Raw genomic sequence first — 144,179 nt, forward strand, 5'->3', positions numbered from 1 at the left:
GTAGAGATAAAAGTTTAAGTGTTAAGACTGAATTCACCTAAGATGAAATAAACCAGGAATCTGTAAGAAAATGAGTAGGGCCCAGCAACCCACTCCAGTGTTGCCTGGAGAATCCCACAGACAGAAGATCCTGGTGAGTTACAGTCCAGGTGTTACAAAGAGGCAGATACAACTAAAGTGACTTAGCACACACGCAGAATTATAAGAAATATAAGAAAACATATCTGTGACAATTAGACCTTGTAGCAAGTAACAGAAACCCAAAATAATAATGGCTTTACCATCGTGGAAGTTTATTTCTCTTCATGTAGAAATATTTCTAGATTTCTACTTCTGTAGGCAGTCCTTGAAATCATCAGGGATTAAGGCTCCCCCTGTATTTTGGCTTTACTGTCTTTAGTACTCTACTTTCGGCCCAAAGTGGCTGCTAAAGTTCCAGCTGTCACATTTCAGCCAACAGGAAATAAAGCTATTACATACATATATCTTATTTCTGTCACATTAGTTATAACTTAGTCATATGGCCATACGTAGTTGCTAGGGAAGCTGGGAAATGATTTTTACCAGGTGGCCACATGCTCAGCTAAAAATCAGTACTATTGCAAGGAAGAAGGAAAGATGTTGGGGAATAGATAAAAACAATGTACTTGGGGACTGTTTGGGGTAAAAGGATCCATGAACATTTTATGAAAAATCTCCCAAAGAATATTTGCCTTCCAACATTGTCATTCAGTCAGTAGGTTGTGTCCAACTCTGTGACCCCATGTAATGCAGAACATCAGGTTTCCCTGTCCTTCTCTATCTCCCAGAGATTGCTCAAACTCATGTCCATTGAGTCAGTGATGCTGTCAACATTAAGCAAATAATTTAGACGTTAAATCATTTTCAGGAACACTTTGATATGGAACTACAGTACAACTCTCAAGAGCGTTTGTAGAAGCACATCACAAGTTATAGCTCTTAATGTAGGTGTGGAGAGTGAAGAAGAGTGAGTGAGTGTTGAAAACAAAGACCTCAGAGACCGTTGGATGAAGAGACTCCCGCCGTTTAACAGCAGCCTGTGACAATGTAAGAATGATTTTGATCATTGTCATAGGAGGACCTCTAAGTCACAGATTTGGGACTTGGAGAGTTTTACTTGGGTCAGATTTTCCCAAGCAGCAATTTAGTACTTAGATTTTCAAATCAGAGAAACTAAAATCTCAACTCCAAAGGATACCAGTTTTCTTTTATTTTTTTCCAAAGGAGCATTTTTCCTCTCAAATGAGTCAATTTCAGTCCTTTCTTGTTATTTCCCTAAGCAATAATATATTTATCCAGGGTTCGGGTGTGCTAAGTTGCTTTAGTCATGTCTGTCTCTTTGAGACCTTATGGAATTGAGACTCTATGGACTGTAGCCCACCAGGCTCCTCTGTCCGTGGGGGTTCTCCAGGCAAGAATACTAGAGCAGGTGGCCATGCCCTCCTCCAGGGGATCTTCCTGACCCAGGGATTGAACCCGCATCTCTTATGTCTCATGCATTGTCAGGTGGGTTCTTTACCACTAGCACAACCTGGGAAGCCCTTTATCCCAGGTACTTCAAATTAACTTCAGGTACTTAATCTGTTATGAGGGAATGATTTATGTACCCCCCAAAATTGAGTTCACTAGTTTGTGTGTGTGTGTAGGAAACCCAAAAGAATGTTCCCTGTGAATCAACAGATCACTCACCATTACCTCTGGCCTCACATGTTACCTCTGCAGAACTTTTAGATCAAACTCTCTTGGGGCTGGGGAATCTTTCACTTGCTATATACCAAGTGCCTAGCACAGTGGCTCTCACAAACCTAGCTCTCTGTAAACATTTGTTGAAATAGTCTGAAGATGGTTCATCAGAGATACTGACAGAAAAGCACACAATAAAATTTAACAACACAACTCTTGATTAGTCTTCGGTCATTTTTAGTACTTCCAAGATAAAAGAAAATTCATGGCAAGTCAGCCCTGGGAAGTCTTGAGCTTTTGTAAAGAAGTGATGAAGGAAAAATATTTGTTTGACAACTGCTCTTCAGTGTGAAAAATCCACAGCTGTAAACTACAATGAAGCAAAGAAAACCTAATCTATAAGAGCTTAAGCATTTTACCATATTAGATTTCAGGACACATGATTATTCCTTTTGCTACTTCTGTTTGCCAGTTCTGCCCATTTGCCAAAATAAAGATGTCCTTTTTCCAGCCAAACCTCAGCTGTGAGAGTGAATTAATGACTTCAGAATGGAAGACAGATGCTTCCTACAGAAGGATTCCTGGGGTAGACAAAGAACATGTAATCAGAACTGGCCGCAGAGTTTGTGAGGCTGGGTGCAGAAGGAAAATGTGGGGGCGACTTTGTCCAAAAGTCAGGAAAAAAGTGGCATTAAAGGTACTAAAATATAAAACCTTTCTTTCTTCTGCCACCTCTTTTGACTTGTTATATTGCTTTTTACTGTCACTTAATTTTATTCTAAGTAAAGAAGAATTAGACATTGTAAATTACTGGCATGATTTTGCTCATTCATCTTTTTATTTTAGAACTCCAGTTTTAAATGTAATTATGAGAACATTTAACTTGCATGTGGAATCACTGAAATTACACAATTTGTATTTTGTAGCTATTACATGTATATGCATTTTGTTCTTACTAGAACACTGGAAACGCTGGAAAAAACAACTTGTATGTGTTTTATTTCACTTCTCGATAGACGCACATTCTACCAACATTCCACAGAAGCCAATGGCTTCTGTAAAATGCTTACCTTGTATTTGCTGAGTCCTGCTCAACTTGCACCCTTAGTTCACGGGAATTCTGTCTCTGCAGCACCAGGAATACTATATGCAAACAGGCTGGCCAGGAACTATGGATGTACACACATTGTGCATATCTACTCATGTGGTGCTAAGATGTGCCTTTGGACTTGATTTACAAAACACAAGTTCAAAGATAAAATTAATATGAATTCAACATAATGACAGTAGAACATTAAACTAAGGGTGGGGCCCTTCTGAATGTGGGGCCTTGTGTGACTGCCCAGGTACACAGCCATGAAGCCAGCCCCCCGTGTAGCCAAAGTAAAAGTTACTCTCCCTTTTTCAATAATTTGAAAAATGAGTAATCATAAATGTTAGTCACTCAGTTGTGTCTGACTTTTTGAGGCTCCCTGGACTGTAGCTTGCCGGGTGAGCCATTCTCTTCTCCAGAGGATCTTCCTGACCCAGGGGTCGAACCCGGGTCTCCTGTATTGCAGGCAAATTCTTTACCATCTGATCCACTAGGACACAGAACAAAATGAGCACATGAAAGTAAAGTTCAATCGAGAGTCTGAAGTGCAATAGTTACATAGTTATGTGGAAAATTAGTGGATTAAAAATTTTTAAAGTCTGAAACAATTTGGTTTATTACTGCAAATCTTACAACTTTTAGGAACTAATGTTTTAAATTATAAAGTGGTAGTATTAACAAGATACTCTCACAGTTTTAATATATTTTGAAAAGTTCATTGCATATCTCTATAATAACCATTTTTACTTCTAATTCAGCAAGGTGATTTAAGAATAAGCAATCTTGTTCTTTTCATGCACTAAAATTTTGTGTAACTTTATTGATGAGAGTCAGCACCATAATAGCCGCAAAGGAAAATCCATCTAACATTTTCAATTTGAAGGGTTTAAAAAAACAATGATAAATAAGCCATTAATTTGTTTTCATTTTAATGTATCTTGTTTTATATTAGGGTGAAGAATTCAGCTTTATTTTCAAATGATCTATAAAATATAAATAGCTATATTAGAATGATATGGGAAATCATTTGTGACAAGAGGGCAATGATTAAGTTGTATGATATATAGCTTTATGAATATTAAAGTGTTGCTGCAAAATAAAGATGTATTATATACTCACTAATAATTTTTATAATAAAATTAACCAAAAGTCAGATTATTCTTTTGCTTCATCAAATATCCCTTAAAAATAACTTTTCTAATGTATATTATCTAGGGTGAAACAGATCACCAGCCAAGGTTGGATGCATGAGACAAGTGATCGGGGCTGGTGCACTGGGAAGACCTAGAGGGATTGGGTGGAGAGGGAGTTGGGAGGGGGGATCGGGATGGGGAATACATGTAAATCCATGGCTGATTCATGTCATTGTATGGCAAAAACCACTACAATATTGTAAAGTAATTAGCCTCCAACTAATAAAAATAAATGGAAAAAAAAACTTTTCTAAACACACACACACACACACACACACTTGACTATGGATTGACTATTTCAGAAAGGACATTCAAGAATATGTAATTATGTGGTTCCACACCTCTGGGAGTGAGAGGATGTTGAGAGAAAGAATTTTACTTTTTACCTTTACCCCATCTTCTATGCTATTTGAGTTTTTGTCACAAACTTGATTTTATTTTAATAATTTAAAACCTGGTTAATTAGCAAAAGTAGCCCTTCAGTGTGTATACACTAAAATACAGTCGACAGGCACACAAGGAGTGTACAAGTTTCTACATGTATGCCTGCATGCCTTTAGGTTGGCTCCAGTCAGTCTCTAGCTTGGGGGGAATCTTTGTATTAATAATGTCATTGGGGTCCCCAGAAGAACAAGCATCTGCAAATGAGAGGAACTTTTTACAATAGAAAGGCTTCTTTTAAGGAAGGGCAGTACCCATAAACTTTTTCTTGTCATATGTTGTATGTAAATGACATGCCCTTATACTATTAAAACATTTTTTTAAAAAGAAAAATTCAGATATATATACAAAGGTAGAGAGAAATGAGGCCCCACGTATCCATCACCCAACTTCAACAATGGTCGACTTATGTAGAATCTTGTTTTGTTTATAACCCTCTCTCCCAGCTGAATTATTTTGGAGCAAAGCCAAATATACTATCTTTTCATCCATCAATATTTCAGTATGTAGTCCGACAAGGACTTTTTAAAAAAAGTAACCATAGTGTATTATCACACCTAAAAAATTCTCAGGAATTCCTTATTATTGTTAAATATCCAGTTATTCTTAAATTTTCCCTGTTTGTCTCATAAATGTATCTTTTTTCCAGTTGACTTGTATCTCTAATTTTTTCTCACCCTTTGTTTGTGGAAGAAACCAGGTACTTTGTCCCATAGAGTTTCTCAAAATCTGAATGTTGCTGATTGCATGCCCCTGTTATTGTTTAACACGTTTTCTGTCCCGTGCATGTCTTATAAATTGGGAGTTAGCTCTGGGCGCTTGGTCAGAGCAGCCCCCACTGTTGGGGAAGGCTGCTTCATAAGTAGTGCTGTGTGCTCACTCCTGCTTCGCCTCAGAAGGGGTACAATGCCTGGTCGTCTCTGTGTGAGGTTAGCCTTGGCTGGCAGCTGAGGGCTGTCAGCAAAGTGCCCTGCAGTAGGTCTCCCCACTCTGCCCTTGCTCCCACCCCACAAAGGGTATTTTCCAGGGGGAATGAGTCAGGGGTTGGCTGGGCGATTCTACTGATCTCAGCTGGGCTTTGGCTGGCTGGTTTTTCTGGGCTCATCTAGGGCTCTCACACCAGTTGGTCAACCAGCTGTCTGACGGGATGGCCTCCAGTGGGATGGTATAAGCCCAGTGGGATGATCCAAGAGCTTCCTGTGTTTGATACAATCTGACTCACTAAAAAGATCAGTCTTAGCAAATTCTTCATCAGGCTTCCAATTAGTTTTCAATATGAGCATTTAATACAGATATACTATCTGATAGAGTTGACCTTTCTGAAGTTTTGGCAGTTTCGTTTTGTCTCTTATGTAACAGGATAAGGTTTATTATTAATGCTTTCTAGTTCTTGTACTTACATAGTCTTATAGACTTTCCAACATGATTAAAGGCCTTTATCATTTTATTCTTGAGCTTGTCAGTTCATGCCACACTAGAATTCTTTATTTCCTTTAATTTGTCTCATTGACTCTTTTACTTCCTGCACAATTCTTCTCTTTCTTTTGACAGCCCAAGCCGATTTACAGTTTTAGCTATGCTGGCCTATCTATTCAGTTTATCCTTGGGAGACTCAGGAGAAATCTGTTGTAGTTAGCATTTATAAGCTTTTGTAATATTTACTTAACAAGTGTGGCCTTTAGGAGATCAAGATAGGCATAGACTGAGTTGACAAATAAGAAAAATAGTGGAATGGCAAACAGGCACAGGTAGACAAGAGTCACTTACATGAGATGAGGAATATTTCCCCCCATCCACCCCCCACAAAATAGAAGCAGCTCTGTCAAATCATTCATTTCTTCAATAATTTACAATTTCTTGGGTCTTTTAAAGTATACAAACTATAAATCTCTATATTTATATCTTTTCCTCCAGTGGTTTGACCAAATGTAATATCTTATTTGTTGTTTCATGTTCTTCAAACTATTTTAAAAGTAATAATTCACTTAATAGTGACAAGACATTGTATCCTACTTCAGGAAGTATTAATTCATAGGGAAAAAAAAAAAAATCCTAAAGCTCAGGAAGATGGCTTTCCTCTAATTCATGGCAGAGATGAGAGCACAGAAATCCAATTGTATGTTGAGTTGCAATCCCATACTCACCCCATGTACGGAGACAAGATAACTGACAGCCAGAACTTGAAGGATGTTACATAATCAAGTATTTTGCTGGAAATTAAGAATTGAAATCTTTGGATGGATTTTGCGAAACAACACAGTGATCTGTGAATGCCAGATAAGTAGAAAAGAAAAAGAAAAGCAATTCTTTTTTCAGAGCTTAGCCAGCCTCATGTGGGTCTCTAAGGGACAAGCTCAACACTAATTTAGAACAATAAAAAGCTTGAGTGTCTTACATTATAAGCATACTTGCAATCTGGGAACTACAAAAGGCGTTCTTGAATATCATTATCACCAATCAGTTTAAAATATTATCAGTTTAACATTGATCATCAATAAAACACTATCGGTTTAAAAATATTTCTTGAATGACTTAACACCGTGTTCAGTATTTCTGAAGAAGGCAGATGAAATTTGCCCTTGTAACTTTTTAAAGAGACAGTAACTTCTTTTGGTTACTCTCTTAAGGATCATATGAAAGCTATGAATTTTCTCCTCAGGAAATTACACATCTGAATATACACTTCAAATTTTACATTGTTTTGGGGGGCTGTATGGGCTTTCCAGAAAGTGAAGAGGAACTAAGGAGTCTCTTGATGAAGATGAAAGAGAAGAGTGAAAAAGCTGGCTTAAAACTCAATATTCAAAAAGCGAAGGTCATGGCACCCAGTCCTGTCACTTCATGGCAAATAGATGGGGAAAATGTGGAAACAGTGTCAGATTTCATTTTCTTGGGCTCCAAAATCAATGCAGACCTTTGGCTGCAGCCTCGAAATTAAAAGACGCTTGCCCCTTGGAAGAATAGCGTCTATAGGTTTGTCTATAATAAACCTGGACAGTGTATTAAAAAGCAGAGACATCACTTTGCCAACAAAGGTCTGTCAGCTATGGTTTTTCCAGTAGTTATGTACAGATGTGCAAGTTAGACCGTAAAGAAAGCTGAGTGCTGAAGAATTGACTCTTGCAAGCTGTGGTGCTGGAGAAGACTCTGGAGAGACCCTTGGATAGCAAGGAGATCAAACCAGTCAATCCTAAAGGAAATCAACCTTGAATATTCATTGGAAGGACTGATGCTGAAGCTGAAGCTCCAGTACTTTGGCCACCTGATGTGAAGAGCTGACTCATTGGAAGAGACCCTGATGCTGGAAAAATTGAGGGCAAGAGGAGAAGGGGGTGACAGAAGATGAGATGGTTGGATAGCATCACTGACTCAATGGACACGAGTTTGAACAAACTCAGGGAGATAGTGATGGACAGAGAAGCCTGGCATTCTGCAGTTCACAAAGAGTTGGACACAACTCAGTGACTGAACAACAACAACGTGGGCTTTCCAGAAGCCCTTTCATGGGTCCTCTTGGGATGAGTTATGGATTTCAGTTGCCTCTGGTGTACTGGAAAGAAACCAAGTAGAAGTCAGATATACTTCTAACTTGCCATCTGATTTTGATGAAGTCATTCAGCATCTTTAGGACTCAGTTTCTCCATCTGTGAAAAAAAAACAATGGCCCACTAAACTTTACATAACTTCCTCTCTCCTTTGGGAACCAATAATCTGGTTAGAAAGAGAAAATGATCACGAAAAATTCAAGGCATATTTTCCCAACATTTATAGTGAAAAGTGTAAAACAAATAGTGAAAACAGGAGAATTTTACAGTGACCAGCCATATCTCCTTCACTTGAATTCTACCATTAAGTTTTATCCATATTTATCCACTTAGTCATTCCTCTAGTCATCTCTCAATTTATCCCTTTAAACGTGCATTTCAAAGTAAATTAGACATCCCTACTTTCTAAGTTCTTCTGCTTGCATATCATTAAGCTGAGTTCAACATTTGTTTGCAGTTTTCTTCTTTTGATGTGAAATCTACATATAAGAGAATGCCCAAATCTCAAGCTTACATTTGTTGAGTTTTGACAGACTAAATAGTCACTCTATAATTGATCCCTTGCTATGCCCCAATTCTCTTTTCCCTTCTCTCTTTATTGTACTCAGCTGGAGAAAACAAAACTCTGCTTAAATCCAACTCTCCAGCCAATAAAAGCTTATCTCTACTGTTGAATGAGATGGGATAGAAGAAACTGTTTTGACTGTGTGTATTTTAAATTCATGATTACTAACATCAAGTGGATGCTTCATGCTTCCTAGTAGTTATACTGTTTACTTAGTCTCTCCCATATTTTAAATGAGGGTTTTTCAAGCTGTGGTGAAGGGCCAGTTTCTTATAATTTAAAATTTATCTTAGAATGTTACTTTTATAAAATACAGGCTTCCCTGGTGGCTTAGATGGTAAAGAACCCACCTGCGATGTGGGAGACCTGGGTTGGGATGATCCCCTGGAGAAGGGAATGGCTACCTATTCCAGTATTCTGGCCTGGAGAATTTCATGGACAGAAGAGCCTGGCAGGCTACAGTCCATGGGGTCACAAAGAGTTGGACATGACTTTATAAAGTATAACTAAAATGAGTTGCAAGAAAAATTAAAGAAAACAAAAACATGCAAAATGCAAGTCCCAAATTTTTATTATTAAATTTAAATCTAAAAATTACTCTGTCAAATTGCTAGAAAAGATTCTAAATGCTCACTATTAATTTCTGTATCTATCCTTTCATGGGCAGGTAACAAAGAATTTGCAAGAAAGCACTGGTCTCTTACTATACTTTGAGTAACGCTACTATGGCAACCCGCTCCAGTACTCTTGCCTGGAAAATCCCATGGAAGGAGGAGTCTGATAGGCTACAGTCCATGGGGTCGCAAAGAGTCAGACACGACTGAGTGACTTCACTTTCACTTTCACTATAAATGTCTAGATTATTTTGTACCTTCCCTCCTCAAACTGCCTGCACCTCCTTGCCTTTCTAAACTCTCAACTGATGACTTTTATTCACCAGTACACTTGAAGGAATCAGGAGGGAATTTCCAAACTCTCACCATCACATCTGGTTACCTACCTACTGTATCTGTGTCCATATGCACTGTTGCTTTCTGATGTTACTGAGGATGAACGGCCATGTTCCTAGGAAAGGCCAATCTTTTCACTCATACCTGAAGTCATGCTTTCTCAACTCAAGGATATTGCTCTGGCAACTCTCTCCCTCTCTTCTGCATCATGGTTGTGCCTCCGCCTCTCTATACATCATTCCCTTCAGCATACAATCACACTATTATTGCTGCCATTTAGAAAACTTCCCTTGGCTGTCCCTTCTTGTCCAGCTACACACTTACCTCTCTGTCCCTTTCTTGCAAAACTCCTTGAATTAGATGTTTATATCAACCCTCTCCAATTTTTTTCCCTAATTCCCTCTTGGACCCACTTTAGGCAGATTTTCACCCCAACACTGTGTGGAAACTGCTGCTTTTTTAGCATCACTAATGACATTCACATTTCCAAACCAGTAGTCATTTCTCAGTCCTCACCTTCCTTGACCAATTAGCATCATTTGACAGCTGATGATTCTGTTCCTTGGAACATTTTCTACAGTCTTTCAGGAAACCATTCTAGTTTGTTTTTCCTCTGACTTTTCTGGCCTTTCCATTTCAGTTTCCTTTAGTAGTGTTTGAATACCCAATCCTTGGACTTCTCCTTTTTCCTGTCTCTACTTATTCTTTACATGATTTTATTCAACTTCATGATTTTAAATACCATCTATAGGCTGACGAATCTTAGGTTCCAGGAACCTCTCCCCTGAACTCCAGATCACCTATTTATCATCTCTCATTGGTTGTCTAGTGAGCATCCGAGCATCCCAAACTTTAAATGTCCAAACATGGCTGATATTTCCTTCTGCCCCCCACATGATTTTTAGTCCTCTCTATTTTACTTAACAGCAGCTCCATTTGTCCAAAGCTAAAACTTTGGCATCACCACTGGCATTTCTCTTTTTCTCACACATCATATCTAATACCTCAGTGAGTCTTGTTAATTATCTCAGTTTATCCAAATGTGAAGAGTTTTTGCATAAAGATTGAAAAGTAATACTTTCTTTTTTGATAAAAACCAAATTTATTTTCCAAAGTCAATTCTAACATTTGAGCTTCATGTAATTTTCCCAAAGCCACCTATAATTTGATCATTACTGTCTGATATATAATTATTTGGAAATTTTAAAAATGCTCCTACTTATATGTTTTGAGCTTACTATGATTTCCTGGAACATTTTTAGCCAGCAAATCAATAGTTACAAACACTCTTGTTAGCAGTCTGATCTTGCTACAACTATTCTTATGGATTACTTTTTAATAGAGTGATTTGTTCTGGTTCACTTAAAAAAAAAACAATTTTCCTTAGGTTTTCTTTATAGTAAAACATCTACAACTATTTATGAGTATCATATCAAAAGGCAACTTAACCTCATAGATCAGTGTGACTACTTTGAGTTAGGTAAGCAATGCAAATACAGTGAATGTAAGATAGAACATTTTGGGCATTAAAGCCAGTCACAGACATAATCCTGAAGGAGTATTACTTTTCAAAACAGAAATACTGTGAGAATGCAAAGCCTCTGTGCCCACTGACTATGGGGATGGAAAATGAGCAGCCCCCACTCCAGAGGCTGCAGATGGTTGCTGGGGCACAGCAAGTTGTGAGATTCTCCCCAGGCAAGAGATGAGTCAGGTTTTGTGAGGAGACTGAGGATGAGAGGAATTTGCTAATGGCAGAATTACTGTTCCAGAAGGCACAAAAGAGAAGATATGGGAGACACCTGGGAGATTATGTCATCATCCATTACCATCATCATTGAGTTAGTCGCTCAGTCGTGTCCGACTCTGCGACCCAGGAGGAGCCCGCCAGGATCCTCTGTCCATGGGATTCTCTAGGCAAGAAACTGGACTGGGTTGCCATTTGCTACTCCAACCATCATCATTAAGTACTCTAATACCATATCAGAAGAATAGTAGGGATACATATACATATAGGTACATTGGATTGGATCCTAACATCTTAAATATAATATACATGTGGCCATGGTAACTTAATAATTTAATGCCAAGACCAATAAATCAATAAAGAAGTTCTAAATTGTAGCTAAACTATAAGAATTGAAGAAAAATGACAAATGCTGTATGATTCCACTTATATGAGATACCTGTTGCTGCTGCTGCTAAGTCGCTTCAGTCGTGTCTGACTCTGTGCAACCCCATAGATGGCAGCCCACCAGGCTCGTCCGTCCCTGGAATTCTCCAGGCAAGAACACTGGAATGGGCTGCCATTTCCTTCTCCAAGGCATGCATGCATGCTAAGTCGCTTCAGTCATGTCCGACTCTGTGCGACCCTATGGGCAGCAGTCCACCAGGCTCCTCTGTCCACAGGATTCTCTAGGCAAGAGTACTGGAGTGGGTTGCCATTTCCTTCTCCAATATGAGATACCTAGGGTAGCCAAATTTACACAGATGGAAAGAATGGTGATTGCCAAGGGCTGAAGGAAGCGATGAGGGAGGGGAGTTAGAGTTTCCTGGGTAGAGAGTTTTGTTTGGGGAAGATGAAAAAATTCTGGAGATTGATGGTGGTGATGGTGGTTGAACAACAATGTAAATGTACTTCACGCTGCTGAACTGAACACTAAAAAACGGTTAAAATGGTACATTTTATGTTTTTTATTTTTTACCACAATACAAAATTGGAGCCGTATGCATTTTAACACTTGCTATTTCAAGTGAGTTCACAATGTCAATGGCACAGCCTAATAGGGATCTGATGCTGTGGAAAGGGTTCCATTCAGTTTTTCTTATTTAATCCTCACTCAACCTCATCAGGGAAGAATAGCTATCTCCATCATCAAAGAAGGAAAACTGAAAGAGAGTGTTTCTTTAGCTCTTTTTTTTTTTTTCTTTTCGGTTGGTTTATAATGTTGTGTTAGTTTCAGGTGTAGAGCAAAGTGATTCGGTTATATATGTGTGCTTAGTCACTCAGTCATGTCCGACTCTTTGCGACCCCCAGGACTATAGCCCTCCAGGCTTCTCTTTCCATGGAATTATGCTAGGAAGAACACTGGAGTAGGTAGCCATTCCCTTCTCCAGGGGATCTTGTGACCTAGGGATTGAACCCAAATCTCCTGCATTGGAAGCGGATTCTTTATCATCTGAGCCATCAGGGAAGCCTTTGGTTTTATTTATATTTATATATCCTTTTTCAGAAGAATATGTATTCTTTTTCAGATTCTTTCCCATTATAGGTTATTACAAGATATCGAATATAGTTCTTCCCTATGCTATGTTGTAGGTCCTTGTCGCTAGCCAGAGTAGTATTCTCATCCAGTCATGTAGCCAGTAAACAATGGAGCTGGGGATTATATCTAAGCAAATGTGTCTCCAGAGCACTATGTGTGTTCTGCCTGTTAGCCCCATCACACTGCAACAGGGGAGATGTCAATTCCGCTTTTAAAATGCTCTGAAGTCCATATTTTAAGCACATGACACAATAGTGGACCCCTGGGAGGGGTCCTTAACTGTCTAGCAATAGACAGTTAAGGCAACTTCTTTTAGACAGAAGCCAGACTGTGCTTAAGTTGAGAAAGTTGAGAAGCCAGTTCTCTGAACCAGAGCGAGTTCCAGAAGTGGCCGAGCCCTTGAATGAAAGAGCACTGCTCAGTGGGAATGCTATGGACAGACTCACACTCATGCATCCGATTTCTCAGCTCTCTCTGCACACAGAGGCAGTAATTGCTCTCACTGGGCACCCCCCCCTGGATAATGCACAGCCAAAACATGATGTGCTCAGAGGTAAAATTAAAATTTTATATCAGTACTTTAGAAATATAAGTGTTTCATAAATACAAGGCATTAAAATGATTTGGATTCCACAAAGCAGTCTGGGAACAGGAACAGTTTTATCAGATGAGTGTCATAAAGCTCATGAACTGCCAAAACAACAGTGCCCGAAAGGAATTAGGTACAGACCACTCAGGGAAGCCTTTTATAATGCAAACTTGAACATTTTTTTTTTTCTTTTCCCCACCAAAGCATGTTTTGGAAAAGCTATGTATGTATCCTATTGTATAGAGAACTTCAAAAGACTAAAGTGGACCACTGCAGAAACCTCAGAATACTGTCTTGAGAATACTTCAAATATTTCCAAAACACATCAGTATAAAACATCTGCATTGTAAATTAAAGATGCCAATTGGGTTGCCAGTAAAGGCAAAGTTTAATATTCCCAGATGGTACTATACAGTATCTATGATATGTTGGCTGAGTAGGGTATGCACATTTGCGCATTGTGGTGTTTTTTCAAAATGTAAATCTAGTCCCCAGAGATATAACAAAAGCAAGACTGAATAAATTGTCTGAAAAGTAAAATTCGTATTTCTTTTTTTATTGGTAGTTTAAAAGGTGGGGGAAGGGAAAAGTAAGAAAACTAATTTCTCTATTAAATGATATTTTTTCTTATCAAAGTTATAAGCAAATTCTTAATATTATTGATATGAAAAGAATAGTTTTTTATTTTGGCATTAATTATTCCTATTACACTGCTTTGAAAGGAAGCAGTGGAAACCAAGTATGTTCATTTGCTTAATAAGTTCTCTTGCTGAGGTACTGACCATATTATAGTATACTCTATTTTTAAAGCTTCCTGTATTTTAAGACAAATTTTATCTAAGATGTTCAAAAAAATGAAGCAAGGTGATTTTACAACATCAAAAAGTCATACCTATATTATAGAAGTGTTTTGGAGGGTTTAGTAATTTGTAAGTTCCCTTGTCCTTGTTGGAGTTGGTAGCAAGGATAAAATAGTAGCAGCAGTTTCATTCTGGAAGCTTTCTCCTACTTAACTCCATTTGGAGTTGAAACTCAGTGATAATAACCGTAAAGAACATTTTTTTAAGTGCAAAATTATTTTGGTTAACCCAAAGGACAATTTTTACCCAGTCACTGTCTCATTCAATTATTCAATAGATTTTGAACTCAAAATATCATTATAGAAAGCAGAAGAGGAACATTTTCAAGTATGTATATTCTTTCTAAAAACAACACAGCTAACGTACCATTCTCTAAGTACTTTGACATTATGCAAAAACTTTCAAGGTACAGATCAGGAAATGAGGTTTCTAAATTCTAACACTAGCTAGTTGTGCGACCTCGGAAAAATAATGTCAGCTCTTTGGAACTATGTTTCTCTATTTTAAAAATAAGAAAGTTAAGTTAGACTAGTTTTTCTGCCCCACCTCATCATCAGAGTATCTCATTTCAGCAGTTGTCAGAGGAGTCCTAGTTGGGAACCTCTAATTCACTTATGTAGTCAATCTGAGGACTAAGGCACAATATCTGTTAGATGTTAGGCTAGGATCAGGGAGTTTTCAGTTTCCTTCCAACTCCAGCAGCCCATGGGCCTATGACTTATTTGGTGCCTATCCTTCAATCATCTTCAACAACAACGTGTTATGGGGTGCTTATTTTACCATACTGGGCAAGGCAAGGAGGATACTAAAAGTTTTAAAAGATTCCTCTTCAGTCTGGTTGGGAAGAGAAGTTACATGGATAGAATTAGGGTAATAGAATAATGCGTACTGGTTGGGAATGATGCTCTAGGGCCAGAGTGTTGAGGAAGGCCTTCACAGATGGCACTGGAGAGAGCTTAACAAGGTAGAAGAGGATGGACCTGTAGAAAGGAGTGATAAGGTCTTTCTAGGTGGGATAAACAGAGTAATTGGGAATATGGGAGCAGGGATATTTAATGCCTGTCTTGGAATAATGTGTAGGCCAGTTTGACTGGAAAGAATTGTGTTACTATTTAATGAGTCTTTAATCCCAAATTGTGTATAGCAGCTTAGCTGTTATTTTAGCAAACGTGGTAGCTATTATTGCTATATTTAGCCAGTCTGTGGTACATCAGACTATCCAACTGTTCACAATTACTTTTATTAACCCTAGGGAAATTATTGATGTGTCTCAGAATCTAACATGGACACAGTGGAACAACTGACAAATATTTATTGAATCCATATAGTGTGCAAGTCTTTATGGGGTGTAAAGCTGGATTGGACAGTTTCTGGCCCTAATGGAGAAGACTAGTTGCTGTTATAAAATGCCGTCAAGGAAGAAGCAAAATAAAATCCAAGACTATACAGCCCGTTTACCACTTTAAAAAAATAAACCTTCAAGCCAACTGTACTTAGAAAAATGATCTTATTCATGCCCATGTTGAGAATGATTATCTTCATACACTGATCAGACTAAACCTCTAGCTCTGGCCCAAGTCACTGGATTTTTTGGCCTCATTTTGTGCCTTGTCTTAGTTCCATGACCAGGGATTGAACCCTGGGCCATTAGCAGTGAAAGTGCAAGAGCAGAGTCCTAACCACTGACTGCCAGGAAATTCCAAGTCACTTCTTATCCTCATAAGCTCTGAAACAGCATTTCCTCTATTTTTTTTCACTTTGCATGTCTTTACGTGATATCTTGCAAGCATGCCAAATTTTAAGCTCCTATGGAATACATAGTCCTCTTTCCCCAGCGTATCATCTCTCTCCCAAACAATATATAACAAAAACAGAAACCACTTCCATGGCCCCTGCTATCATAAGAAGTTCAGTTCAGTTCAGTCGCTCAGTCATGTCTGACTCTTTGAGACCCCATGAACCACAGCATGCCAGGCCTCCCTGTCCATCACCAACTCCTGGAGTCCACCCAAACCCATGTCTATTGCGTTGGTGAGGCCATCCAACCATCTCATCCTCTGTCGTCCTCTTCTCCTCCTGCCCTCAATCTTTCCCAGCATCAGGGTCTTTTCAAATGAGTCAGCTCTTCGCATCAGGTAGCCAAAGTATTGGAGTTTCAGCTTCAACATCTGTCCTTCCAATGAACACCCAGGACTGATCTCCTTTAGGATGGACTGGTTGGATCTCCTTGCAGTCCAAGGAACTCTCAAGAGTCTTCTCCAACACCACAGTTCAAAAGCATCAATTCTTCGGCACTCAGCTTTTTTTATAATCCAACTCTCACATCCATACGTGACCCCAGGAAAAACTATAGCCTTGACTAGACGGACCTTTGTTGACAAAAATAATATCTCTGCTTTTTAATATGCTGTCTATGTTGGTCATAACTTTCCTTCCAAAGAGCAAGCATCTTTTAATTTCATGGCTGCAATCACCATCTGCAGTGATTTTGGGGCTCCCAAAAATAAAGTCAGCCACTGTTTCCACTGTTTCCCCATCCATCTGCCATGAAGTGATGGGACCGGATGCCATGATCTTAGTTTTCTGAATGTTGAGCTTTAAGCCAACTTTTTCACTCTCCTCTTTCACTTTCATCAAGAGGTTCTTTAGTTCTTCTTCACTGTCTGCCATAAGGGTGGTGTTATCTGCATATCTGAGGTTATTGATATTTCTCCCAGCGATCTTGATTCCAGCTGTGCTTCCTCCAGCTCAGCGTTTCTCACGATGTACTCTGCATATAAGTTAAATAAGCAGGGTGACAATATACAGCCTCGAAGTACTCCTTTTCCTATTTGGAACCAGTACCATGTCCAGTTCTAACTGTTGCTTCCTGACCTGCATACGGGTTTCTCAAGAGGCAGGTCAGGTGGTCTGGTATTCCCATCTCCTCCAGAATTTTCCACAGTTTATTGTGATCCACACAGTCGAAGGCTTTGGCATAGTCAATAAAACAGAAATAGATGTTTCTCTGGAACTCTCTTGCTTTTTCAATGATCTAGCGGATGTTGGCAATTTGATCTCTGGTTCCTCTGCCTTTTCTAAAACCAGCTTGAACATCTGGAAGTTCATGGTTCACATATTGCTGAAGCCTGGCTTGGAGAATTTCGAGCATTACTTTACCAGTATGTGAGATGAGTGCAATTGTGCGGTAGTTTGAGCATTCTTTGGCATTGCCTTTCTTAGGGACTGGAATGAAAACTGACCTTTTCCAGTCCTGTGGCCACTGCTGAGTTTTCTAAATTTGCTGATATATTGAGTGCAGCACTTTCACAGAATCATCTTTTAGGATTTGAAATAGCTCAACTGGAATTCCATCACCTCCACTAGCTTTGTTTGTAGTGATGCTTCCTAAGGCCCACTTGACTTCGCATTCCAGGATGTCTGGCTCTAGGTGAGTGATCACACCATCATGATTATCTTGGTGATGAAGATCTTTTTCTGTACAGTTCTGTGTATTCTTGCCACCTCTTCTTAATATCTTCTGCTTCGGTTAGGTCCATACCATTTCTGTCCTTTATTGAGCCCATTTTTGCATGAAATGTTCCCTTGGTATCTCTAATTTTCTTGAAGAGATCTCTAGTCTTTCCCATCCTGTTGTTTTCCTCTATTTATTTGCATTGATCGCTGAGGAAGGCTTTCTTATCTCTCCTTGCTATTCTTTGGAACTCTGCATTCAAATGGGAATATCTTTCCTTTCCTCCTTTGCTTTTTATGTCTCTTCCTTTCACAGCTGTTTGTAAGGTCTCCTCAGACAGCCATTTTGCTTTTTTGCATTTCTTTTTCCCGGGGATGGTACAATGTCTCCTGTACAATGTCACAAACCTCTGTCCATAGTTCTTCAGGCACTCTATTTATCAGATCTACTCCCTTAAATCTATTTCTCACTTCTACTGTATAGTCATAAGGGATTTGATTCAGGTCATACCTGAATGATCTAGTGGTTTTCCCCACTTTCTTCAATTTCAATTTGAATTTGGGAATAAGGAGTTGATGATCTGAGCCACAGTCAGCTCCCAGTCTTGTTTTTGCTGACTGTATAGAGCTTCTCCATCTTTGGCTGCAAAGAATATAATCAATCTGATTTGAGTGTTGGCCATCTGGTGATGTCCATGTGTAGAGTGTTCTCTGGTGTTGTTGGAAGAGGGTGTTTGCTATGACCAGTATGTTCTCTTGGCAGAACTCTATTAGCCTTTGCCCTGCTTCATTCTGTACTCCAAGGCCAAATTTGCCTGTTCCTCCAGGTGTTTCTTGACTTCCTACTTTTGCATTCTGGTGCCCTATAATGAAAAGGACATCTTTTTTGGGTGTTAATTCTAGAAGGTCTTGTAGGTCTTCATAGAACTGATCAACTTCAGCTTCTTCAGCGTTACTGGTTGGGGCAGAGACTTGGATTACCGTAATATTGAATGGTTTGCCTTGGAAACGAACAGAGATCATTCTGTTGTTTTTGAGATTGCATCCAAGTACTGCATTTCGGACTCTTTTGTTGACTATAATGGCTACTCCATTTCTTCTAAGCAAAATACAAAAGCAAAAACAATACCCAGTTGTGGATGGGACTGGTGATAGAAGCAAGGTTAGATGCTATCATAAAAAAACAACCACCAAAAAACTCCAAACCAAATATATCCAAACTCATCTTTTCTCTGGCAAGGCCCCCCTTGATGAATGGCACTGCTTCCAATAACCTAGTCACTAGTTCTGAAATTTTGGCCTGTGGAAGAGTGGTTGATGAGATGAGGGAGCATGGCATACAGGAAGAGGGTAGGGAAAGTAACCATTATGAGGCCGAAGGATATGTTTGTCTTAATCACTGTGTTTCTACAGTACTTGTCACTTAGTAATTGTCTAATAAATGTTTGTTAAATTAAGTAGAAAGTTGCCCAAGAGCAGAAATTATTGCTTTGTCAAAGGGGAGGAGTTTTTAATATTTATATTTTTGCTTTTTCTGGACAGCATAACATTTTGACCCACAGATTCTTGAACTGGTACTGAGCACTTGAGTACAGTTTCCTTAAAGGCCTTAGATTTCTGTGAACTAGCTTCAAAATCTAACCAGATACAAATGAACTTATTTACAAAACAGAAACAGATTCACAGACTTAGTGAACAAACTTATGGTTACTGGGGGAGGTGGGAGACAGGTTGGGATAGGGAGTTTGGGATGGATATGTATACACTGCTATATCTAAACTGCATAACCAACAAGGTCCTTTGTAAAGCACAGGGAACTCTGCTCAATATTATGTAACAACCTAAATGGGAATAGAATTTGAAAAACAATAGATACATATATATGTATAACTGAATCACTTTGCTATACACCTGAAACTAACAGAACACTGTTCATCAACTATACTCCACTATAAAATAGAATGTAAAAAGCAATCTAACTATCATTTATAATCTGACTTCTGAGGGAGATTGTATTCAGAGCCACTTCATTATTTTTTAGTATTTAATTAAATCACAATAATGCAAAAATCAACTAAATATTACTGAGCACTTTTTGAACTGCATAGTAACATGCAGTAATAGAGTATCTAATTTTTGCCTTCCCATTACCAAAAGTTACCTAAATGTTCAATTTTATTCAACAATGACCAACAAAGTAGACCCCCTCAAAAAATACTGTTAAGCAAACACTTTATAAAGATACCTTTTCCAAACTTTTTTGTAAATTAGGGATTCTCTGTATTATATGTGACAAATGATGAGTAAGTATTCCAGCTGCTAAACACTAATGGAATGCTCAAAAGGGTAAGCTTATTTCCAGGGGATAGATGAGAGAAGTTTTCAAGATGAAAGATTTAAACAGAAACTTTAAAAATGGGCAGCGGTTGAAAAGGAATAGAGAAGGAAGAAGAACATTCTAGATGACAATAAAATTATGAACAAAAGCAAGGATTAACAAGGAGTACAGGGTGGTTAGTGAGTAAATGTCTAAGTTGTGTAAGGAAGTATGAGAGATAAGCAAGAAGCATGTCACTACAAGAGCAGCTTTTTAGGAGGATTATCTGGTGATTATCTGTGGCATGATTTGTAATTGAGGGAGACTGGAAATGGTAAAATCAGTTAAGAGTCTATTTCATAAGTCCTGGTATGAGGTTTCATCCTATTTATTTAATGTTGATATTTAAAATGTGAGACAGTTTGGCTGAGGCTTAGTGGTAGGGATCTCCGTGAAGTAGTGCTAGTTTTAGTCGGATGATGAATAGTGGTTGTGGGATTTCTATCCAGCTGGGAGCCAGACCCCAGCCATCAGGTACAGCACAGGAGTAGTGGTGATGATCGTGGTGGTTAAGGGGTCAGCGTGAGCGGTGGAGGATTGAGCGTGTCAACCTGCTGACACGAGGGTGATTGGCAAGACTCTAGTCAAGAGGGCTTGAGTTTAGGGTAGATGTATATCCTAGGAGAGGAATGAGTTACAAAACAAATTGGAAAAGAAGTCCTGTAATGCAGGTTAGATGTGCACAAACAAGGGGTAGGGAAGACACGACACATTCAGGATTTGGACTACTGGTGCCCAGGCTACCAGACTTCGATCAACAAGACTAATTCCAGACCTCACATACTGATGGGAATGAGGTTTCCAATATGCTGCCAGGCTGGGTTAAGACTTGATGAGAACTTAAGCAAATTTAAGACCTAAAACTGAATGAAATTCCATGAGACAAGCACGAATACATTTGATTGTATTTATATACCCACTTATTTCTTGCCCTTATCCAATACCCACTTACCCAATGTCCTTAGGACTTAAATGAAGACTCTTACATTAACATTGGGTAATAAAGCAATTGTCTTCCTCTTTAATTTACTAAAAAATATACAAATATTCCTTTTGCACACAATATAGTCTCTATTTAAGTGAATTCTAGTATTCTTGCCTGGGAAAGCCCATGGGCAGAGCCTGGCTACAGGCTACAGGACATCCCGTGGTTAGAGGGCTACAGTCCATGGAGTCGCAAAGGAGTTGGACACGGCTTAGTGACTAAGCAACAAGGAACATCTTGATGAGCAGATTTATCATAAATTCATCCAACTCTTTGTTATCTGGCTTCCACTGTCACTAGAACTTCTTTTTTGGTGTTTACTAGAGAAATGTTTTTTCCTTTGATGATAAAGTATCTTTTGAGGAGTGATTTTTTGTCTTAGAAAATTTAAAATAACATTTTAAATGAGTGAGTTTAGAATATTTTGTTTGCAAGGGGAAATTCCAGTCAGCCCTGTCCCCACCCTAACTGCCCACCATGTTGGTGCCCGTCTACAGGCTCCATCTGGACAGGCTGTGTCAGGAGCTGCTCCCTTCTGGGAAAAGCCTGGAGCTGCCAGACTCCCAGCATTGAGGATCTGCTTCTGAGAACCAAAGTGTTTTTGGCTCTCGGGCATCAAACCTCTTGGGAACTGTGCTACCAGATTGCGTGTGAGTTTCCAAATATTCCTGGGCCTTTTGATTCCACTGGTTTCGTGTTCTCTCTGCCCTCACAGAGCCCCTCTCTTCCTCAAAGCACCCTCCCCTTCCTTTTAGCTCTCAGGTGCCTGCTTCAGGGTGATTCTCAGCACGCTGTTCAGCTGGGGCAGTGGGGTGTCAACACTGGGAGTACTCTGTGGCAATCTACCAGGGTAGGAAAGTTCTGTTTCCTGTAAAATAAAAATAAAATTCCTAGATTCTGTTTTTGACTTTGAAGGCAGAGAGGAGGCTGAAGAAAACTGATTTGTGGCATGGTCTAAATTTCCGAAGTGTATTCTAAGATCCATCTTATCCTGAGAATCTTCTTTGGAAAAAAAAGATGTGTAAAGGCATGATTAGGTTAATTTGCTACAAAACATTATGCAAAATATTTCTTTTTGCACATAGTATAAGTTCTGTTGAAATGAATGCTACTTCTCAATGAATAGATTTGTGGTAACCCCCATCCAGCTCTTTATCTGGCTTCCACTGTTGCTATAGCCTCATTAACTGTTAGTTGGTTAGAAAAAAAAGTGTAGAAATCTGCATACTGCTGTCTCTTATGGGAATTCATAATCCGTGGCAGCATGCTAACCGTTCTGAGAAGTCCTATTTGATTTTGATTAATCCAATGTTTTTCAAAACTTTTTGATCTCCATAACGTTTTTTTAATAATACCTATCCTGAAGGAACTAGAATGCTGGGGACCCAGCTTTGGAAAACATGAGAATTACCTGCATCTAATGGCATTTGCTTAGGTTTCATTGACTTTACAGCTTTTGCGGAGAGGCCCACTTTTACTCTGGACGGTTCTTTCTTGGCCTCCGTGACTTCCCTTAATCTGATGTTCCTCCTACCTCCACTCTGCATCCTAAACCTGGATATTCCTCACAGTTCAGGCTTCAGCTCTCAGTTCTTTTTCTTCTTCTTCTCCCCCACCCTTTCCTTTTAAATAACCCTCTTTCTCTTATATTACATTTCCTCTGTAATTTCCTTATATTACATTTATATTACATTATAAACATTACATATTACATTTTATATTTATATTTATTATATTTATATTTACACTTTATATTTATTATGTAATTATTTTATATTTGTTTTGTAATTATTATTATATTATATATTTATATTTACATTTTATATTTATATATAAATATATTACATTTATATTACATTATAAACATTTCCTTATATTATTATCATCACCCATATATAGATAAAAAATTCAGTCCCTAATTGTTTCTCTTAGCCTGAGTCCTGCACCTCAAATGTTTCCAGAATATTCCCCTTGAATATTGTTCTGCCACCTAAAATTCAACATGTTTCCCCACTTCTCTTCCTATAATATATGTCCCTTTCTGTGTATATATACAAATAATAACCAGTTACAGACTATGAATTTAGAGAAAACCCCATTTTTAATAGCAATAAAAAAGATTAAATACTCAGGAATAAACATAATAAGAAATGTGCAAAACCTAGATGTGAAAATTTTAAAACACACCTGAAAGCCAAAAATGTAGACTTGAACAAATGGAAAGACATTCTCTCTTCCTGGATAGGATGACTCAACATTATAAAGATGTCAGCTCTCCTTAAATCAATTTATAGATTTAATGCAATTCCAATAAAAATACCAACAAGCTTTTATGAAGCAATATAAATTGATACTAAAGTTCATGTGGAAAAATAAACATGAAAGAATGTACAGGGTAACATTCCAAATTTATGAGAAAAGAAAGACATTGATGATGATGATGAACTACTTCATGTAAAAAGGAAGGGGATTTTAAGAAAATAAACATTTATCTGCTAACTTGTACAAAAGAAACATAGGAAGGATAAACCAGAAGTAATGAGATACAAGGAGTGGATGAAAGTGAGTGGAGACAATGTGCACTATGAATGAGAGGAACTGACATTTCTCTGTGACTTCTTTTTATATTTCTTTGACTCTTATAACCATGGTAATGTTTCACAAACTCATCCCTTCCCAAAAGAAATAACTGAAATAAGCCAAGACTTGGGGATAACCTCAAATAGAATATGAAGAGCAATAAATGAAACCAAGTGTATTAAACGAATAACACAGTCACACTGAAATGTGTGGTGAAAAAAAGAACTAACCTAACTAACCTTGGAAAAATAGTTTTTTGGCTATAAACTATAATGCTTAAGCCAAAAGTCCTGCACAGAAATGCTGTACTCAACTTAGTAAATTTATTTCCCTGGGGATATGGGTTTGCAATTCTGAAAGTACTTTATATGTACACTGTGTATGTGTGTATGTTAGTTGCTAGTTGTGTCCGACTGTTTGAGACCCCATGGACTGTAGCCAGCCAGGCTCCTCTGTCCATGGAATTCTCCAGGCAAGAATACTGGAGTGGGTTGCCATTCTCTTCTCCAGGGATATGTACACTATGATTGAACAAATAAGAAAATATATTGTAGATAATGAGAGCCAGACTTCTCAATGTCAGATAAGGATATTACAAATAAGGAAAGCGGGGAATGGGGTGGGGGTTGGGGGAAACTTCTTGGTGGTCCGGTGGTTAAGACTCTGCACTTCCAGTGCAGGGAGTGTGGATTTGATCCCTGGTTGGAGAACTAAGAGCCCACATGCTGTGGGGCTTGGCCAAAAAAACAAATAAATAAATAAGGAAAGGGTGACAGGCTAAAATGAAATTTGGATAAACTTCAGGGTATCAGTATGAACTCATGGTTTTATATATATACATATGCATTGTGAAAATAAAGGAAATCTTATTTTAAATGGTGTGAGGGAGCTCTCATACACTACCATTTGCCACTGCTTTCAAGATGCCAGCAGGAAGCAGCTTGCTTTACACCTCAGCAGAAGGTGGAAAGATTTTTCCTCTTCCCCTAGCAACAGGCTAGCCAATGAGAAACCACCACTCCCAGCCAAGAAGAAGCGACCACCACCTCCTAACTTCCTCCTTTTCACTGTAAAAGAAGATGGCCTCTATTGTGTTCTCTAGACTTGCCTATGGTTCTCCGTGGTTTGCATGTCCTGAATGCAATTCCTCTGCTATTCCTTAATAAACTTGATTTTGCTGGCTAAATCACTAACCCTTTTGTTTTAAGGGTAGAATGTATATATTTGCTGTTTGTTATTCTGTGGCTCAGTCATGTCCTACTCTTTGCGACCCTGTGGACTGTAGCATGCTGGGCTTCCCTGTCCTTTACCATCTCCCTGCTCAAACTCATGTCCATTGAGTTGGTGATGCCATCCAACCGTCTCATCCTTTGTCATCCCCTTCTCTTCTTGCCTTCAATCTTTCTTAGAATCAGAGTGTTTTCTAATGAGTCAGTTCTTCGCATCAGGTGGCCAAAGTATTGGAGCTTCAGCTTCAGCATCAGTCCTTCCAATGTATATTCAGGACTGATTTCCTTTAGGATTGACTGGTTTGATCTCCTTGCAGTCCAAAGGACTCTCAAGAGTCTTCTCCAACACCACAATTCAAAAGCATCAATTCTTTCTCACTCAGCCTTCTTTATGGTCCAACTCTCACATCCATACATGACCACTGGAAAAACCATAGCTTTGACTATATACATAGACTAATATGGGCTTCCCTGGTGGCTCAGGCAGCAGAGTCTGTCTGCAATGCAGGAGACCTGGGTTCTACCCCTGGGTTGGGAAGATCCCCTGGAGGAGGGCATGGCAACCACTCCAGTATTCTTGCCTGGAGAATCCCATGGACAGAGGAGCCTGGCGGGCTACAGTAAAGAGTCAGACACGACTGAGCAACTAATTACCACTCCACTAAAAGGAATCAGGGTTCCTTGGGAAATTATTGATTCTATGACTAGAGCTGGAAAAATGCAAAATGAGCCTGGAACATCTTCTAGCTCTTGAAAATATGGAAATGTTCAAAAATTGACAGTAAGTGAAAGTGAAAGTCACTCAGTTTTGTCCGACTCTATGTGACCCCATGGACTATATAGTCCAGGGAATTCTCCAGGCCGGAAGACTGGAGTGGGTAGCCTTTCCCTTCTCCAGGGGATTTTCCCAACCCAGGGATAGAACCTAAATCTCCCACATTGTGGATTCTTTACCAGCTAAGTCACAAGGGAAAATATTGATACAGGAATTTTGAAAAAAGACACAGGAATCAACTTGAAAGATCTACCAATAGCCAAATCTGGGGAAATTTGAGTAAGAAAATAAACAATGATAACTTTAATTTTAGAATAAAATTAATATTCACAAATCTATACTGATATAGATGAAAAATTGAATAAGTAAAAGGAGAGAAAGCACAGCTTTCTTTTTTTTCAGAAAACGAAAATGTTTACTCCTTACTTTCTTTAAAAATTTTTTTTTTAATTAAAGGATAACTGCTTTACAGAATTATGTTGTTTTCTGTAAAACCTCAACCTGAATCAGTCATAGGTATACATGTATTCTGTTCCTTTTGAACCTCCCTCCCATTTCCCTCCCCATCCCACCCCTTTAGATTGATACAGAGCCCCTGTTTGAGTTTCTTAACCATACAGCAAGTTCCCGTTGGCTATCTATTTTACATGTGGTAATGTGAGTTTCCATGTTCCTCTTTTCATACATCTCACCCTCTCCTCCCCTCTCCTCAGGTCCACAAGTCTATTCTCTATGTCTGCTTCTCCATGCTGGCCTGTAAGTAAATTCTTCAGTACCATTTTTCTAGATCCTGTATATATGCGTTAGAATACAATATTTATCTTTCTCTTTCTGACTCACCACAGCTCTTTCTTGAAGTAGGATTCTATTTATAAATGTGGGAGGAAAAATAAAAGTAGAAAATCATTACTAGGCAAAGATCAAAGTAATAATTGTTGCAGGTAAGAACAATCAACAGATATCAAAATTAGAGACAGAATTTTGTATAGTCTCAAAGTATCTTCCAGAATGTACTTATTAATTACAAAAAGTGTAGCTGTATAGTGGAGAAAACTCACGGATAGTATCTTAACCAACTGATCAAACTGAACATGACCAGTAATAAGATGTATTGATGTGTGCCCCTGATACGATGTACTGAAAAAGACACAGCATCAGTTATGGGCAAACTCTTGCCAAAAACACATAACCTCAGTTTATCATGGAAATATCAGAGAAACTCAAATTGAGAAACATTCTACAAGATAACTGATGAGTATTTTTCAAAAGTGTCAATGTCATGGAAGACAAAGAAACTAGAGAAGCTGTCACACACTGGACGAGACTAGAGATATGACAACTAAATGTGTGTGAGATCCTGGACCAGAAAAAGAAGGTTAGTAGGAAAACTGGAGAAATTAGTATAAGATCTGTAGATTAGCTAATGGTAGTACATCACTGTGTTAATTTCCTGGTTTCAGTAATTTTATGATATTTTATTTTACATTTACAACTGCACATACATTTTGCAAATATATTACATTTGCAAATATAATTTTGCATGTACATAAAATACAAAATTATCATTTACCATAAGATATTAACATTAGAACTAAATTAACAATAGAAATGAATAAAGTCCCAGATGGTGCTAGTGGTAACAAACCCACCTGAACCCGCCTGCGAATGCAGGAGACATAAGAGATGCAGGTTCAGTCCCTGGGTCAAGAAGATCCCCTGGAGGAAGGCATGGCAAGCCACTCCAATATTCTTGCCACTCCAGTCTTCTCTGGAGAATCCCATTGTCGGAGGAGCCTGGTGCAGCTACAGTCCATGAGGTCTCAAAGAGCTGGACACGACTGAAATGACTTAGCACAGCATATCACACCATCAAGCGTATACGGGAACTCTGTACAATTTTTATCACTTTTCTATAAGTCTAAAATTATTCAAAACAGATAAAAGGACTTCGGCTACTAGCAGGATATACTTCAATACTCAAGAACCGAAATTAAAAAAAATTACTGAGAAGGTTATGTTTTAATCCAACTTACACTTTCCTTTATGTGCTTTCTAACCACAAAATGATTAAGCAGTGCTGGTAAGCTCCAAGTGTTTTCCAGTATGCCATTCTTTTCCTAAGAGCCTTATGTGCTGAATCAGTCGTATCCAATTCTTTGTGACCCTATAGACTGTAGCCCGCCAGGCTCCTCTGTCCTTGGGGATTCTCCAGGCAAGAATACTGGAGTGGATTGCCAGGCTCTCCTCAAGGGGAATCTTCCTCACCCAAAAATCGAACCCAGGTTTCCTGCAATGCAGGTGGATTCTTTACCAGCTAAGCTATCCGGGTAGCCAAAAACGTTATATCTTGCTGTTAACATATATTTAAACATTATGGGCATTAAAGAAAAGTTGAAAGATATATTTTTAGTTTATCATAAGAAAAATATATTGATTATTATATGACTTTTAAGTTAAATACCAAAGTAAATTTATTATTATTAAAAATATTCCCTTAGATATAATTTTTTCACTGTTACATCTCATTTTAAGATACTGAGATTTTTTAAAGATACTGAGATTGTTTTTCATGCTTGAGTTTATGTTTGTGTGAAAATGTGTGTGTTAGTTGCTCAGTCTACTCCGAGTCTTTGCACCCCATGAACTGTAGCCCACCAGGCTCCTGTGTCCGTGGGATTCTCCAGGCAAGAATACTGGAGTGGAAAACCATTCTCTGCTCCAGGGGATCTTCCTGATCTAGAGATTGAACCCAGGTCTCCTGCACTGCAGGCAGATTCTTTACCATCTGAACCATCAGAGGACACTACTTACAGAGATACCTTATGTATGCAAGTTCTCTTTTCTCAGATATGGGGGGGTTTAGTTATAAATCCTCTGGAGAAAACTGAATGAAGGAACCCTGTGTGAAGAACAGAATTCTCTTATCCCTCCATAGCTGGTGAAAGGCCTTCTTATTTGATTTTTCTAATATTTCAGTCTTAGATTGCAATTTATTGTTCAGTTGCTCAGTTGTGTCCTACTGTTTGTGATCCCATGGACTGCAGCATGCCAGGCTTCCCTACCCTTCACCATCTCCCAGAGCCAGCTCAAACTCATGTTCTTTGAGCTGGTGATGCCATCCAACCATCTCACCCTCTGTTGTCCCCCTTTCCTCCTGCCTTCTATCTTTCTCAGCATCAGGGTCTTTTCCAATGAGTCAGTTCTTCGCATCAGGTGGCCAAAGTATTGGAACTTCAGCTTCAGCGTTTAGATGCGACTAATGTACTTTGAATGCTCCTCATTCAGTATCTTTTCCCTCCTGATTTTGGAGTAGTAGCCTGACAACAGTACTAGTGTTATAAATATGACTTTAAAGAAAGCAAAGGCAGATGTTCTTTGTGACTTTTACATTTGAAATTAAGTTCTTTACTGATAGTTAAGTACAGACAAAACTAAAGAGAAGATCTCAGCAAAGTTCGTGTGGGTTCATGTGACCGACTGGGCTCAGTAGCAAAGAGAGGAATATTCAAAAAAACTTTGCAGAGAGAAAAGGGGAAACACTGCCATGATTGGTGAGAAGTGCTGCTTTCCAATATCAGTTGCTTTTATTCCTTTTGAGTTCCTGTGTTTTATTTCTGGAATACTGTTTTTAAAAAGGGGAAGCTGGTAAGATACCAAATGTTTTGTGCTGAAATTTGAACTAACCAACAGCTTAACATGGTTGCTTTTAATTTTGAAATGTTTTCACTTTATCTAGAAAGGAAAAATATAATGAATCCCCATGAAGAGAAGCATGTTGTGCCCCTAAGACTGTGAAGTTCAAGCATATGCCAAAATAAAGATTGCTCATTACCCCTGCAAAAGCTATTCGATAACCTTTAAGATTACTGAAGGTGCACTTTATACCACTCCGAGCGGTTATTTTTTTTTTCAGACATCTAATTTCAGAAGACATTCGGTATCCTGGTAAGGGCATCATTTCACTTACCCTGAAGAGTTGTGGTAGCTATGGCAACACAGTGACTTAAAACATTTCTTAGGTAACATTTCTTGCCTATGACTTTGGTTTGGACACTCATAATACTTATTACATTGTGTTGACATGGCTTGTTTGTTTGTCCATTGTCTCAGCTGGGTCCATCTCAATTAGGCTGTAATTCAGAGCAGACTCTGAATCTTGTTCACCATGGTATCTCCATGATCTTGTTTAGGGCCCAACATTACAAAATAAGGTCCAATAATTACCTGATGAGTGACTAAATCTCATGAATGAGTGACTAAACGTCATGAATGAGTGACCAAATCTCACTCTGTCACAGAGATTCTGATTTGAAAGGCAAAGGAAAATAGTGGTGGCCGTGTTGAATGACATAATCTTATAAATGCCAAATATGTATCAGAGGTGACCTATTTTTCCACCTTGAGAACCTTTTTTCCAAAGTGTCTCCAACTGTTCAGGGGTCCTTTTAAACGTCTGCTGTCTTAGGCCCATCTCTTTACCAGTTGTTGGTGGCACACGTGTTGCAGACACACTTGCTTCAGTCTCCTTAATCACCATCCTCAACTCTTCAGCTTTGTTTAAGGATTATAAAGTGAAATATGACAACTCAGATAGAGTTTAAAATCAATGCCAAACCATCATCAAAAGCAAGAGTGTCTGTAATTGGTCTGCAAAGTTTGCCAGTTTTTCTCTGTTCAACAGGAAGTCACAGGAGTGACTTCACAACAGGAGTCACACATTGAGATATGTCTTGCCCAGGTGTATACAGCATTGACTGAGGACATACAATCAAACGATAATGTATCTTGGACATTATTCTGTCTGCATGTGTTCTCTACATTACCATAGGAGTGAATCTCTGCTATGGAATAGGGAGGTGGTTCAAGACAGGTTCTCAACAGTATAATTAAGGCTGTGGAGACCTATGCCATGCGAGGCCTGGATATAGACAGGTCAGAGGGCTTGCCATATTAGCCACCTTTAAAAAAGTTCTACTCAGTGTGATAAAAGTACTTATTTTTCTAAGTGGTAAAAGTGGCATAAAAGCATAGAAAAAAAAATCAAAATCCCATCCCTTTGTTATGACAGCTTTATTACATTTAAGAAATCCCAGCCAGGTTTTTTTTTTTTTTGTACATAATTTTACATAGTGGCATTCACAATAAGGGGCTTCCCTGGTGGCTCGGAGTGTAAATCTGCCTGCAATGTGGGAGAACTGAGTTCAATCCCTGGGTGGGGAAGATCCCCTAGAGAAGGAAATGGCAACCCACTCGAGTATTCTTGCCTGGAGAATCCCATGGAAAGAGGAGCCTGGCCGGCTACATTCCACAGAAGCACACAGGGTTGGACAGGACTGAAGCGACTTAGCGAGCAAACGAGTGAAGTTTACGGCTACAGTGATTTAGGACTGAGTTAGCTTATTACATTTACGTGAAAGTAATTACTACTTTCACGTAAATATAATAATGTCATGATAAATTATATACAATAAATATAAATTGTTGAAAGTTCCTCAGCTCTTCCTTTTAGTTAACACAATCATCTGAATTTCTCTCCCCTTCCCTCACCTCAGAGGCTGTAGTTAAGGCATCATTACATTTTATTATCCCTTTTGTGGAAATAAAAATTACCAAAGAGTTTAAATGACTTCTCTAGCTTTAAAACTAGAAGTGGCAGCCACAGCATAGGACTCTTGAGTCTTACTGTAGACTGCGGTACTATGATTTTTGACTCCTGGCATCTTTTCTTTCATTTATCCTTCTTGTAACAGGTCCCATTTCTCCCTGGCCTGGTTGATCATTGAACCCATTCACCCGGACAAAACATTTAATCCAGAGATGAGAAAGAAAGTGCAAGTGAAAGTTGCTCAGTCGTGTCTGACTCTTTGTGACCCCATGGACTATACAGTCCATGGAATTCTCCAGGCCAGAGTACTGGAGTGGGCAGCCTTTCCCTTTTTCAGGGGATCTTCTCAACTCAGGGGTCAAACCCAGGTCTCCCGCATTGCAGGCGAATTCTTTACCAGCTGAGCCACCAGGGAAGCCCAAGAATACTGCAGTGGGTAGCCTATCCCTTCTGCAGTGGATCTTCCCAACCTAGGATTCGAACCGGGGTCTCCTGCATTCCAGGCAGATTCTTTACCAACTGATCTATCAGAAAATATACAAACAATTATCATTCTTTCCTGGGATTAACATATGGAAGTTTGAGCTGCCAAACCAGGAAGATGTCACGTTAGTGCTGCTGGCAGCAATTTTTCCTGCCATCTGTGAGGTGTGTCTTCAATTAAAAAAATTAAGCTGAACATAGATGAGAGGTGGTGAGACAGAAAGTTGAAACACTAAGGTCCTGGCTCCGAGAGCTCTTCATTCAGTTGTGGGAATCACCTTGTGTCTTTTTTGCCACTATGAAGGAAAATATTTTATCTTTCTTATGTTAGGTTTAATTGTGTTTATATAACTCACAACCAGAAAAGTCCTAACTCAGTTTCTGTAACCATAGGTAAGACATTTATCCACCATAAGAGTACCTTTAGTAGATAGGATTAAAATACTCAGCTCCTAATAATAATAAAAAGCTATGAAAGTGAGGTAGGGGCTTCCCAGGTGGCTCAGTGGTAAAGAATCTGCCTGCTAATGCAAACGAGACAAGAGTTCGATTCCTGGGTTGGGAAGATCCCGCGGAAGAGGAAATGGCAACCCACTCCAGTATTCTTGACTGTGAAGTCCCATGCGCAGAGGAGCCTGGCAGGTTACAGTGTGGTGGGTCCAAAAGAGTCATGAGACTGAGCACATGAAAGTGAGGAAATGTACATATTCTGCAGAATATTTTGGAAATTAAACATTTTAATTTCTTTTGATAATCAGTTAATGTTTGTAGAATCCAGGCCCATTAGAGTTAATAATGTAGTTATTTCCTGAAGTGTAGTTTGATAGACTTGCAGCTCATGTGAGGGTGTGCTAACTTAAAATGTAAAAGGGTGGGATCAGAAAGTGAGGAAAAGTTAAGAATTTAACAGTACTGGATTGATCATGATTTCTTAGGAATTAAATAAAGTGGGGGAAAGAGGGGTTGAGAATGATAAGAACCAATGGCTGTCACATTTTTGTACCCTTTAAAAGATGTCTTTGAAAATATATTTCAAAATATATTAGATTGCTTATAGTGGTCCTCAGTTCCATTGTTTTTAAGGAATGAATTTGTTAACAGATGAATAGAAAAGCTCTGGGGCATAACATGGTTACCTTAGTGTTTTTTTTTTTTTTAAACTGTATTAAAGTTAGTTGATTGATTAATCATAGTTAATTCAGTTGATGGGATTGGGGGGAACTAACTTGATAAAAAAGGCCTGAATTTATGAAATCATTGTAAATAGTGTAATTTTGAAGAAATCTCAGCCCCAAATTTTATCTTGCAGGCATTTTTGATAAAAGAAAATGTTTACATTTAAAATATTAACATTCCATTACATAAAAATGAGAATAAAATGCTTTAGTACCTTAATCTTAATAAAGCATATATTCACTATGATTACCGTTATTTTTTATTTAACATGGTAATATAAAATTCAGATTAGAGACATGAAAATGACATGACAGAACAGTTTTGCAAGAAAAGTGATTTTATTAGAGCTAACAATAAGGCTGTTAGTGTCATGCATTAATATTTTATTTTAAATAATTATGTGATTAAGCTTTTAGTAACATATGAATTCCTTAGCACTATTTTTTAACCTCATTCTTAAAAATTCCAGTGGCTTGTTTTCTTGTATTTTTCTTAATCATGGTGATCTTAAACAGACCTTCAGTTTTAAATCTGCCAGTTGTTCTAATACAATGCATAAATATATTTTATCCAGTTGACTATTACAAAGACAACTAACTTGTTTGTGGGCACCGTCAGGACATCTGCATTTTATTGGATTTAATTTTCAGTAATAAAGACCTCCCACATTATAGATTATTTCCAGCCCAAATTAGCCTGTGTGGGAAGCAAAGAACGGTCAGTCAGGGAGAAAAAGTGAACCCATATGGCACCAATGATTCAGTTTCTCTGGCTACAGTGAAGAAAGAGTTGAGTATAGACAGTTTCCCCCAGCAGATCTTTTTTTTTTTTTCCTCAAAAGCTTGCTACAACAAAATTGGTGTCAGTCCCAACCCAATGCCTTTTAGCTAGCCCAGCTCATCCGCGTACCATGCATCTAGTCATAGATACCTAACTGAAATTTCAAGGGCGAATTCTCCTTCCTCTAACGTTTCTGTTTCCCTTATATGTATGCCCAGTCCCTGCTCTGACCATTCTCTTTCATTCTGGGGCTCACTTCTGCCTTGTGGACTCATTTTATTTTGTTTTTGCCCATCCAAATTCTTAGCGCTTTCTCAGGGCTTTGGTTCAGGCTCCTAAACAAAGGTCTATAATATGGAGAAATCTTTTAAAAAAAATCATTGTGTCAAAAAGCAGTCAAAACATTCTATCTTCAGCTTTAAAGGTGACAAACTAAACCTGGTAATAGAACTTGAATAGATGATGGATATTCTTCACTTTTAAAAGTTATATATAATTCTCTGCTATATAGAGAACAGACAGGAACCGAAAGATTTTCTTTCAATTGACACTTAAGTACCTGGAACAGTTCATTTCTCTTGGTCAGTGTCACTCATGGGATGAGGAGGAGGAAACTGGGCATAGCATACACTTTATTATCAGTGTTAACTCCTTCAGCACAAGAGGAAGGGAGGGAGGGAGGGAGGGAGAAAGGAAGGAAGAAAGAAAAAGAAAGAAAGAAAGAAAAATATAGCACCAAGTTGTGTCTGACTCTTACGATCCCACAAACTGTAGCCCGCCAGGCTCCTCTGTCCATGGGATCCTCCAGGCAAGAATACTGGAGTGGGTTGCCATTTTCTTTTCCAAAGGATCTTCCCAACCCAGGAATTGAAGCCAGGTCTCCCGCATTGCAGGCAGATGCTTTAGCGGCTGAGCTATGCAGGAAGCCCAAGAGATAAACCTATTATCTCTACTTCTTGGCAACTCTGAATCTCAGCCAGCAAGATGCTGATGTTTCTTAAACACTGCTATCTTTATGTCCACGTGAGTTTTTGGTTAAGTTGAAATTTAGTTTAGCAAGTTTCCTGGTTGCAGAGGGTGATACTGATGTGCTTGCTCAGTCGCTTCAGTCATGTCCAATTCTTTGTGACGCTATGGACTGTGAGCCGCCAGGCTCCTCTGTCCATGGGATTCTTCAGGCAAGGATACTAGAGTGGTTTCTCATGCCCTCCTCCAGGGGATCTTCCTGACCCAGGGATTGAACCCACATCTCCTAAGTCTCCTACATTGCAGGCGGATTCTTTACCACTGAGCCATGGGGAAAGCCCACAAATGTTGCTTTATCCTTAAAAGAAATTATCTACTGAAGTGGGTAGAATTGTGTCCCTTCTCTCCCACAATAGAAAGGTACAAATTTCTAATCCCTGGTACCTGTGATCTTATTCGGAAATATAGTCTTTGCAGATGAAATCAACTTAAGATAAGGTCATCTTAAATGAGGTGGGCCCTAATCCAATGACTGGTGCCCTTATACGAAGAGGGAAATATGCCCACATAGACAAACAGCCTCTTGCCTATTGATGAAAGAGAAAGAGGAGAGTGAAAAAGTTGGCTTAAAACTCAACATTCAAAAAACTAAGATCATGGCATCCCGTCCCATCACTTTATGGCAAATAGATGGGAAACAATGGAAACAGTGACAGACTATTTTCTTGGGCTCCAAAATCACTGCAGATGGTGACTGCAGCCATGAAATTAAAAGACGCCTTCTCCTTGGAAGAAAAGCTATGACAAACCTAGACAGCATATTAAAAAGTAGAGATATTCCTTTGCCAATAAATTCCATCTAGTCAAAGCTATGGTTTTCCCAGTAGTCATGTATGGATGTGAGAGTTGGACTATAAAGAAAGCTGAGTGCAGAAAAATTGATGCTTTTGAACTGTGGTGTTGGAAAAGACTCTTGAGAGTCCCAGTAAGGAGATCCAACCAGTCCATCTTAAAGGAAATCAGTCCTAAATATTCACTGGAAGGACTGATGTTGAAGCTGAAACTCCAATACTTTGGCCACCTGATGCGAAGAACTGACTCATTTGAAAAGACCCTGATGCTGGGAAAGATTGAAGGCAGAAGGAGAAGGGGACGACAGAGGATGAGATGGTTGCACGGCATCACTGAATCGTTGGACATGAGTTTGAGCAAGCTTCGGGAGTTGGTGATGGATGGGGAAGTCTGGTGTGCTGCAGTCCATAGTGTCACAGAGTCGGACACGACTGTGTTACTGAACTGAGACACACAGCAAAAATGCATATTACGATGGGGGGCAAAGATTGAGTGATGTGTCTACAAGCCAGAGAAGGCCAAGGATAGCTGACAACCCCCCAAAGCTACAAAGAAGCAGGGAAGAATTCTTCCCAGCAGCTTGGAGAGAAAGCATGGTTCTGATGACACCCTGATTTTAGACTTCTGGCCTCCACATTTTTGAGAGAATACATTCCTATTGTTTTTAGCCACCCAATTTATGGTTATATGTTATGAAACTAATATATTAGTTAAAGAAGCAGAACTATGAACCAGAAACTGTAATAGAGCTATGGAAGCATAAATATATTGCTTTCTAAATGTCATGAACGGTAATTCTCAGAACATCATGTTTCTTTGCAGAAACTTAGTAAGCTATCTGACTTTTAAATTTATTGTTTTTTTTTTAAATTGAGGTATGATTGACATAGTAGTAGTAGTAGTGTTAGTTGATCAGTTGTGTCTGACTCTTTGCAACCCCATGGACTGTAGCCCACCAGGCTCCTCTGTCCATGGGATTCTCCAGGCAAGAATACTGGAGTGGGTTGCCATTCCTTTCTCCACAGGTTCTTCCCAACGCAAGGGGCAAACCCTGGTCTCCTGCATTGCAGGCAGATTCTTTACCATCCTAGCTAAGAGGGAAGCTCTATGATTGACATACATTATATTAGTTTCAGATGTACAGCATAAAGATTCAATATTTGTATGTATTGTGAAATGATCACCACAATACATCTAGTTAAAATTTGTCATTCTACATAGTTACAGAAGTGTTTCTTGTGATGTAAACTTGTAGGATTTATCCTCTTAGCAACTTTTAAATATGCAATACATTATTATCTATAGTTGCTGTGCTGTACATTATATACTCTTGACTTATTTCAAAACTAGAGAAGTTTGTACCTTTTGATTTCTTTCACACATTTCTTACACCCTGCCTCTGTCACCCACCAATCTGTTCTCTGTAACTGTAAGCTTTCATTTCTTCTTGTTTTTTTTTTTTTTTTTTTAGGTTTCATGTATAAGTGAGATCATATGGTGTTTTCTTTCTCTGACTATTTAGTTAGCATAATGCCCTCAAGGTCCATCTATGTTGTTGCAATGGCAGTATTTCATTATTTTCTATGGCTGAATAATATCCCTTTGTATGTATATACATACAGTGTACCTATATATTGTGACATTGGGCAAACTACTTACCTTTTTAAGCCTCAGGCTTCCCTGGTCGCTCAGCTGGTAAAGAATCCACCTGCGATGCTGGAGGCCAGGGTTTGATCCCTGGGTTGGAAAGATCCCTTGGCGAAGAGAATGGCTATCCACTCCTGCATTCTGGCCTGGAGAATTCCATGGACTGTATAGTCCACTGGGTCGCAAAGAGTCCAACAGGACTGAGTGACTTTCACTTTCTTATTTGCTCCAGCTACCTTCTTTCTGGCAAGCATGGTTGAGTAAATAATTAAACGTTAATGTCTGTCCAGGGACCAATCAACAGTAGCTGAATACAGGAAATTAATGTGGATTTGAAATCTGGGCTTGAGCGGACTCCCTGGGCAGGCAGTTTAAACTTCCTAAGCCTGTTTCTTTACCTGTAAAACGGCAATAAGATCTCACCGGCTTGTTTAGAGGATGAAATGAAATAGAATACTGTATATATATTTTAAGTCTGGTATTCAGTGGACGCTTAGAAATGCTACTTGTCTTTATCATATCACTAATATGTGGAATCTAAAAAATACAACAAAGTAGTGAATGTAACAAAAAAAAAGATACAGAGAACAAATTAATGGTTACAAGTGAGGAGGAGGAAGGGGCAATACAGGAGTGGGAGTGTGGGAGACACAAACTACGGGATGTAAGATAAGCTATAGGGATGTATTTATTGTACGACACAGGGGATATAGCCAATATTTTGTAATGTAAATGGAGTTTAACCTTTAAAAATTGTATAAACATAAAACTTAAAGGAAACGGCAACCCACTCCAGTATTCTCGTCTGGAAAATCCCATGGACAAAGGAGCTTGGCGGGCTACAGCTCATGGGCTTGCAAAGTGTTGGTCACGACTAAGTTAGCACATAGAATCATGAGCAAACAACTGCCTCTTGTTTGAAATCACTTAAAAAAAAAACTTATTTGCTTACAAAAATATCGCTTGGAAAGGAAACTGAAAACTTCTGGGGTACACCCGCCCACCCTGTACGCCAGAGTCGGGAATCAAATACCCTTCCCTTCTCCCTCTCCCTAGCTGGGGTGGCCCCAGCGGCCGGGAGCTCGGGGACAGGAAATGCCAGAGAAGGCGGAGGCGGGGCCACCGGAAGCGCTCGCGCGCCGCTGTCAGCTGCGCCGGAAGTTCCTGGCCTGGCCTGGTGGTAACCTTGGGAGTCTAAGCCGGTGGTCTGCCGCCGCCGCTGGGTGGGCTGTGGGAGTCGGAGCTTCAGTCGGGGCCAGGCCTGTTAGGTGCCAGGAGCCGCCGGGGTTGCGCGGGAGTTCGCTGAGGATCGCGGGGAGCAGGAACTGCGGGCGCAGGGCCGCCCAGCCGACATGTCTCTAGTTGCGGAAGCCTTAGTCTCCCAGATCGCAGGTAGCGTGTGTGGCAGCGGACCCGGACGGAGGCGGGGGCCGGCGTGGGGTAGTCGTAGGGAGCAGTGCGGCTTTAAGCATTGCAGCTTTCCTCCAGCCTTGCAGCATTAGACGCTGAACCCAAGGTTCGGGATAGAGGCGGGCACTGACCGCCAACTCCTGGATGAGAAAACTGAGGGGGAGAAACTCGGTTACGGTCAGCTCGGAGGAGTGGGAATCCCATCCGTTTTTACTGGACAGTACTTTGTCCAGTTACCCATTTGGTCTGGAGGTGTTGGGATAAGTGGAGAACGCTGTGGCCTGGAATTAAGGTGGGGGGCGTGGCCATATCCGAGAGCTTCAGAGTTAAGTGTGGGGGCAGCCTCGGTGTGGGACCTGAGGTTTAAGGTGCTGTCACTAATGAGTCGCCATTGTCATTTGAGAGGCCAATGAAGTTTCCTCTCCGAGCAGCCCAATATTGCCATTTGCTGGGTCTCCAGCTTCACTGACACATTTTTAAGGCTGCATGAATTTTTTGAAACACCTTTGACTTGACGGACTGAACATGGCTGTTGTAAATAGATTTACAATATATTTTGAAAATTTCTGTTATTGAATATATTTCTGTTATCAAGATTCTTATTTACTGTAGTGAAAGATATTAAATATTGTTGAGAAAGTGAGACTATTGTAGGTATAGGTTGATGGGTTAATCTTTAAATGGAGTTAGTTTTAAACGTCCTAGAAGTATTTTCATTGTGAGTACGGTAAATATTCAGTTACCAGGATACTTAGATACCTTTGCAATAAGGTAGTATTTTTGAAATGAAAAGTATTGAATGTCATGGAATTTGCCAAAATATTTTTCATTACATTTGTGTTAACATTTAGTTCTTCTTTCTTTTTCTCACTCAAAGACATTGTCTTCTAAAAATTAGGGAAGCCCCCACTAGATTGCAAGCTTCTTGAAGGCAGGAATAATATTTACATTGTTTCTAGTATCTTGAGGACCTGTCAGTTGGTGCTCAATAAGTATTCGTGACCTGAATTAATGAATAATCTTGAGATTTCAAGCAATGATTATTTGCTTTTACTGTTCATGTTTTTTAAAATGTTAGATCATGAATGTAGATTGCTATATTAAAATATTTCACAGTTATATACTGATATTGGCATACAGTGTGCATGTTCCCCTAATGTGTGATTTCTTTTAAGGAAGAAATGAATATCTTGTAATCAGTTTGGAACTTTGCTTCAATTACTGAAATTTAGGAGTTTCTAAGAATTTTATCAATCTGCCATCTTAGCTATTTGGGGTGATCACTCTAGGAGGAGGCACTTATAAATGGATAATTCAATAAGTGGTGTTGGGACAACTCCTCAGTCATGACACTGCAAGAATAAATTCTAGATGAATTAAAAATTTAAGTGTAAAATAAGAACAAAAACCAAATTGTAATAAAATAATTAGGAGAAATATAGGTGATATAGTGTAGGATGCCTAAGCAAGATACAGAGTTCAGAGTGCATGGAAGAAAAAATTAACAGAATTTTTGCAGATACATTTTAAAAGCTTCGTATGATGAGACACATAAGTTTCTACAAATTAAGAAAAAGGCAGTCCAACAGAATCAAAGGTAAAGGATAAGAACAGGCAGTTTACTAAAGGGGAAATGCAAATCAGCAGTGAACATATGAAAAGATGCCCTCCATCACTAATTTCCACCCAGTCAAATGGGCAGAAATGAATATGATAATTTTTAGTACTGACACTGGCATGGGGAAAACAGTTGCCCTCGAAGTATTGGGGAGTCTGTAAGAAACAACTGCTTTTGGGGAACTTAACATAGCAATATTTATTTAAATGCTGTTAATTGAGTCAGGAATTCTTCATGGGATTTATCTGATAGAAATGTAAGGGCCAGTATTTAAAGAAATATACAACTGTAGTAATTGTAGTAGTATTTGTAATAGCAAAAACCCAGAAACATCCTAAACATATGTTAAATTACGGCATGCATGGTCAGTTGTGTCTGACTCTTCGTGACCCCATGGACTGTAGCCTGCCAGGCTCCTCTGTTCATGAGCTTTTCCAGGCAGGAAATCCTGGGGATCTTCCCCCATCCAGGGATCTAACCTGCATCTCTTGTGTCCCCTGAATTGGCAGGCAGAGTCTTTATCACTGCGCACCTGGGAGAGTAAAGTTATGGCATGCCCACATTATTGCAGAAAAATGATGAGGTATAGCTGTTAAGCTTTCCTGGTAGCTCATTGGTAAAGAATCCACCTACCAATGCTGGAGACATGGGTTCAGTCCCTGGGTTGGGAAAATCCCCTGGGGAAGGAAATGGCAGCCCACTCCAGTATTCTTGCCTGGGAAATCCCATGGACAGAGGAACCTGATGGGCTGCAGTCCGTGAGGTTGCAAGAGTCAGACATAGTGACTAAACAACAATAGCAACATAGCTGTTAAGCATATTGGCTTGAAGACTCTGATTATCTTAGATATTAATAAAAACAAGTTATAGAGTTATGTATATATATACTATGAACCATTTAAATGAATCCTGTGTAAACAGGTGAAGTGAAGTCGCTCAGTCATGTCCGACTCTTTGTGACCCCGTGAACTGTAGCCTACCAGGCTCCTCTGTCCATGGGAATCTCCAGGCAAGAATACTGGAGTGGGTTGTCATTTCCTTCTCCAGGGAATCTTCCCAACCCAGGGATAGAACACGGGTCTCCTGCCTTGCAGGCAGACGCCTTACCCTCTGAACCACCAGAGAAGCTGTGTAAACAGCTGTATACCTGTGTAAACAGGTATATGTAAGCAAAAAAAATGTAGGAGAATACTCAATTTTAACTAGTAATTTCAGAAGAATAAGGATAGTGTGTTGGAGTGAGAATTTTGAATTTAAATGGTTGTAATTATAAAAATTTGGAAGATTATATTTTGGCAACAGCAAAAAAAAAAAAATGATGGTTAACATGATTTATATGAAACCTTGTATTTGACTGGTAAGTGTGACTCAAATCCGGCAACTATTCACAGTATTCTGCTTCTTGTCACAGCTATTTGTAAGACCTCCTCAGCCAGCCATATTGCTTTTTGGCATTTTTTTTTTTCTTGGGAGTGATCTTGATCCCTGTCTCCTGTACAATGTCACAAACCTCTGTCCATAGTTCATCAGGCACTCTTGTCTATCAGATCTAGTCCCTTAAATCTATTTCTCACACTGTATAATCATAAGGGATTTGATTTAGGTCGTACCTGAATGGTCTAGTGGTTTTCCCTACTTTCTTCAATTTAAGTCTGAATTTGGCAATAAGGACTTCATGATCTGAGCCACAGTCAGCTCCCAGTCTTGTTTTTTCTGACTGTATAGAGCTTCTCCATCTTTGGCTGCAAAGAATATAATCAATCTGATTTCTATGTTGACCATCTGGTGATGTCCATGTATAGATTTTTCTCTTGTGTTGTTGAAAGAGGATGTTTGCTATGACCAGTATGTTCTCTTGGCAGAACTCTATTAGCCTTTGCCCTGCTTCATTCTGTACTCCAAGGCCAAATTTTCACAAATAGCAGTGAAAAGGGAAGCGAAAAGCAAAGGAGAAAAGGAAAGATACATGCATTTGAATGCAGAGTTCCAAAGAATAGCAAGGAGAGATAAGAAAGCCTTTCTCAGTGATCAGTGCAAAGAAATAGAGGAAGACAATAGAATGGGAAAGACTAGAAATCTCTTCAAGAAAATTAGAGATACCAAGGGAACATTTCATGCAAAAATGGGCTCAATAAAGGACAGAAATGGTATGGACCTAACAAGCAGAAGATATTAAGAAGAGGTGGCAAGAATACACAGAAGAACTGTACAAAAAAGATCTTCACAACCCAGATAATCATGATGGTTTGATCACTCACCTAAAGCCAGACATCCTGGAATGTGAAGTCAAGTGGACCTTAGGAAACATCACTACGAAAAAAGCTAGTGGAGGTGGTGGAATTCCAATTGAGCTATTTCAAATACTAAAAGATGATACTGTGAAAGTGCTACACTCAATATACCAGCAAATTTGGAAAACTCATCAGTGGCCACAGGACTGGAAAAGGTCAGTGTTCATTCCAGTCCCAAAGAAAGGCAATGCCAAAGAATGCTCAAACTACCGCACAATTGCACTCATCTCATATACTAGTAAAGTAATGCTTAAAATTCTCCAAGCCAGGCTTCAACAATATGTGAACCATGAACTTCCAGATGTTCAGGCTGGTTTTAGAAAAGGCAGAGGAACCAGAGATCAAATCGCCAACGTCCACTGGATCATCGAAAAAGCAAGAGTTCCAGAAAAACATCTATTTCTGCTTTATTGACTATACCAAAACCTTTGACTGTGTGGATCACAATAAACTGTGGAAAATTCTGAGAGAGATGGGAATACCAGACCACCTGACCTGTCTCTTGAGAAAACTGTATGCAGGTCAAGAAGCAACCGTTAGAACTGGACATGGAACAACAGGTTGGTTCCAAATAGGAAAAGGAGTATATCAAGGCTGTATATTGTCACCCTGCTTATTTAACTTCTGTGCAGAGTACATCATGAGAAATGCTGGGCTGGATGAAGCACAAGCTAAAATCGAGATTGCCAGGAGAAATATCAATAACCTCAGTAAGCAGATGACACCACCCTTATGGCAGAAAGCGAAGAAGAACTAAAGAGCCTCTTGATGAAAGTGAAAGAGGATAGTGAAAAAGTTGGCTTAAAGCTCACCATTCAGAAAACTTAAGATCATGGCATCCAATCCCATCACTCTATGGCAAGTAGATGGGGAAACAGTGGAAACAGTGACACTTTAGTTTTTTGGGCTCCAAAATCACTGCAGATGGTGATTGCAGCCATGAAATTAAAAGACGCTTACTCCTTGGAAGGAAAGTTATGACCAACGTAGACAGCATATTAAAAAATGGAGACATTTCTTTGCCAACAAAGGTCCGTCTAGTCAAGGCTATTGTTTTTCCAGTGGTCATGTATGGATGTGAGAGTTGGACTGTAAAGAAAGCTGAGAGCCAAAGAATTGATGCTTTGGAACTGTGGTGTTGGAGAAGACTCTTGACGGTCTCATGAACAGCAAGGAGATCCAGCCTGTCTGTCCTAAAGGAAATAAGTCCTGAATATTCATTGGAAGGACTGATGCTGAAGCTGAAACTTCAATCCTTTGGCCATCTGATATGAAGAGCTGACTCATTTGAAAAGGCCCTGAACTGGGAAAGATTGAAGGCGAGAGGAGAAGGGGATGACAGAGGATGAGATGGTTGGATGGCATCACTGACTCCATGGACATGAGTTTGAGTAAGCTCTGGGAGCTGGTGATGGACAGGGAGGCCTGGTGTGCTGCAGTGCGTGGGGTCACAAAGAGTCGGACACGACTGAGTGACTGAACTGAGTGAACTGATTCTGCTTCTGGCAGTAATATGGTTTTCTTGGAAGAGACGAACCTAGAGAGATTAGAGATATATATATATCTACACAGTTCTGTTATATTAATAACTTAAGTAAATGTGAATCTGTTTTTGTAGTTGAGAGCTCTGTTTTTAAATGTATTTAGCACTTTGCTTATTATTCTTTCCTTCAGTGGGCCAACAAACTGGTGTTTCTTTTGGAAACATATAAAGATGTCTTCCATCTATCTGTGATACTCATGAGGTACCCTCCTTGAGAGCCTCATTCATAAGGACATCTTTTAGAAGCCTTCTCTGAATTCCCCCATTTAAGTGAACCATTTGTGTCACTTTACTACTAATGTATTCCCCCTCCAAGTTCTCTCAGTTCTTACTCCTTATTATGACTCAGTGGCTATTCCTTCCATCTCTACCTTAGTTTAGGGTTTGTTATTTCTGGCTTGAATTACTGTAGTATTGTCTGAATAGGTTTCCCTGATTTCAGTCTTAGCTCTTTCTAGTACAGCCTGTATACTGGAAGCCTCAGTGGGCTTTTGTTTGTTTGTGTTGAATTATTTTTATTTTCCTAAAATGCAGAGGTAACTCCTCTTGTTTGAACACCATCATTTGTTCCCTGTTGTCAGTAGATGGAGTGAGGCATGTAAGACCCTCTGTAAGTTAGAGTCTGTCTCTCTAGCTTCATCTCTTGTCACCCCTTTCCTTGAACTCTTGCTGTTCTAAACTATTTGTAGTGTCCATCTTTGGCAAATGTTGACTTTTGCCTCAACTGTTCACTTTGCTTGGATAACTAAGCACATTTTAGTCTGTAAGTCTACCAGACATTATTTCTCTGTCAAATAAGAAAGGTTTATTTTTTTTTCTTTTTTCCCTCATAATAAAAATAACATTGTTATTGTAGAAAATGAAAAAAATCAAAAAGAATATAAAGTAAAAGTCACCTAAAATCATAAATTTGAAATCCCATCCTCCTCATTATAACTTTGGTGAACAAAGCTACCCCATTCACTCTCTCTAAAATAAAAAAAGAAACATAAATAATATATAATATGCATACTTTTTTGTAATCTGTTTGTCATGTAACATTGACATCTCTTTTCCATGTCTGTGAATGAAATGACATATTTATCATTGTTAAAGTTTGTATTGTATTTCATTGTAATGAAGAAATCATAATTAGCTTATCTAGTCTTTTTATGATGGGTGTTCATGTATTACATTAGTTCAGACTGAGAAGGAGAAATGGTAGGAGCTCTAGTTCTGTCTCTGTGTACACACACACTTGCACACACACACATACATGAATGGGCTTATGCTGTTGACACACACACACACGAACTGGCTTATGCTGCACACACATGCACATACACACACACTGGCTTATGTTCTTGTGGAGGTTGTACACACACAGACACACATACAGACACACACAGACACACACAGACACACACACAGACACACTCTCTCAGAGGCTTTTGTTCTTGTGGAGGTTGGCCAACCAGATGCTAAGGCCACAGGCAGATAGCCATGAAGGGGCTCCATGAGGAGAGCGCACGTGCAGCAGGTGCTGCTTGCAGAGGCTGAGCTTTGTTTGTTAGTAAGTTCAGCCCACCCAGGATAATCTCCCTTTTGATTAACATAAAGTTATTATCAGGGCTTGCTTTAGTTATGTCAACAAAATTCCTTCCCAGCTCGCCTAGAGTAGTAGTTGAATAACTGGGAGGTGCTTGCTACAAAATGGCTGTCTTCCCTCTGTGTTCCCACTACCTGCTGGAGGATGTCCCTTGTAGCTCACCCTAATAAGACAACAGTAGAAAGGGTATTCTGGCAAAGGTAGTTTAGTCTAACCAGTTTAATGGACTTCAGAGCCATCATAGGTATATATGAATTTGCTGATATAAATGGTACTTGCAAATACATATTTGTGTATCTAACTGAATAGTTCATTTGGATACATTTTTTAAGGAGAGAATTTTGAACTTTTCTTTTAACTTGGTGATGTGGAAAGGAATGGTAACTTATGATTTTTGAACTAAAGTTTGAATCTCTAGATAAGGACATGCTAGATTAAGAACTGTAAAAGGAGGATAAATAGTCTGGATATTGAATGGTTTTCAGAATCTTTTATAACAGCCTGTGTATTTTAAATTTTCACTTGCTTTTTGTTTTAAACTGGCAAGATTTTCAACACATTACTTGAGTTTCAGGTTAAAAATGTATTTTTTATAGATAGTTGGGTATGAACATATCCTGGGGAAGGATTCAGTATTCCCATTTGGGTTGTGTGACCAAATTTGGCGTGGTCACTGTAGTAGTCAAAGGCTGGGATACTGTGACAGGAAATGACTGACTCACTTGCCTGTCTCTGCACCAGGAGCGTCTCCAGCTTTTAGGGTTCCACACTGTCATCAGATACATGCAAAAAACTAGAGAGATACTGAATTTAAACTGCGGGAATCTTCTTCAGTGCTGATCACTCCCTTCGCCTTGCTTTCTTTTTGTGGACTTGGAAGTGAGAGTCAGATCTGGGTTCTTATTCAGCTGCTTGCTAAAGGTGTGACCTTAGGCAAGTCACTTGCCTTTTAAAGCTTCAGGTTTCTTATTTGCAAATCGGTAAAGATAATTGCTGATTATTTAAGGATTAGATAAGAAAAGATAGAAAATGTTTGGCATTGTGTCTGGCACATAATAAGTGCTCAATAAGTGTTCATTAATGTTATTTTTGACACATTTACCTATCAGTTTTTCTCTCTTGCTGGACTTTGCCTCTGTCCTCTTGTGTAAAAATACAAGTTTGGTAAAACTTTTAAAATTGCTTTTAGATAATTCATTTCAATAATATAAAACATCTGTAAACAGTTATTACATTAAAATTACCCCATAACAAATTATTCTAAGATATTTGTTTCAAGATTATACCTTTGATAAGTTTCAGCCATATTTATCTTCATTACATAATTGAATCTTCAGTATAGGTCATAGGTGTAAATACTCTGAAGCTTTTTCAGTGGTTTATCATGAGGTTTTGCTGAAAGCTTTTAGCCTTAAAAAATTAGTTGCTATGTATCTGGTTGATGATAAGAGTAAGTCTCCATTTTTGACCCACTGTGCTAGATAATACATAGCTGCTGATATTAACAATTTGATCCTTTTAGGTGTTGTTTTTGTTTTATGGATAAGGAAATTGAAACTTGTATGAAAATAAGGCTACTGGAGTGAGATAGAACTGAGTTCTAAGCTCAGTTTTGCCTTTTGTTTTATAATCTTGGACAGACCTTGATAGGCCAGTTTCCTTATTTGTGAAAGGACAGTATATTTTATAAAGTATGGTCGGCAGCTATTTTAGGGTGGTACATGGTAAATTTAGTACATGGTAGTTTCTGTTATTACTTTGTTTTCCTGGTGCCTTTGAGGATATTGCCATTGTAATATCGTGTTAATATTTTGGACACAAAAATATCCGAAGTGTCTTTATTTTTATTAACTATGCCATCTTTTCTGAATTAGTGAATATTACTTCACTAATGTGTTGATATATTTTAAGCATATTAGTCAATTTCATCATAGCACAGTTAAAATAATCTTTTGAAATCAGGGCGATGTCTGTTCTTTATTTAGAAGCTCTGTAAACTATGTAAAGTATGAAAAAGAAGACTTGGGATATTTCATTTATCTCATTGTGGGTATGCAGGTGCTTAATTATTTAAATTTATTAATAATTTCCTTCTGGCAGTAGCATTACTTTATGGTATCATCTCAGAAAGTAGTTTTACAGGGTTCCATGACATCCTTATGTAAACATGAAGTTAAGTGTAATAAGTACAGACATGTTTAAAAGTTTTGTTTTTTTTTATCAGTAATAAGCTTTTTTATTCCATCTTTCTTTCACATGAATACTGGGAAATCTGGACTTAGAACATTTCAGGAGGATTCTAGAGGCTCAATGAAGTGGAAACTATGGGTTAAAAGTCCTTTGTATAATAGAAGTGATGCTGTTGGTCACAAGGTATATTGAGAATAAAAAAGTGATAGTCAGGGCTCTTATATCTGCATATCAAATATCTAATAATCATTGCAACAGATATTTGAAAAAATATGTTACATTTCTTTGTTATTGAAAATAAAGATTTGTTAGTTATTTGTAATCTGCATTCTGAGGATTTTCCAGTATTGAGGAAGGCACTGAGGAATTAATAAGAAGTTACTGAATTGGCCATAACATTTCAGAGAGTCTTTTTTTCATTTGTGTTCATTGTAGGAATAGTCTCTACTGTAGTGCTTATCACCTTGGCACCTGTGAAGTAAATATTAAAGGGGCAGATGCAATAACAATGACAAAATAGCTTAAACTTCAGATTAGAGACAAAACACAATTTATTGACATCAGTGTGATCTATTTTCTTTTATCATATTTGTATTCATGAATAGGTTGGAAACCAAATTCTTAGAGCCAATAATTTGTTTCATTTTAGAAAACTTTGGTATGCTGTGAAGATCACGTGAGAGACTTGTTTTTGACCTTGTAATAGTCCACATTAAGCATAACATGAATTTTGCTTCTGTTGTATGCTTTATTAACAATCTATACCCTGAAATTACTTGACTTTTCATTTTTAGCTTAAAAGGTTTTGTTGATGTATGCCCCATAAAATTTGTCAGTCTCTCTTTTGTGAAGACTTCTGAGTTATTAATGTTAGCTCAAGTCTTTCATATTTGAGTGGAAATTGAAAGAAAACACCATCAAACTTCTTAACATTTTTCAAACGTTTTTGATATTTCTTGATAAGCAGTTATCAGATGGACTGAAGATGTCAACTGGAGATGAGATATTAAATTCAGGCTTCTCATTTTTTGTTCAAAGACAGACATTATATTCAGCAAATCCAGCTACAGACATTTATGTGTAGAAGTATCTGCCTTGGCAGTAAGAAAAATGCATGTTTAATTTTTTATTGCTTTGTAAATGATCCTGTACTCTGTTCTTGAACACTTTTCTTATTTTTGTACGCTTTATAAATGAATCATGGTTTTGAACTTTTCTACATCAGTAATAAAAATGAAATTTGATTGGTTAGTAATAAAGAAGGTTCTTTTCATAAAAACAATCATTTTGTCATGGCAATTCCCATTAACTGTAACTGCTTTAGCAAAATAGAAACCATAAAAAGCATTTCATTATGCATATACACTTAGCTCTGTTTTTGTGCTGATTATATATTTTTTATCTCTAAGAACTTCTATAAGCCAAAGAAGTTACTTCATGACTTAACCTGAGATGTTAGTTTGTTTAGATGGTTTTATTTCCAGACTTACAGCAATTTTTTGCTGTCAATTATCTTTTAGGCTTTAGATAGCAAAAGACCTGCTTGTATTTTCCATAGAATATATTTTTAGGCTGAGTATCTAATTTGTGCTGGGTGCTCTGCTAGGTGCTGGGGTAAAAAAATGGGTGACAATTGTTGCTTTTGATGAACTTAACATCCTTGTGTAGGACACATCCATCAAAACAGATAGTTTGGATACAAAGTGGTGTATCCTATAGTACAAATGCTAATTTAGGAAGTCTTTACTGAGTCTTTTACCTCTCTTCTCTCAAACAGAGTTTGGGTGTTAGATACTTAGTGACCATCTGAACTCCTCTCTCTGCACCCTCACCCGCTGTCTGGCGCCCTGGTGATTATTATTATTTGTGTTTTTACTCAGTTCAGATTTCATCTCCTCTTGTGAATTCTTTCCTGTCTTCCTCCAGCAGGTTGTTATTTCTTCAAGAAGATTCCTTTAGTGCTTTATACAAACCTCTGGTCTGATGCTTATATTAATGTTACTGAATACATTCTGTGAGCTTAGAGCTTGTATATGGTATTTACATAGTTTATCTAGTTTTATTCTTCAACAGCCTTACAAGGTGGGTCATTTTCCTCTTTTTACAGATGAGGTAAATGAGGCAAGAAAGATTACACAACTTGGCTAAGGTCACTTAGGCGATAAGTTGTAGAATTGGGAGGGGAACCCCGCCATGTCTCACTTTGAGACCTCTGTTTTCCCCAACCCACCTGTATGGGTTTATTGTATTGTGAATGGTGACGTGTATCTCAGTCACCTCTTCTCCCTCCCCCTGTTCTGCGCCCCCCACCTACTCAACAAAATTAGATCCTAGAGAGCAGTGGCAGTTTTATATTAATCGTTGTCTATTTATCATAGTCCTTGGTACATTTTGCAAGTTTAATAACCTATGGTAGTTCAGTTCAAGGCTTTAATATATTTTTTTCTGCCTCTCTGAGGATTTTCTTTCCCTGTGCTCCTGTTCATGAAGGGATTCTGTGATGGTTAGGCTGTATTATCTTATTTCCTGTTTATTTTGTCTTTTTGTTTTTGTTCTTGGGGAATCTTGCAATTCTGCCAAGATTTCTGGAGATATAACAACAGATCAGATCCTCTGTAGGGAATCATTTGTCTCATGGCTGCCAGAGAGGAGTGACGCAGGAGGAAAAGAGAGTTCTCTGGTTACCTAGCTTGACAGGAGAGAGTGAATCTATGTCCAGTATTAGAACATAGTAGATATTTAAAATAACAGATAGTATTATTACAATGATTGTAATGAGTTTAGAGTGGTGGGGAGGATTGCTTCTTAGTTGAAGGGACATTTATTTTACATTTACTAGGATTAGATTTAGAAAACCATTAAATCTTGAAGGTTAACATTGTTAGCAATGTTGAGTTCTGATATTTGTGTGGGACTGTTTGTCTTTTCTCAGTTTTCTGGCCAGAAATTGCGCTTTTAATCTAAACCAGCTGTTTTTGTATAGCTCTGCTATTGATCACATATTCATCTTTGTTTCTGAGAAAAGCTCAGACATGGTGTCAGTGTTTCCTCTTTTATGAATTCCAGATTACCATTTTTAAAAACAAAATTCGCATTTTGAGCCCTAGCTACAAGGTTCATATCTATTCATAGTCACTTGGAGTTGGCCAGCTTTTTATTGGAAATTAATGAAAAATGATGGATCATTTTTATAATGAGACAAAGTCTAAACATAGCCATTTGAGAGGATGCCGTATGAATCCTTACTGAATAAGAATGGAACGTTTTCAGTTTTAGCTTATATTCACTGTAGTCTGGGTTATTGGCTTGATGATGCTATGAATTTGTTTTTTTCACCCTTGTTAAGCTCCAGAAATTTGTCTGTTTTGTGAAATTGATCCTTGAGTAACTTTTTGAAATTGATCTCTAGTTTCAAATAGATAGGTTCAAATGGCTCACGTTCAAATCTCATAGCTACTAACTTAATTTTACTTTCCTTATTGATTACATCTAATGGAAAAACTATCATTTAACCACTTTCTGGTTCCAGAACAAGTGTGGCCTCAGTTCATTAATCTTAAAAGCTTATTCTGGAACACTGTAAAATTGCAACATATTAACTAAAGCCATGTTTTAAGACATGGCTTTAAGCCATATCCACAAATACTTACGTAGAATAAGATTGGCAAAAATCTTCTTGAATAAAATTAATCTACAGAGATCCTTACTGCCACATTCTTTAATGAGGCAAATGAATGAAAGGGGTGAAAAGAACTTACTCTTATTTCAGGTGTACTCCATGTCCTCAGGACAGTTTTTTTTTTTTTGTGGTCACAGACCATCTTCATCAGATTTACTGGACATGCCTGTGGCAAGTTTGGATTCTTGGCCTTCATTTCTACAGTATCAGAATCTCTGAGTTTAGAGTTTGATGGAAATACACAGTTTTATGAAGTTTTTTAGGGGATTCTTGTTTATTAAGGGTTGGGAACCATTGTTGTAGAATGATTATAATTGCTTTAATTATAATTAGTTATAGTAATTATTACCCGAGTGTGTTTGTCTGTGGGTTCTGTAAGAGGTTAGCTAGTACAGTTGTGTGTTCATTGACTCTGGAGCCGCTACCTGACAAACCCTAGCCCTTGTCATTGATTAGCACTATGACTTTGGCAAATTATTTATGGTTGTGCCTTAGTTTTCTTATTGTAAAATAGGGATAATAATAGTAGTGGCTACCTCATCATGGGCTTCCCAGGTGGCACCAGTGCTTAAGAACCTGCCTGCCAATGCAGGAAACACAAGAGACATGGGTTCAGTCCTTGGGTCAGGAAGATCCCCTGGAGGAGAGCACAGCAACCCACTCCAGTGTTCTTGCCTGGAGAACCCCATGGACAGAGGAGCCTGGTGGGCTACAGTCCATAGGGTTGCGAAGAGTCAGACACTACTGAAGCGACTTAGCACACATGCACCTCATAAAGTTGTTGTGAAACAGTTACTATGTCAAGCACTTAAGTGTGCACAATAAATGCTAGAAGTGTTTTAAGATCTATTTATGATCTATAACTTATATACCTTTTAAAGTATAAAATTAAAAAAATTTTTAGTGTATTTATAGAGATGTGATTATTACCATAATCCAGTTGTAGGACAAACATTTTCTTCACCCCCAAAAGAAATTTCTTGCCCATATACAATCATTTCTATTCCCAGCCCCGCCTGAGTCAACCACTAACCTACTTTCTGTCTGTAGATTTGCCTATTCTGAATATCTTGTATAAATGGAATCATACAGTGTGTATTCTTTAGTGATTGGCTTTTTTCACTGGGAATAATGCTTTTGAAATTCATCTGTCTTGTATCAGGTTTTCTACTCGATTCTTTTTTATTGCCAAATAGTGTTCTATGGTATGGATATACCACATTTTGTTAATCCACTCATCAGCTGATGGTCATTTAGGTTGTTTCCACCATTTGATTATTATGAATAATGCTGCTGTGAACTTTCTTGTACAAATCTCTGTGTGTATATGTTTTCCCATTTCACATGGGTGAAATCCTAGGAGTGGAATTGCTGAGTCGTAATGGTAATTTTGAGAAATCCCCACCAGCAATGTGTGAGAATTCGAAATGCTCCATATCCTTTAAATATTTGTTACTGTCTGTCTTGTTAATTATAGTCATTTTAGTGGCTCTGAAGTGGCACCTCCTTATGGTTTTGATGTGTGTCTCCCTAGTGACTCATGATATTGAGTATTTTTTCATGTGCTTGTTGGCCAGTCATGGAGAAATATCTATTCATATCCTAAGCTCACTGAAAAGACTGAGTTGTCATCTTTATTACTGAGTTGTCAGCATTTTAAAATACATGCTGTATATTAGCTGTAGAATTCTTGAGGAATCTTAACTGCTGTCACCATCACCACCACCACCACTACCATCATCATCTGTGAAAGTAGAAGTCTAATTTTTTTTTAATTTATTTTTTTATTGAAGGATAATTGTTTTACAGAATTTTGTTGTTTTCTGTCAAACCTCAACATGAATCAGCCATAGGTATACATATATCCCTTCCCTTTTGAACCTCCCTCCCATCTTCCTCCCATCCCACCCCTCTAGGTTGAAACAGAGGCCTTGTTTGAGTTTCCTGAGCCATAGAGTAAGTTCTTGTTGGCTATCTATTTTACATATGGTAATGTAAGTTTCCATGTTACTCTTTCCATATATCTCACCCTCTCCTCCCCTCTCCCCATGTTCGTAAGTCTATTCTCTGTGTCTGTTTCTCTATTGCTGCCCTGTAAATAAGTTCTTCAGTACCATTCTTCTAGATCACATATATGTATTAGAATACAATATTTATCTTTCTCTTTCTGACTCATTTCACTCTGTATATTAGGTTCTAGATTCATCCATGTCTTTAGAACTGACTCAAATGCATTCCTTTTTATGGCTGATTAATATTCCACTGTGTATATGTACCACAGCTTCTTTATCCATTCATCTGTTGATAGACATCTAGGTTTCTTCCATGTTCTAGCTATTGTAAATAGTGCTTCAGTGAACAATGGGATACATGTGTCTTTCAATTTTGGTTTCCTTAGGGTATTTGCCTAGGAGTGAGTTTGCTGGGTCATACGGTGATTTTATTCCTAGTTTTTTAAGGAATCTCCATACCATCTTCCATAGTAACTGTATCAATTTACATTCCCACCAACGGTGCAAGAGTGTTCCCTTTTCTCCCCACCCTCTCCAGCATTTATTGTTTGTAAGACTTTTTGATGATGGCCATTCTGACTGGTATGAGGTGATAAATCTCATTGTGGGTTTGATTTGTATTTCTCTAACAATGAGTGATGTTGAGTATCTTTTCATGTGTTTGTTAGCCATCTGTATGTCTTCTTTGGAGAAATGTCCGTTAGGTCTTTTCCCCACTTTTTGATTGGGTTGTTTGATTTTCTGGCATTGAGTTGTATGACTGCTTGTTTATTTTGGAAATAATCCTTTGTCAGTTGTTTCATTTGCTATTATTTTCTCCCATTCTGAGGGTTGTCTTTTCACCTTGCGTATAGTTTCCTTTGCTGTGCAAAAGCTCTTAAGTTTAATCAGGTCCCACTTGTTTACTCTTGTTTTTATTTCCATTACTCTGGGAGGTGGGTCATAGAGGGTCTTGCTTTAATTTATGTCGTCAAATGTTCTGCCTATGTTTTCCTCTGAGAGTTTTAAAGTTTCTGGTCTTACATTTAGGTCTTTAATCCATTTTGAGTTTATCTTTGTGTATGGTGTTAGGAAGTGTTCTAATTTCATTCTTTTACGTGTAGCTGTCCAGTTTTCCCAGCACCACTTGTTAAAGAGATTGTCTTTGCCCCATTGTATATTCTTGCCTCCTTTGTCAAAAATAAGGTACCCATAGGTGCATGGGTTTATTTCTGGGCTTTCTATCTTGTTCCATTGGTCTGTATTTCTGTTTCTGTGCTAGTACCGTACTGTCGTGATGACTGTAGCTTTGTAGTATAATCTGAAGTCAGGAAGGTTGATTCTTCCTTCTCCATTCTTCTTTCTCAAGACTTCTTTGGCTATTTGGGGTCTTTTGTGTTTCCGTATGAATTGTGAAATTTTTTGTTCTAGTTCTGTGAAAAATGCCATTGATAATTTCATAGGGATCACATTGAATCTGTTGATTGCATTTGGCAATATAGTCATTTTCACAGTATTGCTTCTTCCTACCCAGGAACATGGAATATCTCTCCATCTGTTTATGTTGTCTTTGATTTCTTTCATTAGTGTCATAATTTTCTGTGTACAGTTCTTTTGTCTCCTTACATAAGTTTATTCCTAGATATTTAATTCTTTTTGTTGCAATGGTGGATGGGATTGATTCCTTAATTTCTGTTTCTGATTTTTCATTGTTAGTGTATAGAAATGCAAGTGATTTCTGTGTGTTGATTTTGTATCCTGCAACCTTGCTAAATTCACTGATAAGCTCTAGTAATTTTCTGATACTTTCTTTAGGGTTTTCTATGTACAGTATCATGTCATCTGCAAATAGTGAGAGCTTCTTTTCTGATCTGGATTCCTTTTATTTCTTTTTCTTCTCTGATTGCTGTGACTAGGACTTCCAGAACTGTGTTGAATAATGGTGAAAGTGGACACCCTTGTCTTGTTCCTGATCTTGGGGGAGATGCTTTCAGTTTTTTTTACCATTGAGAATGTTTGCTGTAGACTTTTCATATATGGCCTTTACTATGTTGAGATAGGTTCCTTTTATGCCCATTTTTAAAAGAGTTTTAATCATAAATGGGTGCTGAATTTTGTCAAAGGCTTTTTCTGCATCTATTGAGATTATCATATGGTTTTTGTCTTTCAATTTGTTAATATGGTGTATCACATTGATTGATTTGTGTATATTGAAGAATCCTTGCATCCCTGGAATACACCCAACTTGATCATGGTGTATGAGCTTTTTGATGTGTTGCTGAATTCTGTTTGCTAAAATTTTGTTGAGGATTTTTGCATCTATGTTCATCAGTGATATTGGCCTGTAGTTTTTTTGTGTGTGTTGTCTTTGTCTGGTTTTGGTATCAGGGTGGCAGTGGCCTCGTAGAATGAATTTGAAAGTGTTCCTTCCTCTGTAATTTTTTGAGAGTTTTAGAAGGATAGGCATTAGCTCTTCTCTAAATGTTTGATAGAATTCTCCTGTGAAGCCATCTGGTCCTGGGATTTTGTTTTTTGGGAGATTTTTGATCACAGCTTCAATTTCAGTGCTTGTAATTGGGTTGTTCATAATTTCTATTTCTTCTTGGTTCAATCTTGGAAGATTGAACTTTTCTAAGAAAGAATAGATAGTTTTTCTTAGGAAGAATTAATAGTTAATTCTATTAATTAGAATTAAATAGTTAAATAAGTTAAATAGAGGTAGTTAATAGTTAAATAGAGGTAGATGAAGGTTTATATACATTAAAGATTAACTCCAAGGAGAAAAGAACAGTAGGAAAGGCAAAGAAGGGAATAAATGTAGAAAAAATATAATAGGTTTAAAAAATTAAAAATTAAAATTATAAAAAAGAAAAGAAGAAAGAAAAAAATGGAAGAAGAAAGAAAAAAGGAAAAGAAAAAAAAAGGAAAACTCCACAGAACTGTAAAAGCCCAACATAGAGGCAGAGTTTTATAACATCAGTAAAAATTGTGACTGAATATACACATATACATATACACCCATAAGCAAAATGAAAATAGTCCAAGAAAAATAAAGTACAATAGATTGACCCAGTGAACCAAGGAAACCAAAAATTATATCTACCAGACAAAACTAACTAAAGCAAAAACTGGAAAACAAAACTAAAACAAGGTGCCAATTGGGGAATAAAGCAATAAAAATAAAACTAACAAATATGTTGAGGAAAGAAAAGAAAGAATAGATATGCAAAGTTATATATAGATAGATAAAGAAGATTTATATACATTAAAGATTAACTGCAAGGGGAAAAGGACAGTAGGAAAAGCAAACAAAGGAATAAATGTAGAAAAAATAATAGGTTTAAAAAATTAAAAATTAAATTTAAGAAAAGAAAAAAAAAGGAAAACTGCAGAACTGCAAAAGCTCAACAGAGAGGCAAAGGTTTATAACTATTTAAAAAATGTGACAGAAAAAAAACAAAAAAGTGCAAAAGCTTAATTAGATTTCGTAATGCCAGTAAAATCGACAACTACAACAAAGCAGGGGAGAAAAGGAAAAAAATCCAAAAGAATCTAGAAAACAAATCAAAACATAAGAATAATAAATGTTTTTCTTGAGTCACTGCTGTCAGAGTCCTTTCCCTCGCTGGAAGTCACAGTCCACTCACTTCCCTAGGATGCTTCCAACACTGCTGATCTCTGGACCTGCTGTGGGGGCAGCTCAGGTTCTAATCTGGTCCTACTCCTGTGTGTTCTTGCCTTGAGTGTCCACAGCTATCAGAACTAGTGCGTTCTCTTTTGTGGGAGCTCTTGATGACCTTTTATATATTCCATAGACACAGAGTTGCCAGGTTGATTGTGTGGATTTAATCTGCAGCTTGTACAGCTGGTGGGAAGGTTTTGGGTCTTCTTCCTTAGCCACACTGCCCCTGGGTTTCAGTTGTGGTTTTATTTCCACCTCTGCATGTGGGTCATCCACTGGGGTTTGCTCCTGAGTCTGCCTGGAGGACTTGGGTTTGCCCCTAAGGCTGCCCTGGAGGACTTGGGTTTGCCCCTAAGGCTGCCCTGGAGGACTTGGGTTTGCCCCTGTGAGGGCCAGTTGAGGTGGTGCAGCTGCTTGGGTCACAGGGTTTCTGGCAGCACCAGGTACTCAGGGGGGTTGGTGGCTAGAGCAGCAGGAAATGTAGTGCTCTAGAAGGGTATGGCAACCAGTATTGGCCCATACGTTCCAGCATTCTTGCCTGGAGAACCCCGCTCCCTGACAGAGAAGCCTGGCAGGCCACAGTCTACAGGGTTGCAAAGAGTTGGACACTACTGAAGTGACCCTGTGCACATAGATGCAAGACTTTTTTTTGCTTGTGGCAGCTGTGCCCAGTGAGAGTTGAGTGTGAAGGTGGCGCAGCTGCTTGGCTTGCGGGGACCCTGGTGGTGCCAAGTGTGCAGGGACACAGACTGCCTTCGCTGCAGGAGTTATGGCCCTATGAGAGTCTTTTTTGAGCCTCTTGTAGCTGGCAATCAGAAGGCCCCTTTGGCCAGTCTTTGTCTGTAGCTCTGCCTGTTCAGGCACTTAGAGGGCTCCCTTGCCTGGGTTCCTTCTCTGTTGTTTGGTGGATCGGGCACATAGAAGGGCCCCCCTGGTTGGGGTCCTACTCTGTAGATCGGTGCGTCAGGCACTCAAAGGGGCACCCTGGGTGGGGTCCTACTCTGTAGTTCAGTGCTTCAGGCGTTTGATGGGAGGCTATGGTGATGGCTAACCCCTACTCGTGACTCAGCAGTATTGCCTTGCTTCCAAGGCTGCCTGGCTTTCCTCCACAGGCATTTCCCACCTCCTCCCTCATATCTCCTCGATACCGTCTCTTCGCAGCCAACAGCAGCCCTCGCCCTGGGATTGCTCCACAGTTCCTAAACTCCAGCTCCCAGCTGCTGCGCTTTCTAGGGGACTTGTGTTCCTGTCTGGGGTATGTATGGCTGCAGCAAGGACTGTCTGATTCTCATTCCATTTAGGCTGCCACAGATCAGCTGTTTCACTCTCAGCCTCAAATGTTTCTCCTCTGACTTAGACAGTTTCCCCAATGTGGGGATTGGACCCCTGCTTCAGTTCCCCCACTGGCTGAGGGCAGGTCCAGTCCTACTGACACTCCTGTTTTTCCTCCTAGTTCCTTTGTCCTACCGAGTTTTGGGTGGTTCTATATATTCTTTTCCACTGGTCAGGTACTCCTGTCCGCTCTCAGCTGGTGTTCTGCATGCACTTCTGTGTCTGAAGATGTATTCCTGATGTATCCGTGGAGAGAGATGTGCTCCACGTCCACCTACCCCTCTGCCATCTTGTTCTCTTTCTAGTTAGATTTTGACCAGAAGGAGATCTTCATTGTTCTCTAGTTTCATTTGGGCTCCCACTTTGGTTGTAAGGAGGAAGTTCTGCCCCTTACTAGTTTTCCTGAATTTTTAATCAGTTTTGCTTTTCTTCCTCTGCTTCCTGAATGGCAGGGTATTAGAACCCATTTATCTAATGTATCACTCAGTCATATATCCTCACTTTGAGTGTTTTTAGTCTTTTGTTTACCACTTTGTTACAAATGAGTGGGTGGTTGGAGATATTGATGATGGGTTGGTGAGACTGATGATTTATCTCCCGTGGGCTCAGTAGATTGGCATTCCTTTGGCATTCTGGAGATTGTGCACTGTTGTATGTAGTTCTTAGTTGTCTGTAACATGTTGATAGAATTAAGACTTGTTGCGAGTGTATCGTGTGTGTGAGCATGCATGCTCGTATGCTCAGTTGCTCAGTTGTGTTCGACTCTGTGACCCCATGGACTGTAGCCTGCCAGGCTCCTCTGTCCATGGAATTGTCCTGGCAAGAATACTGGAGTGGGTTGCCATTTCCTCCTTCAGGTTGGAATCTTTCCAACCCAGGGATTGAACCCACGTCTCCTCAACTCCTGCATTAGCAGGTGTACTCTTTACCACTGAGCCGTATCAGGTAATCCTTACTGTTATCTTCAGATGGGCTCTAGTATTATAAAGATAAAAAATATGGAGATGGGCCATATGGTACCACTAAAGTCTAAGTACCTTAAAGGCAGGTACTTGGTTTTCTTTGTAATTTTATCCTTAAGTGCTTAGACTGGTGCCTGGTACACTATATTTAAGGGGGGGGGGTATATTTTATATATATAAAATACGTGTGTGTGTGTTCTGTGACTATATGTTGAATGACTGATAAAGCAGATTTGTAGAATGTGACTAAATTTACTTTCTAAAATGAAAGCTATATACAGTTTACTACATATATACAACAAGCAATAAAGAATATTCAGTGAATTTTGATGTCAGTCAACAAGTTTTTTCTCCTTAAGGACTGATTGATCAAGCCAAGGAAATGGTTCTAGTGTGGATCTTCTTTTAGAGTTTGGCAGTCCCTTTGTATTTATCTTACACTTCTCCAGTCTGTCTTAGAATGTCTGCTTCTTGCTTCAGGGCCCTTATTTCAATCTAAGGTAGTCTTTAATCTTTTTATCTGCACTTCCTTGCAGTTTATTTTTTAAGTGGCTCCTATGAATGTATCCCCCTTCCCCCTACTCATGTGTTGAAATCCTAATCCCCAAAGTGATGTTATTAGAATATGGGGGCCATTGGGAGGTGATTAGGAATTAGTGCCATTATAAAAGAGATCCCAGAGAGCTCCCTAGCCCCTTCCACCATGTGAGGACCTGGCAGGAAGTCAGTAGTCAGTGACCTGGAAGACGTCTCTTACCTGAACCCAACCGTGCCAGCACTCTGATTTTGGACTTCGAGCTTCCAGAACTGTGAGAAATAAATTTCTGTTGTTTGTAAGCCACTCTCTCTGTGGTATTTTGTTATAGTAGCCCAAATGGACTAAGAGAGTAACCTTACTACTATGTTACAGAATACTACCTGTCAGTATTTTAGGTTTATGGAAATGACAACATGACACTGCATCTCTCCATTTGCTAACAGGAGCCACTTTCTTTTTTTAAATTTTCTTAAAAATTGAAGTATAGTTGATGTGCAATATTGTATAAATTACAGGTGTACAACATAGTGATTCACAATTTTTAAAGGTTGTACTTCACTAATAATAATTATAAAATATTGGCTCTATTCCCTGAGTTATAAAATACATGGACCACTTTCCCACATGTTGAACATTGATCTCCGACTGTTGAGGTGATTGGAGAATGGTTTTAAACTCCTGTTAGGTGAAGAGTCACTTCCTGCTTACACATCCTCTGTAGTATCATTGAACATCCCCTAAGAGACAGTGCCTCGGGGACATTGTCATTTAATCATTTCATCATCAGTATTACCTGGGATATAGTGTTATATTTAAATTGTACTGTAATTTGAAAATAGAATTACAGGTTTAATAGTTCTTAAAATTCTAGTTTTGATAAGGTTACATGTCATTATATTTTAAGTCTAAACGTCTTGAAAATCTGTTTTAAATGAAGGCTTCATATTATAACTTCCTAAAACTTAGCAGGTTTTGAACTTAGTGGCTATGTTGATATCACTGAGATCATCAATATAGTATTTATGACAAACTGGTAAATTTATTTCCTTTTCTCTGTGTGTCTTGCAGCAACTTGTCCATGTTTTAAGAGCTGCCAGATGTTCTTTGAGCATTTTGTTATATTAGTAGTATTTGCATTTACACCTTTGGCAGAAAGACATCCAAATTTGGAGATTGGTTACATATGTTTCTTACTCCTTTTGTATTACACTGTCTAAATAGTCTTTGGAAGCTGAAGAGATGACATCTATGAGCTTTTGGAGTGTAGTTGCCTAAGGATAAACTGGGTTTGACTTCATTAGTGTACAAATGATAGGTTTGTGTAGAGTTATTATAGCATTAATCAATTTGATGGATTGGAAATATGACAGTTCTAAAGCAGCATGTATTATTAGTGCCTTTTATTCTACAAATTATGTCTTCACCTGTGTTCATATGCCAGAGGAGTCATGTGGTACATTAAGAATGCAGAACTTAAAAAAAATCAACAAGAGAGGGCATCTCTTTTCACTGCCCTTCTCTTGTCCTTTTAGATTAGATCATCAAGAGGTGGACTTTGGAATTAGACTTGTTTATTAGGTCATAGCACTTTCATGCTGTGAAATGAGTGGAATGCCCTGAATTGAGTGGAATAGACAGATCATCTGGCACCAGAATGACTTATCACCCAACTTGATACTTGAGAGAATACTGCAGGTAAAATGGAGTATTTAAGAATCTTAGGTATATACATATGTTAATTTGTTGGCAGTAGTCATTTCTCTAAAAATTGTAATGGATTAATAGTAAAGAATGTTGGTGTTTTTGTTGTATTGGTTGATAAAACTTAAAAGTAGTAGGTACCTTAAAGAGAATTAAATGAGAATCAAATATGTATTTTGGGGGTCTATGAGAGTTATTTTACCATTTACGTATTTCTAGCATAAATTTATTTGTTTATTTATTTATTTTATGTTAGGGTTTTCACAAGTCCAAGAGTGTGTATTCCCTCTCTTTCTAAACTTTCTTCTCCTCCAACCTAAATACTTATAGGAGATAGAAATTATCTTTGAAAAGCTTTGAAATTCATTTGCATAAAAAAGCCCTCTATCTCACTAAAGGTTGCAACCTTTACTCCTAGTAAAAGAGACATTAGTGTAAAATTCTCAAGACAATTTTACCTAGACAAAATTGGAAAGACAGTAAAGGACAAAGGGGTTAAAAGACTTCTAACAGTGTTATTTGAATAGGAAGTGTTGAGGTGCTCCAATATTTATTTCTAGATGTTTTAAATTTATACCTATCAAATAGGAGTATATTTCTTCTTTATAAAAGTTATAAACATTTTCATGGATCTTTTGCTAGGGAATGGGAAGTCATTGTAATTTTTAAAAATGAATTAATATAGGTCACTAGGAATGTCTTAGTGTAAGTTATTTCTTTGGTATGAAAATGAGATAGTAGTTTCTGATTGTGAAAGAATTAATTTCTGAAAGGTGGGTAATTTTACCTTGGAACTCCTGTGATAAAGATTAGTTTTTAAATGATACTTAGACCAAAGTAATTTAAATATTGCTTAATTTGAATTTCATATCTTTCCATATAGTGTATACATTGTTATTAATATTGTATTCAGTTTGGGGCAGTTGAGAAGCTGAGTCTTTAATAAATACTCTCAGGATCATGGGAATTTTCACATTCTAGGAACTTACTGCCTAGAAAGGAAGATAAGATATTGATGTAATAATAGAGTAGAAAGCAATATATGATATAAGACAAGTGCAAACTGCTATGAGCAGTAGAGATAGAGGAGAAATTAGATTTGTTTAGTTACAGAAGCCTTCTTGATGGAGGCTTGGTCTTGAAAAAGGTGTAGGATTTGGTCATGCAGTGGGAAGAAGTATTCTGGGTAGAAGGTAACAGTCTGAGCAAAGTCACTAAGGTGAGAAAGTATAAAGTATACGGGGGAAATTTTAAATATTCTGGTAAGATGCAAGGGTCCTATTATTAGCTGGTTGGGTAGTCAGGTCTTCCCCCCACCCCACATTGATTTGTGTGTATTCTTTCCAAGCTCTTTTTGTGGTCAAAAAGATGACTTCCCTAGGATAGAGGAGGACTTGTCTTTGATCAAGGGCGTGTGAATGGCCGAGTTCCCTGATGAAACTGCAAATAAGGAGTTATTTATTTCGAACCGTGTTTTCTAAAGTGGGGTTAGGTGTACATATAGGGGTTTTCCTGGAGAAGGAAATGGCAACCCACTCCAGTACTCTTGCCTGGAAAATCCCCTGGACAGAGGAGCCTGGTAGGCTACAGTCCATGGGGTCGCAAAGAGTCGGACACGACTGAGCAACTTCACTTCACAGGGGTTTTAAGCTATATAATCCTTTCAAGTACAGAAAAGAAATATTGGAATTTAGGTTTCAACTTTTTAACTGTTTTTTTTTTTTAGTGTATTTTGTAATGTGCATGATTCACTAGATTAGGAATATTAGCCATATGATTTCCAAATCTATTTGGGTCTGCCTACTCAAATATTTTATTGATGGGGACAAGAGATTTTAGAAAGTGGTAATCCCTAGGTTAGAGTTAAAGAATATGGACAGGGGAATAGTGAGATGACTTGTCAGATGGTTGAGGGCATTGGTGATGGCCTTAGGAGTATTGCAACAGTATTATCTGATGGAAATTATGTATTTGATAGAAATCAGAAACATTTCCAGTTTCAGGGTAAGTTTACAGGATTAGATTCTGCCAGCTGTTTCAGGGAGCTGTTTAATATTTTTATAGTTGTGTTATTGGCTGTAGAGTTGGAGTTCTCTGGGGCTTCCTTGGGGGCTCAGTTGGTAAAGAATCTGCCTGCAATGCAGGAGACCCAGGTTAGGAAGATCTCCTAGAGAAGAAAATGGCAACTCATTCCAGTATTCTTGCTGAAGAATTCCATGGACAGAGAAGCCTGGTGAACTACCGTCCATGGGGGACTGTAGAACTGCAGTCTACAGTCGTAGAGTCAGACATGACTGAGCCAGTTTCACTTTCACTTTCACTTTATCCAGAGAACCCCAATGTGTGTGTTCGTCTCTCAGTCATATCTGACTCTGCGACCTCCTTCTCTAGAGGATCTTCCCGACCCAGGGATCAAACCTGGATCTCCTGCGTTGCAGGCAGATTCTTTACCATCTGAGCCACCAGGGATAAAAATTTACCTTTTTTGGCCATTTTGAGTAGTTTTCTTGTTCTTCTCTGCTGCATTTTTTTTTAGCCTTAACAGTACAGAATCATTAACAATAATGATAGTAATAGTAAAAACAAACATTTATTCAACCAACATTTACTGATTGCCTATTTGGTGCTGGATTCTAGGAATGAAGTGGTAAGTAAAAATCAGAACTGAACACTGAATTCATGGGGCTTACATTCTAGTGGGGGAGATAAATGAATAGTCCTCAAACCCCTGTGAAAATGTTGACTATGGTAAGTGGTACAAAGGAGTGTACATGCTATTTAAGCTTGGAGAAGAGAGGGTTTGAACTATTCTAGAGGTCCCTGAAGTTTCCCTGAGGACAGGACCAGCTACATAATTTGTAGGGCCCAGTGCAAGATGAAAATATGGAGGCCCTTTGTTTAAAAGAATTCTAGGACTGCCATAAGTAAGTAAGTAAATGTAGTCGCTCAGCCGTGTCCGACTCTTTGCGACCCTGTGGACTGTAGCCCACCAGGCTCCTCTATCCATGGGATTCTCCAGGCAAGAACATTGGAGTGGGTTGCCATTTCCTTCTCTATAGTAGACTGTTTAACTGAGAGTAGAACCCTTCAAGTACCAGCCCTGTGCAGCTGCTCAGCTTGTATGTCCATGAAGCTGGACCAACATAAGGAAGTGATGTTTTTGCTGAGATGTAAGGACATAGTGGGAGGGGAAGATTGCTCCAGGGTAAAGGAAACACTCTAATGGCAGAAAGCGAAGAGGAACTAGAGAGCCTCTTGATGAAGGTGAAGGAAGAGAGTGAAAGAGCCGGCTAAAGACTAAATATTAAAAAAAACTAAGATCATGGCACCTGGCCCCATTACTGCATGGCAAATAGAAAGGGAAAAGTTGGAAGTAGTGACAGATTTCCTCTTCTTGGGCTTCAAAATCACTGTGGATGGTGACTGCAACCATGAAATAAGATGATTGCTTCTTGGCAGGAAAGCCATTACAAACCTAGACAGTGTGTTGAAAAGCAGAGATATTACTCTGCTGACAAAGGTTCGCATAGTCGAGGCTACAGTCTTTCCAGTGGTCATGTTTGGTTGTGAGAGCTGGACCATAAAAAAAGCAGAAAGCCAAAGAATTGATGCTTTTGAACTGTGGTGCTGAAGAAGACTCCTGAAAGTCCTGTGGACAGCAAGGAGATCAAACCAGTCAATCTTAAGGGAGATCAACCTTGAATATTCACTGGAAGGACTGATGCTGAAGCTGAAGCTCCAGTATTTTGGTCATCTGATGTGAACAGATGACTCATTGGGCAAGTCCCTGATGCTGGGAAAGATTGAGGGCAGAAAGAGTAGAGGGCGTCAGAGGATGAGATGGCAGGACAACATCACTGATGCAGTGAACATGAACTTGGGCAAACTCCCGGAGATGGTGAGGGACAGGGAGGCCTGACTTGCTGCAGTCCATGGGGTCACAAGGAGTTGGACGCAACTGAACAACAACAGCAGCAGCAACAACAAAGGAAACAGCTTAGATGAGTTTCTGGTGCAGGAAGAAACATGATGCATTCAGAAACTGGGTGAAGGCCAGTGTGGCTGATGTACAGAGAGGTTGGAAAAGAATGATGAGGCCAGAGAGGTAGAGAGAGCGATGTGTAAGGTCAAGTTGATCTTTATTCCAAAAGCCACAGAACTATTAAGGTGTATTAAGCATAAAGTCTACTTTTGATATACTGATTATACCAGTATCTTGTATCTTGACAGCCTTGGACAGTGTTCTCTCTCAGTCCCCATTTTTTTTTATCAGTCTCCTTTCCAGAAACTTTTAGTCTAACCTTCTATATTTATCCTAAGACTGGTCCTTCCTTAAGGCAAGTCTAAAAAGGCTCTTCACATCAGGGAGAGATTTTGGTGGTAGAACTTGAAAGTAGGATGAGTCATGGAATTTTTATTCACTGTTGGATGGATTAGTGTGGTCTAAAACATTTTAGGTTGACTGAGGTAAAACTAGTAAGACATGAAAATGTTTTAATACTGTTTTAAAAAGATTTTTCTTTTTAAATGCTGAGATATTTAAGGCTTTTATCAGTACTATGGTTTTGAATTCTTCCTCTCCCTCTCTTTTATACATGATCAAGGGCAAGGGTGGGTATTGACTTGCTTGACCTTTGGAAAGAGGAGTGAGGAGTGGGGAATAATTGTACTTTTGGACTTTGTCTTTCACATAATAGGCATTCTCAGTGAAAAGGCTTTATATAATATTACCCAAACCAAGAAATAGGCTTTGTATTTGTTATGTGTGTATAATGTTTATGATTCCTAGACTTACTTATTATGAAGGCTTCTTTCCTAGACAGATAGCTACATGGTTGATTTGTAGATACAATGCTATGCCACACAATTTAGGACTTTTGCTGTTGTCTCTCTATTGAATAACACACCAGCTATTTCTTCTCCCATGTCATGCTTAAAATGTGAGCTGATTCACATAGGTGATGCACTTAAATCAATGATGTTTATATTTTCTGAACTGCTCATGGGTGAGATCATTCCTTGCATACTCTGCCATTTCTTGGCTTCTGCTCTGTGGATGTACTGGAATTTCAAGCTGTTGAAATAGCATGGTTATATAGGTTTATATCAGCTTGCCTTCCCTTTTTAAATGAAATGTTCTGTTTGTGACCCACTCCAGTATTCTTGCCCAGAGAATCCCATGGATGGAGGAGCCTGGTAGGCTACAGTCCATGGGGTCACAGTTGGACACGACTGAGCAACTTCACTTTCTTTTCTTTCTTTTTTCTGTTTGTGAAGACAACATCAAATGTTTTGGCAGAGTTACTTTCTGAGAATTTATTTTTAGTAATAGTTTCTGAGAGCAGAAATTGGATAAAGAAAAATATACTCTGCCAACCCCATTTTCAGCTGTAGGTTCTTAATAACAACTTTTAAAAAATAATTTTCTTTTCTTCCTTTCTTTCTTTATTTTCGGTTTTGCTAGGTCTTCGTTGCTACATGGGCTTTTCTCTACTTGTAGTGAGCCCGGCTACCCTTTGTTGTGGTGCACAGGTTTCTCATTGCGGCCGCTTCTCTTTTTGTGGCGCATGAACTCTATATCTCCAGCACAATGGCTTCAGTAGTTGTGGTGCATGGGCTTAGTAGTTCTGGTTTCTGGGCTGAGTAGTTGTGGCACATGAGCTTAGTTGCTCTGTGGCAAGTGGAATCTTCCCGAATCAGGGATCAAACCCATGTCTCCTGCATTGGCAGGCAGATTCTTTACCCCTGAGCTACCAGAGAAGCCCCAACTCCTTTATTCTTATTTGTGGTTGAGTAATATGTTACAAGATTTCTTTTAAATATGCCGGTTGTATTAGATCAGGAGAATAGGAGTGGGGCCGGTGATGATAAATGAATTTTTAACTGAAATTGTAAACATATAAGTTCCTGTTCTTATGAGACCTCTGATATTGCAGAGTAGTGACTTTAGCTTCTGATTTATTAAAGAACACTTCAATTATATTCAGCATATATTTAATGCTAAATGTATGTTACTCTTTTGAAAATTTGTAATTCATGGTCTCGTATGTACACAAATAGCTAATCAAAAATTAAAATTATCAGAATATTTAATTAGAGCACCCTAGTACTTTAATATATTGATTAGTAAAACTTTGATTAGCCAGAATGTTTAGGGAATTGAGTGATAAGCTTAATATCCCTTTTCTTTCCATGCATGATTAATGAACACCAACTGTGTGCAAAACTTGGCACAGCGTGGCATACACAATGCATGTGACACATTTTTGCCCTCAAGGAACTTAAATTCAGTGTCTTTGGAACTTTTGTAAATTTTATTCCCTTGCCTTATTGCTTTAATAAGATAATTGAATCTTTGATGATTCTTAAAACAAATGAACCTCACAGTATTGTTTTCATATGAATGTAAACGGTATAGGTGTGCTGACCATATAGTTTATCCTAAAAGGTTATTTTTGAGTAGTTTGCAGATGTCAGCTTATTTTTGTTTCCCTGTCTTTTATTTTTAAAACTGTTAACACTGGTTAATTGGATTCTTATTGAAATTTTACTTTGTTAAAAGTTTACAGAAAAAAAAAAAAAAAAGTTTACAGTAACGTAGTAAGTATTTAATTGCGCTGCCTTTTTGGTATGTGAGTTGAAGTTCGGTAGCTTTTATATATATGTATACAGACAGTCTCCAACTTAACAATGGTTTGACTTAGAATTTTCTGACTTTACAATAGTATAGACATGATATGCATTCAGTAGAAACTGTACTTCAAATTGTGAATTTTGATCTTTGCCTGGGCTAGTGATGTGTAGTGAGATACTCTATCCTGATGCTGGGCAGCTGCAGGGAGCCGGAGTTCCCAGTCAGCCAGAAATCGCAAGGGTGAACAACTGGTACAGTTAAAATCATTTTATACCCATAAAATCTTTCTGTTTTCACTTTCAGTACAGTATTCCATAAATGACATGAGATATTATCAACACTTTATTACAAAACAGGCTTTGTGTTAGGTGATTTTGCCCATCTGTAAGCTAATGTAAGTGTTCTGAGCACGTTTAAGGTAGGCTAGGTTAGGCTATCACGTTTGGTAGGTGAGGTATATTAAATGCATTTTCAAGTTACAGTGTGTTTATCAGGATGTAACTTCACTGTAAGTTGAGGAAGGTCTGTAATATTGTGGATAACTGTACAAAACTATGAATTATTTGCTTGGTGATTTCATGGTGTCCCTAAGTATAAGTTTAATTTTGTGTAGCCCAGACCAAACCAAATTTTACAGTTTATAATAATTACTACAACTTTTTCTTTTCATTCTAAAGTGGAAGTAAAAGCAAATTAAGGTGTCCACCTCCCACCCACTCCTAAGACTGTTTGAGTGAATACATCTTAAATGATCATTCTTAAAAGAAAAAATGCTTCATGTGTATAAATTTCTTTTTTAAAAAACCAACTAGAAGTATATATTAAAAAATAATTTGTTGCTATGTCACAGAGACTGCGTTAGTTTAAACACCATAAGAAAAGTTAATCAAATTTCATATATTTGACTGACTTTCTTGCTAACAGCAAATATAGTTAGTGTGTTAGAATTGGTGATTTTGATGTTTTATGGATTTTACAAAGAATTCAGCAAATAATATCCTGAATATTCTGTCTGTGGAGGCACTGCTTCTTATGTGCAGTTGATTAAACAAATTCAAATCTAGGGCTTTCTCCAAGCACTGGTAGGTTGCTAATACTCTTTGTAGCTGAAGTCTTCTCTAGATGGGAGGTTGAGAGTCAAGGTCAAGCCTGACTTTAGGCCTAAAATGAGCTTCACCAGCTTTATTTCACATTGTTTTGATAGGGACTTACTATTTCATTGTATTCTCTGTTTTTGTGAGATGATGTTGGTGGGCTCAAGGCAATTAAACGTAGACAACAGGATTCCACTGTTTAAATACTATCAGCTTATAAGGAAAGACGCACAGCCTGATATGCATAGATTTGATTCTTTCGTACAGTGTCTTCTGAAAATTTACTTTGTTAAAAGTTTACAATAAAATACAAATATTGTTTCACTATATTTCTTTTTGATAGTGAGCTGAAATTCAGTGTCTTTTTATGTGTATGAATATCATTTTGGATATGTCTGTGTTTGAAGGAGGGTAAAGGAATAGTAGCATATAGGCAGTTTTATTTTTTAAATTTTCACTTTTGATTGGGCAAAATGTCTTCCATTTCCTCCCCATAAAAAATTAAACTGCCACCAAACATTCATTTAAATGAAATTATCTAACCTGCTTATATAGGTTCTCATAGAATCTACAGTAATGTGATTAGTTGCCATATTTAAGGTATCCTTGGTAATTTAATCCTTGGCAATTTATGCTTGACATTAAATGCTCTAGGCAAATGTATGTGTTTATTAATTTTGTTGGTTATTGATATATTTTTGCCTTGTGTACCTGTTTCCACAGCTGCAGAACCTTGGCCTGAAAATGCTACATTGTATCAGCAACTGAAAGGTAGGTGCTTATTCTCCATTAAAAATGGCTTCATATCAAAATATGTGTGTTCAGTCATGTCTGACTCTTTGTGACCCCACGGACTGTAGCCCGAGGCTCCTCTGTCCATGAGATTCTCCAGGCAAGAATACTGGAGTGGGTTGCTATTTCCTCCTTCAGCGGATCTTCTAGACTCAGGATTCAAACCTGTGTCTCCTGTGACTTCTGCATTGACAGGTGGATTCTTTACCACTGAACCACCTGGGAATCCCAGATATATCAAATACATCAAAATATATTATTTATTATAAAAAACACCCATCGATAATGCAATTTAATGCAAAGAGAACATGAAACATAAAGAAGGAATTCCCTTGTATAATTTGTCTAGGAGATTTTACCTAAACTTGTATGTGCCAGTGTAAACCAACTATTCATGGCCTGTAAGGTGCTTAGTTTATTATTGACTCATTATATTGGCTGCTGTAGGCAGTGTAATATGATGTGGTTGCAGGAGCAGTTGGCAGATTTACTGCGCCAATAGCTGACACAGCAGATTTTTGAAGTCCTGTGGTAAAGTGGGCTCTCACTAAAAAGGAACTGTTAAAATGTATAGGCTAGGATGGTTCAGGCTCCCTTTAGCAGCTCTTCATATATCATCAGATCACATTATGGACCCCATTTGGGGCTCAGCAGCCTGCTCCAGTTGTCAGAAGACTGCAAAGTAATGAAGACTAATAGGCAGCAGCCCTAGTCTTCTAAGCATGGAATTTTTATTGCAGTGAACTTGTCATCTTTCTTTTGTGTGACAGATCTAGACACACTGTGCAATATTAACTGGAAGCTGGTTTTGTACGAGTTTGAATGCTTTTACTTTTAACTAGAGAGGTTTGAGCAGAGATACTATTTTACTTAATTTTAATGAAAGGGATTATTTCTTAAAAACTTGAGGAAAGCTTTCGTTTTTAAGTGAGCAGTTTTACTTACATATTGCTGATAAAATACAATAAGTGATCAAATAGATTTAGAGGAAATAGTCTTCATTGTTATTTACATAACATGATACTTTAATCCAAATTATAATCTTGTAACATTGATATAGAACTTCATGATTACGCTTTCTTTTTAGAAATAGGAATAGTTTTTTAAAATAAAAAAGCACTTGTTTAGTAGTTATGCTTTTGACTCAGACCTTTCATTGTATTTCTACAGGGGAGCAAATTTTGCTTTCTGACAATGCAGCTTCTCTTGCTGTGCAGGTAAATATGTAAAGAATGCAGTATTTTTTTCCTTTTTGCTTTTCGCTAAATATGCTAGTATGGATTATTTGGAATGATTTCTTCATGTATAGGCACAAACCTATTTTCTAACTTACTTGTAAAGATTTATTCACTACGCGTATTTAAGTGTCACTTTCTCATTGTACTCATTCTAGCCTTAATCCATTTGGTGGTTATGAAGCAGACCTATTTTTCTTTAGTGACGCCTTATATATTTATTGATTATATTAGTGCCTGTTATCCCCAGACCACTTATTGAATATAATAGCTCTTTGAGTTTTATATCACAGTTGTGTAATCCAAAAGATTTGTGGCCCTGTAAACTTTAAACTGCACTATAGGAAGAATAGGATACTTGGGGATTGTTTGCTTTTAAAGAAAACACAATGTTTATATAGATTATGGAATTATAAATATTGAAACATTTTACATATTTAGCTGCTCTTTGTTTGGTTAGCTTGCGTAGTTTGAATCACAAAGAGTATTTTAACGTGTAGCACCTAAAAGATAACTTAGAAATTTAAGACATGCCATTTGTTGGAAATGAGATTGTGAGCTTCTTGAGAACAGAAAGAAAAGAAAGAGGGACTGCTTTTGCCTCATTCTAGGCATGATGCTAGGCATTTGGTCATCTTGTGTTTTTTTTAAACATAACTTGGTACTTTCTGGACTTAATAACTATGACTATTACACATCCATAGTATGTCATTCAGTACATTTTACTTTTAAGTTGGATAAAGAAGGAAAAGATAGAAGGAAATGTGTTTGAACAATATTTGTATGAGTATTGTAAAGTTTCTTTCACGGATTTTTACTTCTTTTAGAAGATTTGTATATTTTTACCAAGAATATAAATTTTATTTACTTACATTTATTTTATCTTTAGGCACTAGTGCTATAACTAGTGTATTTTCTTTCTTATGTTAATCTTTGAGAAGCAGAAATTCTCGGTTGGTTTTATTTAATAAATAACTACTTTATACTGCCTTTTTGGCCGGGGCCATAAGGAAGTTGGAGTTGGTTTAGTTTTCGAATACTAATAATATAGTGCCTAGCATATAAAGTGTGCTCAGTAAATATTTGTTGAATGAAGGGTTTACAAGTGGGGTAGAAACAGTCTTGCTTGATAACTGATAACACAAGTAAATTATTTGTTATGTATGAAATAGTGTCTTCAGTCTTTATATTTTTGAAAAGATGGCTTCAGGGCACAGTAACTATTTTAGCTGAAGCACTAATTCTTAACCCTGTCTTAGTTGCCATTTTGGGGATAATTCTTTCAATCTTATGAAGCTATGGGATATTTTTCCAGAAAACATCTCAACATACACACAGGTATAGACATACCTAGGCAATTCTGCATATAGTATCAGGTTTATTGATCTCCCAGCTGAAGCTCTCTGGGTATCCTGTATGAAGAGCCTCTAAAACTAAAGAATATTAGTTTAGGAAGTACGGAAGTAATTTTCACCAGTAGGAATGTTATTTTGGGTAAGAATAGACCAGTGGTTCTTAGCTGAGGGAGGGTTTCAAACCCATAGAGAACATTTGACGGTGTTTAGACATTTTTGATGGTCACAGCTGTTGGGGAGGCTGTTTTTGGCATCTGTTGGGTAGATGCCAGGGATTCTGTGAAACAGTGCACGAGACAGTCCCGCCCCAGAAAGAGTTATCTCACCCTAAATGTAAATGGTGTCAGTGTTGAGAAACCCTAGAGTAGATGGCTTAACTAGTTTTTGGCATAAACCAAGATATCAGTATATTACCGTTAAAAGAAATTTAACATTTTAAATAATCTGGAGAAGGAAAGAAAAAAGAAATCTTAGTGTGTACCTTCTTTAGTAATTCTGTTTTTATGGTTCTTATTAATTGGTTTTCTCAACATTCATCTCAAATCATAGTTGCAATTAAAGCTAAGACCAGAAAATAAGACTCTTTTAAAATGCAGAATTTTGCATAACTGTTTTAATTTTTTGTTATCCTACACATGTCACTTAGATGATGAATTAACCAGCATATATTAAAAATTCTTGGTTTTCTTCAATATTCTTTGACTTGACAGCTGATAGTAGCCATGACTATAAATGTGACTTTTCTAGATATCTGATGTAAACTTTATGGAGTAATTTTCTTCTATATAGTGGATGAGTATCCATTTGGAAGAATCAGTTAAATGTATAAAATTGATCTAACAGTGTGACAGGTATCCATAAATTGGATATTTCCTAGAAAATACCAGATATTAAGCATTAGATCCTTTAGTAGTTAGCCACCTAAGCCATCAGGAAATTTAAATTTTACATACCACATAGGCTTTGCATTTATTATGTTCCTGGAACTAAATGGTTAGACTTTTTAAAAATTTAATTAAAGAAACCTCTTTATGATTTCAGTTTAAAAGAAAATAAAAAAATTTTTCTCCTATGGCTGTTATTTTTGTCTTAGATTTTGCTTTCCTTCTTTCATCCATGAAGTATTGTTATTACCTGAAGTGTTTGCCTAGTCATAAAATAATCTTGTATGTTGAATATTATGAAGTATTGGAGTAGTGTGTCCCTCTGGTTCTCACAAGCAGTAGTACTATGTGTGTGTGTGTATACATACATATATATGGCAGTGCGTACATACAGTGTTATACATACACAAACATTAGGGAGATAAATCTTCCATTTCATAGTATTACTTCCACTTTGAAGCTTGTATTGATTGGAAAAGAACTTTGATAACAATTCTCTGTTACTATCCTCTCATCCCCTAAACCAACTGCTTGATAGATACGTAATGTATATAATGTTGCCTACATATATGTAAGGTGGTGGGTGTTGTTTAGTCACTAAGTCGTGTCTGACTCTTGTGACCCCATGGACTGTAGCCTGCTAGGCTTCTCTGTCCATGCAAGAATGGACAGGCAAGAATATTGGAGTGGGTTGCTATTTCCTTCTCCAGGGGATCTTCCTGACCCAGGGATTGATCCAGCTTCTCCTGCATTGCAGGCGGTCTCTTGCATTATGAGTGGATTCTTTACCACTAAGCCACCAGGGAAGCCCAGTCACATATGTGTAATAGTTTAAAATTTTCTAGTAACCACACTAAACGAAGTAAAAAGAAATGTGAAATTAATTTTAATAAATATATTGTATTTAATATTGTCAAATATTATCATTTAATCAATACAAAATTTATTAATGGGATGTTTTTCCTTTTTTTTAATGTTAGGTTCAAAATCTGATGTGTATTTTATACATCTCAATTTGTGCCAGCCACATTTCAAGCACTCAATAGCTATATGTAGCTGGCAGCTCTTGTATTGGACAGCACATGTCTAGAAATACTATATAAGCAAATATATATGAACTTCAAAGTTTTCTGCAGAAAATACTTTATTTGATTTTTCTTCAAGAAATTTATGTCTTTACGAATTTAGTATCTCTTTTATAGTAGATTCCACAAGTGAAATGAGTGAATAATCTGTTCCAGATACCTCAAACATTACTGTTTGTCTTAAGTTTCCTCATCTTTAAAATGCAGATATAATAGAAGCTGTCCTACTGGATGTCATTAAGATTGAATGTGTTTAAAAAAATATATGAAATGTGTATAAACATTAAAGCACTTAGAAAAGCACCTGGCATATTGTAAACATGTGGTGAATATTGGTTATTTCCTTCTTTCCTGGTTCTTTGACAGAAGTACACATTATCAGTGGCAGCAGCAGGAATGGAAGCTTGTAGGCTTTGTAATACCTAAACTGATTAAAACAAATGTTAGGTGTAAGAATTATTTTTGGATGTATTTAAATCTATATGAACATTAATAATTTTTGTAATCATTCTTTCATTGTTTGCCTAAAAGTTGTTAGTGTAGATTGCTTTAATTCAAACAAAATATTATTTTAATAGTATTTACTAAATAAGGCTTGTTTCAGAATTAAGTATTGAATGCTTTTGTTGTTTAAGGCACTCTTTTTAAAGAGCTTTTCTGAGAGACATCTTATTCAATCATTACCATAACCCAAGTGTATGGTACTGTTATTAAGCTCATTTTTAAATATGTGGAAACTGAAGCTCAGGAAAACTCTGGCCAAGGTCATAAAGCCCATAAATTGTGGAGGTAAACAGACACCAGCAGCACTGGCTGAGTGCCTACTACATGCTAATCACTGTGCTGAGCATTTAATTCTTAGGAACTCACTTAGTCTTTATAATAACTGTATGAAGTCAGTGCTGCTCAAATCCCCTTCTGCAGATAATACTGATAGAACAACAATAATAACTAGCTAAAATCTATACCGTACTTACTCAATGTGCCAGGTCTTATTATATATACTTTAGATATCGTAGATAATCCTCACATGCAGCCACCATATGAGGTAAGTAGCACTATTATTATCATTTTACAGATTAGGAAGTTGAGGCAGAAAAGTTAAGCAGTTGGCCCAAACTTATATAATTAGTACTTGACAGAGCTGGAGTGCAAACTCAGGGAGTCTGGGTCAAGTCCATGCTTGTAACACTTTGCTGCATACCAGTTCAGTGTGTGATACAGACCTTTGGACTTTTCTCTGAAAATAAGTAGATAACTTAATTCAAAAATCATTTCTGACATTTCCTAGCAAATTATATATAACAATTTATGGATTACATTAAGACGTGAAAGCTATATTGCTGCTTTTGGATCTCTAAAATGTGATGAAGATAGTCTTACCTATATTATGGGTTGTTACGAAGTTCAAGTTAGGTAGTAAATGGGAAATTCTTTTGAAAGAGAAGAAAGCAGTATAACTACAAGATGATGCTGAATGCTGAATTAGTGCCTATTTTTCAAGGATTTGTGCATATTTTGTGAATGTCTATATAATAAAATGTTATTTCTAGTAAGTTTATTAGAAAGAATAGGATTACAGAATCCTATTCTAGAAAGGATTTTGTTTAGTATATATGAAGCCAATTTAAAAAGAAAACTGTTTCCCTTTTTTGTATGGCTTAATTTGAATACTGTAAAAGTTTAATTATTGAATTTATTTTTTAGACAGTGTCTCAAACTGATTATTAGAATGCCGCATGAAAAAGTAGCCTTACTTTTTACTTCTACAGTTTTTACTTACTTCCAGTAAGAATAACATTTAAGCTCAGGTTAAGGGAAATGTCCCTATTTTACTTAATATTCTTATTTTTTCCTATCCTTTGTGAATAAATACTTAATCTCTAAAAACGAAAGGGAACACAACAGAAATACACTGTATTCTTTCTGTTGAATGTGTTTTAATCATTTAAAAAGTCAACATTTTTATAGGCTGCATTAATACTGGGCCACAAATGTTAATATGTTAGATATGCTGATAAATAGCTGACACTTGCTTTTTCCTTTTTTGCAAATGATGCCTTTTAGGTGGACGTATTAATCTGAGGTTAAATGGTAATATCCTGATATAGTGGTTGGGGAAGAGCAGAAGAGAGGAGTATCTCTTTTCTTTGAGACTGCAGGTCAGTTGTGTGGGGAATCACCTGTGATTAAGAAATTACAGCAGCTGTAAACTTGTATCATTCAGAATGTCACAGTGGACAACTTACCTGCAGAATTTTAGAGGAAATGATTTTAAATTTTCAGTTTCGTTTAATGCATTTTTTGGTTTGCTGGTTCTATGCAGTTTCTAATGTCAGTTTAAACCTGATATAAATACAACAGGTAGGAATGCACCAGTGCATTGATTTTAATAGAGAAGTAACAGAATGCTATTTTATGTAAAACATTTTAAAATTGATATAACTTTCTTAAAATTTCATAAAAGATACAATATGTTTATCCTTTCCGCTTTGATCATTTTCTGCAAAATGAGGCTCCTGTGTTCCCTTTCAGGATGAGGAGAAGGAAAACTAAGGGGTGAAGAGAATTCAGTGAATCCTTTTCAGGATTCTAAAATGAGCAAAATGCAGGCTGCAGATGTTTCCTTGATTTAAATTCTTCAGGTTGAATGTTACATTAGGTTACCTTTTTTATCTCAGAAGTATTACAAAGTGTTTTGGTGATATATGCTTATAGCACCTGTAATGATTTAAATGTATAAAATGTGACCTTTAGAAAAGATAACTGTGAGCTTAAATTGCAAATAGAATTTAAAAAATTCTCAATATTAATCCCTCAACACATAAATGGTATGGTATATAGAAAACATTTAAATTAGTCTTACAAAATTTGTGAAAATGAAGTATATTCCAAACAGAATTAGATGGGTATTAGAGTTGTCATTATTAGTAATTAGTGAAATAATGTAAAATGGTTACACAGGGTAATAGTTTGCTAATATCAGTATCTACCTAACTTAGCAAAAAATTTACACTCCTGTAGTTCTGAGAGATTACAAATTAGAATATCAACCATAGGCTTTCTCTGTTTAAGAAGTAAACAGCAAGCAGAATTTTACAATTTGTTGCTGTTAAACAAAACAATAAAGACATAGCAGTAAGATGAAAAAAATGACAGTCTATTTTCTTAAACAGAAAAAGGATAGAATTCTTCATTATTAGATATACAGTATCAACATAATCAATCTAGCAGCATTATATTTGAGCTGAAAATACACTTAAATTTGAGGTCATACACTACCCCATGTGAGTGAAACATCTTTCATATAGTTCTAAGATGAAATTACCCTTGAATGAATAGCATCTTCATTTATCTTCAAACCTCTTCTGTGCTTTTAGTGAATCTACTCTTTCAACATTCTACAACAAGAATTACATTATACCATTATACCAGAGTATTTCTGCAGTGTGAAATAGATTGGTTTGGAAAATGAACCTGGCTTTGCTATAAATTACATTCCCAGGTACAAAGGAATTTGTTATTTTGTTTAAAATAGTCACAAATATAATTAAGGTCTTAATTTATGTTAAACTACAAATGCGGCTATTGCTTTAACTGGATTAGGAACTTAATCTGTCACTTTAAGAATGATACCTAACACTTTCCATTTGTAACCTTTAGATACATTATTTCAATTATAGGGTCTACAGCTGTTTGATATAAAAAATGAATTATTTTAAAATTTGTTCTTGGTTTTTAATTTTAAAACATGTCTCTTAGTAAGGTGGAAAATAATTCTTCAGTTGTTGTCACAGATTTTCCTTTGTGTCCTGACGAAACAAGATATGAATTAAAATTTGGAATCATTCTTATTTTGTGCCCTGAAAATGGCATTGCATGATTTAGAAGAGTCCTTAGTGAGTTCTTACCTAAAATATTTCAAATTTAATTATGAAATGAATAGAAGCTTTGTCCTAAAGAGGAAAACCTGAGGTCTGCTGTCTATGGATAACTGATAACAGCTGAACTGAAAATGGATTTTCTCTATTTAGAGTTTGGATAGTTTTGTTAATTTTAAATTTATGTACATTTAGAAACTATGTTTATAATCCCTTAAATTCCACAGTGTTAATCAGTGTAAAGTACCCAGTGTTTTAAAAACTTATTAAAGACAATTCTTTAAAATTTTGAGTTATTTTAATATTGGCAAGCAATGTTGATTTTTTTGTTTAAGTGCAATTAAAGAGTATTGTTTTGTATTTAATTTATAAGACAAATGTTTCTTCTGTTTTTGGGCTAAAGAAGAGGAAGGAAATGTGTTGTTCATTGGTAAATGGTTTAGTATTGAGTTTATCATTAGGTTAAAAAATGAAATGAATACATTTTATATTGCTGCCATCTACCACTTAGTTTGTCCTAAGAATTTTAAATTTAGTGGGTTTGTTGTTGTTGTTGTTATTGTTATTTTTCTCAGTTGGAATATTTATCTGTGAATCACGAAACTTCACAACATTCATAGGAACTTAGAAAAAAGCAGTTTCTTGTCATTAGACCCAGATTGTTCATTGAATGCCAGTTATGTGACTGGTATTGTATTAGGTTCTTGGGTTACAAGAGTTGCTTCTGGGTCTTTAACTACTTTTAACTCTTTTACTTAAATTTCGACTCTACAATTTACATTTATTTATATTTAATTCTAATGGGGAAAGTTTATACCTTTTCCTGTTATGGTCATCTTTTTTTGTTGCTTTCTTTCTGAACTTGATTTTTTTCTACAGCTATCAGATATTGATATATCTAAACTTGAGTCATATATTCCAAGAGTGGTATTCAGGTGAAAGTTGTGTTAATTAGGAAGGTCCTCTTTTATGGGATCTGTTTCATTTGTGCTCCCAGTAGCATTTCATGTTTTTGGTAACAAAGTTTCTCTATTTCATATAAAACTTTTTGTGCTTATTGAATTGTAGTTTCTGATGATTTCTGCATAGCTAATTTTTTAAAAAGTTGAATTCCTGTTACTGTTTTCCTAAAACATTACTTGTTTAAATACCTCTGAGTTTAATAGGAATCATATTGATCTTTTTAATGCAGTGAGCTTTGGTACCATAAAATCATGAAATGCTAATCTGTGTTGTAGCTTACTAGTTTTCTGTGAACTTGGGTATGTTTTTATTTTTATGGATATCTGTGTCTTATTCATTAAGAAATGTTTATTGAGAGTCTGTGGTGTGCCAAGGATAAAGTAGTGAACAGGATAGGCATGGTCATTCTGAACTAATGGAGCTGATGTTCTGGAGGGGGAGGCCTTTTATCAGTTTCATCAATGTGTGTGACTTTGAAAAGTTATTTGTAAAGTAAAAGTTTATGTCAGTATTAAAATATCTTCATTCATATTTTTGCTTTGTTGAATCGAGTGTGTATTATATAGGCTTTTGGTTATATTCTATTTATTCTTTTGATATCTACTTAGAGGTTTTTATCTTAGTATATAATTTTTCTATTTTGATTATAAATAGTTACAGTATATAATTATTATTTATTTACCCTTTTCTCTTAAGGAGATGTTAATAGGTAAAGTTTTCTTTTGAAATCACCAATGTTGAAAAGTCTTTTTTTTCCACAGATAGATCTATCAGTTCAGTTCAGTCGCTCAGTCGTGTTCGACTCTTTGTGACCCCATGAACCGCAGCACACCAGGCCTCCCTGTCCATCACCAACTCCCAGAGTTTACTCAAACTCATGTCCATCAAGTCGGTGATGCCATCCAACCATCTCATCCTCTGTCATCCCCTTCTCCTCCTGCCCCCAGTCCCTCCCAGCATCAGGGTCTTTTCCAGTGAGTCAACTCTTCTCATGAGGTGGCCAAAGTATTGGAGCTTCAGCTTCACCATCAGTCCTTCCAATGAACACCCAGGACTGATCTCCTTTAGGATGGACTGGTTGGATCTCCTTGCAGTCCAAGGGACTCTCAAGATTCTTCTCCAACACCACAGTTCAAAAGCATCAATTCTTCAGTGCTCAGCTTTCTTTACCGTTCAACTCTCACATGCATACATGACCACTGGAAAAACCATAGATAGATCTATAAGTATTTATTATTACTAATATTATTACTACTAATTTTAATAGTAATATATTTATTAAAATACTGTGTGCCAGCTGGTGTGTAAAGTGTTTCACATACAACACCTCAGTTAATCTGCCTAATAAATTGTCTTCCTTTTAGAAATGGGGAAGCTTATGAGGTAAAGAAACTTTCTCAGACTAACACAGGCATCAAGATTCTACTCTTGAGATGGCTCACTGGGAGACTTCTGCTCTGTTAAATCTTACTGTTCTGTGAGTGAAGTTGCTCAGTCGTGTCCAACTCTTTGCAATCCCATGGACTGTAGCCTACCAGGATCCTCAGTCCATGGGATTATCCAGGCAAGAATACTGGAGTGGGTTGCCATTTGTTCTGTATTGACTCTTAAAAGACTGATGCAGAGGTTTCCATTTTTTTAAGATACTCTAGTCTTCCACTCAAACAGCGTGCTTCTTAAATCTCTACTCTGTTAGGATCCACTAGGTTCTGCTGGGGCACTAAACCAGTGACAAAGGAGTGGGAGTGTGCTAATAGTAGCCCCGTTATAAGAGTGGTAGGGCTTCCCGGTGGCTCAGATGGTAAAGTGTCTGCCTGCAATGTAGGAGACCTGGGTTCAATCCTTGGGTCGGGAAGATCCCCTGGAGAAGGAAACGGCAACCCACTCTAGTACTCTTGCCTGGAAAATTCTGTGGACAGAGGAGCCTTGTACGCTATAGTCCATGGGGTCTCAAAGAGTCAGACATGACTGAGCGACTTCACTTCACTTGTAAGAGTGGTATGGCTTATGAGTCAGCAACAGCAAGTCATATTACTTTAAATGATGATAAGGACAGCATCTCAACGAGGGAGCATCTTCCCTGTGCAGATGCAGCAACAAGGGTGGGCTTGTTGTTGGCTGGCTGTGTTTCCATTCAACCAGGATTGAGCCGTTTTCACCATTTCATAAACTGAGTATTTTTAATTATCTTACCAGAAGCCTTGCCACCATGTTACTGAAGGATTGCTGTTATAGAATCTGTCTATAATTCCTGGTGCTATTTTTTAAAAAAATTTATTTTATTGAAGTGTAGTTGATTTATGGGCTTCCCCAGTGGCTCAGTGGGTAAAGAATCTTCCTGCAGTACAGGAGACACAGGTTCGATCCCTGGGTCGGGAAGACCCCCTGGAGAAGGGAGTGGCAACCTGTTCCAGTATTCTTGCCTGGAAAACCCTTTGGACAGAGGAGCCTGGCGGGCCACAGTCCGAAGGGTTGCAAAGAATCAGACACAACTAAGCACGGAGGCATGGCATAGTTGATTTACAATGTGTTCATTTCTGTTGTACAGCAGAGTGATTCAGTTATGTGTATATTATATATTCTTTTTCCTTTATGGTTTATCACAGGATATTGAATATAGTTCCCTATGCTATATAGTAGGACCTTATTGTTTATCCATTCCATATATAATAGTTTACATCTGTTAATCCCAAACTCCTAATCAATACCCCTCTCCTTGCCCCCAGCCCGTTGTCAACTGCAAATCTGTCCCCTGCTGCTGCTGCTAAGTCACTTCAGTCGTGTCCGACTCTGTGCGACCCCATAAATGGCAGCTTCTCCATCCCTGGGATTCTCCAGGCAAGAACACTGAAGTGGGTTGCCATTGCCTTCTCCAATGCATGAAAGTGAAGTCGCTCAGTGGTGTCCAACTCTTAGCAACCCCATGGACTGCAGCCTACCAGGCTCCTCCGTCCATATGGGATTTTCCAGGCAAAGAGTGGGGTGCCATTGCCTTCCCCAATCTGTCCTCAATTGCCATTCTTTTATCTTCAGCTGTGTTAGGTTTTTCCACAACATATAAGCTGCTAGTTTTATAATCTAATCAAAGCAGTTACATTGTTATCTACAATAGCAACTTTTGAATATAGGATTTAGATATTTGTAAGGGTCAAATTGATTGGTAACAGGTTGTTCTTATTTCTTTAGACTCTTGGCCTTAACTTTAATTGTATGTAAATGAAATATATTTTACTCCTCAGAGTTATTTTTTTTATAAAATATCTGAGCTGTAGTTCCTGAAAGGTATGATTCAGAAGTAATTACTGAAGAAATAGACTTTAAAATCTTCATCAAATATCATAGGTGTCATCTTTTGGAACTGTTTCTAGAATTTCTCTTATTTAAGTTCCAAATGAATGCGATTTCTAAAAAATGTAGAGTTAAGAAAAATGTATAACCTTTTTATCTTTACTTTTCCCTTTAATAGCAGTTGGTAACATATATCCTTTTTAGCTTGGAATTAGAAATTTTGGAGTTGCTGCTCATGTTAGTGGGCATATGAGTTCCTGTTATTTGATTACATGGGTGAAGTTGCTAGGGGCATTCTTGTATGTTAGTGGCTCTGTGCCTCCTTTCTTGTTGATATATTTCTGGGAAGGGGGATTGTTGGCTGATAGAGTAGGCATCTGCTTAGTAGTCAGTATTACTAAACAGATCAAAGTGACTCATTTTACTCCCACCAGTAATGTATGGGAGGCCTATCACACAAAAAATGTATACTGTCCCACCCTACCCCAAATCCTGATACTCAGAGACAACCTCTTTCAGTTCTTTTAGCTGTATTTTTTCCCTTGGGTATTCATTGCTATAATTTCGAAGTAAGATGTTTATGTTTCTATTTCATTTTTTAATTTAAATTTATCTATTGAATTTCACTGTGAAATTTAATTTTCCTTTTATAACTCTCTCCCATCTTCCCAATAGTTCTCTAACTGTTGGGGTTAAATTAATATTCAGTGTTTATATTATAATTAGAATGTAAAGATTGATACTAGCTGAGTGGCTTGGTGTACAACAGACATATTCTTTCTATATGATTTTTTTTCCCTTGAGTAAATAATTGCTTTATCTAATTCATTTGGGTAATTTTCTTTTCTATACTCTTTGAACTTTCCCTCACAGTAGTCAAACACATCAGGTCTTTTATTTATTTATTTCTTGGAAATATTACGTTTCTACTTCAAAGGGAATGGTTCCTTTCTTGATGGGCTTCAGAAATGTTTTCTTACGACTGCTATTCATTATCATTCAGGGAATTCTTTTTTCCTTTTTTAAATGTTGGATCCCCTAATTTTCTGCATTCTGTGCTCGTTTTTTCTTGGTTTATTATTTTTATTTTGGCTTTTTAAAGACCTTGCTTATGTTGTGTTGTTTTTATTCTGTCCACACTTGATTGATACCTTAGCCACATGGAAAATTTTAGCTTGACAAGATTTTCCCTTAGAATTTGGAAGGCCTTTTGTCATCTTCTAGCATTTGGAATTGCTGTTGAGATATTCAGTGTCATCTCAGTCCCTTGTATGCTTTGCTTTTTTTCTTTTTTCCCCTTTTCTTTGTTTCCTTTTTTCATTTCTTTCCCTTTTTTTCTTCTTTCTTCCCTCTCTCCCTCCTTTCCTTTCTACCTATATGCCTTAAGTAGATTCCTTAATCTTTCTGTACTTCTGTTTTCTTATCTTAAAATAGGTTGTTTTTTTTTTTTTGTATCTACCCCATAAAGTTTTTATGTAAGTACCTGGGACATAGTAAGCGCTCAATAAATATTAGCCATTATAAATTTTCTTTGAAGTTGCTCTCTGCTTTCTGTCTTTTCTGTTTTCTCTCGCCTCCGTTTTTTGTGGTTTGTTTTGGCTCTGTATGTTTGAAGCTATCCTCAAATATCTCTTGATCTCTGCTAACAATTTATATTTAAGAGTGAGGCACTAAAAAGCTGATGGGGACTTTTTGACATGTGGGCTTCACTATAGACTGATTGCACAGCTAGCTACTGTTTTTTTGGCAATTATCTAAATGGCCACCTACCCCTCACTAAAACCATCAGTATTTGCAGGTGTTTTCTATGGAGAGGTAGTCTATAAGGACTAAATTTGGCTGCCAGTGTTTGGGAGCTGAGAGAGAGAGGGACGCTGTGGGTCTCTACCATCAGTGTACATACTTTCCCTTCACTTTCTTTTCATTGCTACTCTCCACTCCGGGCCATCTGCTTTGCTTGGATCCTGATTCAAGAGTCTCTCTGGTTTAGTTCTTCCAGAGGATGAACCTGTGAATTTTGCCAGATTGGGGATGGCTGGTTGTCTGATGACTTTCATCCAGTTCTCCTACTTTGACTCCTTTATCTCGCCTCTGCCTTCTGTGGTACTTGGCCTCCAGTTTTGGAGTCTTCCTAGTTTCTGTGATGCAAATGTATTGATTTTCTCCTCTTTATGCTCTTAGGTTTCAGCTTCCTCTGCCCTGCTAAGTCTGCTTTTCGTCTTACAAAAACGGGTTGACATCTCTGGTCTGCTTTGGTCTCCTCTTCCATTCTGTGTGTTTTTCTGAGTTTATACGTTTTCTGTTTCTTCACTGTTACTTCATTGGATTTTTTTTGAAGGTTTGCAGAGATAAATATAGAAGTTCAGTCCTTCATATTTAACTGATTGTCAATGATCTAGTGTTACTTTTTCCTTTGAATTTTTTTCAGAAATAAAAAAATGTACCAACACAACCCCTTCAATGAATTTTTTTGTGTGCTATGAATTTAATTAATTCATTCAATATGTTGAAACTACATCAAGCTTATTAAATTTCAGGGTCTCAGCCGTTAGGTGCTGGGTTTTATGTTCTGTGTGTGTGCGTGTGTGTGTGTAAAAAATTCCCACCATGTTATGTGTTTAGACACTTGGCAAATTTATATTCATAGAATCAATACATTTAACAGCTGTGGTTTTATTTAATTTATTCATTCTAAAGTCTTAGTTTTCACTTTTTAATAAACTTACCTGACCATTTTGTCAATTGGGATTGCTCAGCAAATGAGTAAACCCTATACTAGGTCTTTCTGAAATGGAAAATATTATGGTATTTAATGTGTCACTGTCATCAAAAGGTGATTGATCACTTGCAGGATTTGTGGACACTGTAATACTCTGCAGGCTGTTTTTATAATATTTAGCCTAATCTCTTTCAGATGATGTCAGCCTCTTTTGCTTAGATGTCTTTTATGCACTGATTGCCGTTGCAATAGACCCATGCTGTCCAATAGAACTTTCTGTGATGATAGAAATCTTCTGTTATTTATACTGTTCAATAAATGTGGTAGCCACTAGCCACATGTGGCTGTTGAGCACATGAAATGGCTAGTGCAGCTGGGGAGCTGAAATGAACTTTTCAACTGTAGTCAATTTAAATTTATGTTAAATAGCCACAAGTGACTAGTGGCCTCCATGTTAGACAGCACAGTTACAAGTCATTGTTCTTATAGGATGTGCTAACTTTTTGATTTAAGTTATTTTATGTTGTCAGTCACTTGAATTAGTTTGGAATAATGTACCCAACAGAGGAATAGGAGTTGACTGAGTTATCCTGACTTTCCTTATTATTATTGGAACTACATTTTTGTTTGGATTTATATAAGAATAAAAATATGCAGATTGCTATTTCAGAATTGAAAATAAAATGTGTTTTAGGTTGGTGTATCATGCTTGTTTTATTTGGAGTATTTGAGGTGCAGATAAGAGATTGAAAATCCAAGTGAAAGGTGAAACTACTGTTTTGAAACCTCAGAGATTTTTCTCCTAGCCTATAAGAGAAAGGAGAAATACTGCTGAATCAAAGCCTGGTTTGGATTTAGAGTTTTTATATTCTTGAAGACATGTAATGTCATGGTAATGTTTTGTTTTGCAATTTTAATGTTTGGATGAAAATACTGTGTTTGTGACCTCAAATGTCTTTGTGATTAATTCAGATTAATTCAGAAAATTTCTTTTGAATCAGGGATGAAGAATAATTGCAGTGAATGCTATAGCATTAATCTTTGGCTAAGTAGACTTGTGGCATCAGTTGAGGTCTGTGGTAAGTTGAATATTGTTAAATTGGTCAAAATTAAGTCAGTTATTTTTTAGTAAAGAGGTAAAAATTTCATAAGACTGAAAACATGGCTTTGATTGTAGAGCATTACAATTTTGCTTAACCTTTTTTAGTGAAACAGAGCTTTTTGGAATAATGTTTAGTATAGTTACCAATATAATACATGTAGGTTAGCAAAATATACTGTATTTGCTATTTTATATAGTATTATGACTGTGGCTTCCCTTGTGGCTCAGCTGGTAAAGAATCCGCCTGCAATGCGGGAGACCTAAGTTTGATACCTGGGTTGGGGAGATCCCTTGGAGAAGGGAAAGGCTATCCACTCCAGTATTCTGGCCTGGAGAACTCCATGGGCTATATAGTCCATGGGGTCGCAAAGAATCAGACAAGACTAAGCGATTCTCGCTTTCATGACTTAACTAACAACTGAATATTATTATGATCTACAAGAAGATACTTCAAGCAGTTCTTTCCAATTCTTTTTGTTCTTCTGAAGCCTAATACCCCCCCAGGTCCTTCATTCTCGACAGTTTCTCCTCCCATTTCACAGAATGTGGCACTCCCTCATTTTCCCATCCTCACTTATCAGCTTATAGTCATCATCGCTGATTCTGACCACCCCTTGCAAGTACAGTGAAAAAGTGTCCTGTTTTCACTGCAGAGGCGGGGGGAATGCTGCTACCTATGCTCTTATTTCATTACTTTTTATCTTGTTACTTGTATATCAGTTATTACCTAGTTCTTGTCATTTCAGCCTATTTCCACTGTTTCTTCCTGCTATATATGGTTTAATGAGCTCAACTTTTTTTGTATCATTAGGTACAGATACATATGTAATGAAGAGAGTTGATTCTTCTTAATTCCTTTCTCCCTTTTCTTCTGTCTTCTTGAAAGATCTCTTTATACTTATTTTAATTCTTTCCTTCTCAGTCTGTGTTTTAACAAGCCTTCCGCATGATTCTGATGCACACTGAAGCTTGAGAACCGCTGCCTGCAGTCCATACTTGTGGATTAACCAAGAAACTCACTATTATTGTTATGAATTGGGAGTGTAGGTTATAGTTTTTAGAGGACTGTTAGTGTACACTTACATAGACAGAGTCTATGGTTGGATGAGTTGTTCTTTAAACCTGGAAACAGTTAATTGTTGGTCAATTAGGTAGGATGAGGTTTGGCTTTTGGTTTTGGAAAACCCGAAATAGCAGTGGCTTAAAAAAGAGGATTCTTTCTTTCTTTCTCTCTCTCTCTCTCTCTTTCTCTTTTTTAATACAAGTAATCCAGGTTTGGTGACTGCATGATTATCAAAGACTTAAGCTTCTTTACTCTTATTGTTGCTCTACCACCTTCAACATTCAGCTTCTACTGTGATTCAGTTTGGCTACTGTGGCTATATGATCAGCCTTTTCACATTCTAGTCAGCATGAAGGAAAAAGAGGAGAGGTCACATCTCTTGTTTTTAAAGACACTTCACAAGCAGTTGCCCAAACTTTAAGTCCCATAGGCCAGAATTTAGACACTGGTCACACCCAGTTGTAAGGAAGCTTTGGAAATAAAGTTGTTATTTCAGACAGCCTTGTGTGAAAATATAATTAATGATTTAAAAAATTGTATAGCATTATGTGGTTTGCATTTACCATAAATGATTTACCAGTTCCCTATTGTTAGACAGTTAAGTTGCTTATAAAATTTTTGTTGCTATTTTTGTTGTTCAGTTGCTCCTACTCCTTGTGACCCCATGTACTGCAGCATGCCAGGCTTCCCTGTCCTTCACTATTCCCTGGAGTTTATTCATGTCCATTGAGTCGATGATGCCATCCAACCATCTCATCCTCTGCCGCTCCCTTTTCCTCCTGCCCTCAATCTTTCCCAACATCAGGATCTTTTCCAGTGAGTTGGCTCTTCGCATTAGGTGACCAAAGTATTGGAGCTTCAGTTTCAGCATCAGTCCTTCCAATGAGTATTTAGGGTTGATTGCCTTTAAGATCGACTGGTTTGATCTCCTTGCAGTCTAAGGGACCCTCAAGAGTCTTCTCCAGAACCACTTTCAAAGGCATCAATTCTTTGGTGCTCAGCCTTCTTTATGATCCAGCTCTCATATCCATATGTGACTACTGGAAAAACCATAGCTTTGACTTTGTGGACCTTTGTCTGCAAAGTGATGTCTCTGCTTTTTAATACACTGTCTCGGTTTGTCATAACTTTTCTTCCAAGGAGCAAGCATCTTTTAAATTCATGGCTGCAGTCACTATCCACAGTGATTTTGGAGCCCAAGAAAATAAAGTGCCTTCTAAAATGTTTGTTGCTATAAACAAAGTAAAAATAAACAATTCTCTGTCTTTTAAAAGTGAATTAGTGAGCATAAAAGCTACATGTTAGGATATTGAGTATTATTGGAGAGAACTTTGAAGTAGTAAAAAAAAAGCAGTTTGAGAGTTTCAGCCTAAGACGAAGATAAGAATCCTGAGAGTAGTGGAATTAACTAATAACTTACAACGTTTGGACTTTTTAGTCATCTGTTATAGAAAATTAAAGAAATACACAGTATTGCTGACTTACCTAAACTAATGCAGTAAGTGTGGATAACTTACATTTGAGTATATAAATGCTTTAAGCTTCATACATTTACTTGAGTCTGAGTCATATGTATTGATCTTTTAGTATTGAAATGACATTTTATTTTTGTTTTAGAGTACAAATCTTTCACTTTAAATTGATTTATTCTTTTCCTTTTCCTGAGCTTTACTTAAGAAATAAAACATTATGTTCTAATATGCATATACTTTCATTAGACTTACTATAGATTTCTTTTGATTGACAGGCCTTTTTGCAAATGTGTAACCTGCCTATCAAAGTGGTCTGCAGGGCAAATGCTGAATATATGTCTCCATCTGGTAAGTGTCGTCCCCCCCCCCCCCCCCCCCCCCCCCCCCCCCGTTAATACTCTGCATTGATAGAATTGCAGTGATAGTCCAGTTTGTACCTAGAATTTTTTAGAATGCCTACACTATACTGTAGTCTGTTAAGTGTGTAATAGCATTGTGGCTAAGAAAAACAATATACATATTTCAATTAGAAATACTTTATTGCTAAAAAAAATGCTAACCATTGTCTGAACCTTCCGTGAGTCAAAACCTTTTTGCTAGTGGAGGATCTTTCCTCCATGCTGATGGCTGCTAACTGATCAGGGTGCTGGTTGCTAAAGCTTGGGGTGGCTGTGTCTGTTTCTTAAAGTAAAACAACACTGAAGTTTGCCTCATTGATTGACTCTTCCTTTCACAAATGGTTTCTCTGTAGCATGCAGTGCTGTTTGCTAGCATATTACCCCGCAGTAGAGCTTCTTTCAGAACTTCTCAAATCCTGGTGCTCTTTTATAAACTAAGTTTATGTAATATTCTCATTCCTTTCTTGTCATTTCAACAGTCTTCACAGCATCTTCAGTAAGAGTACATTCCAAGAAACCACTTTCTTTGCTCATCTATAAGCAGCAACTCTTCATCCTTTAAAGTTTTATAACAGAATAATAATGAAAATGTTTGAATTATTGTGAAAATTACCAAAATGTGATACAGAGACATAAAGTAAGCAAATGCTGTTGGAAAAATGGCACCAATATACTTAGTCAATGCAGGGTTGCCACAAACCTTCAGTGTATAAAAACGCTCAATATTTGCAAAACACAATAAAGCAAAGTGCAGTAAGGTGAGGTATACATAAACTCTTTGTTCCAAGAACTCCAAACTGGATATTGGAAATGAGAGATACACTTTGCTCTCAAAATGTACCACCCCAAAATACTCTTCAGTCTGGACATTCGTTCACCAATAGTTTTCATTCTGTAATCATATTATCTCAGAGGACCTGCACTATTTCTAGCAGTATAGTAGTTGTAAAGATTTTATCCCAAGTTAAAAAAAGAGTGTGATCTAATGCTTACGCAGATAAGATTTTTTTTTTCTCTTTTGCAAGATTTATAAAGCCGTAGAAAAAAAGAATGCAGGATTCAGTGTTTTTATATTGGTAAATGGAAATGTCTTCTAAATTCATTTGCTGAGTTGTATTCCAAAAGGCCTGTGTTTCCTTTGTAATGTTATCCTATGGATGCAGATGAAGCTTTTGTTGGTGCAGTGCACCTCATCCATTACCCTCAGGCTGTCTGAGCCAGAGAGGAGTGAATCTATTGAAAAGGACCAAGAAGAAGCCCGGTGTTAGTGTGAACTCTATTTGAACTAGGTCTGACAGAGTTTCATTCTCTAGCATTTGAGGTAGACTTTATTACTATTTGGAGATTGTCATCTCTGATAATTTCACCAGTTATTAGTATTTATAAAATTAAAACATTACTTTTTAATGTGATATTTACTTAGAGAAGCCAGTTTTTCTTTAAATTAAACTAATTTATTTTAATTGGGGGCTAATTACTTTACAATATTGTAGTGGTTTTTGCCATACATTGACATGAATCAGCCATGGATTTACATGTGTTCCCCGTCCTGAACCCCCCTCCCACCTCCCTCCCCATCCCATCCCTCAGGGTCATCCCAGTGTTCCAGCCCTGAGCACCCTGTCTCAAGCATCGAACCTGGACTGGCGATCTGTTTCACATATGATAATATACATGTTTCAATGCTATTCTCTCAAATCATCCCACCCTTGCCTTCTCCTACAGAGTCCAAAAGACTGTTGTTTACATCTGTGTCTCTTTTGCTGTCTCGCATATAGGGTCATCAGTACCATCTTTCTAAATTCCGTATATATGCATTAATATACTGTATTGGTGTTTTTCTTTCTGACTTACTTCACTCTGTATAATAGGCTCCAGTTTCATCCCCCTCATTAGAACTGATTTAAATGTATTCTTTTTAATAGCTGAGTAATATTCCATTGTGTGTATGTATCACAGCTTTCTTATCCATTCGTCTGCCAGTGGACATCTAGGTTGCTTCCATGTCTTGGCTATGGTAAACAGTGGAGAAGCCAGTTTTTATAAGCATACTATTTATTCTTTTTTTCCCACATGTGTTGGGAGCAAACTTTGTATTATAATTCATAAGTTAGCATACCTTCAAAGATTGTTATTCACTTAATTCCTAATATTTTTGAATCAGATACATTTATTAATGCACCATTATGTGCTTAAACAATTGACCTCAATGGTTGTCTGAGATATGAAAGTAGTAGATGTAAAAAAAAAAAGTTTATAAATATTGTTTAAATATAGGTTGATTTATTGTAGTCTGAAGGGAAGGCCTAGTTAAAATTTTAAAAATCTATCAGTCGTGAAACAATGTCCAGGCTTAGCTCATATAATTTAGATAATTAGTATTTACTGCTGCATAGTGATTTGTTAGTGTTAGCTCTGAAAAGGGAATATTATGTTATTATATGCAAGTGAGAGCTCTAGAAATGAATCATTTCTTTTATTTTAAAATTGTTAGAAAATTTTTATAATTTAATATACATGCTTAACTATAATTTTAAAAAGTCATAATGTTACAAAACTCTGTATTAATAAGACATAACCAGGTTTTGTGTTGATTTCCTTTTTAGCACAAACTTTAATTTACTGGTCATGTTCTCACATTGTTTTTCCCCCTCCACAGGTAAAGTACCTTTTATTCATGTAGGAAATCAAGTAGTATCAGAACTTGGTCCAATAGTCCAATTCGTTAAAGCCAAGGTAATAAAAATGATATTAAATGCATTTGATCACAGTTACTCTTTTTTTTTTCACAGTTACTCTTAAATAGGTCATTCATCATCTTTAGTGTGTCGTAGCATTTACATTGATTTTAACCTAGTTTTATAAAATGCTGATATAAACTCCTGGAGAAATATTTCTGGAGAGTAAGTTTTTTTTTTTACTTTCCTAATGTAAATCAATGGCAAAAGAGGCCATTTGATCTTTACAAAATGAGAGATAATTTTCTCACTCATGTTTATGAGAATTTTGGTCACAAATGAAAATGTTGTAAAATATCAGGTTAACTTTTGAGAAGGGAGTTATAGAATGTTTACAAGTTGAATGTACTCCTTTACCCATTATTCAGTTTAGATTTTAACAGTTATCAAAGAACAACCTCCATTAACATTTTGGGGGACATCCATCCAGAAGTTTTTTTGCATATGTAGAAAAGTATAGGTAATACTATTAGTATTATTTTGAAACCTGCCTTTTAAAATCATCAATATGTTTAGAAATTCTTCCATGTTAATGACTATAGATGTGTATTATCCTTTTAAATTGTTGCATAGTATTCTTTTGTATTCAGTTCAGTTCAGTCCCTCAGTTGTGTCTGACTCTTTGCGACCCCATGGACTGTAGCACGCCAGGCCTCCATGTCCATCACCAGCTCCCGGAATCTACTCAAACCCATGTCCATTGAGTTGGTGATGCCATCCAACCATATTACCGTCTGTTGTCCCCTTTTTCTCCCGCCTTCAGTCTTTCCCAGCATCAGGGTCTTTTCCAATGAGTTAGTTTGTCGCATCAGGTGGCCAAAGTATTGGAGTTTCAGCTTCAGCATCAGTCCTTCCAGTGAACACCCAGGACTGATCTCCTTTAAGATGGACTGGTTGGATCTCCTTCCAGTCCAAGGAACTCTCAAGAGTCTTCTCCAACACCACAGTTCCAAAGCGTCTTTTATATTAGAATTTTTTTACTTAATTCTTTATTGATGGACACTTAAGTTGTTGGCAACTTTTTGCTGTTATTGAGTGCTAAGATAAATATTCTTTTATATACACCTTTGTACACTTGTTAAATTATCTCCTTAGCATAAATTCCTAAGAGTGATATTACAGTGTTATAGGGTATACATTTTAAAAATTTTACAACAGATCATCAGATTGAACTAAAGTTTACACTATTTTATATGTCTAGTCATTACTGTAGTGTATTAGAGTTTAAAAATTAGTGTCTGTTTCCCTATCCGTTACTAATAACACTTTAAAAAATCTTTGACCACTTTATAAGTAACACATGTCAATCTTTGGAATTTATTTTATCACTAAGGTTTAGTGTCTTAAAAAAACACAGTTTACTGACCATCCTTATTTTCTTCTTTCGTGAAATAATAAATTTTATCTCTTGAATGATATAGTTTTATAATGACAAGTAAATATTTCTTATTAATATTTTGTAGTCATAGCAAAGTATTATTTTTTCACATAAAATAATTATGTTTTGGGGACATTTTGGAAACTAATCCTTTGGACATTTGCAGTAAGACATTGATGTTGTATTACTTGGTAGTAAGATAACTGAAAGTTTTTGTGTTTAATATGATGCTGTTTAAAATTTTTTTAAATTCCCTCTAGGGCCATTCTCTTAGTGATGGGCTGGATGAAGTTCAAAAAGCAGAAATGAAAGCCTACATGGAATTAGTCAACAATATGCTGTTGACTGCAGAGGTATAATAGAAGATAATAGGCCTTGAAAATAAGCTTTTTCTCTCATAACAGATTATCTTTCTTATGTGTTATTTTTAAGTTACTGAAATAAAGGAAAATAGTCAAGTAAACTCTAGGGCTAGTATGGTTACCCAGATTATTTGATCATTATGTTTGAATAAGTTGCCTGTTTTTTCATTTCTAGTTTTTCCTTTTTGTAAACAGGAGTGATCATTTTATTTTAGTCTTGTGAAGTTTTCCTAAGTAATATCCGTGAAATACTCTAATGGCATATAGAGATATATTTTATGAATAAAAAATATTTTTAAGGTACCATCATTAAGCTTAATAATTCTGTGTAGAACATTAGCCAAGGGAAGAAAAAAACCCTCACATATGTGACTGCTATGATACTGGTTTATAAAAAATTACTCTGGCAAGAAATAACTTACTTTATCCATTTTCTCTTTGATATTCTAAAGTTTTGGTGACTGGTTTTTTTTTTTCCTAGCTGTATCTTCAGTGGTGTGATGATGCTACTGTAGGAGAGGTGAGTGGTTCTGCAGCATTTATCTTAATTAAAATTTAATGAAAAAACACTTTTGCTCAGAATCGTAAGTCCCTGCTCATAAATGAAACATTGTGGTTTGTACCATTAGTGATATAGTTTTTCACTTAACTTTAATTTTGCTTGCACATACATTTTGGGGAAGCTATGTGTTTGATATAACTGGTTGCAAAGTACATAAAAGTTTATATATTTTTAAAGGGAATGGTTTAAAATTTTAATTTTAAGATTGCAAGCTGTGTTTTTGTTTCTCTGCAAGTATATTTCCTTTAGAAATCTATTTGTGAAAGCACTTTATTTTTAGGATTGCAATTTTAACATAATCTTTTTGCTTTAGATCACTCATGCTAGGTATGGATCTCCCTACCCTTGGCCTCTGAATCATATTTTGGCCTATCAGAAACAGTGGGAAGTCAAACGTAAGATGAAAGCTATTGGATGGGGTAACAAGACTCTGGACCAGGTCAGTTCAGGTTGAAGTTGATAAAACCCTCAACTTTAATGCATAAAGAAAAAGAATTTTTAAAATGCATAGTCCTTTAAAAAAAAATCCCAACATAAAAAAAAAATTAACAAACCATTTGTTCTTATTTTCTCTGACATGAAGTAGTTTATTGTTTTGTAAAAATCACACATGCTTATCGTAAGACAAATTATGTAATACAGAAAACTTCAAAAAGGGAATAGAAATTGCTTTGGATCTTACCACCTAGAAATTGCCATTGTTAACTATGTGAAAAACATTCTTCTAGATGTCTCTTAATAACATTTTAAAAAAGTGGGATCATATTATACTCACCACTCTCTAACCTAATTTTTTTTTCCATTCAACAATACATTGTGGGCATTTTTTATGCCAGTAAATATAGATCTGCAGCATCAGGGCTTAAAAACAAAACAAAACTCTGTTAAATGCAGTGCTTAATATTCCCACTTTTCTTTGGTCTTAAATTTACTGAAGTAGCAAAATTATAAAAATATGAGTTTGAGTATCATTAAGCTTATTAATGTCTCTCTTTCAAGGATACCCCTAGTCCTAGCAAGCCAACCATTGATTTGTGCCACTGGCCATGAGGAGGATTGGGTAATTGAAAGGAACAGTGTAAATAAAATCTGTTTTCCACTAGTGGAAAACAATTCAAATGCTTTCTATTCATGGTAGATCAGTAGAGTCATCTTTATGAAGCAGATATTTTAATACATGTGAAATCATTTGATTATATGGATTCAGGAAAACTTTTATAGTGAGTAGAGTTTTTTTTTGGGGGGGGAGTAGAGTTTTGAGATAAAAACCTTCTTGATCATAATCCTTATGAGTAACTTAAATGTACTTGCATTTAAAGGAAATTTGTTCTTAAATTTTCCTATTTCTTATATAGAAAGTATTACTTATGCTCTCTATGTGGTCTCTTGTCTGATTTAAATATACTATAAAAGGTTACCTAAATTTATTATAAGCTATGTTACAAATGAAGTTTTAGACACATTTTTTTTGCTTGCTAATGTAAATATTTTTCTTTGGGGTCTGTTGTTTGTGTTAGGTCTTAGAAGATGTAGACCAGTGCTGTCAAGCTCTTTCTCAAAGACTGGGAACACAACCATATTTCTTCAATAAGCAGTAAGGATTTTATTCTTTTTAGTTAGTTTCTTTTCTGTATTGTTATTTTATCATATATATAATATCATTTTGTCATAGAGGAATTGTTTTATCAATAAATATTTATGAAAACAGTTACATTAAAATTTATTTTTGCATTCATTAAACATTTAACTTCTTGAGTATCAGGCACAGCACTAGCTTCTGGGAGACTAAGATTTTTAAACTGTGGTGCTAGCCATTAAGAATTTTCTTCTGAAGGCAGACGTGTAAACCCGTCATTATAGTATGATATAGAGGTTCTACTAGAAATACGTCAAGGTGCTTTGTATGGAACTATGACATCTTAAAATTCTGAGCTTGCAAAGTACTATTAAAACATGTAGTGTAGCCATTGTATGTATAGGATAATTCCCTGAGGACTAGAAAAGTGAATAAAACTAAACAGTATACTGTTGGATGGACAAGCACTATTAGAAATTTTTTCTTTTTTAAATTTAATGAAAATATTGTAAAGCATAGAAATGATTGTTAAGGATATAGATTCAAAATATGTATGTATATATGTGAATTGAGTATTTCATGTTTCATTAAGATAGAATTTTTTGTAATTTGGAAAATAATATCTAATGTAGGCAAAGAATGAATTTTTCCTTTTTTTTTTTTAAGTTACTATTTTACTATATCAGAATCAATTATCCTGTGATCTAGTTTAAGATTGGTTTAAATAAGCATTTTAACCTCAGTGGTTTGCTTGGAATCAAATCTTTTTTTAGCTTTAATAAAAATCCCTTGACTTTTAGATTGATAATTTTTAAAAAGATTTATTTGCTATTATTTATTATATCTTCATAGGCATTCATCTGTAGCTATATCAAACATCTTTTGGTAGAGATATTAATATTTGTAGCAAAAATGACGATGATGATAGCCAGGAAATATTTAAGTTATATTAATGTATATGCTATACAATTGATATTCAAATAAAATTGGAGTCTGTTGATCTTTGAAGCAGATAATGTCATAGAGTTCAAACCATGAAATCCTGGTAGGTGAAGCTTCTATAGCTATATGTTCTTATTTCTAGTGATGTTTGCTATACTGATTCTAGTTGTTTAGTCTCTAATACAAAAGAAATATATCAAAATGTTACTATTATGTAGTTCCTTTTCTTTCTGATACAGGAATTCATAGGAGCTGAAAAGCTCAAAAAAGGTATAGTTTATTAATCCACCTTGAACATCTGGAAGTTCACGGTTCACGTACTGTTGAAGCCTGGCTTGGAGAATTTTGAGCATTACTTTACTACCGTGTAATTATTTTTAAACTTGTAATTGAAAATTCAAAGTTTAGAATAGGTGCAAAAATAAGGTTTGTAACTGAGAAACTGTTTAACTGGTATTAAGATGTAGGTTTTTGAAATAATTTTATCTTATATGAGAGTTAAACATTTTTATTTTTGAAGTATAGAACACATTTAATTTTAATTTTACCCACTTGTTTAGTAATACTAAAATTTATTTCCCTGTGAATCTTCTGCTTACCCTCTAAAATTAGAATCAGCTTTTCTTCTAACTTACTTACTGGACATGTTGAGAGGCCTCATGAAAGAAACTCAGTCACTCTTGAGAAGAAAGGGAAAGAGTTGAGGGAGATGTTGTGAGAATTTGTTGTTGCCGTTTAGTGCTAAGTCGTATCTGACTCTTTGCGACCCCATGGACTGTAGCCCATCAGGCTCCTCTGGTTCATGGGATTCTCCAGGCAACAATACTGGAGCGGGTGGCCATTTCCTTTTCCAGGGGATCCTCCTGACCCAGGGATTGAACCTGCGTCTCATGCACTGCAGGCAGATTCTTTACCAAGGAGCTACCAGGGAAGCTCTGCCGCAAGAATAGTAGTTGGGAAAAGGAGACAAAGAAGCTCAATGGTGGAAAGGAAAAAGGAAGGTGAATTTGAAAACAAATTAGAAATAATACAAAGTAGATACTAATGATTGTTGGCCTTTTTATCCTTCATGATACACAGTGTTGGTGTGTGCTTTATCGCTCAGTCATGTCTGACTCTTTGCTCCTTTGTCCATGGCGATTCTCCAAGCAAGAAAACTGGAATGGGTTGCCATGCCCTCCTCCAGGGGATCTTCCCAACCCAGAGATTGAACCCAGGTCTCCTGCATTGCAGGCAGATTCTTTACCATCTGAGCCACCAGGGAAACTCATATTTCTAAAATGAAAGTCAAATAAAATCTGTGCTATCTGTTGTATACACATGACCTTGCTGATGTGATGCCTGTTAAGCCACCTATACAAAGACTGGATCATTTGTTCCCTTTGACCTGGTGGGTGGATTTGAAATAAAAACCTGAAAGTTTTCTTAAAGTGGTATTTTCCTGTTACTTTTTAATAAAGAGGAAGAAGTAGAAAAAAAACAGTTTTTATAAATGTAATCAGGATAGTAAGAGTTATACTACTCTAAAGCATTTATGAGCTCCTTGCAGGTCTTAAGTGTTTTCCAAACAAAATCTGTTAGAGGAAACTTAGTAAATGTTGGTTAAAACTAGATTAAATTGAATGAGAAATTGAAAAAGAGTTAGATTTGAAAAAGAAAAAAATACTGCTGTTAACCATTAAGTAAATAGTAAAATTTGAAAATTATACCTTCATATATAGATTAGAAATGCAAAAATTATACTTGTGAACCTTAAGAAAAATTTCAGGGGGGAGTAGGATTTCATTGAGGTTTTTTAAATTAAGAAATCACCAGTTAGGAAAATTAAGTAGAAATTGCTCAAAAATACCCACAGGTAAAATACCCAAAGCATAATATAGCAAAGTTAATGGCAAGAAGCTTGATTTACAAATTTGAGTGATAGTCCTAAAGATCAGTGATCGATATAAAGAAAGGATATGTAAATTATTTCTGTTAGTATGAAGAAATGACAAGTTAATAGTATAACAGGAAAGAAAAATAAGGGAACACTCAGACAAAATTAATGTTTTTGGAAAGAAAAATTAGAGAACACTCAAGACAAAATTAATGTTTTGGAAACTAGACTATGAAAGGTATCAAAAAGAAAGAAATGTGGAACTATAACAATTGAAGAAAATGAAAAGGATGAGTGCAAAAATTTTTAATGGAAAGGTTAGGAAAACATTCATATTTTATGGTACTGTTTTTATTTTTATATGCAAATGAAAGACTAGTAGGTAACTGATGGATGTTAGCTGAACCTATTAATAGCAATTTTATAATATATGTAAGTCAAGCTATCATGCTGAACTTATACAGTGATGTATGTTAATTATTTTTCAGTAAAACTGGGAAAAAAGAGAATAGTGGATAACCAACAGAGAAGTAGAAAGAATGATAATGCAGGATGAGAAGGCAACATTATGAAAGATGTTAAATGTCTTAGGAGGGGAGTTGCTGTTTATATCCAAATTACAATCCACAAACTACAGAAATTACACAAACTACAGTGGGCAGAAGGGTGGAAATGTTATGTTTTCTCTCCATATTATATAGAAAGGGTAATTAAAGCTGGAGGTACATGAAATCTTGGCTTGATTACATGATTCAGTAGAAATACTGGATGTCTCATAGGAATTGCAAACATTTTTCTGAGTTTACTGTTTTTTTTTAAAAAGTCAAGTTTGTGGTATAATTTACAAAAAGTAAAATTGGCACTTTTATGTGTATATAGTTTTGTGAGTTACAGCAGTGGTATATAGTTGTGTCCCACTACCACGGTGTACTCTTTATTTATTTTTAACAATATCAATATTTCAGTATACAGTCATTAAAAGAAAAGAGAAATAGAAACAATAGAGAAGAGTAACAGCACATACACAGTGTACTTTTTAAAAAGAGAATTGTGGGAATTGATAACATATATGTCAGAGTCAGCTAATGTAAGTAGTTGCTGAAGGATTGCAAAAAATACGCATTGGAAGTTATGCGTGTATTTTGATTTAGTGTAGTTTATCCTACTTCCTGTTAGGTGTTCTAAAAGTAATTGGTCATGAAGTTGCGGTCTTTAGGTAACATCAGATCAATTTTTATACGCTTGTTACCTGTATATAATTCAGCACCTTTTGAGTTATATAGATTACTTTTGCAGCAGATAACATTTTAACCACTTCAGGGGTACTACTAGACCACTCTGTTTAAACATACCTTCATACCCAAGCTCATTCAGAGCCTTCATTTATTGAGAAAAGGTGCCCTACTACTAGAAGTTGCATCGCAGAATATATTCACCTCTTTTAGGCTCTAGTACAAGAAACAGAGGGTGGTTAATCCTAAGTAAAGATTAGAAAAAAAATCCTAAATTGATAAGATACACATTTTAAGAAATATGCTTAGGGATTTGGAAGGATTAGTGTTCGTATTACTTCTCATAGAGTGCCTCAGCTCTACGTTATCTACCTTCTGCATCTTTGGTTTTTTTCAGGTGTTCATTTGTTATTAATTCTTAATCTGTGATGCTAGGATCATAGTGCTATTAAGTCCCAGGACACTTGTGATTTCTTTTAAACTATCCTGTTGACTACCTTCTTAAACATGGCCATAAATTGCACATTTGACTTTGATTAATAGTTCATGAATGTGTCAAAAGAGGGAAGGCTTTGGAAGACTGTGAATAACTACTATTGGAAAATTAAATATTCTATCTAGCTTAGGATGCTTTTTGTTTCATTATTCATTTAGCATATAACCATTCAGTTCCTTAGATTCCTTGCTAAGAACTGGGATTATAAAGATGTATGCTTTGTTACCTTTAGAGAACTTAGGGAATAAGAGAAAAACATTAAGTAGTTATAATATGGTATGAAAAGTACTTCACCTTTTTATTGTTTCATTTAAACACATACTTATTGAGAACTTACTTTGGGCCAGGCGTTGTTCTAGGTAATGGGGACATAATAGGAAACAAGTAGACAATGTCCTGGTGGAAGGAGACAGACAATTAAAAACAAATATGAGAAAGTTTTAAGTGCCATATGGAGAATTAAAATAGGATCACATCACAGTAAGTGACTATATGCCCAATTTAGTTTGCATGGTCAGGGGAGACTTTCAGATGTGACATTTAAGCTGTATTCTGAAAAACAAGGAGGAACCAGCAATGTGAAGTCAAGGGAAGGGTGTTCCAGCAGCAGGAATAGTTGGGTCAAGTCCCTGAGATTGGCTAGTTTATGTTCAGATGAAAGAAACAAAGCCATTTATGGTTGTGTGTTGAAAATGGTGTGGCTCAGACTGTAAAGAGTCTGCCTGCAGTGCAGGAGACCTGGGTTCAATCCCCGGGTTTGGAAGATCCTCTGGAGAAGGAAATGGCAACCCACTCCAGTACTCTTGCCTGGAAAATCCCAAGGATGGAGGAGCCTGGCAGGTACAGTCCATGGATTCACAAAGAGTCAGACACGACTGAGCGACTTCACTTTCACTTTCACAGCTGCAGAGGTGAGCCAGAGCCAGATCATCTGAGACTTGTATGCTTTGGGTAAGGAGTTTGGCATGATAGTGTAAGTAGAGTGGAAATTCATTGGAATGTTTTATGCTTGGGGTGGTATGAGCTGGTGATGTTTTTTTAAAAAGTAGCAGAGCAGTTAAGTAGAAGCAGGGAGATAGGGTAGGAGGGTAGTACAGTTGTCTTGGTGAGATGATGGTGGTTCAGATGAGGAGATAATAATAGATAAGTGGTGGTATTCAGGATGTATTTTGGTGGTTATGTCTCACCTGGCTTGCTAATAGATGTGAGAGGATAAGAGAAGACTCAAGGGGAACTCAGATTTTTGGCTTGAACAGGTGGTGCATATAGGTGCATATAGACTTTAATTTTAAGAAGATGAGGAGACAAGCTGATTTGAGATCATTATTGAACATTCATGTGGAGATGTTTGAATGTATTATTCTGGACTTCAGGGGAGAGACTCAATCTGGAGATAAATATTTAGGAATTAGTGACATGAAGACATATAAAGCCATGCAGCTACAAGAGGTCATTCATGAGTGGCGATCAAGGTTACATAGCTAGTAAGTTAGTGGCAGAATTAGGATTTGACAAAACCCCGTTGTGGAGAGAAATATCAATAACCTCAAACATGCAGATGCCATAACCCTTAACGGCAGAAAGCGAAGAACTAAAGAGCTTCCTGATGAAAGTGAAAGAGGAGAGTGAAGAAGTTGGCTTAAAACTCAGCATTCAGAAAACTAAGATCATGGCATCTGGTCCCATCACTTCATGGTCAATAGATGGGAAAACAGTGGAAACAGTGATAGACTTTATTTTTTTGGGCCCCAAAATCACTGCAGATGGTGACTGCAACCATGAAATTAAAAGACGCTTGCTCCTTGGAAGAAAAGTTATGACCAACCTAGACAGCATATTAAAAAGCAGAGATGTTACTTTGCCAACAAAGGTCCGTCTAGTCAAAGCTACGGTTTTTCCAGTAGTCATGTATGGGTGTGAGAGTTGGTCTATAAAGAAGGCTGAGCACCAAAGAATTGATGCTTTTGAACTGTGGTGTTGGAGAAGACTCTTGAGAGTCCCTTGGACAGCAAGGAGATCCAACCAGTCCATCCTAAAGGAGATCAGTTCTGAATATTCACTCGGAAGACATGCTGAAATTGAAACTCCAATATTTTGGCCACCTGATGAGAAGAACTGACTCATTTGAAAAGACCCTGATGCTGGGAAAGATCGAAAAGATCGAAGGCGGGAGGAGAAGGGGATGACAGAGGATGAGATGGTTGGTTGGGATCACCGACTCAATGGACATGAGTTTGAGTAAACTCTGGGAGATGGTGATGGACAGGGAGGCCTGGCGTGCTGCAGTCCATGTGGTCACAAAGAGTTGGACCTGACTGAGTGACTGAACTGAACTGAAAAGGTCTATTTTGCCAAACCAGGTTACTGCAACATATTTTTACATTTCAGGTGGATTAACATATTTTCTCTATAATTTAGGACTACCACTGTAGGATTGACAGCAATAATTACTGATGGCGTATAATGATGTGTTTTCTCCTTTTAGTAATACCATGCTGTGCTTAATCACTCACTTGTGTTCAACTCTGTGCAGCCCCATGGACTGTAGCCCTCCAGGCTCCTCTGTCCATGGGGATTCTCCAGGCAAGAATACTGGAGTGGGTTGACACGCCCTCCTCCAGGGAATCTTCCCGATCCAGGGATTGAACCCATGTCTCCCCCATTGCAGGCGGATTCTTTACCATCTGAGCCACCAGGGAAGCCCAATATTGTGCTAATGCAGTATATTGAGAGGGTTCAGGGTGCTGACCCTCTGCTACAGTTGAAAATCCATGTATAACTTTAGAGTCAGACCTCTGTGTCTGTGGCTCCGCATCTGCAAACAGATTCGGTCAACCATGGATTGTGTAGTAATGTAGTATCTATTTATTGAAAAAAAAACTTGGCATGTAACTGGACCTTAACAACAATTCCAGCCAGCCTTGTTCACAGGTCTACTGTAATTATTTTAATATAATGTAAATTTGTGATATCCCATATATAGACCATTGGTAGCAAGGTAGATAAATTTCATCTTTTTGTTAGGGATATTTAATTAAAGGGGAAAATTTTTTGTTGAAGCCATTTTTGTATATCCTCCAGAAAGCTAAGTTTACTTTAAAAAGGGTAAGTAAACTTGCTTTCTTACTTTTATATCTTTAGCGTCTGGCACAGTTACTGGCTCATTGGAGACCTGTTGTATATTTAGTGAATAACTTAATAAAATTAATGTGATTATTTACACTAATATTATTTTAACACATTTAAATGATACTACTATTTAAGAAGGGCTTCCCTGATAGCTCAGTTGGTAAAGAATCCACCTGCAATGTGGGAGACCCCAGTTTGATTCCTGGGTCAGGAAGATCCACTGGAAAAGGGATAGGCTACCCACTCCATTATTCTTGGGTTTCCCTTGTGGCTCAGCTCGTAACGAACCCCCTGCAGTGTGGGAGACCTGGATTTGATCCCTGGGTTGGGAAGATCCCCTGGAGAAGGGAAAGGCTACCCACTCCAGTATCCTGGCCTAGAGAATTCCATGGACTGTATAGTCTATGGAGTTGTAAAGAGTCGAACAGACTGAGTGACTTTGGGCTTCCCTGGTGGCTCAGACAGTAAAGAATTTTCCCATAATATGGGAGATCCGGGTTCAATCGCTGGGTTGGGAAGATCTCCTGGAGAAGGGAATGGCAACCCACTCCAGTGTTCTTGCCTGGAGAATGTCACGGACAGAGGAGTCTGGTGGGCTACAGTCCACGGGGTCGCAAAGAGTCGGACACGACTGAGCAACTAACACACACACTATTTAAGAAAGCAAGTCACATAACCAGCACATCATAGTTCAGAAGTTTTCATATTTTTTAATAGAAACTCCAGTAAAATAGAATAAATTCTATCAGGTTGGGGTAGGATTTATTTCTTAAGTTTTTTCTTTTAGATATAATAATAAAGTGTTTATTTAAAAAGTAGTGTATATTCTACCTTGTAAGTTAAACCCTGTTCATGTTGCTCTCATTTCTGCTTTTGTCTTAGGCCTACTGAACTAGATGCACTGGTATTTGGCCATCTGTACACTATTCTTACTACACAAATGACCAATGATGAACTTTCTGAGAAGGTGAAAAACTACAGCAACCTCCTTGCTTTCTGTAGAAGAATTGAACAACACTATTTTGGCAAAGGCAGCTCATCTATCAGATTGTCTTAGAGTTATGTGTCAATTTAGTTATTATTAAAAAATTTAAACTTTTGAAATATGTGTTACTTGAATGATGTAATAGATAATAGTATGAGAATTCAAAGCCCAAAATACTGCTTTTCAAAACCTCAGAACAGATTATGTAATGTATCATATACATGTCCTTTATACTATTACTTGTGTATACATTAAAATAATTTTAAATGATTTCATTTGATATGTTGTACCCCATATCTTTGAAAATTTTGTTTTTTTGACACTTGTATGCATATAAAAATGAAGCTCAAGCAACTATATGGCTGGTGTATTTATTAATACTTTCCATCTTTCTGAAAGCTGTTCTTTGAGCTTTATACGTGTAATAAACAGTGTCTTTTCTAAGGCAGTAATTTGTGTTCCATACTCCCAAGATTACTAGATACATGATGAACCTGGTCATGGGAAATACGTTCTTAACAGTGTACTTAGAAAATGCAAATGATTACAAAGCATTTAAGTCCTGGAACAGATTTAAGAACATTTTTCTTACGTCAACTTTATTGAACTTAAAAACATTTTTTCACAGGAGCTATGCTTTACATTTGATAAAAAGATAGTTTCAAGAACTTAACTTTTTTTAAACTTCTTTTGGAATAGAATATTTTAATATTGCTGTTTTATTCCTTTTGTGGGGAAGTTGAGGCTTTCATGCAGGCTTAGATGGTAAAGAGTCTACCTGCAATGCAGGAGACCCAGATTTGATCCCTGGGTCAGGAAGATCCCCTGCAGTAGGAGTGGCAACCCACTTCTTTATTCTTGTCTGGAGAATTCCATGAACAGCGGGGCCTGGTGGCTACAGTCCATGTGGTCGGAAACAGTTGGACACAACTGAGAGACTAACACTTTCTTTACACTTTTGTTTTCTGAGGATAGTTTTCACAGAACTATTTATTTATACCTAGACACTAGAGTTATATGCTGTATTTCTTTCAGTTTTTTAAATATTTTATGTAAAACCAGGGATGCTATAAGAGTCAGATGTAAAAATCATTTCATAAAATTGTCTAGAATAGTAGTACTTTTATGTTTATTTATGTACCAGACATTTTAACTCATTTAATCCTTACAAAAACCATGAAGGTTGTTATCCCCAGTTCACACAAGAGGAAATGGAGACACAAAAAGTTAGTAAGTGGTAGAATTGGAATTCAAACCCAGGCGGTCTTGGCGTCTGTTTGGATTTTTTAAAGAACACTATAATTTTTTTTTTAAGATGATAGATTTATACCTTTTAAGGAATGTATTAGGTTCTCCTTAACCCAAGTCCCATGTAAACATTGGGTTCTCCCTTTTGACTGTAGTGCTATTTATTAAAGCTTTCCTGAACTAATTTTGTAATTTGTATTATTATTTAAAAAAATTCCAATTTACGTGTGCTTTTGTACAATTTTTATGACAGGTTTTTTGGCTCTGTATTTTTATATGATTTTTTTTATACTGGATAATATTCTCTTCTTTTAATAATACCATTATTAAAGGAAATTAATACACTCTTGTAAATGCTGCTGTTCTCTCCAAGGAACCATAAGGGACAGTTTCTAAGGTTCCTGCCATGCCCCCCATTTTTTGTTTTCTTTTTCCTTTTTTCTGGTGAACTTCCTGTGAGGTCCTTGGAGAAAATCCTGTGAGTAAATGTGAATTCCTCTTGGTTTGTGGCCTCCAAGGTTTTGATGGTCTCCTGTTAGCTCACACTCCGCCTTTAGTCATTAAAGTATTAGCTGAGTTCTCACTATTGTCCAGTACTGTCTTTTTCAGGTAAACAGCTGCTCATGTCCCTTCTCTCCTTAGATTTGGGTTAGTTGGCCCTGTAACCTCAGCTTTCGGCTGGGTTCAAGAACCAGAATGAATTTTTGTATGGTGTTTATCATTATTACAAGATAGGGAGCAGTGCTTTTCTTTACATTCTGAAATGGGAAATCTGGGAATCTGGGTTGCTTTTTATTCTTGAGGTAAGAAATGCTCATTAAGAATTAAAAGTGCTGAATTTTTAAAGTGGCTTTATTATGAAGAATTTCAAACATGAAGAGAAAATAAAAAGAATTCCCATGTACCTATGAACTTACCTCACTTCAACAGTTAGCAACTCAGGGAGGTCTATTCCCCACCCCACCCCCTTTTTTTATATGCTTTATAATATATGTTGCACACAAGTTCATGTAAGTCTGCTGTTGAAGATGTAATATAGAAACATATTCTTAAAAATATTTTCTTGTTATTTGACACTATTTTCATCTAATCCCAGTCCCTTACTCTACCACTGGAAGTTGCCATTATAGTGAATTTTGTGTTAACCATTCCCATGATTTAATTTTTTGCTTTTGATGTTTATATAAATGGAATCACACTCTATGCATCTTCTGTTTTGCTTCTTTCACACAATGTTACATTTAAAAATTTCATTCATTTTGTTGTACCTAGCAGTGGTTCAGTTCAGTTCAGTTGCTCAGTCGTGTCCCACTCCTTACGACCCCATGGACCACAACACGCCAGGCCTCCCTGTCCATCACCAACTGCCAGAGTACCCAAACCCATGTCCATTGAGTCGGTGATGCCATCCAACCATCTCATCCTCTGTTGTCCCCTTCTCCTCCTGCCCTTGATCTTTCCCAGCATCAGGATCTTTTCAAATGAGTCAGCTCTTCGCATCAGGTGGCCAGAGTATTAGAGTTTCAGCTTCAACATCAGTCCTTCCAATGAACACCCAGGACTGATCTCCTTTAGGATGGACTGGTTGGATCTCCTTGCAGTCCAAGGGACTCTCAAGAGTCTTCTCCAACACCGCAGTTCAAAAGCATCAATTCTGTGCTCAGCTTTCTTTATAGTCCAACTCTCGTATCCATACTGGAAAAAGCATAGCCTTGACTAGACGGACCTTTGTTGGCAAAGTAATGTCTCTGCTTTTTAATATGCTGTCTAGGTTGGTCATAACTTTCCTTCCAAGGAGTAAGCATCTTTTAATTTCCTGACTGCAATCACCATCTGCAGTGATTTTGGAGCCCAAAAAAATAAAGTCAGCCACTGTTTCCACTGTTTCCCCACCTATCTTCCATGAAGTAATGGGGCCAGATGCCATGATCTTAGCTTTCTGAATGTTGAGCTTTAAGCCAGCTTTTTTACATAGTTTTCTTTTATATGCAAACATAGCACTTCTTTTCTCTGTTCTCTTGTCAGTGGACATTTTAGTTGTTACAGAAATTTGCTATTATAAAAAATGCTACTTATGAACAATCTGTACATATGTCCTGATATGTATGAAGTTTTCCAGGGTATATACTTAGGTGTATTATCACTGGGTTGTCAGGTATGTGTCTGTTTAACTTCTCTAGGTAATTCCAAATAATCTTTCTAAATATTTGTGCCAGTTTACACACTTACACTTAGCTACTTTGCAAACATTTGAAATTATTAGTGTTTTTTTGCTAATTGGTTTTTATTTAGTATTCTCCGGGTGACATCAATGAGTTGAGGATACATTTATTTATTTATTCTTGGCTATTCTGGGTCTTTGTGGCTGTGAAGGCTACTCTCTAGTTGCAGTGTGTGGGCTTCTTATTTCTGTGGCTTCTCTTTTGTGGAGCACAGGCTCTAGGGTTCATGGACGTCAGTAGTTTTGGCACATGGGCTCCTGGGAGCTGCGGCTCCCAGGCTTTAGAGCACAGTAGTTGTGTTGCACAGGCTTAGTTGGTCTGAGGCATGTGGAATCTTCCTGGATCAGGGATCGAACCTGTGTCTCCTGCATTGACAGGTGGATTCTTTGCCCCTGAGCCAGCAGCAGAACCCCTACATTTATGTTTATTGGCCATTTTCTTTTTTTTTTTTTTTTTGAAGTGACTACTTGCTGTTCAGTCACTCAGTCATGTCTGACTCTTGGTGACCCCATGGACTGCAGCATGCCAGGCTTCCCTGTCCTTCACCATCTCTCTGAGGTTGCTCAAATTCATGTCCATCGAGTTGGTGATGCCATCCAAACATCTCATCCTCTGTCGTCTCCTTCTTCTGCTCTCCATCCTTCCCAGCATCAGGGTCTTTTCCAGTGAGTGGGCTCTTCGCATCAGGGGGCCAGAGTATTGGCGACATTTTTCTATTGGGTTGTTTGCTACTCTTACGACCTATCAGAATCCTATTTGTATCATTGATATTAATGTCTACTTGACTATAAGTGTTACAAATATCTCCTAGTTTGTTGTCTTTTCACTCCCTTTATGATGTATTCTAATGTACAGAAGTTCTTAATTTTTATATAATCAGTGATGATCAATCTTTACCTTCATGATTTGAGCTTTTTGTCCTGTGTTTATACAGAATATCCTTCCCAGTCATTATATATGAGTCAGGCTTCAGTGTTACAGTCCTGTCATTCATGGGACTCCAAAATATGGCCTTATTTCCTTTCCATGGGAAGTGACTCCGAAGACCCTGTGCTTGCTTTATTTTCTGTATTTTAATCAATCCAGTGGACACAGTCTTGGGCACCAGTATGGTTATGGTATATCTCAGTGTCACGGAGCAGGTAACTGAAAACTATACCCACCCATTGTATGATGTTAAGCAAAATATTTCTGTGAACTTATTTTAGTGTTCACCTTGTAAGTTCTCGCCTACTTGAATCAACAGAGGGGGATAAATGTTAAAAAACAATATGTCAAAGTAATACCAAAAGAACATTTTGTGAAGTTCCTAAGCACATTCAGTTTACTTTTTGTAAAAGTTTGTAGAGAAAGACCGTGTGAAACTGACAGCAGATGTGTTGAGAAAAGTATAATCTCAACTGCATAGCACTCCTATATAAAACTTGAAAAAAAGAAAAGCTTAAGTTACTCAAGGATTGGTTAGCTTGAAGAACTGTTCTACAAAAGCCCAACTAAACTCTGCCTACCTGGCTTCTGTGTTCTGTAGAGTTTTTTTGGCATAATTTATGATGACTCCATTAATAACTCTTAAACATTAAAAAACAAAAATCCCAACAGAATTCACTTTAGAGTGTTCTAGCAGGGGAGCATTTATTGTAAGGTATGAAATGGCTTACAGGACCACTGAGAGTACTGAAGAAACAGTAGGTTGTACTTTCAGTAATGACTCCACAGAACTGGGTCACCGGTGAAGCTCTTGCCTCTTCTATGATCAGGAAGCCACGGGCTCCACAGCCATTTCTCACTGTTGTGATCAAGAAGCTACCGTGATTGGAATGCTCTGGTCACTGCTGCAGCATTCTGAGCAAGAATCCGATAATGCTTGCTGTAGTAAGCGTTAGCAAAAACAGATGCCTCTTAACACACCTCCTCTTAACTTCACAAAGCTGGTGGCTAAATACCAGGATCTCTGCTGATGCTCAGTCGTGTCTGACTCTTTGCGACCCCATGGACTATACAGTCCGTGGAATTCTCCAGGCCAGAATACTCGAGTGCGGAGCCATTCCCATCTCCAGGGGATCTTCCCAACCCAGGGATCGAACCCAGGTCTCCTGAATTGCAGGTGGATTCTTTACCAGCTGAACTGCAAAGGAAGCCCTTACTGATGCTACTACAAAAGAATCAGAGCCTATATGATAATGCTGCCAGAGAGAGAGTAGAATTGTACCTTCCACCTCACTTTTGCTTTTCAAATCTTTCACACATGCATCTGATTGGCTTACTCTAAATAATATCCAGAACCCTATTTGTAAAGCATCTGGAAGATGTAGGTTTTAACTTTCTAGCTTCTGTAGGAAAGGGTGATACAATGAATGTTGAACACCAATCCACACTGTATTCATCACCCTTGAGTTTATAAAACTACTCCCCAACATATTCCTAAACAAGTTTTGCCTCTCATACTAAATTTCTTAATGTATCTGAAATATTCTTTTTTAATTGTTTGAGGTGGCTGTTTAATTTCTTTCTTGTCTGAAATGGATAACTAATTTTTCCAGCATCATTTACTGATTTTATTATCTGGTCTGACTTTTTCCTGTTGGTCCACAATCCCAGTTGTATTACCAGTTTGCACATAGGATTGTTTCTTGGTTGTTCTGTTACATTGGTCTAGTCCATGTATGGCTATCCTATTTGGCAACAAAATAAAATTCTCTTAGTTACTATATTTTATGTCAAATTTTGATATGTGATAAGGCAAATCCCCCATTTTCTTCTTCACCTTCATAAATTGAAGTTGGACCTTTGCACTTCAGTGTAAGTTTTAGAATCAATTTTTTAAATTCCATCAAAAACAAAAAAGTGGAATTTTGATTGCATTTACATTGAATCTCTGAATTATTTTGGGAAGAATCACAAAATTCAATTTTTATATTCATGAATGTGTCATGCTGCCACATATCTCTTTAATGTCCTTCAATAAGGTTTTTCTTCATAGAGGTTTTGAAAATCTTTTGTTGATTTTGTTTCTATGTTCTCCTTCTTTCTATTTTTAGCCATTATAAATAATTACAAATGCAAATTGTTGATATAAAAAAATCTTCATGAATTTTGTATGTAGTCTCTCCAGTCATCTTGTTAAATGTTTTTATTCTAATGGTCTTTCTAAGGATCCTTTTTGGTTTTCTGTAGATAAAATAATATAATTCCTAGATAATGGGAATTGTGTTTCTTTCACACTTTTGTTTTTTACTTGTCATATTGTGGTAACCTGCACCTTACATTAATGTTAAATAAAAATGGAATATCCTTTTTTGTAGATTAATTAGATGGGAGTTGACAAGCTTAAACATATTGTTTCTGCTCTTAAAACATGATAAATATCTCCATTCATTTATTATTTTCTTTAAGTACTTCTTGAAAGCTTTATATCTTGCTGCATGTAAACTGATTTCCCCCCTTACTACAGGTTGTATTTTCCTGCTTCTTTGCCTATCTGGTAACTTTTTGATGTTGGATAATGTTAATTTTGTCTTTTGAGGGTCTGGGTTGCTTATTTCTCTGAATATTGTGAGCTTTGCTCTGGGATGCAGTGTTCTGTTGCATTTTGGAGTCTTTCTCCCGTGAAATTGGTTCTCTTTGTATGTTTGCCAGTTCTCGGTTGTCTGCTTATCTGTCTTTGAGGATCGCTGTACATCTCTTTGTGGACGCTAGTTACATTCCTTTATCTGGTTCTTTTCACTTCCACGATGTGCTTCTAAATAGAGTTTGGTGGTAGTCTGTGAGTGTTGTGTCTCCTCCTTGGATTAGCTGTTCGCGTGCCCCGCTGTCTGTCTGACCTCAGATCTATGCTCGCTGCATCGTTCTGAGGGCAGATGCCTTACTGCTGCCGAGCACTTGCTTCTTAGCCGGAGTTGAAGGAGAACCGCACTGGCCCAGCTGCTCTGAATTCATCTTCCTAATGAACCACTTGAATACCGAAAATCCTTCCCGCACTTTGTAGAAGGTGCCATCTACCAGTGGCGTTTCCTTAGACTCCTGCCATTCTTCTGAGATAACTTTCTGCTTCTACCTGGAGCTTTGGTTTCCTCCAAACTTATTTCTGTATAAATTTGATGCCATCTGCATCATTTTTAAAATCAGAAGTTCTTCAGAATTTGTGCCCTTTGGCAGCCCTTTTGTGTGTGTTTGTTTTCCACTGTTGCTTTAGATATATTCTTTTAAAATACATATTTATTCTGACAGTTTATGGGCTTTTGGGTAGGATATTGTGGACATATGGTTAGCAGTTACACGTTCATTATATGAAGGTGTATAGTAAGTGTTTATCACCCTGATTAATAAGGGATTTAGCTGGTTTACAGTGTATATGTTATAGTGTAATAAACATTCTTGAAAATATATCTTTAAATACGTAAATATTTCTGAAGTATTAATTTTTAATGGTGGAAATTTGTTGTTCTTGCTTTTGGTAAGTTTTAAGAGTTAACATTGTCAAATTATCCTAAAAAATGTATACTTGTCCAAACCCTTAGAATGTATAATATCAAGAATGAACTGCAAACAGTGAACTTTGAATGACTATGATGTGTCATTGTGGGTTCATTAGTTGTAACAAGTGTACCTCACTCTGTTGAGGGATGTTGACAATGGGGGAGAAGCTACGCATATGTGGGGGCAGGGAGTATATGGGAAATCTTTGTACTTTCTCTTCAGTTTTGCTGTGAACCTAAAACTGCTCTAAAAAATTATTTTAATTTTTTAATAGTGTATTTATTGAGTAAAGACTTATAGTACTTGCAATTTTGAAGCATTATTCTAAGCTCTTTACAGATATTAAAACTATTCTTCACAATAACTCTGTGATGTAATATTATCCCCATATTAGAGATGAGAAAACTAAGGGCTCACAGAAAAATTAAGAAATTTGTTCAAGGTTATATAGCTAAATTAAATCAGTTTACGTCCCACAAAACTGTGTTTCACCATTAAACATTTAAATATTTGCCAATCTAAGTGAAAAGTAACATTTCATTACTCTTTGGCTTTGTGTCTTTATCTAAGTGAGATTAAACATTTTCATATCTTTATTAGTTATTTGTAATCTTGGATTTTATTTGTAGCCAATTGGATTGTTTCTTTTCCTTATTGATTTACATGCGATCTTTGTATCATGCATAAATTAACCCACTGTTTTCATAGGGACTGTGGATCTTTGTCCTCAGCTTGCCATTCACTTTTGACTTCATTTTTCCTGCAATGTGAGAGACCTAGGTTCGATCCCTGAGTTGGGAAGACCCCCCCTGGAGGAGGGATAAACTACCCACTCCAGTATTCTTGCCTGGAAAAATCCCATGGACAGAGGAGCCTGACAGGCTACAGTCCATGGGGTTGCAAAGAGTCAGACACGGCTGAGCGACATTTGCTTTCATTTTTTCCAGGAGTAAGTTAAAATTATTCTAATATGTTGTCAGCGTTCAAATAATTAAAATGCAGTAGATTGTAATTAATAGTGAAATAGCATCAGGTATAACTTTAATTACTCAGAATGAATTAGAAAGGATTTTAGGATATTGTAATGCTTCTGGTGGTTTTTGTTAAAATTAGGATGAAAAATTTTTGTGCCAATTGATACATTTATGCTTGAATGATAGATATATCTGTTTATATCATAATTACTAATCTTTATGAAGTTCTGAAACACAGCTTAATTGATTTGCTCACATTATATTTAAACTCAAAAGGCATATAGTATTCATTTTATCCTCACCTGCCTACTTGATGAAATTACGTTAGAGGATAAAATATTGATTCTAATTTGAAAAACAGTGTTTCTCCTTCCTGATTCCTAATTTCCTCCATTAATGAGCGATAGAAAAGGCTTTATGTTAAAAAACAAACCCTTTTATTTACTAGGTATTTTGAAAATTTTACCAAGTATGTGAAATTAACATATTACCTAATATCATAGGTGCTGTTGATTTATGCTAATTATCAGATCAATGTCTTAAGTTTGATGTGTTAGATATTATTCAGTATGTGGGTTTCACATGCAAATATGTAATGTATGCACTTTCAATAACTGCTGGATTGAAATTGTACTCCGGAAGGGAGAGCATACTTAAATCTCTCTGCCCCCACATAACACGTGCATTTTGTTCATTTTGAACATGTAATTATTTAATTTTGGTTTAATCATACATTTAAAAGAGATACCATTCATAGGTACAAAGTTGTTTCTGGGGTTTAGCTCCTTGTTTTTCATTGCCTAGGTTTTAAAACTGAAGTTATTTTAAAAATAATATATGAAAGACTATAGTATAGCTTAGATCAGAAAAATGATTAATTTTATGGTGATTTTTTTCCCTTTAAATCAGAAACATTGGCTCACTGAGTTTAATACAATATACTTCATCAATGTAATGTTTCATTCCTATAAAATCAGAGAGAAATGAAAAAACAATAAAGATGTTGCTATTTTTAGCTTTTTGTTGTACATATTTAGTTTGAATTCCCAGTTGTATTTACTTTTTTCTGTTAGACTAAGTAAGATATGTACTTAAAGATATTACTGAGAATTTTTATCACAAACAGGGAAACTGAAAGAGAAGTAGAATGTGCCATGAGGAAAAACATATGACAGTCTCATTACTGACCACATATGGAGTTTCAAAAGACACTCTTTTGTCTTTTTGAAAAGACAAAGCTAATGAATGAAGTTAAGTAAATTAATGAATTTTTAAAATGTCTATTTAAAAAGTAGGAAAGATCATTCTCTAGCTAGTTGTTTATTATGATAGTTGATTTTTTAAATAGACTGGAAAATTAGTTAACAATCTATGATATGTTCTTGCATATATACCTAAAATTGTGTAAACAGTAATTTAACCCACTGGCGATATTGGGGAGATCCACTGTATCATTTATTGACAGTCATTTGACTATGTGATGTTACAAGTTTTTTCTAACTAAAAGCAATAACAGATTCAGTTCAGTTCAGTCACTCAGTCATGTCCGACTCTTTGCAACCCCATGAACCGCAGCACGCCAGGCCTCCCTGTCCGTCACCAACTCCCAGAGTTTACCCAAACTCATATCCATTGAGTCGGTGATACCATCCAACCATCTCATCCTCTGTCATCCCCTTCTCCTCTTGCCCTCAATCTTTCCCAGCATCAGGGTCTTTTCACATGAGTCAACTCTTCGCATCAGGTGGCCAAACTATTGGAGTTTCAGCTTCAACATCAGTCCTTCCAATGAACACCCAGGACTGATTTCCTTTAGGAAGAACTGGTTGGATCTCCTTGCAGTCCAAGGGACTCTCAAGAGTCTTCTCCAACACCACAGTTCAGAAGCATCAATTATGCGCTCAGTTTCTTTATAGTCCAACTCTCACATCCATACATGACTACTGGAAAAACTATAGCCTTGACTAGATGGACATTTGTTGACAAAGTAATGACTCTGCTTTTTAATATGCTGTCTAGGTTGGTAATAACTTTCCTTCCAAGGAGTAAGCATCTTTTAATTTCTTGGCTGCAATCACCATCTGCAGTGATTTTGGAGACCCCAAAAATAAAGTCAGCCACCGTTTCCACTGTTTCCCCACCTATTTGCCATGAAGTGATGGGGCCAGATCCCATGACCTTAGTTTTCTGAATGTTGAGCTTTAAGCCAACTTTTTCACTCTCCTCTTTCACTTTCATCAAGAGGCTCTTTAGTTCTTCCTCACTTTCTACCGTAAGGGTAGTGTCATCTGCATATCTGAGGTTATTGATACTTCTCCTGGCAATCTTGATTCCAGCTTGTGCTTCTTCCAGCCCAGTGTTTCTCTGATGTACTCTGCATATAAGTTAAATAAGCAGGGTGACAATAACAGATTAGGCGTCCTTTATCTGCTCTTTCAGAGAATTTAGAAGTGTTGAATTTCTCATTAGCACAAGAAGCATTATTTTGGCAAGTTCTTAAATATCCAAGTAGTCTTTATCCCTTTATATCAATCATATTCTTTATCACTAGACTAATACCCTTGAGAGTTAAGTTCTAATTAAATTTCATTTTCATATCCCCCAAAGTGTTATATTCATTCATTTAGTAAACATCTTTAATTTGCCAGGTACTGTGCAAGGTTAAGTAGTCTGGATAAAGATCTGTTTTCCTGTCCTGTTATCTCCAGATACTTACTAACTTGTTGAGCATATATGGCAGGTGCTCAGCAAATAGTAACTGCATAAATTTAGGTCATGGATAATCTCCTGAAACTGGAAATTAAACAGAGCACTTAGAAATAATCCATGGCCAAAGAAGAAATCCAAAGAATGTTAGAAAATATTTCGAATTTAGGAATAATGAAATTATATCCAAGCTTGTGGCATTTAATTTAAGCAGTGCCTAGAGGGAAAGCTATAGCTTCACATGCTCATAATAGAAAAGGAAAAAAGTTTTCAGTCGGTTATCTAAGCTTCCACTTTTAGAATCCAGAAAAAAGAAGAGCAATTAACCCCCACCCAATAAATACAATGAAGGAAATAACAATGAAAATCAATAAAGTAGGAAGTGGGTAAACAATAGAGAAAAGAAACCCAAAATGACATAGAAAGCAGAGACAAAGTAGAGAAAATCATAAAATTCTAGACAGTTCAAGTACTGAAATGGGTTGTCATGCCCTCCTCTAGGAGAGCTTCCCAACACAGGGATCAAACCCAGGTCTCCCACATTTAAGGCAGTTTCTTTATCATCTGAGCCACCAGGGAAACCCAAGAACACTGGAGTGGGTAGCCTATCCCTTCTCCAGGGGCTCTTCCTGACCCAGAAATCAAACCAGGATCTCCTGTATTGCAGGTGGATTCTTTACCAGCTGAGCTACCAGGTAAGTCCAAAAAACAGACAAAATGGAGAAAATCAGTAAAACTCTAGACATTTCCAAAGGGGAGAATGGATCTGTTTTAGACAGATGATTCTGGAATAACAATATCATATGGGAAAAAAAACCAGTATTATTTTGATCATTCACAAAAATTAACCCAAAGTATATTATAGATCTAAATGTAATAAATGTAAAAGTTTAAAACTAGAAGAAAACACTTCTAGAAGGAAGGGATCTTTGTGTCCTTGGGTAGGCAACAGTTTTATAGATAGAACAGAGAAAGCACTTATGAAAAAAGAAAATATTGAAAAATTGAACTTCATTTAAAATTCTGCTCTTCCAAAGATACTTTGTAAAATGAAAAGGCTTGCAACAGATGGAGAAAACATTTTGTAATAATGTATCTGTTAAAAGTCTTGTATCCAAACAGATAAAGAACTCTTAGAACTTAATAAAAAGACAACCCAGATTAAAAAGTGAAAAAAATACATACACAGACATTTACAAAAGAGAGGATATAAATGGCTAATAAATACATGAAACAAGCTTAATGTCATTAGTTATCAGGTAAAAGTAAATTAATCCATGAGATACCATTATACACCTACTAAAATGGCTAAAATTGGAAAGTTTTATATTATCAGGTGTTGACAAAAATGTGGAATAGGGCACTTTGCTGGTGGTCCAGTGGTTGGGACTCTGCCCTCCCAGTGTGGAGGGCATGGGTTTAATTTCTGGCCAGGGAACTAGGGTCCCCTTGCTGCAGAGTGTGGCTAAATAAATAAATAAATAGATGTGAAACAACGGGAATTCTCATACACTGATGTGCTGTGCTTGGTCGCTCAGTCGTGTCCAACTCTTTGCAACCCATGGGCTGTAGCCCTCCAGGCTCCCATATCCATGGGGATTCTCCAGGCAAGAATACTGGAGTGCGTTGCCATGGGAATGTAAGCTGGTGCAAGCATTTTGGAAAACTACGTTTCTTAAATATACATTTACTATATGACTAAGCAAATCCACTTCTGAGTGTATGCCCTAGAGGAATGAAACCATGTCCATTTAAAGATTTGTACCTGAATGTTCACAGCAGTTTAATTCATAATAGCATGGAATTTGAAAAAAAAATCTCAAAATTCCATCCACAGATGAATAGATAAAAATTATGGTTTATTCAAACAATGGAATACAACTCAGAATAAAAGAGGCAAACTACTATGACTTGCAGCACTCTTGAATCTCAGGATCATTACCTATGCTGAAGATAAGAGGCCAGAAGTGAAAATATATACTCTACGTATGGATATGTGAAATTCTAGAACACAAAAAGTTAACCTATAGTGACAACAGATCAATGGTTACTTGGAGTGAGGTAATTTGGTTTTGAGGGGTGTTTGTTTTTCTTTTTGATTGAATACAGAGGGGCACAAGGGAAATTCTGGGAGGGATGAAAAAAATTCTGTATTGTGGTGTTGTTTGTAAATTGTATGCATTTGTCAAACCTCACCAAACTGTATTTTTTTCCTATGCAAATTATACCTGGATAAAGTTGATATAAAGTAATGAATTAGATGGAGGCTTCCCTGGTGGCTCAGTGGTAAAGAATCAGCCTGCCAATGTAAGAGACACAGATTCGATCCCTGGGTCAGGAGGATCCTCTGGAGAAAAAAAATGACAACCTACTCCAGTATTCTTGCTGGGAAAGTCCCATGGACAGAGGAGTCTGGTGGGCTACAGTCCATGGGGTCATAAGAGTTGGACACGACTTAGCGACTAAACAACAACAACAGTGAATTAGATAACACTCTGTTCTCTGAAACTTGCATGATACAGTGATTGTCATTCTTAAAGTTTATTAGACTTGGGAGTGGAGTAGATTTTTGACTACCAATTTATGTTTTTTGTCATTAATTTATTTAGATTTTTCTCTCAAAGAGAAAATCAGTGGTAAATCAATAGTCTAGAATTTCAATTTCAGGTACTTTTCTTCACTTTTTATTAAAAATTGTGAGATATTTGGTTACTGAGTGAAGAGGGTTCTTGTTTCATTCTGTTTTTCTCCATTTATTTCAAATCTTGGCTGAAACTGTTCTTAAGAGTTATCCTGAGATCTCGGGTGGGTTACATTCCCCTCTTCTGTGTTTTCATATCACTTATAATACGGTGCAGTTTTCAAGAGATCTTGATACCATGCTAGGCATTGCTTATTTAGATACAGCAGAGGTAAAATATCTCTTAACTGAAGAATTTGATTCTTAGATAATTTGTGATTCTTGAAAACTCTGGATACATTTAGCCACATATTTTCATCCAAGTAACTTTCTTAGTTTTTTTTTTTTTCTTGGTTATTATTTATATCTGTCTATTTAGCTAGGGATCACAAACTCAATTCAGAAGTTAGAATGAAGAGAGACAGGATATTAAGGCAATAGGGAATAGTGGGGGCTGTGCCAAACTGGAGAATGCATCCTTCTCCTTAAGGCCTTTAAATAACATAAAAAAATAAAAACAAAATGCCCGCCAAACAAATACGTTTTTAGGCCATGTTCAACAGGTCGACACCATTATGAATCCATTGACTTGTGACTTAAGATGTATCAGTGAACCAGTGAGGTTGCTTAGTCGTGTCCGACTCTTTGCGATCCCATGGACTGTAGCCTACCAGGTTCCTCCATCCATGGGATTTTCCAGGCAAGAGTACTGGAGTGGATTGCCATTTCCTTCTCCAGGGGATCTTCCCAACCCAGGGATCGAACCCAGGTTTCCCGCATTGCAGGCAGACGCTTTACTGTCTGAGCTACCAGGGAAGCCCAAATATATGGTTTCATTTAAAGAAGTTTCTCAATTTGGAGACAAGGAATATCCCGGAAAACTTTTCAAACAATACATATTCCCCTTACTATCTGCTCAATTGAGGATGACTAATAGACTACCTTGGTATTCAGCGCTAAATGATAATAATCAAGTTGATGGCACCATATGGCTTTAGTTACTGGCCATTACTAACAGTTTTCCTTTTGCCAGCAGAGAATGTTAAGTTTGCTATGGGTTTTAGCAAAACTACATTGGGCACAATTGCATTATTAGAGAAATGACAAGAGATAACCATACGTAGCTCTCAAATGACCCGTATTACTATGTTGAGTACTTGGGCAAGAATTCTATTTTTCCATTTATTATTCATTTATCCATTTATTCAATAAATATTTACATGTATGCAAAAATGAGTTAGTGGCTTCTTTTCTCTGAAGATACTTAAAACTTAGTGTCGGGTGGGAGAAAATCTAGCACTGGTATTCAAATGGTGAATGTCGCTGAGATGGGCTTAATGAAGCCTCTTAGGATCAGCTGGACTGCTAGCAAACGCATCATTTCCTATGGATTTCTTTCCTCACAAGCTGAGCAGGGCTTCAACAGTTCTCACAACAATTATCACCCACTTGTTCTGTAGGTCTCAAGTTTTTTGCATTAGTCAGGTTGAAGGATTCATGGTATTAATCACGACTGAAGTTGTTATTTATCACCTGCTGGGTGAGAAATAATAATTTTGGCACTAGTGGGGCAGCAGGCCAGAGGTACCAAATTAAGTAAAACATCTAAACACTAGCAAGGATCATTTCTCTGATTAATGAATTGTTACAAAGAAAAAGCACTACTCATTATCTGGTCTTACCAATACAAAGTGGGGCATGTAAGAAAAAAATATACCAGCTTGCTCAGGCCAGTTTTTCTGTTTATTTCATTCCTTTCTTGTTCTTTCCACATTCTCTCTCTCTTTTTTTTCTATGAACAGACTTGTGTAGCCAATCACATTATTTTTTGTTTATTTTTGCTACCAAATAACACAAATGGACAAATACTTTGTATTTGAATCAGAAAATATTTCTGGCTGTTGCAGCAGTGTTTTTTGTGACCTTTAAGAAATTAAAGCGACTTTGAAAGAAGTTAGGTAAATTACATTTTAAATGTTGAATTATCTCTTCATACATGTATAAATAAAAGATTTTTAATTTATACATAGAAGATGACATATTTTACTTTTTCTACTTGAAGTTAATACCATTTCTGAAGTGCTTATTTTAGAAAGGGTAAATTTTCATTTCTATTGGTTAGGTTTCTTTTTTTTTTTAAAATATATTCCAAAGAAGAAAGACTCACTTGGACTCTGACTTATAGAGCAATCTTTAACTTTCATTAATGCCACCAACAAGCTGCTGCTTCTAGTCATAATGGGAGTAAGAGAGATCGGGTTTATTTTCCTACCTTAAACAACTAAAGAAAGCAGACAAAATAGATGAAACAATGGCTTTCAGACATGAAACAATAGTTTAGGACAGTGATCCTTGCATGAAGGGAAACACAGGTGAGACCCTCAGTTGCCTCAGTTTCTGCCTAGAAAACATCTCGATGCTGCAATAAAGGCCAGAGGACTCCAAACAGAGCCAAGCAGAGCTGAGAAGATAAGAGCTGAGAGTTCAGGAAGGCCAAGGTAGCTAGAATGCAAAAGTGGAGTGCTGGAGATAAGCCCCTGCACACAGAGAGAGAACTCTGCAGAGCTGTAGATGGTTCCACTTTTTGTGTTCTATTGAGTGTTGATCACCACATGCATATGAAGAAACTACCAAGACTCAGGGGGGAAAAAAAACAGAACATGTTGAAGAACAAGCAGAGCAATCTTCAGAGCACCTGGAGGATTAGGAGGAGTTTGTGTTCCCACCAGATCAGAGTGGAAAGGTCAGACCAAGCTGTGTGGACCTGCCTAATATAACTTCAAAACAAGCCTCAAAAGAACTGAGTTTCAAATAACTGCATCCCAGAACAAAACCTTAAAATATTAAAGGAACATAAATATCTTCACCACCCAATAATGTAAAATTCACAATGTCTGGCATGCAAGAAAAAAAAAAAAAAATTACCAGGCATGCAAAGAAACGTGAGAAATAGTAGTCAGTAGAAATAGACCCAGAAATGACACAGATGACAGTATTAGTGCACAAGGATGCTATAGTTATTATAAACATAATCCCTATACTTCCTATATACAGGAAAGTAGATGAGAGAATGTTATGTAAAATAAGTGTTATTTTAGGTTGACAATTGATGGCAGAGCTTTGAAAAGGTGCTAAGGACTGAATCGGTGCAAATAAGCAGGATAAATATGATTAACTTTTCAGAAGATGCATTTTAATAAGTAGAGAAAGCCTTGAAAAATTTATTATTTGTATTTTTAAACAATAGGAGAAGAAAATTATCCTGAATAGTAAATTGAAATGCTGAACTTTGTGCTTGTGTTAAAAATTATCCTAAAATGATTAAAAATATACAAAGAGATAAAAATGTAGGCTTATGTCCTCTTCATTTGGTATACCATCAAAACTTTATAATATATTTAATAATTACTATTGATTAGTGACACATTTCCCCTATAGAAGTTGTTTCAAGTGGTTTTCTAATAGGAGTCAGTGAACACCATCTCTGTGTAAAATCTAATCCGAACATAATGTCACAAGAAAATTTGGTTTCTAAAAGAGACCAAGAATTAAGTTACTTTATTTTAAACTCCTCATTTAATGATGATTAATGATATATATAGTATTTAAAATAAAATGTAAAAGAATATGTCAAATCAAAAGGATTTAAGAGAGGGTTGTTAGGATATCTGAATATGGAGAACTATTTTAATGCCAGAATGGAAATTCCAAATTTAAAAACCATCTACTAACAAAACTCAATCAAAATGAATTCAGTTAAACATATTTGTTGAACATTTAATATTGCATTTATTAAGTTCTTAAGGAGATACAAAGGTAGACATAGCTTCTGCTGTCAAGAAGATTGTAATCTATATGGGTAGATCACACAAAGATGTGTGAAAAGTTAAATGAGAGTGCAAGAAAGCAACAATTTAAGAAGGGACATGGTCATATATAGTTAAGTATTTAAAAAATGACACAGTTTAAACATGTGAAAAGTTATAGACATTTAATGGATTGGTTGTAGAAAGATTCATGGATAAAGTCAACTAAATTATGGTAGACTTTGAATGAGTGGAAACTTTCATTAGAAGGTCACAGTATTAGTCAAAAATACCCAGCAAGTTCGTGGACAATAGGTAAATAAATGTGGTTGGATCAGAAGGTTTCTATGGGATAGTCATGAAAGAAGAAGTAATAAATGTAAATTTAGACTAGATTATAAAAGATCTTGAGTGCACTTCAGAAATTTCAACATTGAGGCAACTTGCACTGATCCTACACAGAATGTAATGGAAACTGCTCCAGGCTTGGAATCAAAAGACTTGATTTAGATTCTTGGCCCCAGGTAGTAGCTATGCACATGGTTTCAGGCAAGTCACTCCCTCTCCAAGTTTTAGTTTCCTGGTTTACAAAATGGAAATGTGAATACCTGTTCTGCCAACCTCCAGCCTTGGTATGAAGATCAAACAAATTAATTAATGTGAAAATGCTTTGTGGATTATGAAGCACTCCACAAATCTAAAGTGTTATTTTTTTTGGAGAGAAAGAATAAAATATGATTAAATTGGCTGTTGAGCAAGTTTGATCAGGAAGTGAGGTGTCAGATGCTTCCTGCAGCTAGGAGACAAAAATGAAAGGCTGTTTCATTAATTTAAAGTGAGGTAATGAGACCTGGATTAGGAAGGTCGCCAAGTAAAAGGAAATAGAGGGCAGATCTGAGAAAAATGTAGAAGGAAAAGCTAACAGGGCTGATAGCTAATCAGATGTGGAGGAGAAAAAAAGCATCAAAGGTTTTTCGTCTCAATAGCAGAAAAGTTATAGTTTCTAGAAAAGCAGTCTCACGAGTTGTTGACAGTTTGGAAGTCAGTTTAGGTTTGCTACCCTGAACATCCAGATGAAACTGTCCAGTAGGCAGTTTACAAAGACATTAGTTTTTACAATTCAAATTTAATGAATTTCTCAAAGAATCTTCTGTATGTAGAGAAAAATTTAATAACTATTTCCTTGGTATTTTTAGGGTACAGGAGAGCAAACAGCCTGGGGCTGAGCAAGGGGTAAATTGGGTATCATTTAGCTCTGGCAACCTTGACAATGCTCATTTTAAAACATGCAAATTAAACTTGTCAGAATAAACTCCTGAGGACCTGCTGGCCACATCTTAAAAACTCCCCAAATGTAAATTCACGAACTCCATCATGCTTGTTTTCTATAATTTTATTATTAACATAAGTATGTTTCCATTTTCTTCCATTTTGTCATTAATTGAAAGAATTATAGGTAATCAGAAGTGGCAAATATCGATGGAAATTCTGTTAACTGCCTGTTATTTTCAATAGACAGTATTCAGTTTCTGGAAGTCATATCATTTGAGTCACTATGAAGATGGCCTTGATGGCTTCTCTTTCATGCACTCCCATAAGCATAGCTGGTCCTAAGGGAGATGTTTCATTTTGGTAAGTACATAGATTTTTTTTGTTTTATAAATTAATTTTGAGAGATTGGTTTTTAAAATTAAAAGGTATTTTGGTTGAATTTTCAATGTCCATGTTCACAAACTTTTTTTGGTTTGTTTATGTCCAAACCTGATAAATGGTAAAGGAGGAGAACTAAATGTCTTGTCTTCTTTTAATGCCCCTCCCACTTCCGGCTGCCCACCCTTCACTGAAAGAGGGAGGTTGGGGAGATATTTTGTGTCCATGTGAATTTTACAGGAAAATAAACCCATGTGTTTCTGATGAACTTACAGTTAACTCATCAAAATGTGTGGTTTTGTAAAAGCTATTTGATGTCTAAATAGATCCCTTTGGGACAATCTTTAAACTATTTAGTTCTCTATGGGTCCCTGATAAATGCAGAGGAAAATGCTGCATTGAATCGAGGGTCTGGATTCTAGAGAGCTCTTAAAAGAAAAGATATCTTAATAGTTCAGAAATTATGTTTTATGATCTCATTCTTATCGCGTGTGTGTGTGTGTGTGTGTGTGTGTGTGATTTTGCAGGGATGATACTTCCCTCTCCTTCCTGTCTATAGTAATGACAAATACAACGCCTTCTGGTTGTAGGTGGAGCTGGTTCGGTACCACCAGTGATTTCAGTATGCCTTACACCGTGTTCTCCTCCAAAGGAACAAAACGCAGGCCGTTTCCCAGGCATTTGGCACAGCAGTTAACCAGGGGATGGCAAAGTACCCTTGACTTTTCCCTTTATCAAAATACATTCATTCCAGTTTTCAAATTGCCGTTTTTGAGTCCTAAATCCCTAGCCACACTAATTTCTGCGGGTCAGACTTTGACCCTGATTAGAACAAAACCCGGAGTCGGATATTCACACCAGAGCGCCTCCGCCGCGCGCGTGTCAGAAGCCATATTGCGGCAAATGCCTCACCCACCTCGGAGCGCAGCTTGTGGAACTGATGAGGGGAGAGCGCGGCACGGAGGCGCGGGCCCGGTAATCACAGGACTGAGGAAACACATACATCATCTGCCACCCAGGTTGGCATTTCAAGTAAAAAACCTTCACACTGTGTAAGATGTTGGACAAATGATGGCCATATGCATGTTTGTCTGGGTGCAGATGGCTCTGCGTTCTTAGAGAGGAGAGAGCTGAGCTCGGCTCTTTTTGCAGACAGTTTAATATTGGTGACACAGTTTATGTCCTCTGCAAAAACAATAATGGAGGGGAAGGTGACATAAATTATTTGCAAATCGTTTGACATATGCAGGGCATTGTCCTTGCAATAATCACCATCAGTCTGTCAGTTTAAGATATGAACCGTGCCACTGCCATTTTATATCACTGTGTTAAGCTTTCACATGTTGTAATTTTACAGATTTGTTCTTTGGAGAACCACGGCAACACAAATCAAATTGGATTATGTTTAGTCATGGACTGTATCGTGCTCACTGCGTAGATAAAAATAAAAATGTGCTTTCTATGGGATGGGGATCTTGAGGCAGTCTTCCATTCCATGTCTCAGTGAGGCTGTAGTTAAATAAACCTTTCCATCCACACCATTAGTCAACTTTACTTCATTTTTCAAGTTGGTGAGGCTATTTTTTAGAGTATTGACTTTGTTTCTTACTATAAAGATGTATAGGATGTGGATAAGATGAAAATGACCCATAGTAAGTATTTTTCTTATGCTTTCTAGTAAATTTAAGAAGTTAATATGCAAATAGTCAATGATATCTCATAGCCACTTTTAACTTTATGTATAGTATTACTGGATTTCTTACTCAACCCATGAAATTGACGGTAAATGGTCATTAAAATGAGATTGTGTTGTCCTTGTTTCTACCCTACAAACTTAAGGCCATATGGCACTTTTTGCTTATTAAGTTCCTGATGCCAAATGATGTTGAAAACGATGTTTTTTGGTGTAAACATACACAGCAAATGTTATAAACACTCCTGTGTCATTGGTCTATTGCACATGTTTGGATAAATGAACTGATAAATGAACTTTAGAGACAGTTTCTCAATTTCCCCCAGGTTCCAAGAAGACTATAAATTCTAAATTTATAGAAGACTATAAATTCTAAAACAGGGCATTCAGAAACTGAATATGAAAAATTCTAAAGAGAAATATGACTTTTTTTTATTTGGAAGAGTTACTTCCATTTGGTTGTCTTAGGAGAGCTGCATCGGCCTTTTTTCATTATAAAATCTTTAAAACAAAGATTTATTACATTTCCATCTTTGAAATAACATTTTTTTTCCTCAGGAAGTTACCTATTATCACTATGCTATTTTGTGTCTGTACTGATAAGTGTAGTGAAGCAAGCATTTGTAAATAAATTATTTTAATCTATCTTAAATAATGCATTTAAATGGTGCATCAGGGAATTTGACATTAGATTTACATGATTTCAGGAAGTTTTTATAGTAACATTAAATCAGAATATTCTTTACTTAGCACTCAGAAAAGGTTTAAATAAATAAATAAATAAACTTGATGAAGATTCTGATAATAGCAAATATTGTACTCATAGGACCAAAATGTTAAAGATGACAATGTTTTCCAACAAACTTAACTCGTCTATTTATTTTGGAACTCATTACCTATATGCTGATATATGAACTAGTCTAATCTCCCATCAAACCTGTTCAACAGAATGTTCCATAAGCACCTCACAAAATAGAGTCCTTTCTAAACCACTGTTCTGTCAGTATTGTCCCCACTTTGGTTAGTATCTCCATTTGTTCAGTTGCTCCTTCATCTCTGTTCTTTTACTTTCATGCTAATTTCTGTTACAAAATATTTGTGTATGTTATAGTTTATTAACTCTTCAAGAAAACTGTCAGGTCTTTGAGACGTGAAAGGCACCCCGATGCTTGGTAAATACTTGTTGAATCAAATTGAGTCAGCTTTGGCTCCTCTCTTTTCCTTGTTTCAATATTAAGTACTGTCGGTTGTTCTTGTGCATAGTCTCTAGAATTTATCCCATTATCTTCATCCCACTGTTTTGTCCCTGGTTTCAGATCCTGACTGTTCTTACTTTTGGCTGACTACTCCCTCCAGACTGAGGTCTTCCCTTTCTGCCTCTTCTCTAGTTGGGTACATGATTCCCCATGGTTCGTGTGTTGCTTATCTCTTCCTGTGCCAGGAACTTCATGGCCTTAATTAGTTGATCAAATAGAACTTATCAATTTTTTTTGCTGTTGTTGTTCAGTTGCTAAGTTGTGTCCAAGTCTTTGCGACCTCATGAATTGCAGCACGCCAGGCTCCTCTGTCCTCCACTATGTCCCAGAGTTTGCTCAAATTCATGTCCATTGAACTGGTGATGCTGTCTAACCGTCTCTTCCTCCTTTGCCTCTTCTCCTTTTGCCTTCAGTCTTTGCCACCATCAGGGTCTTTTCCAGTGAGTCAGCTCTTCACATCAGGTGGCCAAAGAACTGGAGTTTCAGTTTCAGCAACAGTCTTTCCAATGAATATTCAGGGTTGATTTCTTTTAGGATCAGCTGGTTGGATCTTCTTACAGTCCAAGGGATTCTCAAGAGTCTTCTCCAGCACTACAATTCAAAAGCATCAATTCTTCGGTGCTTAGCCATCTTTATGGTCCACCTCTCACATCCATGCACGACTACCGGAAAAACCATAGCTTTGACTATGCGGACCTTTGTTGGCAAAGTGATGTCTCAGCTTTTTAATACCCTGTCTAAGATTGTCATAGCTTTCTTTCCAGGAGCAAGCAATTTCATGGCTGTAGTCTCTGTCCACAGTGATTTCGGGGCCTAAGAAAATAAAATCTGTCACTTTTACTTTTTCCCCTTCTATTTGCCATGCAGTGATAGGACCAGATGCCATGGTCTTAGTTTTTTGAATGTTGAGTTTCAAGCCAGCTTTTTCACTCACCTCTTTCACTCTTATCAAGAGGCTGTTTATCAACTATTATCTTATTGTTAATTTTTTGCATTTTTTGAATTTGGGAATCAATTCTTTACATTTTATTATAACTTTCACCAACTCTGATCCCCCTTGTACGTGACATCTATTTTTAGCTCACAAGTCCGGTTCCTGATTTCCCTTTTGCTTTCAACTCTTAACATATGGTACTTAAAAAACTTATAAAAAATTTTAAACATACAAAAGTCTAGAGAGACTAAATGTAATAACACTCCTGTACCCATTGCCCAGCTTCTACAGTAGTGAACTCATGGACCATTGTTTCTGTGAGTTATTTTACTGATTCTGATCCTAGATTCTATATATCATCTTTAAGCATAGTATATATTTCTAAATAATGAAGACTCTCTTAAAACCTTAATAAGTACCATTATAACACAGCAAAATTGCCGGTGACATCTTACTATCATCTAATATGCAGTCAATGTTCATATTCCTTGGTTGTCTTATAAAGGTATTTTGAAAATTATGTTTGTTTGAATAAAGATCTAAATAAAGTCCACACATTGCTGTCAGATTGATGCATCACCTACTCTTGATTAAGCTATAGAGAACTCCTTCTTCTCTATTTTTTCTTGGCATGTAGTTGTGGAAAAAACTAAGTGTTTATTCTATATTTTCCTGCAGTCTAGATTTGCAGATGGCATCTCCCCCCCCCCTTATTTTTTTTACCAGTTTCCAAATAAATGAATTTATTCCCTAATATCCTTCAATGACCACTGAGTGGATTTGTTGTTGTTGTTTTAGAATCATTTAGAATCATGATCTTTAAAAGTTTGTTTGTTCAATCCACCCACTTAGCATCTCACTGATGCTCAAATGGTCCCATCTTTGGCCAGTGGTAGGTTCTTCAATTTGACATCTGAGTCCTTTTGACTGGGGTAGTCTTTGGTAGCTTCCTTTGGTTCTTATTGTGATCCATTTATACATTTTCTTTCTCAGACATGGGATCAACTGTCTCTCTTAAAAATTCTGGCTCTTTTTGGTGGTTAATGGTATTTGGAAAACACAGATTAGATGTTGTTGCTATTGGGGCTGATCATTATTTTAGGCATTTTCGGTGAACAGAACTAGGAAATATAAATATAAGTATATTCATATATGTAAATGATACCCAAGGCATATTTTGAGAATATGAATTTCTATCTCTGTCCTGAATATACCATATTCCATAACCCTAACCCTTCAGTTCAAGATACCATATTATTTTTCTTGAGATTTCTTCTTCAATTCATATATGTGTTATTTACAAATATATGAGGGTTTTCCAATTATCTGTTAATTATTGATTTCTAATGTAATTCCATTATGGTCAGAAAATGTGCTCCATGTGATTTCAGTCCTTTTACGTTTACTGAGACATGTTTTATGGCCCAGCATAAGGTCTATCTTGGTGAATGTTCCATATACACTTGAAAAAATTTTGTTTTGTTGTTTTTGCCTATAGTATTCTGTAAATGTCAATTTGACCAAACTGGTTATAGTTTTGTCTTCTGTGTTCTTACTGAATTTATGTATACTTGTTCTATCAATTACTGGAAGAGGAATATTGAAGTCTTCAATTTATGCTTGTGGATTGTATATTCTCCATTCAAATCTGTAGTTCTTGCTTTTCTCTACTTTGAAGCTTTTTTATTAAGTGAATTCACATTTAATATTGTTACATCTTCTTGATGCATTTACTCTCTTATCATCATAAAATATTCCTCTTGTTCCTTGTTTTGATATCTATTATCTCTGTTGTTAATGTAGCTATTTTGTTTTCATATGATTAGCATTTGCATGGTGTATTTCCCCCATACTTTACTTTTTAGCTTATAAAGCACATTTTTTTAGACAGCATACAGTTGGGTATAACTTTGAAAAAACTCCAGTGTGACAATCTCTGACTTTTAGAGTATTTATTTCAGTAATGTTTAATGTAATCATCAATGTATTTGTCTTTACGTTTACTATAGTCCTCTTTGTTTTATATTTATGCTGTCTGTTTTTCATTCCTTCTTTTTTCCTCTTCTCATTCCTTATTTGAGATTGAATATTTTTTTGTCTTCCATTTGAATTTTACTATTGGCTTCTTATTGCTCCCTCTTTCTCATTAATTTTTTTTTTCAGAGGTTGCTGTAGGCTTTGGAATAAGCATCTTTAACTTGTTACAGTCTAGATTCAAATAATAAGGTACCACTTCCTGTATAAAGTAAGGACTTTACAGTTGATATACCTCTATTTCCCCCTCTTATCCTGTGATTATTATTGTCATTTATTTTATCAATACATGTGTTATAAACTCCACAATATCTTGTCATTATTTTTTGCTCTTAGTCAGTTGTCGCTTAATGAAATTAATGAATGAGTAAAAGAGTCTTTCACATGAATCCTCATATTTGCCACTGCCAGTTGTTTTCCATTCTCTTTTGTGCTTTTAGTCTGAGAACCTTCCTTGCAGTGCATGTCTCCTGGTGATAGATTCTCTCTGCTTTTGTTTCTAAGAGTGTCTATTTGCCTTCATTTTGAAGGATATTTTTTAGGCATAGAATTTTAAGTTGGCAATAATTTCTTTAAATATTTTAAAGATATTGCCTTCTTATTATATTCTTTTGGATGTGAAATCTGTGATCATTCTTTTTTCATTCCTCTTTGTGTATTTGCATGCTCAGTTGCTCAGTCATGTCCAACTGAGGTTCCTCTGTCCATGGGATTTTCCAGGCAAGAATACTAGAGTGGGTTGCCATTCCTTTCTCCAGGGGAAATTCCCAACACAGGGATCAAACCCATGTCTACTCCACTAGCAGGAGGATTTTTTACCACTGAACTACCTGGGAAGCCCATCTCTGTATGTACCGTATCTTTTCCTCTGTCTGTATTTAAGATTTTCTAATTTTTCCTAGTTTTCTGAACTTTGATATCTTGGTGTGGTTTGTGGGGTGTGTGTGTGTGTGTGTGTGTGTGTGTGTGTGTGTGTGTACACTTATTCTTATTGGGGTTTATTGAACTTCTGGAATCTGGATTTATATCATTCTCAAGTTTCGAAAATTTATATATAGCTCTCAAGTTTACCCATTGCTACTTATTAAAAAGTCCATTTCCCCCATGAATTTGAGATACTGCCTTTATCATATACTGAATTTCCATGTGCAGCTGGATCTACTTCTGGATTTTCATTGTTTCATTGTTCTGCCTATCAGTGCACCAAAATGATACTGTTTTAATATTTGAGCCTTTATAGTATATATTTCTACTCAGTAGGACTGGCTTCCTCACCATTGCTCTTTGTTTTCCAGACTATTATTTGTTGGTTGTCTCAAATGAACTTTATAAACAACTTGTTTAACTCCAAAAGTGAGTGGAAGATGAGGGGGAGGTGCTTATTTTTTAGCGGATACAGATCTATAGAGAAAGTTCTTGAAAGTTCCATTTCAAGAGTATTTTGAAGGTTAATTTTTTGAAGCAGGTGTTGCATCAAAGGGTAATTGGGATAAAGGTCATTTGGGAAGTTGGAACCTGACTGAGAAATTAACCTTGAAGTTTCAGGAAGTTAGTATGAAAAACACAGAGAACACAAATCCAAAAATAACAGTATAGAGATAATGATGCATCTTGTTCTTTTCGTACTAATCTGATTTTTTGTGTCCCTTTGAAGTTTTTAGTGAGAGTTGATTTGTCCTAACTTTGGCATTTCTCATCTCATATAAGACATTCCTTCCAGATAGAAAAAGACACCACTGATCTAGTCTTAATCAGATGTGTATACTGAATTAACTAGCCACTAGCAAAGATGGCCTACTGTAAGCCATCTGCCCTTGGTGTTAACAGGGGGGGCCTTCTGTTGCCTCACCAAAAGCACTGCTTTTGGAATCAATCCGATCTGGGTTCAAATCCTAGCACCTCTGCTTCCTAGTTATAACCTTGGGAAGTCAATTTCTTCACTTGTAAAATATATAATGCTTACCTTAGGTGAGCTAGTTCAATGTAAAGTGTATGGTAGTCTTTCCTCTTGTCTTTTATTAAGGTGTCATTAATCAGCTGTGACTCAAGAAGACTATTTTCATGCCCTGAATCTTTCTCTAGTGGACACATCTAGGAATTAAAGCAATGATCTTGGCTTTATCTTGGCTTTATGATCACTGTGTTGGTGAAGAAACTCACATTTAGCTTTTATTTCATTTTGTTTGGAGTTAGAATGTTATAGAAAAAAAGAATGTGTTTGTCTTTTTGCTAGAATGGTATTTGAAACAAGAGCTGGCAAAGAAGAAAGTGGTAGGTAAACCTCCTCCTTTCACGGGGCATCTCCTTGAAGATGTGAATAGATCCAGGAATGTCTGCTGCTCTCCTCCACAGATGGAAATAGAATCCTTCTCAGATGCAGAGAATGCCAATACAGCATTTTGGCTTAGAGCTCAAGCATGCCTTCAGTGTTTTTAGACTCTGTATCGATTAAAAAAAACTCTCATTTCAAATCTTAACTGATGAAATCTATGCCAAATGGCAGATTCAGTTCGACACTTTTCAATATCATATATAATATCTGAGTGATTTTCCAAACAAGTCTTGCTAGCATCATTGATTCAGTCATTTGACACAAATTACTGAGCTCCTATGGTGAGTAAAACACTGCCAGGTTGCAGGGACATAAAAAACAGTTAAGGTGAAATTCTTTTGCTTAAGTGATTTCTGAATAAAAAGAGGAAAATTAATATGTGTAATAAAAAAGTTCAATTTCAGTATTTTGAAATCAGTTTTCTGATTTCTAGGTGCATAGTGGGAAATAACAGGATTCTATGTATACTGCAAAAAATCCAAATACCCAAGAAGTATAGTAGGTAGTTGAATGATTACATCAGTCTTAAAGATATCCCATGTAATTGGAAATGAATGATATATGATAATTTTTGATCTTGAGTCACCTTGGTATTTTTACTACAGATTAATTTCTTAAATCAAATAAATGTTTAATTAGAGGTATTTTGTGTCCTTTCAGCTCAGTTCAGTCACTCAGTCGTGTCCGACTTTTTGTGACCCTATGGACTACAGTATGCCAGGCCTCCCTGTCCATCACCAACTCGTGGAGTCTACTCAAACCCATGTCTGTTGAGTTGGTGATGCCATCCAACCATCTCATCTTCTGTCATCCCCTTCTCCTCCTGCCTTCAATCTTTCCCAGCATCAGGGTCTTTTCAAATGAGTCAGTTCTTCACATCAGGTGGCCAAATATTCAGCTTCAACATCAGTCCTTCCAATGAATATTCAGGATTGATTTCCTTTATGATTGACTGGTTAGACCTCCTTGCAGTCCAAGGGACTCTCAAGAGTCTTCTCCAACACCACAGTTCCAAAGCATCAATTCTTCATTGCTCAGCTTTCTTTATAGTCCAACTCTCACATCCATACATAACTACTGGAAAAACCAGAGCTTTGACTAGATGGACCTTCATTGGCAAAGTAATGTCTTTGCTTTTTAATATGCTGTCTAGGTTGGTCATAGCTTTTCTTCCAAAGAGCACACATCTTTTAACTTCATGGCTATAGTCACCATTTACAGTGATTTTGGAGCACCCCCAAGATAAAGTCTGTCACTGTTTCCACTGTTTCCCCATCTATTTGCCATGAAGTGATGGGACCGGATGCCATAATCTTAGTTTTTTGAATGTTGAGTTTTAAGCCAACGTTTTCACTCTCCTCTTTCACTTTCATCAAGAGACTCTTTAGTTCTTCTTCACTTTCTGCCATAAGGGTAGTGTCATCTGCATATCTGAGGTTATTGATATTTCTCCTGGCAATCTTGATTCCAGCTTGTGCTTCTTCCAGCCCAGCATTTCTCATGGTGTACTCTGCATATGTTAAATAAGCAGGGTGACAATATACAGCCTTGACTTACTGTTTTCCCGATTTGGAACCAGTCTGTTGTTCCATGTCCAGTTCTAACTGTTGCTTCCTGACCTGCATACAGATTTCTCAAGAGGCAGATCAGGTGGTCTGGTATTCCCATCTCTTTGTGTGCCCTTTACAGTTATCTATTTATAAGAAAAGAAAAACATACTCTGCAGTGCCAAAAATATTTATAATTTTGTATTTTTATTTCAGACTTACATATTTTTTTAATATCAGTGTAACAGTCAGAGCTTTTCTGAGATTTATCCTATTGTAGGAGGGAACCCTGAGATGCACATATATACACCTTAAACCTCAAACAAGTCAACCCACTCCAGATTTGCCCATTTGTAAGTATAAGGGCCATATCAGCAGCCACTTCCTTCCCTGTGTTAAGTATAATTGAGGTATATATTTGCATGTCCCTTGTCATTATAGTCTTGTTAGAAACACACATAGACTGTGTAGAGATGACCTTTCTCCGCTTTCACACAGGCTACCATAAAATGCAATGCTTTACATTTTTGTATTATGTTAACTCAAGGGAGCTGAAGCTCCAATACTTTGGCCACCTGATGTGAAGAGTCAACTCAATGGAAAAGACCCTGATGCTAAGGAAGACTGAAGGCAGGAGAAGGGGGCGGCAGAGGATGAGATGGTTGAATGGTATCATCAGCTCAATGGACATGAGTTTGAGCAAACTCCTGGAAATACTGAAGGACAGGGAAACCTGTTGTGCTGCAGTCCATGGGGCTGCAAAGAGATGGACATGACAACAACAACAAGAATTCAAGGAAATTTAACAAAAATAAAAGCATTATCATAGTATGCAGTGTCCCTCCACTTTAGGAAAGGAATATCACTGAGGTTTTCCTTTGTACCAAATCTACTGCCTTTGGCCTAAGCACTCATGGTCTTCAGCTAATAATGAACCAGGCAAATTAGTTCAAATTTAGTTTCTTACAGTAGACTTGTGTGATCTTTGGTGGCAGTAGGCTGATAGAGTTAACAGATAAAATATATGATGCCTAATTAAATTTGAATTTCAGGTTAAGAATGTATATATTTTGGTATGTTCCAAGTATTCTATGGGACATATTTAAACACTAAATATTTATTGTTTATTTGAAATTCAATTTTAACTCTTGTTCAGTATTTTTCTTTGCTAAATTTGGCAACCCTGGTTGTTGGACTTCTTGGCAAGAGACCCTTCTTACTGTATACGTGTTAATATATCTATGAAATTTAACATGGAAGTATGTCTAAAATAAGCCCAAACCTATGTGGATTTCGGTTTATTTTTTATTTTGGTTTATTTTTATTTTTTAAATATAGACATCTGTCTGTAAACCCTGTCCAGAAGTCCTGGTACAACTTACCTATTCAGCTTTTAGAACCTTTAAAATGATTAAATAGTAAAGTACAGTGTCTGAGAATGAAAACACCCCTAGTCCATAGGGAGTTGAGAATATTTCAGAGCTGGATCACACAGCCACTTCCTGCTGTCTGGCTAGACGTGAGACTGGGTGTTTCCATTTCACCCCCAACAGATCACAATAGGTACAAAGTCTTCTTCCCTTAGTTCAAGTTCACTACTTGACTTTTGTTAAATGTTTCACAGCTGTGGAGTTTGCATGTCTGGAGTTCTTTTTATTGGATTTTGATGTCTGATTCTGTCTCCATAGGCATTGAAACCACTCACACAAAGATTCAGTTTGAAACTTGTTTTAAGGAACCCCCGCCTCCTTACATCTGGATATGCAGGACCACCAGCAATGGTCCTGTTCTCCTGTGTTACCCCAGTGTAATGAGTTTATAATCCAGAATCTTTAGATCTACTAGAAGCCTAACTGAAAGAAGCATTTCAGCCCTAAGAGCTATCATTCAGTGAATTGAAGGGGAAATAAGAAAATAACATTGATGTGTGTCTAGGGTCCACAAATACACCAGATGAACAAATGTATTGGCTCAAACTTTATTTTGAAAAGGGCTTATAATACAAAGTGTTGAATAATGAAAGGTGGTTGATAGACACCTATGGCTAGGGCTACCATTTTTAGAGAACTATCCCCTTTTCTAAATAAGGGTCCATATCACCAGTGGCCAGTCTTTAATTATATGGAGAAACAGAAGAGATGGTGTTCTGGGAAAGCATCTGAAGGTGAGTTACTATTATCAAATGGCCTACAACACTGTCACATGAGGGCAATTAAAAAATAACAGGTTGTGCATGGGAGTACCTCCTTTTGGCAGTGTTGTCTTTTCCCTATTATATAAGAAATTCACGTAATTCTCTTAAGAAGTTACTTGGCTGTAGTAGGGTGATCCTGATTGGCTGGTAACCTTTATTAAGTTGTAAGTGTAGTTTATACAGTTGTTGCACTTACCTAGCCTGTGAGAAATTTTGCCCAGAAGAAACTTCTCTTGGTCTTCTGTATTATCCAAGAAAAAGTCTTTTCAGAGTTTTCAGACTTAGGTGTCCCTGTATAGTGAGTGAATCAGCATCTGTTTTTGGTTTTTTTTTTTAGATTTATAAAAATTAATTAATTTATTTTTTAATTGAAGGATAATTGCTTTACAGAATTTTGTTGTGTTCTGTCAAACCTCACCATGAATCAGCCATAGGTATACATATATCCCCTCCCTTCTCAACCTCCCTCCCACTTCCCTCCCCATCCCACCCCTCTAGGTTGATACAGAGCCTGTGTTTGAGTTTCCTGAGCCAGACAGCAAATTCCTGTTGGCTAGATAGCATCTGTTTTTGATTGATTTGTGATGTTTCCTCTGCCATTTGTTGAAGGTGTTAGCAAGCAGTAAAATGACCAAAAAACAAGGGACCACATTTGACTCAGACTAATGAAGATCTTTTCCTTGTTCCAGACCTTCAGAGTTTGGGATTTGGGCTGTGAAACAGTTGTATTTATCATTCTAGTTAGTTGAGCTCTTACTTAGAACATATTCATTTATTACAAACTATTGAAATCTAAGTATGTTTTTGAAGCACCTACATACCATAATCATTAAGCTGTATGTGGATTACCTAAGCCTAAGAAGCATCTGAGACATTTGTTAAAATATAAATTCCAAGGCCTTTTTTTGGAGATTCTGCAAGTTTAGAAGACATTTACTTAGAGAGGGTTAATGTATCAAGTGCCCTGGTTGCCTGGAGATTGTCTAGAATTTGATCTGTGGGATTTGATGAGCAAGTACATCATGTTACCCTACTCATTATTTATTTCAGTTTCATAGACTTTGGTACATTTTGCCCCTTTAGGTTTTATTAGGTAGGGAATCTACATTTTTTTTAAGTCTTCCTTTTTATGAAAACTGCTTCATGCACATGATCATTTTAGTTGCCTTTCATCTAAGCTTCTGGCCATGTGTAAATGTTAGGTACAAGGACCAGAATCACATGCATTTTTCCAGATATGAATGTGCTATTGTGGCTGGGAGGGTAAGAACAAGTATTTACCTCTCAGCCTTCATCGCTCCCAGACCCCATCTCTTCACCTCTATTCTGGTCACTCAGAACAGCTTTATCAACACCTCCTAGGCTCCCTGTGGGCCTTTTCTCTTGTAGTTTTTTTCTTTCTGGGACACTGAATCCTTTCAGCCCTCTGTATCCAGCTAATTCCCACCACTTCTTTTATCTTCCTTGCCCCCAACCATCTAGGCTGCTTCTTTTTCCATATAGCATCATGAGCTGCCATCTAGGAGAGAATTCATCATATTACATCAATTTGTCATGCTGCAAGACTGTGTATTTCCAGCAGCAAGCATAGTACCTGGCATGTAGTCTGTTTTCAGTACATATTTATTTGAATGAATGTTTATTGCATTTTCTGATGCCATCCCACATTTATTCACTTCTTTGCCCCCATGGCAGGGGACATTGTCTATGGAGAAAGCCCTTGAACTCTTTGGCAAAACCAAAAGCCCAAATCCTGCAGTACCACAGGTACATTTTGTGTGACTTCTAAATGCTGACATCTGTCTCTCAATTCTAGATGAAATCACAGAGTTTTGAGAGATTCTTTTGGTGTTTTGTTTCTATGGACATTTTACATGTTGGCTATCTTACATCACCTATAGTCCAGGAGCTTTTTCTTGTGCTCTCTTGCAGGACATCTGTGTGGCACCAATTCTGTTATCTGTGGAAAGTCATTTTTGTGCCCAGGAGAATATTGACTTCTACTTGCTTTTTTGTTTTTAGCTTTTATACTTCTCTCTCCTTGACAAAATGACAAAGCATTTAAGGACAGAGCTCTTAAACTCATGGATAGCCATTTGGATAAGAATGATTCTAATCAGACTTATAATTAAGTGATTAGAATGGGAAGAAGGTGTATAAAAATGCATCAATGAGAATCCATACCAAATGATGGTATGGAGCGTAGGGACCTTAGAGAGAAGTGGATACTTTCAGAATGTGAATGAAAGCATCTGTTAAGAACTCATTTCTACCAACTCAACTCAAAGTCCTTACAAAGGAGTAATGGGCCTGACAAGATCTGGTCCCTGCTACTTTTCTGAACACACCTTTTATCATGTCCTCCTTCATCCATCAGGTTCCAGCCAAATAGACCTTAAAGGTGTTTCTTGTTCACGCAGCCTGGACCACTTTCTCACCACTCTTCATTCAATCCTTTGGCAAATATCACCTTCATACTGAATTCAGTTCAGTTCAGTTGCTCAGTCATGTCCGACTCTTTGAGACCCCATGAATCGCAGCACACCAGGCCTCCCTGTCCATCACCAACTCCCAGAGTTTACCCAAACTCAATTCCATTGAGTCAGTGGTGCCATCTAACCATCTCATCTCCTGTTGATCCCTTCTCCTCCTGCCTTTAATCTTTCCCAATGTCAGGGTCTTTTCAAATGAGTCAGCTCTTCGCATCAGGTGGCCAAAGTATTGGAATTTCAGCTTCAACATCAGTCCTTCCAATGAACACCCAGGACTGATTTCCTTTGGAAGGACTGGTTGGATCTCCTTGCAGTCCAAGGGACTCTCAAGAGTCTTCTCCAACACCACAGTTCAAAAGCGTCAATTCTTCTGGCACTCAGCTTTCTTTATAGTCCAGTTCTCACATCCATACGTGACTACTGGAAAAACCATAGCCTTGACTAGATGGACCTTTGTTGACAAAGTAATGTCTCTGCTTTTTAATATGCTGTCTAGGTTGGTCATAATTTCCTTCCAAGGAGTAAGCATCTTTTAATTTCATGGCTGCAATCACCATCTGCAGTGATTTTGGAGCCCCCCCAAAATAAAGTCTGTCACTGTTTCCACTGTTTTCCCCATCTATTTGCCATGAAGTGATGGGACCGGATGCCATGATCTTAGTTTTCTGAATGTTGAGCTTTAAGCCAACTTTTTCACTCTCCTCTTTCACTTTCATCAAGAGGCTCTTTAATTCTTCTTCACTTTCTGCCATAGGGGTAGTGTCATCTGCATATCTGATGTTATTGATATTTCTCCCGGCAATCTTGATTCCAGCTTGTGCTTCTTCCAGCCCAGTGTTTCTCATGATGTACTCTGCATACAAGTTAAATAAGCAGGGTGACAATATACAGCCTCGACATACTTCTTTTCCTATTTGGAACCAGTTTGGTGTTCCATGTCCAGTTCTAACTGTAGCTTCTTGACCTGCATACAGGTTTCTCAAGAGGCAGATCAGGTGGTCTGGGTATTCCCATCTCTTTCAGAATTTTCCACAGTTTATTGTGACCCACACAGTCAAAGGCTTTGGCATAGTCAGTAAAGCAGAAATAGATGTTTTTCTGGAACTCTCTTGCTTTTTCGATGATCCAATGGATGTTGGCAATTTGATCTCTGGTTCCTCTGCCTTTTCTAAAACCAGCTTGAACATCTGGAAGTTCATGGTTCACATATTGCTGAAGCTTGGCTTGGAGAATTTTGAGCATTACTTTACTAGCGTGTGAGATGAGTGCAATTGTGTGGTAGTTTGTGCATTCTTTGGCATTGCCTTTCTTAGGGGTTGGAATGAAAACTGACCTTTTCCAGTCCTGTGGCCACTGCTGAGTTTTCCAAATTTGTTGACATATTGAGTGCAGCACTTTCACAGAATCATCTTTTAGGATTTGAAATAGCTCAACTGGAATTCCATCACCTCCACTAGCTTTGTTTGTAGTGATGCTTCCTAGGCCCACTTGACTTCACATTCCAGGATGTCTGGCTCTAGGTGAGTGATCACACCACTGTGATTATCTGGGTCATGAAAATCTTTTTTGAATAGTTCTTCTGTGTATTCTTGCCACCTCTTCTTAATATCTTCTGCTTCTGTTAGGTCCATACCATTTCTGTCCTTTATTGAGCCCATCTTTGCATGAAATGTTCCCTTGGTATCTCTGATTTTCTTGAAGAGATCTCTAAGTCTTTCCTATTCTATTGTTTTCCTCTATTTCTTTGCACTGATCACTGAGGAATGCTTTCTTATCTCTCCTTGCTATTCTTTGGAGCTCTGCATTCAAATGGGTATATCTTTCCTTTTCTCCTTTGCTTTTCACATCTCTTCTTTTCACTATTTGGCTATTTGGAAGGCCTCCTCAGACAGCCATTTTGCTTTTTCGCATTTCTTTTTCTTACTGAATTATTCCTTGGCTACTCAGAAAAATGCACTTCTCCCATCTTGTCAGGTACTACTTGGGTCCCTCTCAGGCTTTTTCTTGAGTACCATCACCTTCTGATGTAAATACTTTATGTTTATTTCTGTGTTGTGTTTTTCTGTCTCATCTGCTGGCATGTAAACTCCATGAAGGCTGAAGTGGGTATGTTTTGTTCACTGCTGTATCTTCAGCACTTAAATTAATGCCTGGAAATAGCCTAGGAAGTCAATCAGTTGTTCAATATCAAAGTTATTTTCTATTGTACAGTATTTGTAAAGTCTGCATTATTTTAAAAAATAGAGTAGAGCATGATCAAGGAAGAATGAAAAAATTATGGGATAATTACTTCCTAAACTATTGAGTTTTAATAATTTTTATTGAGGTCTTAAAATCTTTCATGGAATATTTAGCTAAAATGTAGATCCACTAAAAATAGGTGCAATTGCTCAGTTGTAAGAATATGAGTTCACACCTTGGGCAACTCTTAGGTTATGACATGAGTTTATTTGAGGGCAGGCTCAGACAAAACATCTTCCGAAGTATCACTGTTGGTAGAGTCTATTTGGATATTTAATCAAAACACAGTGTCAGTAAATACAGCCCTCGTCTAGAGTTTATGGTCTTCGGTGAGTAGCTTACAAGATGGTCACCATTTGTTTTTCTGTTTCCTTAAGCAGCTATCTTGATATCCAAAATGTCCTGTTTATAAACTGTCATCCAAGGGGCCAGGGAGCAAAGTGAGCCCTGTGATGGATCACCCTCAGCAGGCTGACTCCGCCTGTCGTTCTTGCTGCTCTAATTAAAAGACGGTGAAGTCAGGGGTCTAAGGCAGGGATGACAATAGGGCAGCAGTCCCCAAAATAGCAGCCAAGGAAAATGGATGCCTTTGAGTGATTGCATGATGTCTGAATTAATGGCCAGGAAATGAGCGATTATTGCATACTTAAAGCTGGGCTGTTTTATAAAGCTTGTGGTGTGCTCAAAGCCTTGTACTTGAACTTGGGGAAATGTAAAAGAGGAATTTGTTTCGTTATTACTTGGCTGGAGATAATGCATATCCAAGCAGTGCTTAAACTAAGGAGAAAAACCGTTACTGTTGTTTTAGTATTGATGTTTCTAAAATAAGCGTGATCTTATGAAACTCATTTTGTAGATGCATGTAGTAGCTAGCCAGCTGTTGACTTAGAGAGAGGACACTTATTGCCACTGCCTTTGTTCCTGACTTAAAATAGTATTTAAATAGATGTTTTACTGTGGAAGCAAAGCTTCTAAGATCACCTTTCTTTTTTTAAAAAATAGTTTCTCATAGCACTTCTGTTTGGCAAGTCAGCGATAAGCATCCTTATTTCTCTGTGGCTGATCAGTTCAGTAGGTTAAGGCATCACACAAAAGAGGCCAAGGTCCGGTGTTTGATTCCGCGGTGGGGGTGCGCTCCCCTAGGCTGCACTCCTAACCCCAGACGCCATCTTGTAATGGTGTCCATTCATCATGGGTGGAAACAGGAGAGGGTGAGGGTGGATCACAGCAAATCCATCACCACGGCTGGAAACCCAACTGATCATGCTGGCCTCACAGATTGGGGGGCTGGGAGGGGTCAGGGCAGTTGTTTTATGCAAACAACAGTGAAGCATGCCAATGAGGAAATTGAGGTACGGCTACGTTATGTGGCTACATTTAAAAAAATTAATCATTTTAATAAACTTCAAATCCACATTATTTTTTCCTACTCTTCAGTCAGTTTGAATTTTTTAGACGTAATCCTAAAAACATTTGCCGCTATCTGGCCTGTATCACATATGGGCACCTAATTATTTCTTAAACTAGCTTTTGTTCTAAAAATAACCACTGCAAATTTAATAGCTCAAAACGGATGTCAAATGAAACCTTGCTCACATATATCTTCTCACAGAGAATGGCCTACCTTAGAAGAGGCCATAGGGAATAAGGGAGAAAAAAATGCAGCAACATAACAGACTTCAAAAGGCAGATGATTTGGGCTGAGGTAGGGGACGTTATATTTGGCCTGGTTTTGTTTTTGCAGGACAGTTATTCTTCGAGTGGCTGACCTTCCTATTGTGGATTTCTTTTATCTTGACTAACGTCAGCTCTTCTGTTTTTTTCCTCATTTATTTATTTATTTTCCCTCCAACTGGCGGTGCTTCCGAGAAGCCCATCTGCTCTCAGCCCTGCAGACTGTGCTGTCAGATGTTCTCAAGTGCCCTGGGCGGCCGAGATCCCCCCACACACATACTAAGACCAGAATCAAGACTCCACTGAGATGAGAAAAATCTGGGCCATGTTCTGTATTCCATCCTGTCCCATGACACGTTTTCCTCTCAGTTGGACTTTTTCGAGTGCTCACAGAGTTGAATGAGCACTGAAGCCAGGTTCTCTGAATGCTATTTATACGCTTCTCTGATGAGAATGGTTTGGCTTTATTTTCCAGTGTGCTTCATCCACAGAGAGTTGGAGTGTCCTCTTCTTAGTTCAGACAGACTTTAACCTCCACCTTTGATTTATTTTCTGTTTACAAGTGGCCTCCAGCCCTGGCATCACCTCTCCTTTCCTTGGCCACCAGGGTTATCCATTCCATGTATGTCTGGTCAGGAAAATATGATTTTCAGTTTCTAAAGCTCCAGTCCCCGGCCCTCCTTCCCTAACTCCACACTGTAGCTTCTGACCCTCTGGGTGGCTGGGAAGGCAGCTTCTGGATTTATCCTGAGCAGTTCCCACACACACTCTATTCCTTCTGATAGAAAAAAAATAGCTTATTAGTGACCCCAGGAATTAGGTAGAGAGGAGGTTTCCTAGCTCAGGAGGAAGGAGGCTGCACATGTGTGCGTGCATACTCAGCTGTGTCCAACTCTTTATGACCCCATGGACTGGGGTCATAGTCTGCCAGGCTCTTCTGTCCATGGAATTTTCCAGGTGAGAATACTGGAGTACAGGTTGCCATTTCCTACTCGAGGGTATCTTCCTGACTCAGGGATCAAACCCACATCTCCTGTGTCTTCTGCATTGGCAGGCAAACTCTTTACCACCATGCTACCTGGGAAGCTTGAAGGAGGTTACACAGGATCATAATTAACAGCACAGATTCTGGAGCCAGAC

General features: G+C 37.2%; 1 protein-coding gene across 1 annotated transcript; it reads left to right on the plus strand.

Annotated features, from left to right (window-relative positions):
• Positions 1–38,256: 38,256 nt before the first annotated feature.
• MTX2 (metaxin 2) lies at positions 38,257–106,117 on the plus strand. Its single transcript, XM_043487920.1, has 10 exons — positions 38,257–38,506; positions 70,091–70,138; positions 71,330–71,376; positions 89,482–89,554; positions 92,264–92,340; positions 93,981–94,073; positions 94,564–94,602; positions 94,958–95,083; positions 96,162–96,238; positions 104,778–106,117. The coding sequence occupies exons 1-10, from the start codon at positions 38,467–38,469 to the stop codon at positions 104,950–104,952; spliced, it is 795 nt and encodes a 264-aa protein (XP_043343855.1). The 5' UTR covers positions 38,257–38,466; the 3' UTR covers positions 104,953–106,117.
• Positions 106,118–144,179: the final 38,062 nt, after the last annotated feature.

The sequence above is a fragment of the Cervus canadensis genome, chromosome 15 (genome assembly GCF_019320065.1).
Source record: "Cervus canadensis isolate Bull #8, Minnesota chromosome 15, ASM1932006v1, whole genome shotgun sequence".
NCBI lineage: Eukaryota > Metazoa > Chordata > Mammalia > Artiodactyla > Cervidae > Cervus > Cervus canadensis.

Excerpts from the sequence above, each read along its gene's own strand:
- MTX2 (XM_043487920.1), top strand. The coding sequence starts at position 38,467 with ATGTCTCTAGTTGCGGAAGCCTTAGTCTCCCAGATCGCAG. Across the intron at positions 71,377-89,481 it reads CAGCTTCTCTTGCTGTGCAG|GCCTTTTTGCAAATGTGTAA; the intron begins GTAAATATGTAA and ends TTTGATTGACAG. Across the intron at positions 94,074-94,563 it reads ATATGCTGTTGACTGCAGAG|CTGTATCTTCAGTGGTGTGA; the intron begins GTATAATAGAAG and ends TTTTTTTCCTAG.